Source organism: Sarcophilus harrisii, chromosome 4, assembly GCF_902635505.1.
Source record: "Sarcophilus harrisii chromosome 4, mSarHar1.11, whole genome shotgun sequence".
NCBI lineage: Eukaryota > Metazoa > Chordata > Mammalia > Dasyuromorphia > Dasyuridae > Sarcophilus > Sarcophilus harrisii.
Genome location: NC_045429.1, coordinates 322,223,607 through 322,364,534, shown reverse-complemented (window position 1 = coordinate 322,364,534; position 140,928 = coordinate 322,223,607). Strand labels below are relative to the sequence as shown.

The window sequence follows — 140,928 nt, the reverse complement described above, 5'->3', positions numbered from 1 at the left end:
CATGTCCAGATTAGATATATACTATTTTGAGGATGGACTCCAGAAAACTAGGAGTGGTCAGATGGGGAAAAAAACTTGGGAGAAAGGTCTTAGGGATTCTCAGAGGCACTTACCTGATATTCAGAATGCAGGAACCTTTGTTCAGGACCAACAAATGAGTGGAGGCAACTTTGTTCAGGGAGCTTCATCCCTAGGCTCTCAGAGAAAAGCCACTTAAGTCTGGCTGAGCTCCTCAAAGCAGCTTTCCCAAGTCCCAGGGGAGTATTCTCTACTGGTAAGTCTGGCAGAGCTTCAGACCTTGCCTCTTGAGAAGTACAAGTCTGGGAGGGAGGGTTTGGGGATGGAGAGAGGCCTGAAGATCAAGAAGCATGGAACAGAATTGTATTTTCAAGATTATGTCAGAATTGGATACAAGGCTGCTTGGACGCTTATCCCATAACCATTGGGCTTAGTGATACCGTCTGCATTTCCCCCTCCTCCAAACTGAGAGGCAGTGGCAATAGTTTGCTGTGGCCTGGAAACTAGTAGTCTGATACTGGGGAGGGAGAGCCTAACTTACCTATCGGGAAGTATCCCGCTTGAGGTTCTGAACCTTGGGTCTATATATTTCAGTGTAATTGGTCTCCTTTGTAATCCTATTTATTTTATGTTATGCCTTTAAAATATTCAGAAAAGGGTGGGCCTAAAGCACTAAATAAATACATAGGTAAATAGATGGATGGATGGATGAATAGATAGATGAAAGTTACAAATCCTTGCACCAGGCAAAAGCAGTTTTTTTGATTTCTTCATGCTTTTAGCCTTCCTCAAATCTCAAATCTCAGGAAAGAATCCTCAGAACAGGCAGCCATGAGCACAGCTTATCAGGGTCTTAAAGGCCAGAAAGACTGAAACTTGTCAGGCAGCTTAGAATGATTGGAAAGGAGCCTGCTACAAACCTAAAAGAGACTTTTTTCTCCTGAAAGTAATGAAGAGAATCCCAACTACAAATCTAATCAGCCTTTCTTTCCCCCTCCCAGTAATGAGGAAATACAGAATATCAGTGAAACAAGTGGTGGTCAGGGACAAGATATTAAGTTTTTTTTGTTTGTTTTTCTGCTGAGGCAATCGGGGTTAAGTGACTTGCCCAGGGTTACACATCTAGGATGTGTTAAGTGTCTGAGGTAAGATTTGAACTCAGGTCCTCCTGACTGCAGGACTAGTGCTCTATCCACTGCACCACCTAGCTGCCCCTATTTAGAAATTTAATCTTCATTACCCTTTCTACCTTCATCACACTAGTTTTGCCAATCAGGTTTTACTTCCCGTGTCGGCCCTGTTGAAAGATAAAACATTTTTATTTGATTATTTCCTCAGAGCCTAATGGGATGACTTTGATTTAATTGTTAGACTGGTCAGAAGGCCTGAGTTCTAGTTCTGACAAGTCATTAAGATTTAGTTTTCTAATCTGTAAAATTAGGCAGTTGGACTCCATAAATAAGATGTATTTGAAGAACAATAGACTGACTTGGAATAATAGTGTTGTGAGTGAACATCTGGTAAAACCCATTCTTATATGAACTAGGCAAAGGAGGGTTGAATACCCAAATATTTACAGATACACATATACACAAACCAAAGAGAAATTCATTAAAGACCACAAGGATAGAGTTGGGAATGGTGCCAAGAAAATTAAAATGAAGAATATCTGGAAGGGAATGTTTGTAAGCAAAACAAACATCTTAGTCCTTAAGGAAAGATTAAAAGAAGAAAAAGAACAGGATAAGGAAGTAGGGAAGAAAAAATTTAAGGGAAAAAAAGATGATATGAAAATTTAAAAGGTTCACATCAATTGTTGATTGGTTCAACAAATTGTGATATTTGAATGTAGTGAAAAACTTTTGCCTTAAGACATGATGAAAGATAAAATTTCAGACTTCTAGAAAAAATTAATATGAATGAAATGACCAAAATGAGAATAATTTCTACAATGATAGTATCATAAATGAAAACAGCTTTGAAAGGTTTAAAAATTCTCATTAAATCTCTAATTAAGAGGTTCTTAGCCTTTTCTTGTGTCAGATCTATTTGGCAATCTGATGAAGCCTCTGTACACCTTCTCAGAATAATGCTTTAAATGTACAAAATGCATAAGATTACTAAGAAAACCAACTATATTGAAATCCAACTCAACATTAAAAAAAAAAAAATTCATGGACTCCAGATTAGAGCACATGTTCTCTAATGTCTTTCCCCCTGTCTAAAGTTCTGAGTCTATGAACATTAAAGAAAGGCAGGTAAAGAAAAATAATATTTAGAGGGAAAATTTGAATGAAGAGGGATATCGACTCTATAGTATATGTAATAGTGAGTTGGAGGTAGTTTCCCTGGAGAATGTAGAATAGCCATCTTTCTGCTGTCATTTCCTAAGATTTCTACTCAGAGGTGAAGAGAATTAGAAGATATTGGTGATCCATTATCTCTGAAGAGAAATACCTGAATCACACTACCAGTGATAATAAGGAAAACAAAAGAAATTTTAATTTACTTCTGAGGGACCCAGATTGAACATTTGTGTTATTTTCCCTGGTTAAATCCTACCTATTTGGAAGCTCGGTCTTCTTCACACACTTTCCCTGGATGATCTCATCAACTCCCAGGGGTTCAATTATTATCTCTATGCAGACGCCTCCTAGAGCTATCTTTCCAGACATATTTTCTCTCATTAGCTCCTGGTTCGTGTCACCAATTGCTTGTTGGTAATTTCAATTGTATATTTCAGACTAAATGTCGTTCAGTCATATTTGACTCTTTGTGACCCTATTTGGAGTTTTCTTGACAAAGATACTAGAATGGTTTGCCATTTCCTTCTCCAACTCATTTTACAGATGAGGAAACTGAGGCAAATGGGATGAAGTGATTTGCCCAAAGTCATACAGTTGGAAGTGTCTGAGACTAGATTTGAACTCGACAAAGGTAAATCTTGACTCCAGGCCTGAGACACTATCCACTCTGCCCCTTAGCTACCCTTAAATTTTATTTTTCAAAACATATGCATGGATAATTCTTCAACATTAACCCTTGCAGAACCTTGTTTTCCAGTTTCCCTCCCCACCTCTTCCCCCAGATGACAAGTAATTCAATATATGTTATACATGTTAAAATATATGTTAAATCACATATATGCATACATATTTTTACAGTTAAGTTGCTGCACAAGAAAAATCAAATCAAAAAGGAAAAAAATGAGAAAGAAAATAAAATCCAAGCAAACAACTAACAAAAAAATGAAAAATACTATGTTGTGTTCCACACTCTATTCCCATGGTTCTCTCTCTGGGTATGGATAGTTCTCTCAAAAACTGGAACTGTCCTGAATCATTTCATTGTTGAAAAAAGCAACATCCATCAGAATTGATCATCATATGGCCTTCTTGTTGCCGTGTATAATGACCTCGTTCTGTTCCTTTTACTTAGCATTTTCCCCTTTCTTTTGAAGGTACCAACATCCTTCCAAAGGCCCCATCCATAATCTCAGCATTATCCTTGATTCGTTCTTATGAGACATATTCAAGCCTTCCCGTTTCTACCTTCAGAATATCTCTTGAATCCCTACCATCTACTCTCAGAACTACCACCTTAGTGCAGGCCATTACCATTTCTTTCCTGGATTATTGCAATAACCTTCTTATACAGGTGGGTAGCTAGGGTGTAAAGTGAATAGAGCACCAGACCTGGAGTCATCTTCAAATTTGGCCTTAAACAATTACTAGCTCTGTGACTCTGGGCAAGTCACTTAACCATGTGCCTCAGTTTCCTCATTTGTAAAATAAGCTGGAGGAGAAAATGGCAAACGAGATGCTAGCTAGTACAACAGATAGAGCACCAAACCTGAAGTCAGGACAATTTGAGTTCAAATCTAGCTTTAGACACTTAATACTTACTAGCTTTGTGACCCTAGGAAACTCAGCCCCAATTGCTTCACCAAAAAAGAAAAAAAATTCTGTTTTAAATCACTTTTTTTTTCTTTTTTTCTTTTCTATTCACTTTTTCCCTTCTGTTTTTTTTTTTTTTTTTCTCTTTGGTTTTTCTCTTTTTTCTGATTTTTCTCTGAAATGTATTTAAAAATTAATGTGTATTAAAAAAAAAAATGGCAAACCACTCCAGTGTCTTTGCCAGGAAAACCCCAAGTGGGGTTATGAAGAGTCAGATACAATTGAAAAACAACTGAAGAATAATAATTCATTTGAAATAATACTTAATGAATAGTAGATAATAATAATAATAATACTTGATTGATTAACATGTACAGTTACTTGAAATTTTTGTCTTTTACAAATGAGGAGGGATCATGTAAGCTTTCTCTGAATTACCCTGTCTGGATAGTCTTCTTCCTTTGACCTTCTATAGTACTTGTTATGTTTACCATTTTTCATAAGCAGCTTATCTTATACAACAGTAGTTTCCAAGTTTTTTGATCATATTCTCAGTAAAAAAAATGTTTTACCACACACTCCTAACGTATATATTTGTTTGTTTTTAAATAATAAGCAATACTATTATACTAATATGGTAGGTATATACACAAAATATACCCAAAAGAGGAATTTAAAAGTATGAGATAAAGATGAAAATATTTTAAATTTATTTTATTAACTATACAAAAAAACTTTTTTCTAGAGGACAACATGAGGACAACATCAAATACTTTAGTATTTTCCAAAAAATAATCTGTTTATGTCCTGAAGCATATGAAAGATTAGTATATAAAAATTGTTTTTAGGAACTTTATTAATTTGATCAATGTAGCTAGCTAAGCAAGTCAATTTAGGTAAAGCTTTTTAAAGCGTTTACCTGTATATTATTTTAATTTACAATAATAAGTCACAAAATTCAGGGAAAGTAAAAACTTTTTAGCAAGAACCATCTTTTGCTGCATGCAGATATTTGTGGTACTTAAAAAAACAAATCATGAAAAATTTTCTAATTTTTTTTGGGTAAAACTTTTTATTTTTGAAACACATGCATAATTTTCAACATCCACACTTGCAAAACCTTGTGTTCCAAATTCATGAGAAATTGTCAACGTAAATCCATTCTGATTCTGCTTAGTGGATAACATCATATCTTAATTTCTCTTTACTGTTTGTATAGGTTAGGCTTGTTTCTGTATGGCTGTAAGGAATATCCAAAAACCCAGTTGTTGACTGGATTTGGCCAAGGGAGTAATGAATAACAAAATAGGAAAGGCAGATTGGGGCCACAATGTAAAGGATTTTAAATGACAACCAAAGAAGTTTATGTTTGATCTGAGAGGTAACAAGGAAACCACTGGAATTGCTTGAGTAGGGAGTGATATATGGTCAGACCTCACTTTAGGAATCATTTTGGTAATTGTTTGGGAGATAGATTGGAGTGGGGAGGGTTTGGAGGCAGGGAGATCATGGAAAAAGAAAGATTGGAGTGGGGAGGGTTTGGAGGCAGGGAGATCATGGAAAAAGAGAAGTGATTGCAATCTGAAGCAGTGGTGATCCTCTGAGTGGAGACAAGGGGATGGATGCAAGAGATATTGCAGAAATCGAATAGACAAGTTTTAGCAATTGCTTGGATTATGAAAGGTGAGTGAATAAGGAATCAGGAATAACAATGAGGATGCAAACCTGAGTGACTGGAAGAATAATGGTGCCATGGACAGAAACAGAATTTAGGAAGAAGGTGGGTGGGTTTGAGGGGAATGATAATATAATGAGATCTGTAATGCAAACTGTCAACCATCTTGATCAGGAAGTGTGTGGTAGATAGATTGGAGAGGGCAGGGATTGGAGGCAGGGAGATCATGGAAAAAGAGAAATGATTACAATCTGAAGCAGGGGTGATCCTCTGATTGGAGACAAGGAGATGGATGCAAGAGATATTGCAGAAATCGAATAGATAAGTCTTGGCAACTGCTTGACTTATGAAAGGTAAGGAATCAGGAATAATAATGAGGATGCAAACCTGAATGACTAGAAGAATAATGGTGCCATGGGCAGAAACAGAAAATTCGGGAAGAAGGTGGGTGGGTTTGAGGGGAATGATAATGTAATGAGATCTGTAGTGCAAACTGTCACCCATCCATCACTGTTCATCCTGGATATCTGACTCTGTTCCACCCCAAATTAAAAGAAGGGAAATAAGTCTCTTAATCACACACCACTGACTCAGAGTACAGATCTTGTCCTTGGAGGGGTACCTACTATTGCTACGAGATAATTTGAGGGACAGAAAATTAATATAGAGGAGGAATATGTATATTTCTCAATGGCACCGGTTCAGCTGCTGCTGAGGGAACCCAGATCAAGTCATAACTGCCCAGAGGGTACAATAATACCTGGTTAAGAAGGGGAAAGGTTAAGAGATTGTACTAATGGCAGGAGTGGGTAAAGTAGGAGAAAATTGGATTGCAATAGGTGAAAAATTGGTGTAGTTACATATTTTTAATATAAATCAATTACTCTTTCTTTATATGGTTTTACTTAATGGTTGATGTCATACCTTAATGTGGTTGTACGGGATACATAAATGTGGGGAGAAAGGGATGCAATGCCTCTTCCCACCTTCCAATTGGTTGATCACACTCTGCCTGAGATCATTCCACAAAACCCGGGAGTTTATAGCTCTCACTTTGGAGACATTTCTCTAGTTAAAGATTGGGTCTGAGACATTTTTGCATCCTCAGGGCCTAGCATAAATAGAACTTTGCACACACTGGCTCTATGAATGTTTTTAGACATCAATAGTGATGCTTAAAAAAAAAAGTGAGGCTTGATGGCTTGACATCTTAAGGATTCATTTTGAGACTTGTTTTTGTAGGTAGGTTGATCTTGTTGTGACAAAAACAAAAACAAAAAACAAAACAAACAAACAAAAAAAACTGAGTCATAGTCCTCCTCCCGAAGTCTTTATTTAAAGTTATACATTAGGAATTTATAGCATTTCTCTCCTTTCTTTAATGACTGGGAGGCAGAGAGCAGTCGCCATCTCCTGGAAATATAGAGAATTGCAAGCAATCTGGAACTGAAAAATTGGTTGCTTTTGTTTTTAAAAATTTTTATACTCAACTTAAATACCTCCTCCCAAAAGAACATTTGTGTATGTAAAAACAACACTAAGAGAATTGTATTTGAAACCATGAATTTCAACTTAATGCTGTTTACTTTTTTAAAGCATATGTTGCATCTTAGAACTGAATTTTCAATAGAGAAAGAGAAAGAAACAGAGGGAAAAGACAAAGTATGGGAGATGCAGGGACATAGGAACATCAATGGCCCCAGAGCATTCAGGGCTTTTCAGAAAGAAGGGCCCTCCTGGTCTAGGACCTGTGAGTTAGATTGTACCTAATAACAATCCCAAGAAAGCTAATGTGCAAATAACATGAGTAGCCAGCCACACTAATGGATTTCACCAAATACAGAAATATAAAACACTCAAATAGTCCATTAGATATATCTAATCTAATCTCCCCCCACCTCCCTCAACAAGATAAAGAAATTTTGCCACACTGCTAAACCAATAACCTAGTAATATTATGGAGGCTGGGCAAGGTGCAGACCTCCTGTCCCCTTATGAATAACTTTAGTCCTTCAGCTGGAGGGCAGTTCTTTTGTCAGCCCTTTTCTTCCTCCACCCTCTAGAACTCAAGATTATTTGTGAAGGAACTCCTAAAGTTTACAATATCAGTTCTCAGGATTGCTAATCTAAGATCTCTGCTCAGAAAAGAATACAGAAAAACAAAAGGCAGGCAGGAATAGAGATCCAGAAACTTTCTCGGGCTTACCTGGGGGTACGTGTCATTCACCATGTGCACCTCCTTCAAGTAACGATTTTCAGCCCTTAGGTAGGGAGTGAGGAAAATTCCCCTAATCACTGCTTTATTGAACTTTTGCCGCAGACAAAGGGAGAGAAAGGGATTAAAAGATAAAGCAAAGGGGGTGAGTAATTTCACAGCTGACTCTTGTAGCAAACAGATAGAGGGAAGGGTTTCTGTGACAAGAAGACATCCTCCTGATCTAAGAGATAACCAGTAATTAGGGGTTAGCCCCAATCTCAGGGCATAAGTTCATCTCCATGGAAAGTACCCTTCAGATGCAAGATCTATACCCTGTAATCTCATTAAGTTGATTGGAAGAAACTCTAAATTGATCATGGGCTCTTCTGATTGATCGTCATTAGAAAGAAATCATTAGTAACTATAGAGAGAGCAGTTCACTTGAGAGATGAGGTCAGAAGGCAGAAAGAAGTTAATGAGAGGAAAGAACCTGTATACCGAGCTTTTTCTAAGAGTGGCTTTGAAAAAGGAGAAGAAATATGGGATGATAGGTTGAGTGAGAGATAAGGTCAAGCAAAGATCTTTTTCAGAATGATATACAATGAAATAAATTAGACAAGTCAGATTTAGAAACAATAAAACTCAATAACCCAGTGTTTGATAACTCAGCAAAATATATATTAATGAGGAAAGAATTATCTAATTGATTTAAAATAATACTAAGAAAAATGGGAAGCCATCTGGTAAAAATTAGACCAACCTCTAATCCTATATTTTCACAATACATTCTAAATGGACAGTTGACCTTAATTTTGAAGCTTAAACCTTTAAAAAATCTGAAGAGAAGCAGATCATATCTTTTCACAACTATGAATTAGAGTTATTATTTTAATCAAAGTCTAGAGGCAATTGTTTAAAAAAAAAAAAAGATGTTGGAGGGGATGTGGGAAAACTGGGACACTAATATATTGTTGGTGGGGGTTGTGAAGTGATGAAGTGATCCAACCATTCTGGAGAGCAATTTGGATCTATGACCAAAGGGATATAAAACTGTGCATACCCTTTGACCTTGCAGTGTTTCTACTGGATTTATATCTTAAAGGAGGGAAAGGAACCCACATGTGCAAAAATGTATATAGCAAACAACTAGAAATTGTGTGGATGCCCATCAGTTGGAAAATGGCTGAATAAGTTATGGTATATGAAGTTATGGAATATTATTGTTTTATGAGAAATGATCAGGAGGATGATTTCAGACAGGCCTGGAGAGACTTACATGACCTGATGCTGAGTGAAATGAGCAGAACCAGGAGATCATTGTACACATCAACAAGATTATACAAAGATCAATTCTGATGGTCTTTTTCAAGAGTGAGATGATTTAGACCAGTTCCAATGATCTTGTGATGAAGATAGCCATCTGCACCCAGAGAGTGAACAGTGGGAACTGAATGTGGATCACAACATAGCATTTTCATTCTTTTTATTATTTGCTTGCATTTTATTTTCTTTCTCATTTTTTCCTTTTTGATTTGATTTTTCTTGTACTTGCCTGGGTTCACACAGCTAGGAAGTGTTGAGTGTCTGAGATCAAATTTGAACTCAGGTCCTCCTGACTTCTGGGCTGATACTCTATCCACTGCGTCACTTAGCTACCCTTATTTTTTTACCATATTTAACATATATTGCATTATTTGCTATCTAGGGGTGGGGTTGGGGAAAAGGCGGAGAAAATTAGAACACAGAATTTTGCAAGAGTTAATCATCCATGCATATCTTTTGAAAATGAAAAAGCTCTAATAAAAAAAAGAATGATATGTATTTGAATATGTATTTGTAGGTATCAGGGAGAGAAGAAAGATCAGAGAAAACCCACTAAACTTGGAGGACTTGCAGACCTAGCAATTGGACCGCCACCCATCACCTGAAACTGATGCAGGGACACCACCACCCAAAAGTCTACTTTTAGTCCATGTGACCTATGTTCTTTTTTTTTTTTTTTAAGCTTTTTATTATCCAAGTATATGCAGATATGATAGGCTATGTTCTTTATCCTGCAACAATACCCCTTTGTGTCTCTGAACTTAATCGTTTTTTTGCCACCCATTATTACCCCTAAGCCTAGCAATATCCCAGAACTTATTGCTCTCCATATCCCTGTATAAGTTAATCACTGGCTACATAGGAGTAAAAAGTCTCCAACACCTATAAGTCTTTCATCTAGATCTTCCCCAATCCTCTGTACTTCCATTGCCGTCTGGAATGCCCATTCCACATTAAACTTCTCTTCATTCTGGTCTCTTTCTATCATGCTCCTTCCATCTCTTTGCTCACACTGAGATTCCTCAAAAGACACACATCCCTGTATTTTTGTAGCTGCCTCCAGATCATTCAGTACCTAGCCTTTCTTTTTTGCCAAGATCTGCCCTTTAATAATGATGTTAAATTCTCTAATTCCTCCTTACCAATTCCTCCATCTCTTTGTATCCTATGACTTGTTCTAGCACTCCACCTCAGCCACAGAGAGGGATGGTCATACCTTGAATCTCATCATTAACCACAAGGGTTCCATTTTCATGATTAAAAAAACAACAAGAAGAAAACACCTCTGATGTGACCTGTCTTATCATAACCATCTATGGTTCTCTCTTCCAATGCCGTTTCTCTTTATGATTCATCCCACTTAAATCTATTGAACTAAAACTTTTCTGGAAGATTCATCTTCCTGAGTTCAACTCTGACCCCAGATACTTATTACCTCTGTGATCTAAACAAGTCACTTAACTCTGAAAAAAACAAAGAAACAAACAAAACAAACCCTGGGCCCAGATGGTTTTACAAATGAATTCTATCAAGTATTAAAAGAACAGTTAATTTTAGTATTACATAAACTGCAAAAGAAAGAATAGAAGGAATCCTACCAACTTTTGTGATATAAATATGGTCTGGGTAACTATATCAAGGAAATTCTAATCAGAAAACAAAAATTATAGGCTAATATTCTTAATGAATATTAAGTACAAAAATGTAAATGAAATATTAGCCAAGAGGCTTTAACAGCAGATCAAAAAAGTTGTCCACTGTAACCAATCAAGATAATAAATAATAATAGCATTCATATAGTATGTACCAGGCACTATGCTAAATTAGGCTTTACAAATATTGCCTCATTTGATCCTCACAACCACCTTTGGAGATAGATGTGATTATTATACCAATTTTACAGTTGAGGAAACTGAAGCAAACAGAATTTAAGTGATTTGCCTCAATTTATAAGCCAGTAAGTATCTAAGGAAGGATTTGAACTCAATTCTTTCAGACTCCAGGCCCAAGGCTCTATTTACTGCATTACCTAGGATTGATGCTAGAAATCCAAGATGGGTTCAATATTAATTAACTTAGCACAGTGCCTAGCATATAGTAGGTCTTTAAAAAATCTTTATTGATTATCAATAATAAAATAATAAAAACTACATGATGGTATCAGGAAATCCATAAAAGTTTTTGACAAAATATAAGATCAATTTTTATTAAAAACAATAAAAATAAAGGAATGGACCTTTCTTTAATATGACAAAAAAGTATCTTAAGATGCTAATATTACATGTAATGGGAGTAAATTAAAAGCCTTTCCAGTAAGATAAGGTAAAACTGGGTTCATTAACAACACTATTATTTGATATAGTTCTAGCTTTAGTACTAAGACGCTACCACTACATACCTCTCAGATTGGCTAAGATGACAGAAAAAGTTAATGATGAATGTTGGAGGGGATGTAGGAAAACTGGGACACTAGTACATTGTTGGTGGAATTGTGAAGTGATTCATTTATTCTGGAGAACAATTTGGAAATATATACAAAAGGCTTTGAAACTGTACATACCCTTGGATCCAGCAGTATTTCTCCTGGACTTATATCCTAAAGAGATCATAAAAAGAGAAAAGGCCCCACATGTGTAAAAATGTTTGTTGCGGCTCTTTTAGTAGCTAGAAATTGGAAACTGAGTGTATACCCATCAGTTAGAGAATGTCTGAATAAGTTATCGTGTATGAGTGTTATGGAATATTATTGTTCAATAAGATCATTCCTTTTTACTCGGGGTATTGATGCTGTACTGGCTGCAAAAGTGGACTGTTGAATGTTGGGATGCCAAAGGTGATTCAACTCTATGTTTCAGAGACATCAATATTACTGTGGCTGCAAATCCAAACTCTGGAATGTTAAGATGTCAAGGAACCCTTTAGACCTTTTGAACTTACAAAGTCAGAGGTTCCACTCTTTTCACTAGTCACTATCAGCAAAGAAATAACTCCAAGTAACAGATTGCTAAGGCAGAGAGGAAATGACTGAAGCTGATAGGCCTTTTTGAATGCTACTCTAATCAATCAAGGATTCTCCTCTTTATCAGATGGTTAGCTGACCAGAACCAATCATATAACATCCATTGTTTATCATCATGACTTTCCTGGAAGGAGTCTTCCCTGGTTCTCCACATGGGAAAGATGAATTAGCCACATAAGCTGATAAAAACTGTGCATTCACAGTTATAAGATTTTTTAAAAATATATCTTTTATAACTATGGATAGGGAAAGGTTTCATGATTAAATAAAGGAGAGAATTTTGAACATAGTCATTGAAAAAGCTTTTGCACCAACAAAATTAACATCATTAAAACTGGAACAGAAATAGTTAAGTAGGAAAAATTTTTTTGCAGCAAGTTTCTCTACTAAAAGTTTAATATCTAATGAAATGATTAAAATATTTAAGAATAATAACCCCCTGTAGACAGATGGCCAGTGGATATGAATTGGCAGTTTTCCGAGAAGAAATCCAAGTGATCAACAAACATAGTAAAAATGCTACAAATCACTAATCATTAGAAAAATTCAAAGAAAAAAAACCTCAAGGCTATACTCACATTTATCAGATTGACATAGAAGAAAAAATGAAAAATTATAATTGTTGGAAGAGTTTTGGGAAGACAGATACCTGATCATCTGTTTATGGAGTTGTGTATTGGTCTAACTATTCTAGAAAATGATGTGTAACTGTGCTACTCCCAACTCCTATCCCTAGGAAATCACTTATTCATATGCTTTCAACCAAGTAATACCTTTGGACTTGTGCCCCTAAAAAGATAAAAGAAAGAGGAAAAAAACTCATATATACAACAACAATGACAATTTTTGTAGCAAAGAACTGCAAAGTAAGGGGGCGCCCATCACTTGGGGAAAGGAAAAGTTGTGACATAAATATAATGGAATATTACTGTAGTGTAAACATTTTAAAAGGAATAATTTCAGAAAAACTTTAAAAGAGCTGTATGAAGGTGCTGAGTAAAGTAAGCAGAACCAGAAAAGCAATTTATGCATCAACATCACAAAAAAAAAAAAATAACTTTGAAAGGTTTAAGAACTCTGATCAATGCAAAGACCAGAGCCAATTATGGAAGAAACATGGTACTACCTCCTAACAAAGAGGTGATGGATTCAAGGTGTAGAATGAGACATAGACTTTTGGACATGGCAAATGTGTTTATTTGTTTTGCCTCTCTATATTTATTACAAGAACTGCAAGTTTTTTATTGGAGGAGAATGAGGAGAAAGGTTCTAGAAGTAAGACTGCTAAAAAAGAAAAAGGGAAAAAAAGAGAATCATTGAAGCATTTTTAAAAATACATAGAAGGGAATATAATCGATTTCAGAAGGAAACAAAAAAAGCAGGACTACTTTAAATATAATATGCTAAATTTATTAATTAAAAAGAATCAACCTGTACAAAGTACAAATTTGTGGTTTGATATGTAATTTCCGTTATACTTTATATATTGAAATGTTCTCTTTATGTCTGTTAAATTCAGAATTAAATAAATTTAAAGTTCACTAAATGTTACCAACCCCTCCAATTATATCTGTATCTATATCTTTCACAACCAAACTCCTATAAAATTATCTACACTTGTTTCTAATGCCCCTCCTTTGAAACAAGTTTTTATAATCTCGTGTCCTACCTCATTCAACTGATATATAATCTACAAAGTTGTCTTAAATATCAAATTTTATGTTCTTACTCCTTATTCTTCTGGATTTCTCCATAGCACATGATGGCTGCTGACCACACTCTCCTCCTGTACTCTTCTTTCTGGGTTATCCTGATGCTAACTTCTGATTCTTTTCTAGTCTGACTGATTTTTCTCATTCTATTGTTGACTCATTATTTACATCATTCCCTTTAATTATGAGTACTCCTCAAGGCTCTGTTCTTTTTTTCCCCCCTTCTCTATACTTTTTCTTTTGTTGACCCCATCAGTTCCTAAAGGTTTAATTATCATATCTGTGGAGAAAATTGGTAGATCTATATATCTTCCGTTCTGTCTCCTAAGAGTCAGTTCAACATCACCAATTATTTTTGGACATTTCAAACAGGATGCTTCAGAGATATCTCAAACTCAACAAGTCCCAAATAGAGCTCATTATTTTCTCTCTCCCTCTTTCCATGTTTCCCTATTTCTATCAAAGGTATTACCTTGCTTCCAATATCCTATGATTTCTTGTTCTCTACCCATATACCTAATCAACTATTGAATCTTATCATATCTGCCTTCACAATATCTCTTATATTTGATACCTTTCTCTTCGTGCATAGCCATTACCTTAGTTCAGACTATTATTATCTTTTGTCTGTATTATTTTGATGTCCTCCTAATTGTTCCTCCTGCCTCATGCATCTTGCCAAAGTGATTTTCCTTAATTATAACTCTAACTATTTCATTCTCCAAAAAATCCAGTGGAGGGTTTTGCCTATGGGATAAAGTACAAACTCCTCTGTTTAGCGTATAAGTCCCTTTACAATCTAGACTCAACCTATCCTCTCAGTCTCTTTATATATTACTTTCCTTCCCATTCTTTATAATCCAGGAAAACTATTGCCTAGTTTGACTCTGACTGCCAAGCTTCCTTTCCATATTGAAGGAGGATAGATTATCTTTTGGCTTTTCTCTCTTAAAAGCTTCTGTTCCAGAAAATCAAATTCAAAGATGTCATCAAACTACTTGACTCTTGTATCTCCATAGCAGTACTTGTACAGTGTTACATCTCTCCCTGGTGCCAGAAATGTTGAAGTCCCCTGCAAAAATTAGTTGGGGTATACATGAAATCTGCAATTACATAGAATAAGCATTAAAAAAACAAACACTTTAAAGTCATAAGTTATGCTAGTATCCCAGATAATTATTCAAAACAAATGCACATTATAACATCACATGCAAAAGGCACAGACCAAGGCAAAGTATCATTCAAAGCAAAAAAAAAAAAAAAAAAAAAAAAAGAAACCCAAGCAAACATGAAGCTACCATGCTATAATGTCAATAAGCCCATAAGCAAATAGAAATATAATCATTAGCTTATATGCACATAAACAATGCTGCTAATAGGTACGTTTGCTATATTATAAGCAAAACACAAGCTCATAAATACATGTGATAGTCTTAACACTAGTGGATGGTGTAACTTGCTTGGTTAAAGAGGAAAACTATTGTCCTATCTTTCTCTGACCAAGCTCACCTTGGAGCTCTTTCCAATTCCTCCTTTTAGGCTTCTCCTGGACATGACTTTTTCCTTAGTCACCACTCTCAACTTCACCTTCTCAGAAAGAAAGACCCCAGCTCTTTAAATCTGGCCAATAGAGGCAACAGAAAAAGGTTTTTGTCCAAGACGACCACTGCCTCAAATACAGATTTCTTCCCGCCTTTTTCCCCTGAGGCAATTGTGGTTAAGTGACTTGCCCAGGGTCACACAACTAGGAAGTATTAGATTTGAACTCAGGTCTTCCTGACTTCAGGGTTGGTGCTCTATCCACTGTACCATCTAACTGCTCCTTTTCTTCCCACTTTTACTTACTCTCTAAATCTTCTCCAGCTGAATTGTTGTCGGCTTATACCCAAAGAAATCCTACAATCTGGATTCATTCTGATCTCTAATATTTGGGTAGTATAATTATAATATCATCAATTTAAAAAAAAAAAAAAAGCTCTTTGGTTTATCCTAAAAACCTTACTGATAGAAATTGCAGGGATTGGAAAGAAAATTTCCTCTGCAACTAAAGGTCCCATAACCTTCCTCTCAACCACTTTTGAGCAAATATATAATTGAGTTAATCAGAGTTTTATCTTTATTTTGGCTTTTGGAGATTACATAGACAGAAATGTAACAAAGTTTTAAAGAAACAGATAAATTTTGGAATAGATACATGCTTTCCTGGATACGGAGAGAAGAGGAGTATAATTTAATCATTGTCATTCTTGGCAAGCAAGGTGAGCCACAGTTTGTCTACTATAATTTCTGGTAGTTCCAAATTCTTTTAACCAGAGTGGTTTTCTCAGCACCTCACCCCCAAATTGCAACCACAAAAGTATGAGCAACTGCATTGGGGGCCCACCTAAAATACTGTTCTCCCATTCTCTTCCACTGTTAATTTTTGGTCACTTTGCAGTTGAAATAATTAGGTATAGAGACAAAAGCCAATAAAGCTATGGACAGGGGCTTGTGACAATACCTCTGCCTCCAAAACAATCACAGCAATGGGTTCATCCTATTGGTAATAGCCTTGCATTTCCAGGGTTCCTCATGATCACACTCATTTGTATTGTCTCTGACATCATAGCCTCATGAGAGATATCTTCTGCTCTTTCCTTCTTCCTTGGGGAAATCAGAGGCTGAATTTTCAATCATGGTTTCAGCTTACAGTTCTCTAAAGTTCAAGGAGACAAGCACTGATGAACCTCTGTTGACAAAAGCAAAATAATAAAGAGAAGAAACCTAATAAATTTGCAATAGCTTGGATGCATTAATATGCAAGGTCTATTTTATATGGACAATCTCTAGTATTGTCATCTATACCAAATATGGTTCACCTGTAATGGCATATTAGTCTGGTTACATCCTGAATGGGTCTAGCTCTTATGTGACTAGTTGATATCTCTGCTCCTATATTTTTTAGTTGGTTGATGTTATAGGCTCTTCAATAGTCCAACATCTATAGGCTTACTTCCCTGAACCCAAACTTGAATTATTAATATTTTTATATTCAATTGATTTTCTCTATATCCTGAGAATCTTTATAGTTGAAGTACTAGGCAAGAAATGAACTGCTACTCTCAAAACTGGGGGTTCTCCTAAATTTAAGACAAATTTATTGGGAAATAATACAGTCACCTTTTAGAACTGATTATTACACTTTTAGAACTGATAAATGATTAAGATAGTCTTTGTATAATTAGTAAGCAGTCTTGCATAATCTGCTAAGGTATAATAATTCTTTTCATCTGCTCATAAGAAAATCACACTAATTTTCTTATGGTCAAAAACTGTTGGTGATGGATTATTATTATTATTATTTTGGTGAGACAATTAGGGTCAAATGACTTGCCCAAATGTTAGGTATCTGATGCTGTATTTGAACTCAGGTCTTTCTGACTTCAGGTCAGTACTCTATCCACATCTACTTCCAGATTATCTTCCTTACAGGGCCCCCTTCACTCTCTAAGGCTGTTAAATAAGGCAAAGTGTCTTATTTCTCAATAACTTTATGAGTTGGCTTTTTATCTGTCTGGTAACCTTTATCCCTCTTGAACAACAAGTTTCTATAAAAAAAAAATTTTTAAGTTTAAAACAAAATTGACATCTTTTGTTTTTACATTAAAAAAGTCCCCCAAGGGGACCATACATATAAGAAGAAAAAGATTCAGCAAAACTAAATACAACAAATGTATGCATTGTCCCACAACTATGCTCTATCCCCATTGGCCCCCCCAAAAATGTAGGAAGAGGATATTCAGATTTCATAAAAGAACTGTCTTCTTCTTTGAGGACTTGAAAACTTCTGCATCATTTTGATCAGTTCTTCTGAAGTGAAATCTTAGCTAGCTGATGGATGTCTTTAATCTGCTTTTTTAACTGAAAGATGTTCCATTATCTCCATCCTCAGAAATTCTAAAGGACAAGCCAACAGATAAGCATGGTTGCTGACCACACATAAACAATTATAGGATAAATCTGGGACATAATTCCTATTTCTGTACCAGGAATGTCACATGCTAACATCACTGGGATTTCTTGTTTTAGTCTTAAGAGTTTTTAACATGTTCAAAAGTACGGAGTGGTGGTAGGGTTTAGGTTGTGGGTCTCTGTGTGGATTGTGATATGTAGTTCTAGACTTCTTGGTATTTGACAAAGTTTTGGTTTTAATGGATCCTGGCAGAAAATCCCATCAGTTAATCCACAAACATTTATTAAGTGCTTACTACATACCAGGCACCATACTAATCACTGGAGATACAATGGCAAAATCATTGCTCCTACCCTCAATGCTTTAGCATCTGTGGATGCCTTCTGGTTCCTGGTTTGGTACACCTGTGCATACTTGGTAAAATGATTTATCATCATCACGATCTGACATTTTTTCTTACTCATCTTTAATCTTCACCATTCACTCCATTATACTTGGGGTCCTAGGTAATAATAGCATCTACTTCATAAGGTTATAAAGCTCAAATCAGATAACATAACATAAAATGCATTGCAAACCTTAAAGCACTATATTTTGGTTATTATCTTCATTGTTTGTTTATATGTTACCTTAAAATTAGTCTCTGTTTTAAAAGGTTGTTTGCTTTACATATATGTGTACATATAACTTCCTTTTTAGAATATAATGTCTAGCTCAATGTCTGCCATAGAGTAGGCATTTAATAAATACTTGTTTAAATGACTGATTCTACCTTAAGGTCCGTTTGAGTTTTATGTTTATGATTTTTTAATAAAAATAGCTAGCATTTCTATAGTGCTTTAAGATTTGCAAAGCATTGTACATATAGTCAAAGCTATGGTTTTTCCAGTAGTAAGGTATGACTGTGAGCACTGGAATATAAAGAAAGCTGAGCGCCACAGAATTAATGCTTTTGAATTGTGGTGCTAGAAAAGGCTTTTGAGTGTCCCCTGGATGGCAAGAACATCAAATTAGTCAAGGCTTAAAGAAATCAATTCAGATTACTCATTGGAACTACAAATATTGAAGCTGAAGCTTAAATATTCTGCCCACATAATGAGAAGACAGAACTCACTGGAAAAGATCTTGATGTTGGGAAAGGAGAAGGGGATGACAGAGGATGAGATATAGTGTCAAGGAAGCAATGAACAAAAGCTCAGACTCTGAAGATAGTAGAGGATAGAAGGCCCTGGTGTGCATGGTACATGGTGTTACAGAGTTGGATATGACTGAACAAGAAGTACATACATTATCTCACTTGTTTCTCACACAACAAACTCTGCGAGATATGTGCTATTGATATAACTTAACTCTCTTTCCCATCAGGAAGAAGCCATTATCAGATAATTCCTAGACTATCTAGGAAGAAATTCTTTATCAACCCATTGTCCATCCCCCTAAGTTCTGTATCTTTAAACAACTTTTGAGATATTAACATATCTTTAGACAGGTCTGGGACCTGATCTTCCAGGTGCATTCCATCTAGCTCCTGACCACTCCCTCTGAGTTCCAGCCTTTATTTCTCAGTTCTCCCTGAGAAAAATTCCTAATACTGTATTTCCTCTATAAAAGATCTGGTTATGATAAAGATCTTTGCTAAATTCTCTTCAGTTTTAAGACCACTATGAGTTACACTTTTTATCTCTCTTATATTACCTTCACTTTAATGGAGCCTTTCTCTTTGCCCTAGCTAACTCCGGTTAAATCTAACCTGCCAGTCAATAGCTTATTCTCACCTCACTGTAATTAAGGAGTTTGCTAATGTGAATTAAACATGGGCATACACACACACACACACACACACACAGAGAGAGAGAGAGAGAGAGAGAGAGAGAGAGAGAGAGAGAGGACAGAAGACAGAGAGAGAGAGACAGAGAGAGACAGAGAGAGAGAGAGAGAGAGAGAGAGAGAGCAGGAAATGAGAATAAGTATTATCTTAGTGTTTTAAGATTAGTTTAAGTGATGCATTGCTTATACTGACCTGAAAGTAAATATCCAAATAGAGAACAGATGAAACAACACTGATAAGAACTATTGTACTTTTAAGATTTACAAAGCACTTTGTAATCTGTGATATCTCTATTTGATCACAGCATCTGTATGAAATTTAAGTATTTGTTTTACAGATGAGAAAACTGAGGCTGAGAGAAGGTTTAGTGACTTGCTCAAGAGCACCTAGCTAGTTTAGATCCTGTCAGGAGTAGAAATATCCTTTTTCCTGGTTAATTCTGAGTTCTCTTGGGGAACTTGCCCTTTTCCTCGCTAACTATATGCTTTTCCATCTTTATTTTATATTAGCCCCTATCGGTGCCTATTTTACCTCTTGTTTTTGTCTGTAACCTATACCCAGAAATAAGCCTTCCTTTCGGCAAAGAGAATGGCCATTGTGAATTTGTTAGATGTTTATTTTGAACTAGATAGTGCAATCTCCATCGCTTCACTACTACTATTCTCATTTTACAGATGAACAAACTGAGGCAGAAAGAAGTTAAAAGATTTGCTTTATATTCATACAGCTAGTGTTTGATGCAGGATTCAGACTCAGGTATTCTAGACCCCAGCACTCTAATAATAGCTAGCAATTCTATGGTACTTCAGGATTTGCTAACACACACACACACACACGTCTTATTTGATATTTGAATCTCACAACAAACTCTGTGAAGCACTATTATAATTCTATTTGAACCTTACCACCAGGGAGATGCTATTATTGTGAAATTAACTGAAATTGAGAGAGGTTATCAGACTTGCCCTAAGATTACACAGCTAGTAAAGTGTCTGAGGATAGAGTCGTACTAGAGTTTTCCAGCTTCAAAATGTTAGTAATAATTTTATTTAATAATAATAATAGATAGATAGCAATTCTGCAGCGCTTTAGGATTTGTAAATACATATGTAAACTCATACATACGCACCTTACAGGTTTGTTGTGAGGACCAAATGAGGACATGTTTATGTATGGAAGTGCTATTGTTATTATCCCCATTTTACAAATGAGAAAACTGAGACAGGTTACGAGACTTGTCCTAAGGTCAAATAGGTAGGAAGCCTCTGAGGCTGCATTTGTTTTAGGCTCTTTCTGAATCCAATTCCAAAGAAATAATAACCATAATAATAATATTGCTAGCACTACACAGCGCTCTGAGATTTGCAGAGCGCTTTACAGATATAAACTGAGTGCTCGGGAATACCCAGTAGCCTTCATCCCACCCCTTTCTGCTACCCTCTGCCCCGAGTCCATTTTTCTTTTTCCCCCAAGTCTGGGCCCCGCCTCCTCCGTGGATTCTTTCCTCTCTTCCGCGTCCATCCCCTGGGCTACTCCTAGCGAGAGCTGGCCTCGGCTCCTAGCAACCGCATCCTCTGTTCCCTGACAACGGCGAGCGGCACGTCTTACGTCATCGCGCCGCAGTTCCGCCCCGTAGCCTTACTCCCGCCCCTAGCCCCGCCCCCTCCCCCGCGGCTTTCCCCTCCCGCCCTCTTCCCCCCCCCCCCTCAGCTTCCCTTAGTCCGGGCTGCCAGCGCCGCCTGAGACTCTTGCTGAGCAGTCATGGCGGATCCCGCAGCCCCCGCGCCCGTCGCTCCGGCCCCGGCGGGTGGGCCGCCGGTGTGCGGCCCCGGTCCAGCGGCTGCCGGCTCGCAGCGCCTTCTCTTCTCCCACGACCTGGTGTCGGGCCGTTACCGCGGCTCGGTGCGTTTCGGGCTGGTGCGCCTCATCCACGGCGAGGACTCGGACTCGGAGGGCGAGGAGGGCCGCGGCAGCTCCGGGGGCTCCGAGTCCGGCGGCCCGGGCAACGAGGAAAGCCGCGCCAGCCCCCTGCGCCGCGGCTACGTGCGCGTGCAGTGGTACCCGGAGGGCGTCAAGCAGCACGTGAAAGAGACCAAGGTGAGGGAGGGCCCGGAGCGGGCAGCCGGGGGAGGGGGCGGGGGTGCTGAGGCGCCTGGGAGCGGGGGCTCCTCAGCCCGCGTGGGGGCCGAGTTTCCTAGGAAGCCCGGGGCGGAGGCGGGAGCGGGGTGCAGCCCCAGCCCCTGGGGCGGGAGCCGGGGGCTGCAGCCGCTACGGCCGGGCCCGGGCAGGTGCAGTGGGGCCCGGCGGCTCTCCCCGGTGCTAAGTCATTGCACCAGGGCTTCGGGCGAGCGCCGGCTGCAGAACTCGGAGCAGGGCCCTCGGGCTCTCCGACTCTGTGGGAGGTGGTCCTCCGGGCCTCCTCGCGCCCCGTCGGGCCCTGGGGCTCGGGCGTCCGTAGGGCATTTAGTGCGCTGTGCGAGGGGGCGGGGGTGCAGATGGGGCTGAGGGTTCCCGACCCCCCAGAGGAGCCACACGGACCGCATTGTGCACGGCCCAGAAACCTGCCAGAAAGCAAAGGCCCAGCCTGGTCAGAGTAGGCGTTAAGGAGGTTGGGCCGGGAAGTTCCGTGGGGGAAAAAAGCAACACAGAGTACATATTAAATATATATTTAGTTCTTTATTGCGTAGGAATTCGGTCTGCCCTTATCTTTGCCCTCGGACCATTACATAGTTGCTAATGGAGAACTTCGTAAAAGCAAGTCCGGTCATTTGCGTCCTGAGGAGTGGTAGGTGTAGTGCAGTGTTCTTATTAACCCAGGCTCGGAGGAGAAACATTGTGAGCTGAAGAGGGGGTGGTGGTGCTCTTTATAGGAACCCAAGGAATGATGACATTTCAAGGTTTGGAAGTACATTTGGAAAGGCTAGAAATGGGAGCTATCGGGGGGGAAAAAAGTTGCTCTTGCAGGGTTCAAATAGAAATGGATATGACCTGAAGATGTAAATCTTAAGCGTATTTGGACTTCTTGAAAAAAACACTTTGGGAACCGGCCTATTGACTATTTATTACCAATCCACCCATTTGGACTGGGAATTAAAGGGCTTTTCTTGCCCGCAGGCTATAAGCAATAACATCACTCTTCCATATGGCGGTCTGCATAAGGGATGGGGGAAATGGAGTGATTAATGCTGCAGCTTTGGAAAACAAAGGGTCGGCGGAACATAAAGAAAGTAGAACCAAACATATTTTGTTAAGTTTGTACCTGTTTCCATAAACGTGAGTGGATATCTGTAACTTACAAGCACACCCTTGTTTACTGCCTGTGTCTTCTACACCCTTCTCCCTCCTCCCCCAATTTCTTTGCTTGGATAAGGCCTGAAATGTTTCAGCCATCTGGGTCATTGATATTGGGAGGCCTGATATTTAGGGAGTCGGCTTGGTAGAAGTTAGTTCTCTGCTGGATTGGATTTCTCACTTGGGGAGACAAAGGAGACTGAGGAATAAACAGTCTTGGCTCTTTATGAAGGGGGTCTTTAGATGAAGATGTCATTCAGGGAGAGAGGCCCCATCACAGGAAGAGACTGTAATCCATTTTCTGGTGGCAGAAGTGATTGCCGATTCCAGCTGGGTCTTCTACATAAACGCTCACAGGAATACACATTTAACCTCCTCCTATTCCACCCCTCTTTCCTCCTCCCCACCCCTCCAAATGCAAATTGAGCAATAGCTGTTTCTTTCTTAAAATTGAAATTCATTTGGAAATTTGTTTGGAAGATGCTGCTTTTTGCAGTTGGATGCTATGGTAATAAATATTATTTATGTCCTCAGGAAGTGGATGTTTATTGTTCATTTGCATATGTTTCAAGTGCAAGGGGATTCTGATTTTCTTTCTATGGACTTTTGAAAAAAATTTTTTTTTTTTTTGCTACCTTATCTTTTTGTATATTGTAATTTAAATTTTTGACTCCTTTCTGCTAGACTTCATAGTTTCTTGATCTTAAGACAATAAAAGAGCTAGTTTCTGATTTTTAGACTCAAACTCTCTTCTCGGTCATTTCTGTATTGGTTATTGCCATGTTTATGAATTGTTGTTTTTGTCTTGGCTTCAGGAGTTAACTTTGTTTACAATTCTAGTTTTATATGACTTCTCTGTCTCCTTGCCTACCAACCCAGTGACTTATACTTTGAATTATCTACTAGTTTTGAAGTCATTGTGAAAAATTATCTTATGGTGACTGAATGGACAAATTCTGACATATAATTCCGAATTAGTTAAAATGTAGTTAAGTTAACTGATAAATGAATGTTAAGTATAAAAAAATGTTGTTTTTTTTCTTTGCTTGAGTATTCTAGTTTTTTCAGATTAGGGCATATCAAAAGAATGCTTAGAAAGTTGTGGATTTAGCTTAGATAAACTCAAAAATAGTTTTGGTAAATTTAAGATTTTTGAACACACAAATAGGGATTCAATTAAAGATTAATTTTATATTTAATCAACTTTTAACTTGTTAAAAAATAAAATATATATGATATATGCAAACAGCTGGAAATTCTTTACTCTCTGTGTCCTGGAACATAGTAAATGCCAAATATTTCTCTATCTGTATTTCTGTCTATTATTACTTCATGATTGCATAGATATATTTTTAATTGAAGTTTTTTATTTTCAAAACATGCAAGGATAAAAACCTTGTGTTCCAATTTTTTTCCCCTTTCCCTGCCCCTTCCCCTAGATAGCATAAATATATTTTACATAGATATAAGCAGCATATATCTAATATTTTAAGTTCTGTGTTTTTTCTTTATAATTCTTCATATCGATCTTTTTGACATTTATCCATAATTCTTATATTTGCCATTCTTTCCGGAAATGTAGTTCCCCTTTGCATTAATGCACCACAGCTTGCTTATGTGTTTTCCAATACATTGGGTATTTGAATTTTTTCCAGGGTTGGGTTTTTTTTTTTTTTTTTTTTAATTACATATAGCACAAGCTCTAAGGGGAGTGGGCATGTGGAGATCAGGGGAATTTAAAATGGCTTCCTGGGTCATGCAGAGTGTCAGTGGCTCCTTAAGTTTTTAAAAATAATCAACCTTAATGTTTGGTTTCTTTAGTGCTTTAAAGTTGCCAATGAATAAATTCACAAAAAGGATTCTGGCTGGCAGGTGCTCCTTTTGGCTGAAAACCAATGTGGAAAATTTACCAGCAGTCAGAAGCTTTCACTTGAAATTGCTGAGCCTTTGGCCCAGTCCTAAAGCCAACCAGAACTAAGTTTCCTTGGGTCTTAAGTAGGTTATTTGTTGTTCTGACTCCATGTGCTTCATTTATACCTTCCTTTCTCAGACTTCTGACAATTTTCCTGACCATGGTAGTCAGTACAGAATTTATTTATTCTTATATTTACTATTAGCTAGAATGTGAATATTCATTTTAAGTCAAGAAACATTCATTAAAGGCCTACTAAGACTTGTCTTTTCCCATATGGCCATCTACTAACAATTTGGAGAAGAGAAAGTATTTTTCTTTCAGAGACCTCATGAGCTTATGCCTTGTCCTCCAAAAGATATATGAAGTGTTGCTTTTTAGTATTTTAAGATCCAGATTATTCTGATCTAAGAATATCTAAGTAAAGACTTTACAGATCACTCCCATCTGTACCTGGGCTTTTCTTATCAAGCACAAGTATTCTTTTTTGGTTTGGATTGAAAAGCCTGTTTGTATGATTTGTCAGCAAATCAAATATGTCTCAGAAGTAACTTTCAGAATCATAGTGTTTCTTTGGGACATGAGCACCTGTATGTAGTGTTGAAACAGCCCTGGTGACATATTCCACAGGGATTGGCATCTAGGTTTATTTTAGGCTCCTAGCTGGACCAGTGTTTCCATAGCCATTTAAATGCAGCATCATAATAGCATATGAAATTTAGTTTCCTTTGCCCAGGTGCCTGGTCCATTAGCGACTCTTCTGAGTGATGTAATAGGAAGGAGTTACGTAAGGTTAACCAAGATGCAAGACTAAGTGCATCTAATTGCATTATGTTTAGATGTGATCACTTTTTTTTTTTTTTAAATAGTCTGTGCTGCAGTTTTATTCCTTTTCTTTTGGCTTCTCCTTCCTGCTTCTGGGATAGTGCTTGTGATGTGACTCTACTTGGTTTGTGATTGTCTCAAGAACAAGTTAACTTTTTACCAGATTAAAGGTAGCATAGTGACTGACTAGGAGTCTAGACTCCTGACTCCTGTTCTTGGCTGTTACTCAATTTCCTCATCTGTAAAATGGAGATTATTAATAGCACACTTACCTCACAGGGTTGTTTTGAGGATCAAATGAGATAATATATGTAAAGTACTTTGCAAACCTTAAAGTATGATATAAATGTCATCGCTTGTTGTTGTTACTGACTCTGTGTGACCTTGGGGAAAGTCTTCACTTCTGCTTCATTCTCCCTACTGCAGAGTAAGGGAAGCATGCTGATTCTTTTCAGATAATCAATTTAGATATCTAGAAAGTGGCTACCAAGTTAGTGGATGGGTTGGCAGCTTTGATATTTGTAACAGATTTTCTCACACTAGACCATATCCTACCATTATCTCCTTCCAGAAAAAATTTAATGCAACATTATTTTAAATATGTGGAACATTTGTTGTTTACTGTATGCTGTAGGCACTATGCCAAGTGTTTGGGAATACAAAAATGAGAACCATGATAGTCCTCTAGGAACTTACATTCTAATGGGGTGGAGCTAGAAAGATGCGGAAAGAGAGGAATAAAGAAGTGGAAAGAGAGGGCCTAGGAAATAATCAAGAGGCCAGATTAAGATAAAAGCTTATCTATCAGAACTAGAGATCCCAGAAATGGAATCTAAAGTTTTGGTGCAGTTTTATGTCAAAAGTATGCCGCCTCTGGAAACATTGTGTAGAGGAGAGAGTCTGTTTCAGTGGGATACAGAAATAACTTAGCTGATCCAAGTGAGTTTTTCATCTCTTGTTTCTATATTAAGATCTTTTTATTAAGAATTCATGAACTTCAGCCTTTCATTGTATTTAAGGAATTCACTAATGTGAATTAAACATGAATATACATACATACACACACAGAGCAGGAAATGAGAATATAGTGTTATCTTAGTATTTTAAGATTAAGTGAATGCATTGCTTATTCTGATCTGAGAGTGAATAGCCAAGCAAAGTACAGATCCTTTTCCTTTGTATTTGAGGATTGATGGAAACAACACTGATAAGAATAACTATAGCACTTTTAAGATTTGTAAAGCACTTTGTTATCTGTGATAACTCTATTTGATCCTCACAACATCTGTGTGAAATCTAGGTACTTCTTTTGCAGATGAGAAAACTGAGACTGAGAGAAAATAAGTTAACTTGTTTAAGAGCACCCAACTAGTTCAGATCCTGTATGAAGTAGAATTTGAACTCCGGGTCTTTTCTCCAAGACATGTGCTCTTGTTCATTGGGCTGCTTCTCTAAGACTAATAGTAGTCAATGTGACTAAACTCCTAGAGAGCAGAGACCAGTGTTTTGTTTTTGTTTTGTCTCTCTTTGTATCTTCAGCACTTAGCACAGTGCCCAGCACCAAGGATATACTTACTTAATAAATGTTAGTTGACTGATAAGCCCTGTAGCCTGTATTTATTGGTTCTTAAAGTTGAAATGGCATCTAGATACTTTAGTGTAATAGAAAGTAGCTATAGTCAGTCAGATATAGTATAGATATAGTATAGTCAGATGATGACTGAGACCTGGGAGAATTAAAAGTGGGATTTACGAGTAATAGAACAGGAAGGACTTCACAGAAGTATACTGGTATAGAAAAGTATCTGTAATAGTTGTTACCTGATTCCTTAGTTATTTTCAAACTAGTTGTAAAGATATATTCTCATAAATATAAAAATTATGAATATGAAGAATCCAGAGAAACATGGGAATATTTGTAGAATTACAAAGAGAATAGTATATGCAAGGACTACAGTAAATAGAATATGAAAAAAGTGTTAACAGACAGCCAAATTCAGATTGATCAACTTGAGTCCTGTCAAATACTTCCTTCTCAGTAGTATTGGGGGATTAGAACAGGTGTATAGAGGTATATGTAGTTTGCTAATCTTTTTTGTTGTTATTACAAAAGGTCATTCAGTGGCAAAGGATGTATATTGAAAGGAAGGAAATGAATTTATTAAGTGCCTTTTCTTAAGTGCTTTATAAATATTATCTTATTTTATCCTCACAACAGTTGAAAAAATCGAGGCAGACAGAAATTATATGCCTTGCCCAGAATCACATTAACTAATAAGTATTGGAGATGGGATTTGAACTCAGGTCTTCTTGACTTCAAGCCTGGTGCTCTATTTATACTACCAGATACCTGCTAGACCATATAAGGGAATGGAGTTTGTTTTGGTTTGGTTTAAATAATAACAAGGATACTAATTTAACATGGTTCTAGTCAGTTAAACCTTATTTAGTTTTCTAATTGACAAGAATATGTTTCCCTTAAACTGGGGTGGAAAGAAAGAAGTCAGTGAAGTGATAACTTTTCTTGGGGTCATCCAGAATCAGTAACAATAACAGTAATAGCTGATTATTTTATCGTGCTTTAAAGTTTACAGAGTTCTTTGCATATATTATTTCTTCGGAGAAGTTAAAACATTGATGAAACCAGTCATTGGAGACTCATTTCATTACAGTTCTTTTCCTAGAGCCCTTTCATTAACACACCTTTCCCCTCCATCCCCCATTCTCAATTTAACCAAAACATATTAAGCTAAATGTCAGGTAATACATTAGGCTTTGTAAATATGAAGGCAAAAAATAAAACAGCTTCTGATCTCAATGAACGTACATTCTATTTGGGAGGATATACAACATAGGTGGGTAAAGATAAGATAATTTGAAAAGGGACAAGTTGCTTACTATTGGGGAAGGCAGATGCTAATGTGATCCTTTAGATGGTATTGAAGTATAGTGACCAAAACATTTATTGAGTCTAGTGACTACTACAAATTCAACTTAGTGATTTGGATTTTGGGTTTTGGCCCCTTAAATGATCTAATTTTGCTTTCAGCTTATGCAAATCTGCTTGTACCTGCTGTTATTATTTTTTTGCTTAATAGTACTGAATCATGAAATATGTTAAAGTGTTTATTGTAGAAATTAAAATATCACTTAATTTCCAATTTCCATTGATTTCAATTTTTGTTTGTATTATTTCTTGTGTTAAAGTAAAGATTGTAGTTTTAGATCATTGTCTTTTACCTTGTCTTTTTTAATCTCCTTTCATTTAAAAAATTCTTCTTAATAGTTCTTTGAAGTCATTAAATATTTTGTGATGAATATTTTGGGTGTTATGACGCTACTTCATTTTTACCTTCTTGAGTCCTACACTTAGAAATAAGATCAAAGTGTATGGGCATTTTAGTAACTTTTTTTGAGGCATAATTACAAATGCCTTTCTGGAATGTTTGAACAAATTTACATTTCTACCACCAAAGTATCAGTATACCTGTCTTTTCACTGTCTTTCCAGCCTTGACTATTTTTAACTTTGGCTATTTTTGTCAATCAAGGATTAGGAGAATTTAAAGCGAAAAGTCTTTGATTTCCATTTCTCTTATAGTTATGGTTGTTAATAATTTGAAATAATTTTCTAGCTAAGATGGCAAAATGAATGCTTATAGAGAAGCCTAGATTTCACATATAAATTCCAGCAAATATCTGAAAAAAAAAAAAAAAACCCAGGAAGTGATGAAGAAAACCAGAAAAAAAAAATACCATACACTCTGCCATCTAGTTCAGAAGTGCACAAAAAAGGCCTATAGACAGGGAGAAGAGCTTTACCAAAGAAGTGAATGCAAGCTCAGGTAAAACAGGAAGCCAACTGAAAGGAACCTATGACAAGTATGCAGACAGATCCAGAGCTAGCCAGTATGACCCTTAGTAATTGGGGACCTGTAGCCAGATCCTGTTCCTTAGTTTGTCAGAACAGAATTGGAAGGCAGAACTGGCACCTAGGGATCACTCAGGAGATAAGACTCAGCCAGGTTGTTCTCAGAGCATTGGAAGCCACAGCAAGACACAGGGCCAACATAGTACCCGAGTCCCAGCACAAGGGAGAGGAAAATTTTGTGTAGAATGATTAAGAACAGTGTGATCTCCAACATTCCACTGGGAACTTTCAGGACCATAGCAGGAGACCAGTTATCAATTGAAGATTTTTTAAGAAGGAGTCAAACACAGGCTCAGAGACCACTACAACCTATAGTGGACCACCAGGAGACTGAAATAGAAACTAAGGATTAAAGCAGATGATAGGACCTAATTTAAGCCACTCCATCCAGCAGCAGTAGCATCTAGATTACAGAGAAGATAGATCCAAATGAGGCCTGGTCTAAGCAAAAAAAAATCCCAGTCCAAGAACTGAGATTGAAAATATGAGTAAACCTAAAACACCAAAAATGATGGGGAAAAAAAAAAAAAAAAACTATTAGGCTAATAGAAGATCAAGACCCAGAAGAAGAAAATAGTTCCACAACTAATACAAGCAGAACATCAGATGAAAACAAAAAGTTTGGCCATAGAACTTTTTAAACTTTTTTTTTTTTTTTTTAAATAAATAAATGGTTGGAAGAAATGAAGCAAGAAATGTAAACATCAAAGTTCTGGAGGGATACCTTAGAACAGAAGGAAGAAAATCTTACCAAAGTAATTGAATAAATAGAACTTAATGACTTTGTAAGACAACAAGAAATATTAGAAGCCAAAAGATAGGGAAAAAATAGAAGAAATAAGCAATTTACAACTAAAAACAACTATCTGGAAAACAAGTGAAGGAAAAATAATTTAGAATCATCAGACTTCATGAAAACAACACATCCCTGCCCCCTTGCATCCTTGGATGCAATATTTCAAGAATTCATAAAATTAAATCTATCAGCTTTATTATAAGCAGCAGAGGCAAAGTGAATAGAAATAATTAACTGATAACCTTTTTTTAAAAAGTCCCAAATTGTAAACACATAGAAATATCTTAGCCAAATCTAAATTTTCCAAATCAAAGAAAAAAAAAATGGAAGAAACAAACAGTTCATACCCTAGGTACCAAATGTAGTATCTTCATCCAAGGTTTAACAGCAACTATAATAAAGGAAAGAAAATTTTGTAAAGTAGTATTCTAAAAGGCAAAAGAGAGAGATTTACAAACAAAAATATTCCCTTACCCTGCAAAATTGAGTATGATTTTATAGAGGGAGAATTGACCTTTAATGTAATAGAGGACTTTTAAAAATTCATAATGGAAAGACTGAGGATCAGTAGAAACTTTGAAATTGCAACAGAAAACTAGAAAAGAATGCATTTAAGTGGTTGGGGGAAGTCCAATTATGATGAGTAAGTGCTTACATTCTGATAGAGGAAGAGATGCATTTCTTTAGCATTTTAATCTTTTCCAGGTCAAGATGCACAGAGCCTAGATGTGGATTTCTTGTGTTTCGAGAAAGCAAAAGGAAAACACTAGGAAAGAAGTTAGGAATAAAAGAGAAGAACATAACTATTTCACTTACATAGTGTTTGTGTGGAAAAGACCATAAAAACAGGAATGGATAGAGGAAAATAAGTATATCTTTATCTGATGCTCATCTTTACCAGAAAAAGGAGAGTGGTACAAAAATAGCAAATACACAAGAATTATGAGAAGTCATCTCTCTTGTTCCTTTGTGAAGTGGGGGATCATGGATCTGGGATACTCGTTTTCAGACTTCCTGGCATTTAGACATTTCTGGCAACTTGTTCTTTCATTCTTTGTATTTTATTATTAAGAGTAGTTCTCTGGGAATTGGTTGGGTGAAGAATACAGTAGAAGCATAAGTGATGTAAAAACAAAAGATGATTAAAAAAAAACCCAGTATCAAAAATTGATATTGGTTTTAAAAAGGAAAAAATGAAAAGCAACATAAAAAAAACACATAGAAAATCAAAGGAGATAAAATTTTAAAAAGAAAAAACCATTAAAATTATATGTAAAATTGAGTTTCCCATTTCCTTCCCCATTCCATTAGAAGACAAAAATGAATGATAATCTGATTTCCAAAAATGAAAGGAAAACCAAATTGCCAATATCAAGGTTGATAAAGGAGAATTCATAAATTAAGAGATAATAAAGGATATTATTAGAAAGGATTTTGCCTAATTATATGCCAGGAAAATTGAAAACTGAAATGTATGAATATTTATCCAAATGTAAAATAACCAGATTGCCAGAAACAAAAATAGAAAATTTAAATTACTGAGTTTCAAAAAAAGAAAAGAAAAGAAAAGAAATTGAAGAAATTCCTACCAAAATTAAAATGTCCAGGACCAGATGAATTTACCAATAAATTTTTATTGGGTATTCAGAGGAAATTTAGTTCCAGTATTAAATAAGTTGTTTGCAAAAATTGGAAAAGAAAGGTTTCTACCATATTTTTATGAGACAAATGTGACCATGATACCTAAGCCAAAGAGGGACAAACTCCATAGACTTTAATGACTATTCATATGAAATAGTAAATGATTTATTAGCAGAGACTAAAACTTTTAAATATTATATACTATGACTATGTTTAATTTATAGTAGAAATGCAGATTTGATTAAATATTAGGAAAATTATAAATTGATAGGCTAATAATAACAAAAAAAATTCACCTGACTTACAATAATAGATCCAAGAATTTGACAAAATACAGCATTCTTTTAAGTGAAAAGAACTTTAAAATATATAGGAATAAATGGACTATCTCTTAATGTGGCAAAAAAGGTAGGTAAAACCAAGAGGTAGTCATTATATGTAATGGAACTGCTAGAAGTATAGAAGCATTTCCAATAAATTTGTGGTTAAAGAAATGACGACTATTGTTACCATTAGTATTGAATATAGTTCTAGGGGTGCTACCAGTAGTAATTGGATACTACCATCTCAAACTATATTCCAAAGAAACAATCATCAAAACTTTCATAATGGTTAAAATTTAAAAATTTCATCTGTGAAACAAATTTATTATATAAGATGCAGAGGTAAGTTAGCATAGTGGATTGGTTTTTTAATAAATCCAAGGGTTTCAACTATGAGGTTCATACTTTTCAGTAAAAACTGCAGAGAAAACTAGAAACAATTCTGATGGAAAGTAGGCTTAAACCAACATTTTATACTATAATTGAGACATGACTTAGATATAAAAGGTTATATCATAAATAAATTAGAACAAGAAATATGAAACCTTTTCAAACTATGAATAAAGGAAGTTTTTGAATAATCTAGGAATCTTCTCCCTTCTCCCCAATATTTTGTTTCTTATATTATCATAGTTATCCCAAGTATCTCTCCCCTTCCCAGAGATTCAACCCATTTGACAAATAGTACTTTTTAGAGAGGAAAAAATAAATCAATCAACTGATCTAAGCTGGATCCAAAAACATGTGCAAGGTATACCTGAGTCTCCCACCTCCAAGTGGGGTTAAGTTAGAGGTATATTTTCATAATTTTTTATTTGAGTTCTGCTGGATATTTATAATTTTGTTACATTTACTTTTGATTTTATGGTGTGTGGTTCTTTCTAATTACATTGTTGTAGTTATGGTGTGTATATTGTTTTCTTGGTTCTGTTTACTTTATTCTGCATCGTTCATACAGATTTTTCTAAGCTTTGTATTCATCATACACATCATTTCTTACTGCACAGTAATGTTCCATTACATTCATGTACCACAATTTGTTTATCCAGCCCCTAATTAATGAATGTCTACTTTGTGTACAATTCTTAGTTATCACAAAAAGTGCTGTTATAAATATTTTGGAGAATATGGAGGCTTTTTTCTTATTGATGGAGTCTGGCTCAAAGAATATTTTAAATTGTATAATTTCAAATAACTTTCTAAATGTCTATATCATTTCACAGTGTCACCAAAAATGTATTAGTTGCCTTATCTTTCCACTGTCTCTCCAACATTATTTGTTGCCATTTTTGTAATTTTTGTCAATTTGTAGGGTATGAGATAAAACCCCAGTGTTTTCATTTGCTTCTCTCAATGATTTTGGAGTGTTCTGTCATGTGGTTATGAATACTTTTTGGTTCTTTTTTGAGAACTGTTTATTCATATCCTTTGACCATTTATCTATTTGGGTCCCCAAACTATTTCAAACCTCATTTCTCTTTAGATCTTCCAGAAATCCTCCTCCTAAATCTCTCTCTGATGAGGACTTTGTCAGGGCCTCATATTTTATTGAGAAAATTGAGTTTAGAGCACTTTTCTCTCTTTTTCTTTCAAAATGCCTAGATATAATATTCTGATCTTTTTTTCCTTCTCTCTGATAAAGAAATGATTTTTCTTTTTTGCCTAGGCCAACTCCTTTACCTGTACCCTTGATCCCATAGCCTCTCATCTTCCCCAGCAGAGTGTAGTATCAGTCACCTCTGGGATCTTCAATCTCTCCCATTCTGCCATCCTTTCTTCTGACATCTAAGTATCCCCAGCCTTAAATAATCCTCATTGGACTCCACCACTTCTTTGAATAGCAGTCTAGACAGACAGTTCTTGCTTTACTTAATGCTATGCAAATTTAGCTTTATATAAAGAATTCTGAAAGAAGTCTTCATTCCAAACTCCCCTTACTGCCTCCAAAAAATCTCAACAACTAAACCTAGGCTGACTTCCCTGTGCAGTGCTCTGTGCTCCTGCTTCTGGCCCTCAGCTTGTACTCCATAGCTTCCTCCTCTCCCCCCAAAACAACCAACCAAACACGTGAAAGCAAGACAAAGGTCATGTCACCTCTATCTTGCAGATCAGGAGTTTGGCTTAAGACCTCCTGCCCCTACTCCTTCATCCTGCTGGTATAAACTACCTTGTACATGTGACATGGAACACTTTTTTTCCTGTGCCCCTATTTCTGGCCTTTCTAAAAATAAGAAAGGTACCAGGAGCCATAGGAAAAAAGGTGTTCTGGGTCGCAAACAAAAAGGGAAATGGGAATTAAAATAAGTCTGAGGTTCAGTCTCATAACTTTTAGATTGTAAAAACAAAAAATGTAAGTGAACATGGTTAGAATAGCTGTAATAGGATAAGCAGACTAAAAATAGTGGAACTGTGAATTGACCATTCTGAAAAGTAGTATGGAATTGAACCTATAAATTCATTATACTGTGCATTCTTTGGACCCAGTGGTACCACTCCTAGGGTAGGTGTATGTCCAAGAAAGATTTCAGAAAGAGGGAAAGAACCTATATAAAGAATATTTATAAATTTACTGTTACATTGGAGAATAAAGATATATATGATGCATGATAAGAAATAATGAAAGTGGATTCAGAGAAACCTGAGAGGACATGTATGAACTGATGCAGAGTGAAGTGAGAAATCAAAACACTTTTTAAAATGATTAGAACATTGCAATGGAACACAAGTCTGTAAAAAAATTAAGATCTCTGATGGATGTAATGACCAGTCATGACTCCAGAAGACATCATAATTGCTTCCCATGTCTTGGCAGGGGATAGTTGACAAAGATTACATGAGATACATATTTTTAGACAGTCAGTGTCTCTGTGTGTGTGACTATATTCATTAAAAGGAAAATCTTTTATTTGGAAGTGGGAAAGGTTTGGAAGAGAAATATTAATAAAAACAGACTGAAGTAGGGAAATCATTAACATAAACAAGAAATCTGAGGAAGTTGAGGATACAGACAAGCAGGGTAATATTGGAAATATTTTATTAAAAGTATTTCCAAAAAAGCTGTACATCATAGATATATAACTTCGTGTGTAGTCTTTTTTGTTTTGTATAAGGAAATAATACTTTTTAAAACATAGTTTTATATTTTTCAATATGCCTGTAAAGATAATTTTCAGCATACATTTTTGTAAAACTTTCTGTTCTTAATGTTTCTTCCTCCCTCCTTTACTTCCCCCCCCCACAACAGCAAGTAATATGACAAAGATTAAATATGTACAGTATTTTTAAACATTTCTATATTTACCATGTTGTACAAGAACAAGCAGGTCAAAAGGGGGAAAAACTATAAGAAAGAAAAAGCAAACAAGAAAAGATCCACATTTAGTCTCCATAGTTCTAGCTCTAGATGTAGATAATATTTTCCATCCTAAGTTTATTGGACTTGTCTTAGATCACCCCATTGCTAAGAAGAACAAAGTCTGTTGTGGTTGATGATCACATAATCTTCTTGTTACTGAATATAAAAATCTTGTTACTGAATATAATAGTCTCATGGTTCTGTTCACTTCACTCAGCTGCAGTTCATGTAAGTCTTTCCAGGTTTTTCTGAAATGAGCCCATTCATCATTTCTTATGGAAAAAGAAAGTATGCTTCAATCTATATTCAAAGTTTATTTCTCTCTCTGGAGTGGATAGCATTTTTCACCTTTTATCATCCTTCAGAATTACCTCAGATCATTGTCTTGATCATTCTACCTAAGTCATTTACAGCCAATCATTGTAGAGTATTGCTACTACTGTGCATAATGTTCTCCTGGTTCTGTTCACTTCACTTTGCTTGAATTCATATATGTCTTCCAAGGTTTTTCTGAAACCATCAAATTAGTTGATTATCTGTGGTATTAGAAGTCTGTTCATTAACTCTTTTCTGGTAGCAAAGAATTGTAAATCAAAAGGATGCCCATCTATTGGGGAATGCTTCAACAAGTTGTGAAATACAACTTTGATTGTGATGGAATACTACTATGCTATAAGAAAGGAAGTAGAAAGCTGTCTTTTTAAGGCAAATATTTGTCTTCTCAAGGAGGAGGGAAAAACAGGAAGATTGGAGAGCATTTAGAAAATTCTCAAAAAATTTTACATGTAATTGAAAAATATTTAATGAAATAAATGTTTAATATGCACACTCTAATAATATTATAATATTGGTATGTTGTCATGATTTATTTATCGTGGACATTGAATCTCAAAGAGAAAAAAATAAAACAAAATTCTTTAATAAATAATGAAACTTCTTTTTAAAAAAAATCTTCCAATTTCCAAGTTAAACATTTAAGATTTTCTGTCATGAATGTTTCTTTGCATTTTGTTGTATGTTTTTTAATCTTCACAGAGCATTACCTCATTTAAAAATAGGAATATTATACCTATAGTGTAGTGTATAAGTTTGCAAATCCCTGAAGAATTGAAATTAAAAATTATCACACAGAAGTCCAACGAGTATTGTTGGGAACAAGCAGCCTGCAATATGTTACATAAAAGAAATGAAGAATGGTAAATGGAGTAAAAGGATAACATCAGATAAACATTTTTTTCAAGTGAAAAAAAACTTGCACTAGTCATGATAAGGGGAGCCCCAAAACACACACACACACACACTCACTCTCTCTCTCTTGAACTTTGGGGGGAAAGCTTGGAAAACTTCCTCAGAGAAGCTCTCCCCTGAGAGACCTGCCCCAGGGAATCAAGAAAAAGTGGTTTCATTCTGTTATCTGGGTGGAACTAGTTGAGCCCAGGACCACTCCTACTTAGCCTGAGCTGGAGATTGAGATTTCTATCCAACTCTATTGAGTTGGAGATTAATCCAGGGGCACTCATTTATTCTGATTCCAACTCAAACTGCTCCCAGTCCCCACCAAGACCTGCCCATATAACAAGCTTCCTTCAGCTCAATTCCTTGCAGAGGGTCAAAAGCGGGAATCATGCCAAGGAACCTCTCTCTCCCCTTGGCATAGCTGCGACCTTCTGCCCACTGAAAAGACATTCTCTTTTCAGTGTTACTCCCTCTTTATCTCTCTCATCTATTTCCCTAACAGGACCCTATTTACCTCTCTATCAGGATTTCTCTGCTAGATCTTTACTTCTCTGTTGGGACCTGCCACTAAGGAAGTCAGCCAGCAAAAGCTGACTTCTTAGTTCTAATAATAAACTTTTCGGGTTCATAAATTCATTTACAAAGGACCAGCGCCAACCAGAAGGGGGTTCCCCAACTCCCTGCCCTGCACTGAACCTCATTATTTGGTTCCCTGACCAGGAATCGAGGGGAGCCGAACCTCATCAATCAAGTGATGAAAGTGAGGTATTCCTGGTTGACATCTTCACTGTATGTTCTCTTAGTATCATCATTATGACAAGAAATTGAGGAAGTACTCCCTTCCTTCCAAAAACCAAACAATGGGTAGAACAGACCTTATGTGGTGAATTTGGAAGTGATGCTGTTCTAGTGGCAGTGTAGAGAGTTGTGGGAATTCCCTTCTGGTTGGTGCAGGTTCACCGTGAAAGAATTCATGAACCCGAAATATTAGTGGCAAAAAAGAAAGTTTATTGGCACTGAGAAGAGGGTCTCTTCACAGAGGGCAGGAGTCCTGGCAGGCAGCTATGCCAAAGAGCAAAGCATACTACTTAGGACTGCTACAAAAATATGCAGTTTAGAATTGTCCTTTATAGAAGTCTGAGGCTAAAACTTCCAGTTGAAAAGAAAGCCAATGCCCCCAAGACTAGATACTCCTTTTGGAGTTTCAGCCACTCAATATCAGGCCCAGATCTCCCAATTGAATGAAAATCATTTTGAAGGCTTGAAAGAATTTGGAATTTCCTGAAAAAGGTCTCATCCCCAAAAGATCAATTGGGGAGATAGTGATTTGCCCAAGATTTCCAATTGAATGATGCCTCTTTACTTGTCTGGGGAGATATGCTTTCCCAGGAAGGCCTGAGACTCCGAATCTCCCTTCTTTATAGATCAAAGGGGATACAACTTCCAGAGTGATTATTTTACAGATTAAAGGGGACACAGTTTTCAGAGTTTACTGCAAGAGTTGGAACACCTAAGTAGCAGTCTGCAATCAGTGGATCCATCTTAAGGCCACATAACCTTTTCAGGATAATGTTGTATTTTAACTGGATGCAGCAAGGGTGAAGAAGGTCTGGGTGATGCTCTTCAAGTAATGGTTTTGGTATGGCTTCAGTGCCAGTGCAGTTGTGTTTGGTTGATTGGCAAAGGTAACAGGAGAGAAAAGCAGGTGGCCAAAGCCTCTGGGATGAGCCTCTTTTTGTAGGACGAGCCTAGATATGAGACTTTGCTTTTCAGTGTTGGGAAGGCTTAAGATGATAGTATATCAAGAATAGCTGGAGGTGCCAGTCACTTGGTAGTTGCACCTAAAAAACTCAGCAAAACTTTTGCAGATTTGCTGAGCCCTTCTGTGAATAACTGAGTTATTTTCTCCCTCCCATTAGGTTGGGAGACGGAAGGTTTAGGAAGACAGCAAACCTCTTGAATTATTTTCTTCCTTCAGCATGAGAGCATTAGGGGAATATGCAAAAAGACTGGACTCTATCCTGAAGGGATAGAACATTTTTTTAGGGGTTTGGTGATGCCAGCTGAAATTTGAAATTGTTTTTGTTTTTATCCTATTTTTATCTGATGTTAGCTATAATGGTACTTTAACTTAAATAGCATTGTGTCTATTACAAAATGACATTTAAGTGATTGGTTAACTGTTGAATTTAGGAGATGGAAGGTTGCCTGTAAATAGGACCCAAACAGGCTAATCTCCTATCATGAATTTGTAGAGTTCTTTATGGGAATACCAGGAGGGCAGAGCATAGGGAAACTGACACCAAGATTCTGTCGTTGTCCTAAATTACATTTATCTGCATCACTTTTATAGTTTATATTCTTGTATTTATTAGAGTGTAAAGGAACTGATATCCAGCCTAACTTGGATTTCAGTGTACATAAATGTTCTGAACTCTTCGTCCCTTTCTTATCACTACCCTCATCCCTAGAGCAAAAATATTGGACCACCAACTACTTCCAAATGAATAGTTAATGTCTAACAAGTTAAAAATTAATAATCTTGGTAAACGATATTCCTTCCTGGAACTATCATTGACCATTGATGGTCATGTCCTCTATAAGGTTAATTTGGACATTTCATATATATTTGCTGTTCTGAACCATTAACATCAGCTTTTATTGATCAGAATTCAGTATCTTAACTTCTTCTGTTTTTCTGACATTTCAATCATTCTTCCAGGTGCATTACAAAGGAAGAACAAAACGCTTACTGGAATTTTTTGCAATTTTGCATTTCATTGTAAAATCGAATCATGATAATGGATGGCATAGTATGACCTAATATCTGCTGCAAGGTTATTTGTCTTTGTTCTTTCTTTTTAACTACATTTTGCATTTGATGTTTTGACCTTCCTCTAATATAGGTAGACTAAATTAAACACCATTTCAGGTGTTCATATTGCTCAGGATACCAATTAAACATTGATATAAAATGTTCTATAGAGATATTACAAAAAGCAAGTATTTTAATATTTATATATTGCAAAAAGTCAATTTAGTTAGATTTCAAAAGGCTTATTTTTTGTTTATATCTTGTGGTTTTATTAGAGTATAAACTCTTTCACTTTTGGTTCTGTATCCCTAACACCTATTACAGTGCCTGGTGTATAGAAGATATATAAATGCTTGTGATTGATTTGTGTATTTTGAGTTGGTAGCATCTATTATCTTGTAGTTATTTACCCAGGGCGTCATGAAAATGACTATATAGCTATATATGTTATTCTAAAATTCTGTATGAAGCCATTTGAAATATAACGTATTAAGATAATTATGCAAAAATAACTTTTATTAGCAAAAGAATGAATATATAGGCCTACCACTGAAATAGTTGCATATAAGGAAGGAAATAATTCCAGAAGGTCTTTTAAGAGTTCTTTTTTCATTTGCATTTCACTACTGAGAGTCTAGTTTTTTTTTCCAGATAGTTCTGAGACTTCTCATTTAAATTTTTTTTTTTTTGGTGGAAGAAGTTGCCAAGAACGGACTAGCAGAGTTGCTTTGATAGGCTTGCCCAGATCTTGTTTGCTCATTCTTAATATGAAGAGAAGAGGGATATATATGTTTATATGTGTGTCTAGATAGACTATGATGCTTTTGTTGCTGCTGGAAATCCTATAACTATTCTAATATTCTAATCCTATAACTATACTAATATTCTATATTTTCAAAACCAAAAGCATCAGTCTCATTTGCTTTTTTATTTAAAAGTTAAATTTTATTTATTTCTTTTCTTTTTATATCACCTTCATTTCTGAAAATTTCCTTTCCCCTTTCCTACTGAGTGAGCCAGCCTTGTAAGGGGCAAGGAGAAGGAGGGGGACAAAGGCATCAATTCTAGTTATTTGAGAGATTTTAGAGCTCTCTTGAGGTCAACAACAGTTTGGAGATTTTTTTTGTTCGTTTGTTTTTTTGTTTTTCATTTGAGAAGAAGAGATCATTTCTTTTATCTTCCTCTCTCCACACCTAAATATTTTTTGCTTTGGATATTCTAACATATGCAAAAGGTAATTTGTTGTCAATGACTTTCTCATACTATTCATATTATACTGTACTAATTCATACTATAACCTTTTCCAGGATGGTTTCTGCTTCTATCATTCTATTGAATTTACCCTCTGCAGTATCATCTGTTAAAAAGCCATCAAATTGAAAGGCCTTTTCCTTTTCTTTTTTTTTTTAACATCACAATTTTATTTACATTACTTTTGAATAAAATCTTTCTGTTTATTATTTGCCTTCCTAAAATGAGCATATAGTACATTTTTTTCTTTCTTCTTTTTAAATTTTTCCCCACATTCATATAAAAGACGCTTGTTGCTTTTTTTAAAAAAAATTGAAACTTCAAAACTTAAACCTCCAAAAGCATATTTTCTTTGTCTTTGTTTTCATCTTTGTGATTTCTTTGTGATATGATACTGTTGACCAATTTTAGAGGTTTCCCTTAGCTAGGTGACTCAGTGGATAAAGTGCTGGACATAGCAGGAAGACTCATCTTCCTGAATTCAAATCCAGCTTCAACCCTAACTGTGTGATCCCGGACCATTATTTAATCTTGTTTGCCTCAGTTTCTTCATCTATAAAATGAGTGGGAGAAGGGTATGATAGACCACTCCAGTATCTTTGCTGGGAAAACCATGAATGGGCACATGAAAAGTTGGATATGACTGAAAAAATGACTGAACAACCACCACTGCTTTGCTGTTTCTTTTTTTGCTAGTCTTCATTTCTTCTTTGTCTTTTGCTGGCTCTTCTCTTCCTTCTGTCCTTCAAATATGGACATTTCCCAAAGTTCTGTCTTTAGCCCTTTTCTCTCTTGAAAATCTCACCTTCACTCCCATGATCTCAATTCTCTCCTGTCTGAATCATTTCCTGGTCTGTTTCCATTCTCTCCTCTCTCTTGTTCAGACCTACATTTCCTATTCAATGCTAGATATATTTGCCTGAATATCCCTTTAGCAACTCAGACTTAACATAAACCCAGCTCATTATCTCTACACACCTGTAAAAGTTTCCTGTATGATTTCCTTCCTTCTAGCACCTGTTCTCCCAAGTCAAGCAGACTCAAAAACCTTGGAGTTGTCTCCTTTTGTGAGCACCATTCCAGTTAGTCACCAAGTTGCCAGTGTGTGAATTCTTCCTTTGCAACATCTCTCATATCCAACTGCACATGGATTCATACATTGCTTTGTCCTCAAAAGCTTTACATAATAATGTCAATGCTACTGTGGTGTCAGTGGGATTCTAAGATTTATTATATGCCTTTTTCATGGAGATCTGATTATGCCAGGTCAGGTCAACCAGTGTTTATCAAGGTCTGTGCCAGGCACTGTGCTAAGTTTTAGGAATATAAATACAAACCAAAAAAGAGCCTCTGACTTCTCTAAACCCATCTCTGTATGTTCCTTGGATTGTGCTCTAATCGAGCAGATTAATAGAGCTCCTTTTGGTTATCATTTTTTTTTTTTCCTGATTGCCACTTTTCCAAGTGGGAGAAAGTATACTAACTGGATCATGAAACCCCTTCGCAATTAATCTGGTAGATTACCAGACACACAAGTTACAGTTTATCAGCACCTTGATCAAGAGGCAGTTAAGTGAGTTGAAGAGATGGGAAACCTTTTTGAGGAGTTTCAGGATTTAATACACTTTGGGACATTACCAATACATCCTAAAACAGTGATTTATGTTTAACATAGATACCTATGCAATAGAGACTAGTATGTGGGAAATATCAGGAAAGAGTTTGGTTCCTTTTTTTTTTTTTGATAGATATATCATCCTTAATCCTCTTGATAAGAGCTCTGTCAAGAACAAATTTTCTACTATGCCCAAAAGGCTATCAAACTGTGCATACCCTTTGATCCAGCAGTGGATGGTTTTCCATGCATTTCCAATGCATTGCCATTCATTGATTATTTTTTTTCATTCATTGATTATTACAGTAGCCTCCTAGTCCGTTTCCCTGTCTCAATTCTCTTACCTGTCCAATCCATCTTCCCTACAGTAGCCAGTGATTTTCTTTCTTTTTATAATAATAGTTTTATAATTTTCAACATTTATCCTTGCAAAACCTTGTGTTCCCCTTATTACCACTTGCCTCATTAGATATTTCAAACTAGGTGACTAGAGACATCACAGTGAACTTAACTTTTTTCCTCAAACCCTTTTCTCTCCCAAACTTTCCTATTTCAGTAGAAAGTACTACCATTCTTTAATTAACCCATCTTCCTTTTCTAGGTCTGTTAACCTTGTCATTATCTGTAATGTTCTGACTAGCTTTCTGGAGGGCCTTTGGACCAGTCTTGATCTCAGCAGAATAATCACCACGAGAATAGTCGGATAAAATCCAAAGTCTTTATTGGCTCCTTCAGTCTCCCAGTCTACGTCAGCAATCTTAGCCAATCAGCCAGAAAGCAGTCTGCACATCCTGCTTTCTAGAGCCCCCAAGTTGGGATGACAAAACCTACCATTGCTTTCTACAGCTCCCACATTGGGGTGGATTAAAATATAGTGTCCAGACTAGCTCTCTGGAGGATCTCGGGACCAGCCTGAGTCCTTGGTTTTAGTGGAGAAGTGATGAAGGCAGGAGAGCTTCCCCCCTCCCCTAGGCAGCAAGTAATCCAATGTAGGTTAAATATGTGCAGTTCTTCTAAACATATTTCCACATTTGTCGTACTGCACAAGAAAAATTACATCAAAAGGGGGAAAAATGAGAAAGAAAAACACAAGCAAGCAAACAGCAACAAAAAAGATGAAAATACAATGTTGTGATCCATGTTCGGTCTCCATAGTCCTCTCTCTGATTGTAGCTGGCTCTCTCCACAAAGTCATTTTTCTTAAGCATAAATTTGACCATTTCAGTCGCTTACTCAGTGAACTCTGTTGTCTTCCTATCATCTAACTTTTTGTTGTGGTCCCCTTTGGCAGTTTGTTGAAACTTATGATGCCTTCTTAGAATATTATTAAAAGCATCAAATCAATAGAATACATAAAATTAAAAGGAAATTAATATATTGAAATAATTGTCAAAATATTTTAAAGACAAGTTCAGAGTTTTAAGTTCATGGACTCCAGGCTAAGACCCAGCTCCAGGGTGACTCTTTTGTTTTGCTTTTAAAACTTTTTATAACCTGTTCCACCCTATCTTTCAAGCTTTTTTTTTTTTACATTACTTCTTTTTTCTTCCCTCTCTTCCTCTTTCCCTTTCCCCATTCTACTCTTCCTTCCTTCGTTCCTTCCTTCCTTCCTTCCTTCCTTCCTTCCTTCCTTCCTTCCTTCCTGTGTGTGGGGGGCTGTCTGTCTCTCTCCCTCTTCTTGCCCAGGGTCACACAGCTAGTAAGTATTAAGTGTTTGAGTTTAATTTGCATTTCTTTGATTACTAGTGATGAACAGTTTTTCAGAAAGTTGTTGGAAATTTGCATATGCTCTGATACTGGCAACCAATTTTAGCAGAATTAAAATATTTGTTTTGAAAAGAACATTGATCCATTAGTCTAATTTGTACCTGAAAAAGGTACTTTATAAAATACAATGTGCATTTGATCTTAAAATAGAAGCTAAAAGTAAATCTGGTTATTCTTCTAGACATACTGAAAAAAGTATCTTAAACAGAAAGATACTACTAATGCTCCCAAACCATTTTGATACTAGAAACATGATTCCCATCAAAAGCTCCTAACTTTACTTAATTTTTTTTTTATAATTATAACTTTTTATTGACAGTACATATGCATGGGTAGTTTTTTTTTTTGTTTTTTTTTTTGTTTTTTTACAACATTATGCCTTGCACTCACTTCTGTTCCAACTTTTCCCTTGCCTCCCTCTACACCCTCCCCTAGATGGCAGGCAGTCTTATACATGCTAAATATGTTATAGTATATCCTAGATACAATATGTGTGCAGAACTGAATAGTTCTCTTGTTGCACAGGAAGATTTGGATTCAGAAGGTAAAAATAACCTGGGAAGAAAAACAAAAGTGCAAACAGTTTACACTCATTTACTAGTGCTCCTTCTCTGGGTGTAGCTGATTCTGTCCATCCTTGATCAGTTGAAACTAAGTTAGATCTTCTCTTTGTCGAAGATATCCACTTCCATCATAATACATCCTCATACAGTATTGTTGTTGAAGTGTGTAATGATCTCTTGGTTCTGCTCATTTCACTCAGCATCAGTTCATGTAAGTCTCTCCAAACCTCTCTATATTCATCCTGCTGGTCATTTCTTACAGAACAATAATATTCCATAACATGCATATACCACAATTTATTCAGCCATTCTCCATTTGATGGGCATCCACTCAGTTTCCAGTTTCTCGCCACTACAGAAAGGGCTACCACAAACATTTTGGCACATACAGGTCCCTTTCCCTTCTTTAGTATTTCTTTGGGATATAAGACCAGTAGTAGCACTGCTGGATCAAAGGGTATGCACAGTTTGATAACTTTTTGGGCATAATTCCAGATTGCTCTCCAGAATGGTTGGATTCGTTCACAACTCCACCAACAATGCATTAATGTCCCAGTTTTCTCACATCCCCTCCAACATTCATCATTATTTTTTCCTGTCATCTTAGCCAATCTGACAGGTGTGTAGTGGTATCTCAGAGTTGTCTTAATTTGCATTTCTCTGATCAGTAGTGATTTGGAACACTTTCATATGAGTGGAAATAGTTTCAATTTCATCATTTGAAAATTGTTCATATCCATTGACCATTTATCAATTGAAGAATGCCTTGATTTCTTATAAATTAGAGTCAATTCTCTATATATTTTGGAAATGAGGCCTTTATCAGAACCTTTAACTGTAAAACTATTTTCCCAAGTTTGTTGCTTCCCTTCTAATCTTGTTTGCATTAGTTTTGTTTGTACAAAGGGTTTTTAATTTGATGTAATCAAAATTTTCTATTTTGTGATCAATAATGGTCTCTAGTTCATCTTTGGTCACAAATTTCTTCCTCTTCCACAAGTCTGAGAGGTAAACTATCCTATGTTCCTCTGATTTATTTATGATCTGATTCTTTATGCCTAAATCATGGACCCATTTTGACCTTATCTTGGTATGTGGTGCCTAACTTTACTTATAAATAACCACATTTTTATTGGAAAAAGCTTAAATGTTCACATGCAAAATGGCAAAAAACTGGGTTTTCTAAGATAATTGATTGATGATGAAAGAAGAGTAATACAAATGTAACCAGAGCTGAGCTCAAAATCCCAAAGATTTGGAAGTATAAGAAAATGGTTACCCATTTTCTTTTAAAACTAATTCCTACAAGTAAGGAATTACTACTTGTAGCAGGTTAGGGTAGAAATTCTAAGTAGATAACTGCTTTCAGATTACAAGTTAATCAGAAAATGATTATTACATTCTTTCTCAGTGTTAGGCATTGTGTGTAAGCCATGGAGAAAAGCAAAGAACAGTTCTTTCCCTCAAGAAGCTTACATTCCAATGGAGGAAACAATCTGTGTTGAGTGTGTGTGTGTGTGTGTGTGTGTGTGTGTGTACACACTTACAAGACACAAAGATTAGATGAAAATTAACTTTATACAGGGAGTCAGTATCAGGCAGAGACAATCAGGAGAGGAATTCTGGAAGAGATGGTGTTTGAGTGGAGTTTTTAAATAAAACAGATTTTTGGAGGCAGAGATTTGGAGAGAGAGCATTCTTTGTCCTAATGGCTTAGGGGACTGCTATTGCAAAGGTATGTAAACAAGAGGTAGATAGTATATTATATAGGGGGAAATAGTACTAGAATAATATAATGAATTGTACATTTCGTGAAAGAGAATAATGAGTTAAGAAAATGAAGAGACCAAGTCATGATGTTTTAAATGACCATCGGAAAAATTTTTGTTTGATCCAATAAGTAATAGGATGGCATTGGAATTTAATGATTAGGAGATGACATGGTCAAATCTGCTATTATAATATTAGGTCTGGTGGTCTTGAGACCACCATGACAGTTTCTCCTTAAAGAATGTTGTAGCAGATAGAATCTATTCATTGCTATAAGATTAGGCCTGATGGTTTTGATGTCATCATGATAATGTCCTCTTAAGAGAAACTATAAGCTTAAAGAACATACTCATGGAAAAATAATGATAATTCTTCAAAATATTCTTCAAAAGTTAGTACACTTATGTCCTCCAAATAATATTTTGTCTACCACCAAACTTTTTTTCCTTCCCTGATAAGTAATCCCCAAAATAATATTTTGCCTTCACTCCTGATAACACAATTCTATCAAGCCCAGATACACCATTCAAAATTTAATAGTATAAGAACCTTATTCTCAGAAGAACCCCTTGGAACATACCCTCTCCTCTAGCAGTAGTACCCCATTTCTGCTGAATGGATCTGTGTTTTGGTACTTTCCGTGTAGCACTGACTTTATGTGAGTTACACTATTATGTTAGCATGTATGCCTGAGTTATGTATTCCCCCTTTTTTCCTTCCATCACTTCCTTATTGCTTCCAATGCTTTACATTGAACTGACTCTTGTTTTACATTTTATTCTCAGCACCCAAACTCATTAAAGGGTTGTTTTTTCCAACATCTCTTGCTGACCCACAGGCCTTTCCTTACACATAAACAAGATTCCTGGACGAGGATGATAGCTGTATCTACACTGGGAGGAATTGTGATACTGACACAATTGTAGAAAGTTGTAGAAAGCAAGGAACAACAGGGAATCTCCCCCCAGGAGATGCTCCTTTATGCCAGAGAAATGTCACAAAATACCTGCATTCTAGGAACATTGATAACTACGGAGGATATGTTGGAATAGGGAGAAACTCCAAATTAGGGACTACAATTTGGAGACTATTACAATAGACCAATCAAGAGTTGATAATGGTCTTAACTAGGATAATGGTTGTGGGGGTAGAAAGAAAGATTGTGAACCAGGGATGCTGTAGAAAAAGCAATTACAGTATTTGGCAACTAAAAAAAAAAAAGATTTGGCAACTTATTAAATATGTGAAATGAGTGAGAAGGAAGAGTAGAGGATGACATGAAATTTGTAAATCCAAGTGACTGCAAGGATGATGTTTCTCCCAATATTAGTAGGAAAGGTTGGATTAGGGGAGATAATGAGCTCTATTTTATACTTGATCGAATATCCAGTTCAAAATGACCAATAGGCAATTGATAATGCAGGATTGGAGCTCATGAATAGATGGGCAAATCATCTGCCTAAATATAATAATTGAATCCATGGGTTCAAGTGAAGATCACCAACAGAGAATTTAGAATGAATAGAGAAAGGCTAGGATAGAGCCTTAAGAAGATACTACAGTTGGGAGTGTGGCTTGGATGAAAATGCAACAAAATAAAGGAATCAGTCAAGAAAACCCATATAGAAGAGAATTCATGAGAAGATAGTTCATAGTATCAAAGGATGTGGAGAAACAAGAAGGTTAAGGATTGAGAAAAACCCATTAGGTCTGTTTATTAAAAGATCCTTGGTCCCTTTGAAGATGGTAGTTTCAGTTGAATGAAGAGGTCAAAAGTAAGTGTGCAGATGGTTTAGAAGAGTGTAAGAGGAGAGAAAGTTGAGGGACTGCGTGTATACAACCAGTGGGCATGATAAGATCCAGTGAGTGATTTTTTTTGTTTTGTTTTTTTAAGAATTGGAAGACATGAATATATGTTTATAGCCAGTAGGAAAGGAACCATTAAATAGAAATAGAAGTTTAAAGAGACAGTCTCTTGTGATGAGGGGACAATCTGCTGAAGATGAAAAAATGGGATCAAAAATGTGTGTAGAGTAGTTGGTTTTGGCAAGTAGATAGCCCATCAAATGTATCAGAACTTGGAGTGAAGGGATGTCACAGGGAATGAGATGAGAGATAGGAAGAGAAAACAATGGTTTCATGGGGGGAGAGGGAGAAAGAAGGGATTGGTCCACTACCAGTTGAGGTTCTCACTGAGAAGATATTATAGGAAAATTGAAGAGAGAAGAGGTTTGCAATAGCCATGTCGTAGTGGAATAGCAAATCTAAGAAAAGGGTGAGGAGGCTTACCTTACCACAGTGTGAGGGCCTATTGACATAGCATAAATTTGTTGTGACTTATTCAGCATGGTTTAATCATTTCCTCCTGTCCCTTCAGAAGCATGCATATAGGCACACAGATGTTATCTGTTATCCTGGGTTGGACTTTGGTAAAATGTGATGGCATATACAATAGGACAAAGAATCAAGGGATTCAAGAATAGAACATATTGAAGAGTTGAACTTGTTCACCAAAGAAAGGAGGGAATGTAGTAGTGATATTTAGAATCAGAGGACTTAGGTTCATATGCCATATCTGATATTTACTATGTGTGTCACCTTGAGAGGTTACTTAAAACTCCCTGGGCCAGTTTCCTCATCTACATAATGACGGAGTTTTATAACATCAATGACTTTCAAACTTTTTAGTCTCTGGACCACTTACATGCATATATATATATATATATATATATATATATATATATATATATATATATACATATATATGTTCCTCTTCTGAGGAATGCCACAGACTAAATCATAAATAAGAGAAATGAAAATAACACTGAGATTTTTATCCCTCACCTGTCAGATTTTCAAATCTGTTTGAACTAATCTGTTTGGAGAGCATTTGCGAATTATGCCCATAGTGCTATAAAACAGTACATACCCTTTGACCCAGAAATTCCACTATTATTCCAAAAAGATCAAAGAAAAAGGGAAAGGACATATATGTACAAAAACAATTTATAACAGTTATTTTTGTGGTGACAAAGAATTGGAAATTGAGAGGCTTCCCATCAATTGTGGAACACCTAAGCAAATTATAATGGAATACTGTTGTGCTTATAAAAATACTGTGATGAGTAGGATACTTTGTTTCAAAAAAAAACTGGGAAGACATATGTGAACTGATGCAAAGTAAAGTAAGCAGAATCAGGAAAACATTGTACACAGTAACAGCAATAAGGAAGATCATGAATGACTAAGATATTTTGATCAATACAGTGATCTAAGACAACTCCAAATGATGGAATCTGTGAAGACAGATTGAAGTATCATTTTTTCCCCCTCTCTCCTTTGCTTTCTTCCTTTCTTCTTCTCTCATTCCTTCCTTTCCTTCCCTTCCTAGGGTATCATACACTTACCTTATCACATTTTTTTGTCTTCACAATAGATGGAGAATTGTAGAAGGGAATGAGATAATTCAGAACTCAACATTTTAAAAAATAAATGAATGTTAGAAATAAATAATGCTTTTTAAAATAAAATTATGTAGATGTGCAGGTAACTTATTAGCTAACTTCAGTTTTAAAGCATTATTTATAGAAAAGGGAAATAAAGGCAGAAAACAAAAAATTAACAAAACATGGTACAACATTGTGCAAGTAATGATTGCTGTATTCAGAGAGTTCCAGTTGGCAAGGACAAATAAAAAATTAAAAAAAAAAACTTTTGAATTAGCCATACTTCAGAAAAAAAAGAAAGATCAAAAAAGAGATTTGAAAGCTATTTAGGGTGAGTGAAATATTAGTAACTGAAGAAAGAAGGCAGATTTTCACAATTCTCAGTTTCTTTCTAGCCTATCATGTAGAATGATCTCTGTAGTGTAAAGGACATCATAGGTAGCCAATAGGAAGTCTATAATCAATATAATAAGTAAGGCTATAGTAAGAGAATAGGAAGAGCTGCCTTCCTGCTCAGCCTGAGTTGCCTGACCCAGATGAACTGCCATATTGGGTTGCTGAATGAACTGGAAAATGAGATTATTTAGACACTTAAGATACCTGGAAGATCATAGGGGCAGGAGATGGACCATAGGAATTGAGAGTAATGTATGTCCTGATCTTCTGAAAGGGAATGTAGAGGAGAAAGTGGAGCTGGAAAATTATATGCCAATAATGTTGGCTGTGACTCATGGGAAATTTTTAGATTGTGTTTATTGTGATGATTTTGAAAAAAAAAATACATTTTGAGAACAGCTGGGAACTGTAGTGCATGGAATATTAGCATTGGAGTATGAGGAGGACCCAAATTCAGCCTTGGATACTTGCTACCTGTGTGACCCTATGCAAGTCATTTAACCCTGATTTTTTTTTGAAGGGGAACATATTTTTAGTGATATCTTTAATAATAGCTTTTTATTTTCTCATATATTTATTTACTTATTTGTTTTTGCTGGGGTGATTGGGGTTAAGTGCTTGCCCAGGGTCACACAGCTAGGAACTGTCTGAGGACAGATTTGAACTCAGGTCCTCCTGACTTTAGGGCTGGTGCTCTATCCATCGGGCCATCTAGCTACCCCTCATATTTTTATAATAGCTTTTTATTTTTCAAAATACATGCAAAGATAATTTTCAGCATTTACCCTTGCAAAACCTTGTGTTCCAAATTTTCTTCCTTCCTTTCTCCTACCACCTTTCCTAGACAACCAGTAATCCAATACATGTTAAACATGTGTAATTCTTCTAAACATATTTTCACATTTATTATACTGCATAAGAAAAATCTTCTCAAAAAGAAAAAAAATGAGAAAGAAAAAAAAGGCAAGCAAACAACAAAAGGTGAAAATACTATGTTGTGATCCACCCTCAGTCCCCACAATCTTCTCTCTGGGTGCAGATGTCTTTCTCCATCACAACTCTATTGGAACTGACCTGAATCACCTTGCTGTTGAAAAGAGCCAAGTCTGTTGCACTTGATCATCACATAATCTTGTTACCATGTATAATGATCTCCTGGTTCTACTCATTTCACTTAGTATCAGTTCATGTAAGTCTCCAGATCTCTCTGACATTATTCTGTTGATCTGTTCTTTCTTTTCTTTTTCCCCCTGAGGCAATTGGGCTTAAGTGACTTCTGAGGTCATATTTGAATTCAGGTCCTCCTGACTTCAGGGCTGGTGCTCTATCCACTGTGCTACCTAGCTGGCCCCTGATCGTTTCTTATAGAACATTGATATTCCATGACATTCATATACCATAACTTATTCAATCATTCTCCAACTGATGGGCAAGTGTTGCCTTTAAAAGGGGGAGATAACCAAATAGTACAGTGGATACAACACCAGCTCTGGAGTCAGGAAGACCTGAATTCAAATTCTGCCTCATATACTTAACACTTACTAGCTGTGTGACCCTGGTTAAGTGCTTACCCTCAGTTTCTCCCATATATAAGCTTTTAAAAATTAGGGGGTAATTGTATTCAGCTCTGCTCAGACATCTGTTCTATTGTGTTCAATGCTGAGCCACTACAGTTTAAGAAGGATAATTTAAAAACTGGGGAGAATATTCAGAAATGGGCAACCAAGATTTTAAAGAATTTTAACTCTTTGTCTTAAGAGGCTCAGCTGAAAAGAATAGACCTCCAAGAGCACCCAAATAAAGGAACTTCCTCCTCCAGTATTCAGGTTTTGCCTGCTCTGAAACGTAGTCTTAGACCTGCCTGTGTCCTGAGAGTTAGAATAGTTAAGTTAGCCAGAGAAATTCATCAGTGTAGTATTTGTTCTATGGTGCCATGCTTACATGGGATCTAGATAATGAATGGCCAGTGTTCTATTGCTTTCTCAGTTACCAAGAGAGTAAAGCTGAGTGCTTGCTCCCATGCTTTTTAAGTGTGATGCTTTCAGCAATGTTGCTGGACACTTTCAGTGAGAATAAAAACAGCATCAGGGTCATTTACCATTGATGGTAAATTATTTAACTTGAAAAGACTTAAAGCCAAGACTGACATGGAGGGACAATAAGTAACATTTTGTTCATAGGTGATCGTGTGCTTGGCTGAGACTCTGAGGCTGAGATACAACATAATATGGATCTATTCTCTGTTCAGTATGCCAATTTTGGCCTACAATTAACACCAAGTGCCAACACTTCACCATTCATATGTGGAACTATAGGTTACAGCAAATGGAAAAATTGTGAATGCTGTGGTTAACTTCATTTACCTTGGCAGGATACTTTACAGGATTGTATACATAGGTGAGATTGATGCATGTGTTACCAAAACTAGCTCAGTGTTTGGGAGTCTCCGAAGGAAAGGGTGAGGGAGAAGTAGTATTAGATTGCCTATCAAACTGAAGGTCTACAGAGCCATTGTGCTGACCTCATTGTTATATGCCAGTGAAACCTGGACAGTCTGCCAGTGCTGTGCCAGGAAACTGAATCACTTCCATGTGAATTGTCTTAGGAACGGTGAAGATCACATGGCAAGTTAAGATACTGGACTCTGAGATCCTTTCTTGAACTAAACTGCCCAAAGCATTCAAACTCTGTTACAGAGTGCTACTCTAATGGGCCAGGTTATTCAAATATTATTCAAATACAGGACTCAGCACTTGCCTAAAAGACTGTTTTACGAAGAACTCACCAAGGTAAGTATTTACACAGAGGTGGGAAGATGTGAGACAAGGACATTCTCAAGGTGACATGGAAGACACTGGCACAGCACTCCCCAGTATGGTATGCCCACATCAAAGACAGCAATGTGGTCTAATGAGCAAAACAAAATTGTAGTAGCTCGATAGAAATGTAAGATGTGAAAATGTAGAGGCATCTGCTCTCCAAATGTTCACATAGACTGTTTGTACCTCCCCCTGTGATAGAGCTTTTTAAGCCAGTCGTGGTCTGATCAGCCGCAGTCAGACACGCTTTGTCCTGAGCCCAGGACAGTGATGTCATTTTGGTCCTCTTTGAGAAAGGATAACAACCATTAAGTGCTTATGTGTCAGCTGCTGCCCTGAACTGGGGGTAAAAGCAAGGTCCCTAACCTCAGAGAGTTCACATTTTAATGGGGAATACACCATGCAAGCAACAATACCCATACAAGATACATACATGACTTGAACTCATGTTTTTCTGACCCTAAAGTTTGCTTGTTATTAACTGTACAAGTATTTTTTAAACCATCTTAAACATGAGGAAACCAAGATTTTGATAAGTATTGTGACCCTGTAAGTGTCACAGATGCATCTAGAAGCCATGTTTTCTTATTGACAGCCAATGTCTTTCTCGTTAGTCCATGCTTGATTCCTTTGCTCTAACAACTCTGCTTTTTGATAGGTTACCAAAATATTGTTTCCAGAATTAGAAATTTCACTTAATTTAGTATCATCTGTATATTAGTTTAAGGGTTTTTGGTTGTTGTTCAGTTGTTTCAGTCATATCTGACTTTTCATGACCCCTTTTGGAGTTTTCTTGCCAGAGATACTAGAATGGTTTGCCTTGTCCTCCAGCCCATCTGCCAGATAAGGAAACAGAGGCAAATTGGGTGATATGATTTGCCCAAAGTCTCAGAGCTAGTAAGTGTCTGAGGCTGGATTTGCACTTAGGGAAAGGAGACTTCTTAAATCCAAGCTCAGTCACTTTGCTGCCCAGATTATGGGAATTCTTCTCAGATTGATATAACATCTTTGCCTTTTCTGCCTTTCTCCATCTTAGTAGTGTGATTTAGTAGGAAAAAAAAAACTCACTGAATTGTTAACCAGTGTACCTGAATCTCTTTGAGAAATTATCCTCTCACCATGTTTCCAAGTAATTTTAATTCACTTTTCAGGTCTGGGCTTAGTTCAGGGAGAATGTGATGGCCACTTCAGTGACATAGCCTATCCAAAGGCTTTTTAGTTTATTTTCTTTGTGAAGTCCTGTAGTAAGCCTATCAGATTATGATGGCAAGAACCCTGCCAGGGAGATTGTTTTTTGCATATGGTTAGCTTGCTTGAAGAAGAAACTTTAGAATACACAAAGTACGTCTGCTAAACTCATTTGTGCTTATGTAGCACTGAAATGATTCTGTTCTTTCAAATGTTCATATATAAATCTTGAACTTTCTGTGTCTTGTCAGTTTTGGACCAACATAAATTGAATATGAAACTTGAGGGGGGATTAAAAAAAAATATATATTTTTTCCCTTTCTCTCTTCTCTACATTTGAAATTTGGGCAAATTTATTCAGACATTTATCAAGTACTAACTGTGTAAGTAATCACAAAATATTTACAGACTAATTGTGGGTACTGCATTAGCAGTTGAAAGGATCCAAAAATGGCTGCTATAACAGGTAGCATTTGAGTTGAGCTTTAAAAGACAATAGGGAAATCTAAGAGACATTGAGGACATGCATTCTAGCCTATGTAGAGGTAAAGCAATAGGAGAATGTCATGTGTGAGGAATAACAAATAGGCTAGTTTGTTTTGAATCAAATGTAATAAAGGGGAATGATAGGTAACAATAAACCTGGAAGGAGAAGCTGGGGCCAGATCATATAAGACTTTAAATGTCAAAACAGGAATGGGGTGTATTTTATCTTAGAGCCAAGTTTTTAAGCCCGAGAGCAATTTAATTAGACTTGTACTTTCGTAATATCATCTTGAAAGATAAGTTGGAAAATAGGAGAAGCTTAGAGACAGAAAGCAAAAGTTCAGGAATAAGGTGATGGGGACATGAAATAAGGTAATGGGTATGAAAATGGAGAGAAGAGGACAAATGTGAGAAATGTTGAGAAAATGAAATCAAAATAATGAAATTAACAAAGAATTAAATATGCAAGATAAAGGAAAGTGGAAAGTTGGCAATGGCAAAAGAAATTAGAAACTTAGATAGCTAGAAGGCTGTTAGTGCCCTGAACAAAAAATTAGGGAAATTAGAAGAGGGGCAAGTTTGGAGAAGAATTCTTCTTATATTAATTGAGGAGTCATGGCTAGATTGTTCTCTGCCTGGACTGTTGAAAATTATCTTATATTACATTTGGACTCCTTAGTTGGAAATAGGGTTTTGACATTAAAATATTGCCTTGTGTTTGAGATACCTTAGGATCAAGAAGAGATGATTATTTGATCTTGTATTACAGAAAGTTGAATCCCCAATGTTACCCCTAGCACCCATTTTCCTTCCCTTCTATCTACTTCCCCCTCCCAAGTCTGATATATTTATCTAATCTGATATGTAGAACCAGTGGCAGAGAGAAAGGGCTCCTTTATACAGTTTTGGCTCATAAAACTAATAGTCCTAAATCTATCTCCTTAAATCTTATGTCAGAATACCAGTCTCAAAACCATACCCTAGCTATTGGTTAAATGTAACTGAATAATTTGACTCACTTATACATACAGAAACTTGAGGTGGTTGTGTTAATTTGTTATCTTTAGTTTTAATGTTACCCCTTATCTTATATTCAGGAATTCTCTACTTTCTAACAGTTTTTAAAAGAAAAAGTCTGTTCCTTTTTCCGCCTCATCTGTAAAGCCTGTTGTGTCTCTGGGTCATGCATGTAAGAAAGAATTAGGTTCAGGAATGTAGGAGATAATACAGCATTGCAACTGGGCTCCTATTGGCATGTGAGGTTTACTAGTAGTAAAAATAGATAATGAATTTTAAAAGTTAAAAATCTTAATTCTTAAATATATGAATGAGACCTAACACCTAAGAATAAGTCCAATTTATATCGGCATCAAGCATACCAGAATTTAGCATGAAGTCCTTAAAATGTTTTAATACTTCTTATATCAGTGTATGATACCTGTTGCTGATTATCCAGTTTTTCACATGCCTTACCCTGAACATTGTGAATTTAATAGTGATCGAGATCAGTTTTTTTTTTCATTTTATTACAACTTCCTAAACCACCTCACCCTCCAAAATAAAAACTATGAAATAACTACAGACTCCCTTTTGTCAACACAGCAGATTTAACTCAACAAACATTTGTCAAGCACCTGTTCTGTATAAGGAATTTTATCAGATATTGGGTGAACAAAGATAAATGAGACATGTCCTTGTTTCAGAGGAACTTAAATGGAGTTAAAGTTGGGAGGAAGACAACATGTACAAAAATAAGTAAATAAGGTAATTTGACAAAGGAGTAAGCATCCACAATTGTGGCAGTTAGAAAAATGCTTCCAATTATAGGCTGTGCTTGAGCTTCAGGCTTGAATACAGTTAAGGATTCCAATAGGCATTAGTGGAGTCTGGGGTTGAATTGAGTATTCCAATTTGACTAAAATGGAGTTTGTAAAGGAAAGTAGTAAAAAAATGTATCTGAAAAGGTAATTTGGAGCTAGTTTATGGAAGACTTTAAATAAAGCAAAGGAACTTGTATTTAATTTTAGAGGCAATAAACTTCAAAAATTAGGTGAAATATAGTATAACAGGAAGGCTAACATGGTAGCCTTCATCATACCAGTTCTATAGGTACATCATACCAGTTCTATAGGTAGGTATCAGTTTCAAAGTTGCTGTCCTTCACTAGCCCAGTTGTACAGTTTCCTTGTGCCAGTCTCCTTGTGCCTAAGCATTTTTCTCTAATCCTGAGGAGGTCAATGCTTTTGTAACTTGGCATATTAAACATAAATATGGGATTTGGTTTAATATCATGTTTGACAGCTGAATGAACACACATGTCCTTAAAACTAGAAAAACCAGAACAAGGATAATAATAATAATTCTATTGTGCTCTGTGCTAGTCAGGCTAATTGGGTTATCATGATCAGTTCTGAGTGCTACTATACTTGGAGAAACATTGCCTTTCTTTGAAAAATTCTCAGAAAAATCCACCATTTTATCAATTAATTGTTGAGAGGGCTCACAATTTTATGTTCCATTGAAAGAGCTGGGGATGGAGAAAAAAAACTTGAGAGGACTATTGTTGCTTTCAAGTATTTGATATGGGGTATCCTCTGAAAGAAAGATCAGGCCTGATATGTAATTTTAAAGATACAACTGGAATCATAAAGTGGAACATAGAGACTTTGATTTAATGTGAGAAAGTACTCTTCCAGTAATTAAAGCTAGTAAGTACTATTACTAGTAATGTACTATTACAAAAAAATCTATATTTTTTGTGAGCATTCAAGAAGATGCTCATCATAGGATATTAACATAGATTTAGAGATGGAAATAACTTTAGAAATAATCTTTTGGGGGATATTGTAGAGCTGATTCTTTCATAATGTAGCATATTTCATTAAATAATATCCAAGTAATTACATGAAAGTATCCTCAGCCTTCTTTTCTTCTTGAAACTGAACTTCACTGTCAGCAACACTACAATATCTGCTGTTAGAGACAAGTTCAAATTATTGAGTATTTAAATAAACTAAAATATATGAGAGAGCATGCACATAAAAGATTTATTACTGTTGCTTTAAGTCGCCCCAGGCCCCTCTACTTGGCTTTGAAAAAGAGGCTATTGACTGTGGACTCTATGTTGCTTTGTAAGAAGGTTTTCTTCTTTTTGTTTTTTTCCTGTCCTTATCTCCTCCTACCCAGATTTGTAGTCTGATAACATCTCATTGTAAAGTGAATAGTCAGAAAGTTAGAATTTATTATCATGTGTTCTTTAGACTCAAGTCCAGAAGAGTTTTTATCATTGGCATAGTGATCTTCAAAGGACAAAAGGGAAATATCTGGAGTCAGCAAAGAGGAATAGGCGAACAAAACCATTATCTGTGAGCCTTGGTTATTTATTTAATTTTTGGCCAGAATAGTGATTATGATTTCTATAGTAAGCTGACAAGACCACTTTTAGTAGTTATTTTGTGACAGTGACCTGTCTAGTGCTAAAGGCTTGATGTTTTTGGTTACTTAGGCAGTGGCAGAGCATGTTAAAAGCACAGCTGCATTGCAAAAGAGCATATCCTTTCCTGTTTTCTTCACCCAAAAAACAGATTCTAAAGAACTTTTGTCTTCTTGAGTGATGAGTTTTAATTTACTCTTGCCACTCCATTAAAAACTCCAGTTATACAATAGAATGGACTTAAGGTCTTCAAATAAATTTAGACAGTGTCCCTAAGGATCTGTTACTAGCTTTTCTATTTGGTATCACCGAAATAGACTTAACATGCTGGTACTGTCTTAATCCTAGAGAATTGAGGGATTCAAGAGGAGAGAGTGGCTTTGGGGTTGCTGTTGACTTTGCTAAATGAAAGCTGTTTATAGACCAGGCATGAAAACTTAAGTCTCTGTATAAGATTCTGTAAGGCTGAATTCAAGAGGAGTTGAATAGACAAGTATTTAAGGCCTGTCAACACCTCTGTGATCAGTTGTTAGGGTCACAGTTGAACAATGGAAAATTCTGATGCTTTCATCCTGTTTCCCCCAGTCCCTCAGCATACTAGCTACTTCTAGGCTTACTGGTCACTTTCACTACTGACTTTCTGCTCCTATGTGAAAAGGTCTTTTCACCATAAAGGGGGATAAAAAATCATTTGAGTTTGTCTCAGAAGTTTGTAGACTTTAGAAGTTTGTAGTTTTAAAAACTACTATGACATACTAGTTCCTAAATAGAAATACTAATCAGCTAACTAGCTCAAATATTTCTTAATTTTTTCTGTGGAATATTGCTGGCCTACTGAATGTACAAAATGAAGCGAAGATTCTGAAGGGAGGGTAGGAAGAACCTTCTAAATCTCAGATTCATTTGACAAGAACAAGGACCACTAAATAAAAAAGATCTATAATTAACTTGGCTTTCATTTAGCAAAGCCGCACTCTCCTTTTTAATCCCTCAGTTCACTAAGATAACGACAGAACTAGTCTGTTAAGTCTATTTCAGTGATACCAAATAGAAAGGCTGGCAGTAGATACTTTAGGGGTACTATCTGAATTTCCAGGAAGCATATACTAGTACTTAATATAGGCCAAGCACTGTGCCTAGAGAGAGAACGGCAAAAAATAACCTCTACCTTCAGGGAGCACACGTTATAATGGAGGAAGACAATCATGCAGATAAAGTACATAGAAGATATCAGTCAATAAATATTTGTTAAGACAGTAAACATTGGGATAGCTAGGTGCTGCAATAGTTAGACTGCCAAGCCTCCAGGCTGGCTCCTCAGACATTTACAAATGGCTATGGGACCTTAGACAAGTCACTTAACTTGTTTGCCTTAGATTCCTCATCAGTAAAATGACCCCTCTAGTTTCTTTGCCCAGTAAACCTCAAAGTGGGTCATGAATATTCAAACATGGTTAAAAACAAGTAAACAATGACCACCACCATTTATTAACCCCTTACTATATAGCAGGCTCTATGTTAGTCATTGGATGTAGAAAGGCAAAAAAACTGTCCTGTTCCTTCCTTCCTGGAACTCATAATCTAATAGACAAAGACCATACTTAAAAAGAAGCTGTTAGCAAAGTTGCAAGATATAGAAATGCCAGTGATTTATGTTGTTTATTTTATAATGTTACCAACAGTCTAGCAGCAAGAGATACAAAGAGAAATTCCATTTAAAATTACTGTAGATAATATGAACTATTTGGGAGTCTACCTGCTAAGATAAAACCAGGAACTATATGAACACAATTACAAAACACTTTTCACACAAATAAAAGTTAGATTTAAACAACTGGAAGAATATCAAGTGCTCCTGGACAGGTCTAGCTAATATAATAAAAATGACAGTTCTACCTAAATTAATCTATTTATTCAGTGCCATAACAATCTAACCGTCAAGAGATTACTTTGTAGAGCTAGAAAAAATAATAATAAAATTCATTTGGAGGAACAAAATGTCAAGAATTTCAAGGGAATTAATGGAAAAAATGCAAATGAAGATGGCTTAACTGTACAGACCTAAAACTGTAGTGTAAATCAGCAGTTATCAAAACCATTTGGTAATGACTAAGAAATAGAGTTGTAGATCGGTGGAATAGATTAGATTCACAAGACACATAGTCAGTGACTATGATAATCTAGTGTATGATAAACCCAGCTTGATAAAGACTCCAGCTTCTGGGATAAGAACTCAATATTTGACAAAGATTGCTGGGGAAACTGGAAAATGGTGTGGCAAAAACTAGGCATTGATCAACATTTAAGACCTATACCAGGATAAGTTGGAAATGGGTTCAGCATTTAAAGATAAAGGGTGATACTACAAGCAAATTAGAACAGAAGATAGTCTACCTCTCAGATCTGTGGAGAAGGAGGGAATTTATGGCCAAAGAAGAACTAGAGAAAATTTTGAAATGCAAAATGTTTAATTTGATTGTATTAACTTTAAAAGGTTTTCTACAAATAAAACCAATGCAGACAAGATTAAAAGGGAAGCAGAAAACTGGGAGAAAACTTTACAAAATGTTTCTGATAAAGGCTTTATTTCTAAAATATTATATAAAGACAAGCCATTCCCCAACTGATAAATATTCAAAGGATATAAACAGAGGGGCAGCTAGGTGGCTGAATGGATAGAGCACCAGTCTGAAGTCAGGAGGACCCGAGTTCAAATGTGGTCTCAGACACTTAACACTTCATAACTGTGTGACCCTGGGCTTTCACTTAACCCCAAATGCCCCAGCAAAAATAATAAATAAATAAATAGTGTGATTTTTTTTTTTTTTAAGATAAACACAATTTTTAGACGAAGAAACTAAAGCCATTTATAGTCATATGGAAAAAAATGCTCTAAATCACCATTGATTAGAGAAATGCAAATTAAGACAATTCTGTGGTACCACTTCACACCTCTCCGGTTAGCTAAGATGACAAGAAAAGGTAACAATAAATGTTGGAGGAGATATGGGAAAACTGGAACATTAATGCATTATTGATGAAATTGTGAACTGATCCAATCATTCTGGAGAGCAATTTGGATCTATGCCCAAAGGACTATCAACCCCTTTGATCCAGCAGTGTCTCTACTGGGCCTGTCTCCCAAAGGGATCATAAGGAGGAAAGAAAGGGACCCATATGTGCAAAAACGTTTGTAGTGGCAAGAAACTGGAAACTGAGTGGATGCCCATCAGTTGGGGAATGGCTAAATAAGTTATGGCATAAGAATGCTATGGAATATTATTGTTCTATACAAAATGATGAGCAGGCTTATTTCAGAAAAGTGTGGAAAAATTTACATGAATTGATGATAAGTGAAATGACTAGAACCAAGAGAATATTGTACACTAAAATAACAAGAAGATTGTGTCATGATCAACTGTGATGGATTTGGCTCTTTTCAACATGAAGTGATTAAAGGCAGTTCGAACAGACTTGTGATACAGCACCCAGAGAAAAGACTGTGAAGACTGAATGTGGATCACAGAATAGTATTTCATCTTTTTTTGTTGTGTTTATTTACTTTTTTTTCCCTCTTTTGATCTGATTTTTCTTGTGCAGCATGATAAATGCAAAGCTATTTTTAGAAAAATTGCAAATGTTTAACCTATATTGGATTGATTACTTGCTGTCTAGGGTAAGGGGAAGATGGGGAGGAAGGGAGAAAAATTTGGAACACAAAGTTTCACAAGGGTGGATGTTGAAACCTAGCTTTGTTTTTGAAAAATAAAAAGCTATTCTTATTTTTTAAAAAAGAAGCTGAAAGGGAGGGAAAAGGGTGCCTGGCTTCAGGCACATTGAAGTTCTGCCAGCCTGATAAAGCCCTGGGCCCCCCTCCTTAATTGGAGGATGTGAAAGGGGCTTTCTGATATTCATCCTCTGTGGGATAGGCTGCAAGATCCCCTTTCCCAAATTAACTAATCAGAAACATCTTCAGGTACAAAGAGGAAGCATTTATTTAGACCCTGCAGGGAGAGGCCCAGACACATCTGGGAACCATCCCAACTCCTGCCATGTGCTCCTGGTACCTGGCCAGCTTCCAGCTTGTCCAGGACTTAAAAGCAAAAGACCCGAGCCTTCTCATTTATAGACTAAAAGGACTTAACCATCGGTCGCGTCACTTCCTGCAACTTCACTAACTTCCTGTATCCCAGGGTTCAAAGTTCATTCCTCCAGAAATCATATGACTCCCTCCTCCCAGTTCTGGGAATGGGGATTATGTGACTCAGTACTGAGAAATACTTCATCTAATCAATTCCATTCAACCCTCCACCCTGACCCCAAAGAGTATTTAGTGGGTATGAGTTTTAGAGTTAGATTCCATCTTGTTGGAAGATGAGTTTCTGGAGACATTGATGAAGTACAAGAGAGCAGTCTGGTGGGAAATGCAGTCAAAAAAGCATTATTAATTGTGAGAATTGTGAAGTATCTCTTATAGAAGTTTGACAGTCTTGAAGGAAGCCAAAAAAGAGGCAGTGGTGAAAAGTCAGTGAACTCTAGGGAGAGGGGAGGACCATGTGAAGGAACAGTACCGTTCTTGGGAAGTTATCCATGTTTGAAAATACAGTATTGGTTACTCTGGACTTGTAGCAGAAATAATTCTGGTTCTTAAGACCTAGATTATTGTTAAATTGTTTCTGGGTTAGGTCAGATCTGGGCCTGTGGCATTTGGGTGTCTGGTTCTAGAAGCTGCTACTAATCTGACACTTTGTTTGCATGCTCAGCATATATGTTTAAACACACCTTAATTATGGGTTAGTTCAGGGTTAATGCCATAATGACGTTTTGAAGGATTTAATAATGTGCAGCTGTATTTTGTTTGTTTTTTAAAAGAGGGAAGAGAGTTGGAGTTACCAGTTTTAATCATTCAAACATTTATTAAGCCCCCCTGTAATGCCAGAGAGACTGAGTCAAGATAGAGATTAGAGAGTTTTTAATATTTTATTTGAATTTCTGAAGGGGAGAGATTGTCTGGGGGCAGAGCAGAATCCATTTTCCCCTCCAGGGCTGAATATCACATGTGATATTCCAATGATTTTTTTATGGCTTTAGCAATCCAGGCAGACAAAGGCAAGGGGTGGATTCTGAACACTGGTGAGCAGGAATATCCAGGAATGGACCATAAATCTGGTTCTGACAGGATGTGGGGTGAGGACCATAAATTTTTGATAACTTAGGAAGACTTAGGATCTAGGATGTCTGAAATAGAAGATCTTCCCCTTATCTGAGATTAAACATTTACAGTTTATGATCCTAGAGTAGCTAACCCTAAATTATATCAGTCCTAATAGTCGTGAAGGGAGTGGGGGAGGGGTTGCAACCAGGGGGATTGAACTAGAACAATAAAAGGAAACTGGCACAACAACCCATTGTTACTAGACCTTGTGTTAAGAGTAAGGGAGAAAAAAACAAGTAAAATAATTCCTTTTCTCAGAGAAATTACCTTCTAAGGGGGAAAACAACATTTAAATATAGATATAATGCAAGCTACATATGAAGAAGATGCAACATAGCTTTAGAGGAGAAAGGCCTACAAAGATGAGTCCTGAAAGGAAAACAGTGAGTTGGGGAGAGAGATCATTCTAGATGTAAATGACAATATCAGCCCAAAGACACAAAAGACCAATAATGAAGGCCAGAATTAACTATTGTAAAGTGTGGAGGAGAGTTATGTGAGAGGTAGAGACCAGTTTGTGAGTACAGGAAATAATATTTGATCCTGAAGACAATAGGGAGCCATTGAAATTTGCCCTCAGGAGTGGGGGTGGGAAGAGTAGAATGGCAAATAATGAATTGAAGTGAGTACTTGAGCTAGGAGACAAAATAGAAGTCTATTATATTAATCCTGAAGAAAGATAATGAGGTCCTAAATTAGGGTTGTGTGTGAGTGGCGAGATGGGAGAGGATCTTACATAGTTTTGAATCTTTCCATTTTATTATTATTTATTATTATACTTCATAATGTAATTATTATTTAATATAATTAACAAAATAATTTGTTATGTTTAATTATTAGTTATTATATTTATATTTTCATGTAGATCTTTTTAAAAAAACCTTTAATCTGAATTAGATTTGTGAAATTATTTGCTAGAAGCAAAAATGTTCTCCAAAGAATAATGTATTTGTTTCTCAGATGGACCTACCTGTAATTTAAATGAACTTTGACCTTTATTTCCCATGTTTTTTTTCCCCCTCTCCAATAGTCTATATTGATGTCATATATAAGTCCAGACTATTAAAAGACTCTCCAGACCACTCAAAAGGGAAAAAATAGAGAAGTTTTCTTGTAGTGGCTGAATTAAGTGAGGAAGGAATTTTCATGCTTAAATTGCTTACAAATAAAGCAGTGCTTGTAGATGTTATGTCCCTTCTGATTTTTTTTTTTTTTTTTTTTAGGCACTACGTTCAACAAAATAATTTTCTATGGCGTTTCTTTAAATCCTACTCTTAGAATAATTAAAATTGATTAAACATAAAAAAGCCTCATATAAAATTTCAGGAATCAAGTTTTAGTATAAGGCAAAAATCAGACCTGTTGACCATTACGACTTATTTTGTGTGCTTATATTTATGTTCATGTGCTGACCTTTTAAGTTCTTCAAGGACGGAAACATTTTTTTGTTTGTTTCTCTATGTGACTTACATTGGGTTTTATGCATAAAATGTCAGACTTAGAAGGATCTCACTAGCCATCTAGTTCAATCTTTTGTCCAATGCATGAATCCTTATGGTGACCAAAGGATCTTGACTGATGGACTAGAACCAATTCAGAATTTTGGAGCTTTTAAGTTATTATCTGATATTATCACTTTATCATATGTGAAGAAATTGATCCTACTAGTTTTATTTGTTTATTGAGGCTGTTGGGATTAAATGATTTACCCAGGGTCAAACAGTTTTAAATGTTTGAGGTTGGATTTGAACTCAGGTCCTCCTAACTCTAGGACTGGTTCTCTATCTACTGTACCATCTAGCTGTCCCTGAGCCGACTACTGTTAAGAATGGGCAAAAAGGAATTATCCTATAAATCTCATTATCTCACTTTTTTTTTCCTTCTCCTGAATTTAACAAATACCAACTCAAATGATTATTTCCTTATGAAAGGCAGAGTGATAAAAGAAAATTATTACATGAAATTATAAATCTGTTGAGTAATCCCCAAATCTAGTATGTATAGCTTACTTTTTTTTTAAACATGATAAATTCAAAGTTTAGCTTTCAAAACTATTCTGCTTGACTGTTTGCTTCTGTGCTTTTAAAAAAAAAAAACTTCATTGATTTCATTTTTCCTTGGTTGGAGGGCATCTTTATTGCAGTATTGCTTTTACTTTCCAACTATCCCCCAAAGTTTTTGGGGAAAATCCCTTTTGGGGAAAATGACTACATATATTCAAGCCAAATTGGCCATGTCTAAAAATGAATAATATCTTGTTTGGCAAATTGGGTCCCATAATCGAGGATGTGCATACTTCATCATCATTCATCTAGAAATGTAGTTACTCACTAGTATTTATCAGAATTCCTAAGCCTTTCAAAGTTTCATTATTTTTGATACATTGTTGTTGTTGTTCCTGTGTAAATTCCAGTTGGCCTTACTTGGCAGCATTTCAACAAATCTTCCTAGATTTCCTTGTTGTCATTCCTTTTGTAATTTTTTTATGATGTGATGATGTTTATATACTATTTATATTATCATAATGTGTTCAGCCATTTCCCAAATGATAGGGTTTGCCTTAGCTTTTGTTCTCTACTATAATAAAAAAAAATTTGTAGTAAATATCTTTGTACATTTATAATCCCTCATTAAGAATAACATTTCCCAGATAAAGATGTTGTTACAATCACAGAATTCCAGAGTCAGAAGGGAACTTGGTGGTCAAGTTGTGCAGCCCTTAACCAGAAAGGCACCACCCCTACAACAGAACTTCAAAAATGGTTTATCCAGCCTTTGTTTGAATACCTCCAGTGAAACAGAAACTGCCACTTTTGTAGCTTATTCTATTTTTAAGTCAATCTGATTGTTAGGAAACTTTTTTTTATAGTAAGCCTGAATTTTTAGTCACTTTGCAACCTCAACCCAGTTCTCCTAGTTCTATCTTGTGGAGCCAAATAGACCAAATCTAATTCCTCTTCAACCCGATAGTACTTCAGAGGCATGAAGACAGTAATCATCTTCTGTTCCCACCCCCACCACCATCTCATGTCATTTTTTTTTAATCTAAGCTAAACAGCCCTAGTTCCTTTAACTTATCCTCTTATGACTCAAACTGAAAGTCCTTCAGCATACTGATTGGCATTTGGATGCTTTCCAGCTTATCAGTGTGTAAACGAAGGTGTTGGATCAGATGGCCTCTGAGGACCCTGTGTCAAGAACTAAACACTATTTTGAATGAGATCTGTCTGACCCATGCAAACTGCAGCAGGACTGTTACTGGGAATGATCCTGTCTCCTACCGTATTTGCCAGAAAGTATAAGCATCATACAATAAACTTTTGTGTCCTGGGCATGAGGGCAGTTTGTTCAGCATTATTTAAAATGACTTGATCTCTTTGTACTTTTTTGTGTCAAGGCTAAGGAAGTAACAGGGGCCTGAACCCTTGGATATGCTGACTAATGGTCTGGCCTCCTGGAAATTGGTGTGGCTTCTTTTTCCTCTTGGCCGAATTTGCTGTGTAATCTTTATAAGAGTCTGTTAAGTGATCCACCTCTGAGATGACTGACTGACCCAACAAAGAGGTCAGATTTGCAGAGAGAATGAGAGCATAAACTCATTTAGAAATATGAGACCAACCTGATCAGAGAGAAAAACCCTTTTCTAAATAAAGTACAAATTCTGTTTCAAACTTATTTCATTTTTGACTATAGTATTAGACATGTTTTGCCTTCCCCAAGTTATTTTGGGAAGTTCAGATGAGAAAATATTTGTAAAAGCACCTAGCACAGTGCCTGGAACATAGTAAATACTATGTAAATGCCTGTTCCTTTCCCTTCCACTGACTTACTCAGGGTTACACAACTAGTAAATGTCTGAGACCAGACTTGGAACTCAGATCTTCCTGGTTTAAGGCCCAACACTCTGCTAATGGATAGTACCATTATATGTGTATGTGTATGAACATTTGAGGCCACAGGCCTGTTTGTGCCCCCAGTGAGACCCAGAAACCTAGTTTAGGTATTAATTTCATTTCCCTTAAAATAGTAACTACACATATTTTGATACGCATACTGGAGAAGATGACTCAATTTCAGGTAAGTTTTGTTCTTCCTCTGTTCAGAGTTTTTCATAGAGTGAGATTATTGGTCTGTTAAAGCCTTCCTGATGTCACATTGCATTGCCAATGTCTTTCTGGTACTCCATTTCTACCCAAGATTTCTTTTTCCCAGAAGTGAAGCTCCTATGGTAGTTAACAGGTGTATTCATTTACTGAAAAATATGCCCTATTGGGACTATAATAGAATGAACAATGATATTATATTTTCAAAAGACTAGAATTTTCTCTGAAACAACTCAAAGATGAAAGAGGTTTTAATGGGTATATGAGGAAACCGGATTATTAAAGATTGAGTAGGACAGCCTTAAGTGGCCTTTGATGAACTTTATTTAACTTTGTGTTTCTCCTCTGCTACCTGTTCAGTACTGTTGAGAATAGCTGTAGATTTTTGCCTAGGATTTTTATTTTATTTACTTTGTTGCTTTGTGGACACATATAGGATATGCATAGAGTTCTTCATATAGATAAGACAATTTTAGTGCATTTTGGACTATAGAATAAACTTAGGATAATCATCAATTTGATAATATGACTGCCACCTTTGAAGAGATCAGAGAAAAAGATGGGCAGAGGATTCAGAGAATCATAAATAGCTGTTCACTTTCGGAAGTGTAAGAAAGTTTGGTATTTTGGCCCTGAATGGTAAGCTAAAATTAGATATTCTTGACAGGAGCATTACAGAAGGTAATGATGTATTAAGGTCACTACTTTGTAGTTTGTCAGACTTGTGGAAAAACGGAAAATAGCCCCCAAAGGATCATTTCCCAAACTGGAATTTAGTGTCAGGGAATTTCAGACTGCAGTGTCACACTTTTGGGAAATCAGTTTACTAAACTAGGACAAAGATAAGTGACAACAAAAATCAAGAAACTTTTATTTTGCTCCATGCTTACTTGGGTCTAACACATACATAATACTCATCAGAGTAGATGATCAGTAGATCATCAGATCATACAAAACCTTAAGAGATTGAGAATTACAGCCTAAAGTCCCAAGGAGCTCTGCTGCCCTTACAACTACTAGGTACTGTTCTGCTTAGTGAGGCAACTTGGTTTTCCTTTTTGTGTACCTACTGGGACCATTCCTCGAGATTATTCCAGCAAATACATGATAGCTGAGGTTTATTGGAGAGGCAGTGTTGCAATTGTGCTGCATTGTGCTAGCACTGATCACAAGCTTTTTTAGTCTGCAGTTTGTGCACAGATAATTCCAGTATGAGTCAGGTAAAAGAGGCTATAGGCTTATGATGGGGTGAGATTGACCTTGGGTTAACCTCATCACTTGTGTTTGGCTTGACTCTTTGTCTTGCAGGATTAGAGAGATCTTGTGAAGATCTTTGGATTGCTGCCAAGTTTTTCGCTTGGGCTCATGAAAGTAGTCACATCTCCTTACTCAATTTATTCTCTAATTGTTTCCCATATATGTTTTATTTTGTAAATAAATTATTTGTAAATAAAATTCTATAAGCTCCTTGAAAGTAGGTTTGATTGATATTTCCTAGTATTGACCTCCCAGATTGATAGCATAAATAGCAAAAAATGCTTGTTGATCTATCCTACCTATGTTTCAGTACAGTTCTATTGAAATATTTATAAAATTGGATTTACAGAATTTTCTAGAGAAAGGCATTAGTACTTCCTTTGATTTAGCCTTTACTATTGACTTTTCCAGTGGCCTCATCTCACGCTCCTCCCCTGGTCAGGGCCCCCTGCAGAGTTTTGCTTTGCTGTTAGAACCTTATTCACTCTCAGACTGATTACTATTATGTACTAGACCAATCCACACAAGTGTCACCTGCTCTGAGTAGGAGTTCCCTCTGTAAGGACAATATAGAACCACTGGCAAATCACATTGCCAAACTGTTTTTTACCATAGAGCTCAGATAGAGGATTAAAGCACACATTGTTTTATCATGTCTTGAATGTAGTCACTCCTACCAGTTATCCATATATTATTATTTATTGCATGGATTGGACCTTGAGAAACAGAATTAAAAACCTGAACAGTTATGTTCGGTAGATATTGACTTTAAGACCTTTATGGACATACTGCTTTCCTAGGTACAGGGAGAGATGATGATATGAAAATTGGATTTTAGTGTTTTACATACATCATTTCATCTGAGGCACATAGCTCCGAGGTAGTTAACTCTGTTAGTATTTTTTCCTCGATTTTTAGATGAGAGGAAACAGACTCACAGAGAGTAAGTGATTTATCCAACTTCACAGAGCTAGTATTACTAAGTATCAGACACAATTCAAACTCAGGACCCCTATCATCTCTAAGTTCAGTGCTCTTTCTACTACCCTCTGTTATAAAATTTAAATAAAAGTCAGCCTTTGCCATTGTGGGAGCTTTTAAGCTTTTAGGGAATAAGGCTTATTGATAAATAAATATTCTGATATAAAGTTAAAGTCATTAATGGGAAAAAAACCCTCTAATTTTCATCATTTAGCCTTAGCACAGTTCCTTAGACTTGGTAGTTTATACATTTCTTACTTTGTTATATTATTTTGTATTATACTTATTTAAACATATTGTGTAAGATACATTGTTTTCTGAGGACTGACCAAGTATCTGATAGACATATATCACCAGTAAGTTGATCACCTGCTGATGAAACTTTCTTTTGACTATGGCAAACTAAAAAAGGGAAAAATTGGAAATGGTTGCAGTCCAGTGTGTCTCTTTTGTCCTTGCAGTGATAATGTTAAAGAGAGCAGAAGATGATAAAAATCACATGGTTTTTATAAAGTCAACAAACTCAATTTGACTGTTGATCAAAAGAACAAGATGAAGGCTTTATCCAGTGATTGACAAATAGATATATTGCTAACGAAGCTGAATCATAGAAATCTTAACATACTTGTAAGCAAATAAAATCATAAAAAAGTTATAGCTAAGTGGAATGATAGATTGGTAAAGTGAGTTTTAACATATACCAAAAAGCTACAAGAAATATTATTTCATGGAACATGGCCATCACATAATGCAATACTAATGACAAGTGTCTGCAGAAAGACTGCTAAGAAAATAATTGCCATTTATATACCAGCATAATTTGTTGAAAATGAGTGATAGAAAAATTCTGTGAAGAACTTCAGACCCTCCAAATCAAATCAATATTGTCTGATACGTGGTGACTTAAATGCTGAGTTAAGAAAAAGTAAGGATGGGAAGAAGTATATGGGAAAATGTGGCTTAGGAGAAAGAAATCAGAGAGGCCAAAGACTTTTGAGTTATGCAGGAGCCCCATGTTTTTAAATCATGAATACTTTAAAAGAAGAAGAATGAGTAGGTGCCTTTAAGCACCATGAGTAGTGAGCAGCCTTACAAAGAATGAAATTGACTACATTTTGGTAGGAAGGACATATTATGAACATAGGAGTTATCATTGAATCATTTCTGTGTGTGTAGTCAGACTATCTAAGACTGCTAAGATCAGAAATTATAAAAAAAAAAAAAAATGACGAGAAAAAGATAAAGCATACAATTAAGAATTAGTCCTGATATATTAAACAAGTTATTGAGAATCAAAAATGGAATTTGAACAACAGAAATTATATCAACACTAACATAATTTTTTGTACATAAGTTAAAACAGTAAACTACAACAAGAATACTTAAAGAACCCAGAAAGTATTGTAAGCATTTGACTGATTTGTGGAGGAGATACCTACCAGAGGCAACACTGATCAGAATACACATGCAGCCATAAAATTTTAGGGAAAAGAATGGTTTATGATTATGAGCAATATTATCTTACAAAACAGAGAGAATTAGCAGAGAAAAACCAGTCTAAAGAAAGCTTGGCAAGACACTTAGCTAAACAAAATCATCCCAATGACATTAAAGGATGAATATAAAAAGGAGTGCCAATAGAAGAAAAATGACAGAGTGCCCAAAATGGCAAAAATTATTCTAACAGAACCTTCAGTATGAAGGACTAGGCAATTTTTCAATCCCCATTATCAAGAAAAAATAGAAATTACATATTAGAGACAGAACAATGAGTATCACCTCTAGTGAAGAAACCTAATACGTTAACAATCTAATGAATTAAATTGTGCAGAATGGTGATTCTTCATGAAAGGGGAAGGAGTCACAAAGTGAATGATAGAATATAAGATTAAAATATCAAAGATCTTCTTGGGAGGGAGAAAACTTAGAATACCTAGAGCACAAATTAATAAATCAGTAGAGAAAATACTAAAAATTTTTAGATGGTTATCAAAACATCTAAAAAAAATTGAAAACATCTCTAAACGTAGTAAAATAAAAGAAATTGAACCAACACCTGATGAAACAAAACATGGAACTTTCTGGATTCCCGGTAGAGCCAGGGATTGCAACTGTATTCTCAAATTGATTCAAGGGAGAAATCAGAATCTTGAGAGAGGTTAAATGGAACAAATGGCAAAGATCATAGCTTGCACAATAGAAATAATTAATAGACTCGAAAAATTTAAATCAATCATGGCAGGTCTCTCCAAAGAAGCAAAAGAAAGAATGCCAAATGGGAATTAGAAATACACAATATTTACAATATATGTAAAGGACAACCATAAAGAAGAGAAGAAAAAAAAAAAGGAATAGCATTGAAAAAACAGGATCATTGTACAAGCAAAACACATTAATCTTGAAGACAAGATGCATAGAAACAGACAATTTAAGGATCATAGTCGTCCCAGAAGAACATTGCAACTCAAAAAACTTGAATACCACAATGCAATAAATAATTAAAGAAAACTGCCTCAAATTTCTGAGTAAAGAAAACAAAACACCAAATCAGTAAGACCCACAGATCACTTCCAGAAAAAAACTTTATGCTCCAAACTCCAAGATACATAGTGGTTATATTTCATAATTTCAGTGACAATAAAATTCTGCAGGGAGCCAAAAGAAAGTTTGAATAATAAAAGAGTTCTGCATCCAACAGAATTACAAAAGGAAATGGAATAATATAGACAATTCTCATTTTACATAAGTGGACTATCTGCAGACCTCTGTGTAAAGCAATCTTTATGTAATATGAATTTGCCCCAGATATAGAAAAGGGAAGGAGGGAGAAGCAGAAAGGGAATTAAATTCGGGTGGAGGGAGAAGGCCACCACAGCATTTAGGTTGGGACAGAGAAGTGAGAAGAAAAGGAACATATGGGCACTGGAGCCAAGCATGTGGGTGCCTTATCAGAATGAAGAAGAAGAATATAGGGAGCAGACAGGGAGAGGTGAGAGCCAGGAACAAATACATGCTACCTGAGCTCTGATGGCCAAGAAGACAGATATAAAGATAATGTGGGCAAAGCAGAATAAAGGTCTCCTCTTTTAGGATTAAAAACCTCAAACTAATCCCCTAATCTGGTTGCAGTGATCTCTCTGATCATCCATTCCTCTACTTTCACTTTGAGATTTGTTTTATTTTGTTTTTAGTTTTTTATAGGGGAGAGGAGAGGTCACAGACCACCAAGCCAAGCTGAGGGGCAGGAATAGGGGAGGGGAGGGGAAGAGAGCACAGTACTGTACAAACAAGAAATTTTTTTTGGAATATGGATTTCTTTCAGAATTAAAATTGAATATATGTAATGTGACTTTATTCAAAGAGAAAATTCTATTTTTAAAAGCAAAGGATATAAGATACATTTCCAGTTGATGTATTTTGCAAACTTGAGAGGAGTCATCAATGAAAAAAGAAAAATGTTCATTGAAAGTCATTTAAAGCATTCCTATTTTTATTTTTTATTTTTTTTTTAAATTTAATAGCCTTTATTTACAGGATATATGCATGGGTAACTTTACAGCATTAACAATTGCCAAACCTCTTGTTCCAATTTTTCACCTCTTACCCCCCCACCCCCTCCCCTAGATGGCAGGATGACCAATAGATGTTAAATATATTAAAATATAAATTAGATACACAATAAGTATACATGACCAAAACGTTATTTTGCTGTACAAAAAGAATCAGACTCTGAAATATTGTACAATTAGCTTGTGAAGGAAATCAAAAATGCAGGTGGGCATAAATATAGGGATTGGGAATTCAATGTAATGATTTTTAGTCATCTCCCAGAGTTCTTTCTCTGGGCGTAGCTGGTTCAGTTCATTACTGCTCCATTGGAAATGATTTGGTTGATCTCATTGCTGAGGATGACCTGGTCCATCAGAACTGGTCATCATATAGTATTGTTGTTGAAGTATATAATGATCTCCTGGTCCTGCTCATTTCACTCAGCATCAGTTCGTGTAAGTCTCTCCAGGCCTTTCTGAAATCATCCTGTTGGTCATTTCTTACAGAACAGTAATATTCCATAATTTTCATATACCACAATTTATTCAGCTATTCTCCAACTGATGGACATCCATTCAGTTTCCAGTTTTTAGCCACTACAAAAAGGGCTGCCACAAACATTCGTGCACATACAGGTCCCTTTCCCTTCTTTATAATCTCTTTGGGATATAATCCCAGTAGTAACACTGCTGGATCAAAGGGTATGCACAGTTTGATAATTTTTTGAGCATAGTTCCAAACTACACTCCAAAATGGTTGGATTCGTTCACAACTCCACCAACAAAAGCATTCCTATTTTTAAAAAGATATGAGCAGATTATCTGATGAGGAAAAATTCCAAACAACTGAAACAAAAATTATTACAATATATTCCCTTTATGGATAGTGCAGCTCTGTAATACTTGGATCCAAATATCATAGTCTATAAAGGTGCTTGTAGAAGAAGTAAATGGCACTGAAAAGAACAGATAACTGTAGTATTGGATCAAGTATGTATAAAGAACAGGGCTTTTTAGATCTTTTTTATGTTTTGGATCCTTTTGCAGAATGGTATTTTCAAAGGCATAAATTTATTATTATAAAAGATAGTGAAAAAACAATTATTAAAAAAATGTTTTTAAGCTCATGGATCCCAGATTTAAGAGCCCAATTTGTTTATTTCAAAACAGTTAACAAAAGGAGTTGACTTAGCCATAGTAAGAAAAGGGATATATAGCTACGACACCACAGGTTGGGTTAGTTGAGCAAAGATCCCCTGTCTCTGTTTTTGCTCATAGTAGTTGTTCAGATATCAGAAACTAGACATCCTTTTGTCTGTAGTCAGTTTCCCTTTACCCCTAGACTTTAATGTTGGTGCTATTCTGGTGTTTTTCAATCCTGTTTCATTTTTTGTTACCTCACATGGGTTTTCTTGGTAAAGATATTGTAATGGTTTGCTGTTTCCTTCTCTACTTCATTTTACAGACGATGAAATTGAAGCAAATGGGGTTAAGTGACTTGTTCAGGGTCATAGCTAGTTAAGTGTCCAAGACCAGTTTTGAATTCAAGATGACGACTCTTTTTGGTCCTGGTTCCACCATTCTTTCCATTGGGCCACTACTCCCAGCTTTTAGTCCTCTGAGCCAATACCTTTTAAAGGATAAATAGTCTAACCTGTGTGTGATTACAGGAATTGGGATATTGCTTACAGCACACCCTCAAGGTTAAGGTACTTAAAGTCTTCTACTAGAGGAACTTCCACCACTTAAATGATTTTAGGGGGATTTAGGGAGAAATCTAAGCAATGTAAAGTATAAAAATCAATAAAAATCTATTTTAAAGAAGATTTTAAAGCTGTTACTGGTCTGCCCTCATCTTAAGAATGTAACAAGTCTGACATAGCATTGAAAGAGGAAAAAAAAAAAGGAAAGGAAAAAAAATAGAAAGATAGCAAAAAAAATTTTTTTTTTTTTTAATCGTGACAGTCCTCTGAAGGAGTAACTGAATATGTGAAAAGAATAGCAGAAATTTTAGGTGCCATCCTGTACTTTGGAAGGATTAAGTCTTAGGTCTCTGTGAGAGGTAATGTCAAATCTTTGCAGGTCAAAGCAGATCTTTTAATGTAAAGATGAGCTAGGGCAGAGATAGTAACACTTTCCACAGTCACTGATCCTCCTTTGGTATCTACCACACACTTTACTTCCCTAGTTTCCTACTCAGAATCCCACCTTCTAAAGCAGCCAGGGAGTGGAGAGGAAGGCCACGTCTTAACCCTATTGGGGTCTCTGACTTACTCTTTTTTATGGTGACTTGAGGGATATTTTCACTTCCCCCTTGTTTCCAGAAAGCAAACTGCCCCTGAATATGCCACCCCTTGGTGCTCAAAACCCTGTCCGGGCCTAAGCACTAAGGGGAGGGGAAGTCCAATAGCTCCAGAGTATAGTAGGCGAAGGCCTTTACTTCTGCCCATGAGAGGCGGCCTCTCCTGGGATTCATAAACCTGCCTCCTCTGGGGCCTATGGACCTTCCCACTGTCTACAGCTGGCAGCTGGCACCTGGCCCACTACCACTCTGTTAGCCATAAGTGCTGTATGCTGAAGCAGGATAGCTACAGGGCCAGACTGCCTCTCTCTGAGAACTAATTAGATGAATCTCTGAGGAGAGTGATGGAGAATGTAATCAGAGGACTCCATGGAGCTCAACAGGATTGGGGAATAAACCTGGGCCAAGCTGCTTCTGTCCACTATTTCCCTGGTTGCAAGCTTATCCAGGAGTAGTCTTATAACCAGATCTCTTTAGAGTGAGAGAAGAATCCTTTCTTCAGCGATTCTCATGAGAAGCTGGTGTACTCATAGATGAGCTACACTGAATACTTCGAGGAGCAAACTTTATACTGGTAGCTCCGTTCTTTACCCCTACTTTCAAGGTTTAGATTGGTCAGATATCCAGTCAGGGTTGGTTACAATTGGTCAGATTTACTATCTGAATAGCAATTAAGTTGGATTACAATTCCCTCAAAAAGTCTTACGTCTTGTTACTGACCATAGCTGGTTTGGGTCAGTTTAACCTTAAGCCCCCTTTATTAGGAACTTAGTTGTTTAATCAGTCCTCATTTGCAAGTGATTGGAGACATCTCAACAAGATATTTTACCTTTCCCTCCCCTTATCCTGTTCTAACAATATCTGTGGAAACCCAACTTCTCATACTTCTCACAGAAAGATGCAATGGAAAATAGAATTGATGTAATAACAAGTTATCAGCTTTTAAATTCTAAGCTGTTTTAGGTTTAGTAATATATACCATGTCTATACCAGCTATCTGTTTTTCTAGCAAAAATGTTTCACATCTGATTTAGAATACAAGATCTTGGTTTGAATCTTTTCTCTGTTCCTACCTCTATAACTTTTGGGAAGTTAGTTTCTTCAGGCTTCAGGTTCATCATTATAAAATAGCAGTAGCAATAGCCAACATTTTCTTTTTTTTTTTCTCTCTTCCTTTCTTCCTTTTTTTGGTTGTTGATAAGAGCTTATTTTCACAATACTTGCAAAGTTAGTTTTCAACACTCACCCCAGCAAAACTTTGTGTCCCAAATTTTTCTCCATCTCTTTCCCCTAAACAGCAAATAATCCAAAATGTTAAACATGTTCAATTTTTATAAACATATTTCCTCATTTATCATGTTGTACAAAAAAAATCAGATCAAAAAGGGGAAAAAATGAGAGAAAAAAAGCAAGCAAACAACAGAAAGGGTGAAAATACTATGTTGTGATCTATGTTCAGTCCCCACAGTCCTTTCTCTGGATGCAGTTTGGAATTGTTCTGAATCACCTCATTATTGAAAAGAAGAAGAATTGTTCAAGAATTGTTGAAGAATTGATCAACATCATATGATCTTGTTGTTGCTGTATACAATGTTCTCTTGGTTCTACTAACTTAACTTAGCATCAGTTCACATAAGCCTCTCCAGGCCTCTCTGAAATCATGCTGTTGATTATTTCTTATAGAACAATAATATTCTATTACCTTCAAATACTATAACTTATTCAGCCATTCTTCAACTGATGGACATTCACTTAATTTCCAGTTCCCTGCTACTACAAAAAAAAGGACTGAATTGCTAACATTTTCATAACACCTTAAGGTTTTGAAAAATATCTTATATTTTCTTACTTGAAGTTGACAACACTGGGTATTATTATTATACTCATTTTATGGCTAAGAAAGCTCAGGGTCAGAGAGCTTAACTGATTTTTCTAATAGTAATAATTAACCCAGTGTCAGGGATTCCAACCTACATCTTTTGATTCCAAGTCTAATGCTCCCTCTCTCCATTTACTGTGATGACCGCATATTTTTAAATCAGCCAGGGTCAGGAATTCAGGTTAAGGGAAAATCTTCAATCTTTATTTTCAATAGAGGTGAAGAAGGATCAGAAGTGAAGGGGGGCTCAACGATCGCAATGTGTGCAGCAGAGTCAAGAAGCCAGCTAGACCAGAAGCCAGCCAGCAGTCTCTTTCTGCCCCTCTACCTCCATCCACCAAAATCATCATTTCTTATACAACACATCAGGACTTGCACAAAGAGTGGGCGGGGGCCATTCTTTCTCCAAGCATATATATTAATAGAGTATGGTCCAATTACTATATAGCCTCACGTGCTTGGGACCTCAGTGCATCAACTTGAGCTTCAGCCCATTACATCTCCCACTTTCTTTTGTTTTAGAACACAGGTGGTCATGCCATCCCTGACTCCTCAGGGAGGTCAGAGCCCCCAAGGAGAGGTGATCATACCCTACCTGACTTTTCAGGAAAGGAGGTGAAAGCACCAAAAAGGAGGTGATCACGACCCCCTTGACTTCTCAGGAAGGGAGGTAAAAGCACAAAAAAGGAGATGATCATGTCCTCCCTGACATCTCAGGAAGGGAGATGAAAAGCACCAAAGAGAAGCGGGTGTTGCTAGCGGGTTTCTGGGATGAAGGGTCTTATTATGCACAAACCCATCAGCATGGAAGGTATTACACGAGCACATAGCATTAACGCAGAGGCTATTAGTGGTGACTCTCCCCACAGTCAGTACAGGCTCAATGTGGTGCAAGAGACATGAACTGTATATGCAAATAGTGATATAGCAAACAATATAAATCAATATGGTATTATAAGAGATTTCAAGAAGTCCCAGAAGGAGAGTATGTAAACAACAGTCACACATACGCCTTCTTCAGAAGCCAAGAAATAGTCCAAAACCAATCTGTTGTCCATTGCTTCACATGTTAAGGAATCCAATGATTCCAGCAGATTTTGAAATCCTGTAACAGTCTTATCATTTCTCAGAGAATCCAATGATTCCTGAGGGTTTTTAAGTCCGATGTCTCAGAGAATCCAGTGATTCCTGAGAGTTTTCAAGTCCTACAACAATCTCATGTCTCAGAGAATCCAATGATTCCTGAGGGTTTTGAAGTCCAACAATTTTCGACATCCATGAGTCAAACACCCTGACTGCCACACCCTTTCAATTGCACAATCAGCAATGGAACCATCTGATATTTCTTGGGTCTTCTCCTTCATTTCAAGGGTCTGCTCCATCTCTCTGTGATGGACAAGGCGAATATGGCTCATTGGCACCCATCTGATTCCTTCTTCACCTGTAGAGATACAAGCAAACCCTCTCCCCCAGGCAGTTAGCCTATCTGGTCCCTTCCATTCACCACTTTCTGGGTCTCTCCACATCACCTGGCAATTATCTAAAGTGGATAGTGGAGCTGCTCACACTGGACACTGCCCTTCGGTGGGTTGTAAAACCTGTCTGCCAGAGCCAGTGCATCTTTGTCAAAAATCAAAAAGTTAATAGTATAAAGGGTTAGATTTAGAAGTTCTCTAGGGTTACCTGTGGCTCCCCCTTTGTTTTGTTTTTGGCGGAGCGTCTTAATGTCTCTGTTTTTCCTCTCTATTATTGCCTGTCCTTGAGGATTAAAAGGTATGCCAGTGGTATGTAAAATCTTATACTGTGCACAAAAGTGTGCAAAATGTTTGGAAGCATATGCAGGATCATTGTATGTTTTTATTGCTTGTGGCACACCCATAATAGCAAATGCTTGTATGAGGAATTCAGTGACCACTCAGGCTGTCTTTTTTATTGCTGGTATTATAAAAGTGAATCCCGAAAAGGTGTCTACCATAATATGGATAAAAAGACAGAAGACCAAAAGATTTATAATGGGTCACATCCATTTGCCAGATTTCATTGGGTCTCAAACCACGAGAGTTCTTCCCTGGAGGCAATGTAGGAGTGTGGAAAGGAAGGCAAGCTGTACAGGCTTTAACTATGCTCCTAGCTTACTCTCTTGTTATTCCAAATTGTAAACGGAAAGCTTGAGCAGCCTGGTGATATTTAGAATGAGATTCCTGGGCTTCTTGGAATAAAGGAGTATTGACCAACATAGTTAGAAGGCTATCTGCCTTTGAGTCATCACATTTGGTGCCCAAGTCTGGGAACCAAGGACCCTGCTTTCACTGAAGAAGTCTCTGGTGACCAGGAACTTAGGTGAGTATAATAGACAAACAGGGAACTTATTTTCTTAAAGACTAAACTAGTAACCTTTTTTGGCTGAAATGGGACAGATGCTAGATAAAGATTCTCCATCCCCCCACCCAGGAGTGGTGCTATAGAAAGCATGTTTAACCTGATAGAAGACCAAGGGCTACTTATAACTTGGGAACAGATAGCTAGACTTCTGGGTACATTAAAACGCACCTCCCCTTGGTTCTTAGAGGAAGAGCATATCTCTCGAGATAATTGGACATTAATTGGGCAACAGATCTCCGCATATTACAATGAAAACGGTCCTCATTCAATTTCCATTGAGGCATTCTATTTATACAATATAATACCAGTTGGCCTTAAGGAACCCTATGATTTATAGAAGAAAGAAAAAAGCTCTAGAAATAGCCAAATGGGGAAGCCTGAGATAAAGGAGGAAGACAATGAAGAGATTAATGGCCATATCCCCACAGGGCATGGAGACTTAAGTGAGGCTCAAGGGTGTGGTGAATCTGAGGTAGCTTCAGCCCCACATTGGGCGCCAAATCAGCTGGGGTCAGGAATTCAGGTTAAGGGAAAATCTTCAATCTTTATTTTCAATAGAGGTGAAGAAGGATCAGAGGTGAAGGGGGGTTCACACAATGTGTGCAGCTGAGTCAAGAAGCCAGCCAGCAGTCTCTTTCCGCCCCTTTCTCCGCCCCTCTGTCTCCACCCACCAAAATCGCCATTTCCTATACAACATGGCAGGACTTGCACAAAGAGTGGGTGGGGGCCATTCTTTCTTCAAGCGTATATATTAATAGAATATGGTCCAATTACTATTTAGCCTCACATGCTTGGGACCTCAGTGCATCAACTTGAGCTTCAGCCCATTACGATTTACTATCTCTAAAATGAGGGGATCAGATCAGATCAATTATTTTTAAACTGTTGAGGTTAAGTTTATACATATTTGCTGAAAATGAAAATATCTTAATATTTCTAGGACTTTGCTTTTGAAAGATCCCTTCATTCCTTGTCTATTAGTGTATCCCTGTTTCGGGAGGATAACCTTAGATTAGAAAAACTTGCATTGTAGTTCTGAGCAGTCCTCAAAGCTGTTGCTTTTAGGACTTTGCTAAGAAATGCATACTGCTACTCAGGCACCCATTAATTACCGATGTGCTTGGAATTTGAGAACTTGACTGGTCATAGGTTTGTAGGATTTTAGAATAGAAAAGCACCCTTAAAGATCACTAGTCCAACCCATCCATTTTACAAATAAAAATTTGATGTTCCCCCCCAATGTCCATTTGTATCTAGCACACATTTGTTTTTGTTTTTTTCCTCTGACAGTTACTCTGTATTCAGTCTGATGTCATAGGTCCTAAGCTTTATCAGAATACTGGTATAAATAGTGGATAATCAATTTGTCTTTACTATTCTAACTCCTTTAGGAGAATTAGTTGCTTACACAGTGCCCTCTAGTGCTAATGAACCACTCCCAATACAGATTGTTTATATGACACAAATGTTTTATTTTCTTGCAGATTGAAGGAATGGGGTGAGAGAGGATTCTTCATTTTTCAAGTATAACTTCTCTGAAGGGGGAAAGCTATTGCTAGATAGTACTGTTTTCACATCAAGAGTTAAAGTCCCTATCAAATCTCCCACCCATCTTTCTGAAAAAAGAAATTCATAAAGGGTTATGGAAATAACCAGGAGATTTGGTAACAGCTCCATGAAATCAGAAGACATATCTTTTGTTACTGCTTTTAAAATTATATATATAAAAAGTGGACATTTATGAATACATACATTCAATCTACAAGCATTTATTAAGCACCTATAATGTGCCAGGTATTTAAAACAATTTATTATTTCCCAGGAAAACTCTCCCCTCTTTGTAAAGTTGTGAAAAAGTGCATCCCTCGTTCTGTCAATAAAAAGTTATTTTTAAAAAAAGAAAGAAAGAAAGAAAAATGCATCCCTGTTATCATTCAGGATAACCACCATCATCCCAGGTACCTAGGTTCCAAATCTTGATTTCATCCTTGACTCTTCACTTCACATATCTAACCACTTGCCTCGTGTAATTTCTCTCTGTGTAAGGTCTCTTTCATCATCCCCTTCTCTTCACACTCTAGTCTCCTAATTGGTATCTCTGCCTCAGATTTCTCCCCAGTCTAGTTCATCCTCTTTGAAGCTACCATAATGCTATAGTACATCTTTTCCTAAAGTATAAGTCCGACTGTGTCATCCCCTTCCTCATTGGCTTCCTGCCATCTCCTGGATCAGGTGTGAACTCTTAACTTGTAAAGCTCTTCACAACATGAAGATTCCTTCCTATCTTACCAGTCTTCTTACACATTTTTCCCCTTTATATTCTTTATGATTCAGCCAGACTGACATTCTTGCTATTTCTCACATATGACACTCCATGAATTCTCTACTTATTAGAATCTCTGGCTTCCTTCAGAACTCAGGTCAGATGTCCCCTTCTACAGGAGGCCTTTCTCAATACCTTATATGTACCTCTATGTACATGTTATTCTCTGCTTCCTTCCTCCATCTCACTTAATTAGAATGTAGTGCTTCAGCGGTACAAAAAAAATAACTTTCTTCACAAAAAGATTGGGGAAGCACTGGCTTAGAGCTTCAAAGCTTGATGAACAACCAGACTTTCTATGAAGAACTCCAGGCCCCAATATGGTATGAAGGCAGAGTTTCTAATGAACTCTTTATCTCAGCAACATGCTAAACTAATTCTTTCTCTATAATATCAGTAGTTGATTTCTCAAAGGGAAAGGGGGAATCAATCCTCTTGTTGATACTCTTCCAATTTTTCACCACTTAGATGTTCTTTATCTCTGCTTTAGTACAGTGCTTATGTAACTCTTTACCTCTGTACATTGGAAATGGTGTTGTCCTTTCAAGAATGCAGTAATAAAGTATAAATGCTTTGAATAAGCATTTTGCATTGGTTTAGTGTACCTTCCACATTACTGTTTATTTTCCTTTCATGGCAGCTTTTGAGGAGAAATAGAGATGAAAATGAAGTAATGCAACTAGAAAGGAAAGGAACTTCGAGAGCTTGGTTCTAATCTCAGGAATTCCTAATAAACAAGCCAGACACCTTATGCCAATCATCTCTGTCCAATACCAGGACAAGCTTTCCCTACCAATATATCTCAATTCCTGGCTTGGTTTTTCTAACACTGAAACTTAGAAATTTAAGTGTCAGTTGTGACTTTTTAATGTTGAAAAATGATATCACTGGTGATGAGAGAAACATAAAATTTACTGTCTCAAACTTGGGCCCAGCTTTTTTCTTCTACTTATATTCTTGACTTCTAATCTATAAATAAAGGCAAAAATATTTAGATTTTCTTTTTTAGAACTTATCTCATATTGCAAAAAAGAATGAAACAAGTAATGGACAATTAATATAAATCAATTAGTACTTTGGGTTTAACTTTATAGAGTCCTATATCTTCCCATATAGTTATGACAAGGAGAAACAGAAAATTAATGAATGTGCTCTTTCTTTATTTCATAAGAAAAGACTTACAAGTGCAGGACCTGCCATAAGAGACTAGAATAGTAGTGAGAACAGGGCCAAGTAAGAGAAACAGAGCAGACTATAAAACAAAGATGAGTGAGAACATAGACATAGTAGACTCAGAGGACAGGGACTGGTCTCCCTGATCCCATAGGACAAATATATGGGGGAAGGGGGAGAACTGGGGAAGAAGAAATAGGGAAAGTTGTGATCTTAGGGGAAGGAAAATGACATGGGTTGTTAGTATCACTAAATAATACCTATCCTTAGATTGTGTGCACCTATTCCCAGCATACAGAAAGGGGCTAGTTTCATTGCTGTTAGTGTCCCTTATACTATATGTTTATTCATATAGACCGTCTCCTGATCCCTGATCTGTATGTTTATGTTGTGTATTTGTTGTTATTGGAGAGAGGGCAAAATCCTTGAACTGTTGAATATTTCCACATATTCCTCTAGAAAGAATAAGGATATTTCATTTTGGAAGAACAATACAAGAGATGGGTATAATAACTATTGTTTTTGTCACATTCTAAATCTTTTCTTCTTGCCACCTGTCTTAACTGTGGGAAGATTAATACTACTCTATGTATTTTATACCTCTCTGGAAAGTTGATGAAGTAGGTTTCTCAGTTATCAGGTGTGATACCTCTTTCTCACTTAGGAGTTTGTATGCCACCTATACTTTCTAAGTGGTTGCATCTTGTCTATAATGGGTGTCTCTGGTCTTAGAAAAAGACCATCGAACTGCTTGTGACATATATAAACTGCTGTCCTTCTCCTATGTAAGAATGAAGCTCAACTGAGAACCAAATCTCTTCTAATCTTGCTCCCATTGCCTGCACCTTTGTGAAGCTCTTCCATACTTCCATTTTCCTGACATACCAGGAGAATTCAATGCTTTGGGGACACAGAGTTGAGAAGATTCATGTTAGAGGGTTTCCGGGGATTGGAAGCAATGTATCACTTCCATGTCTGGGGTGTGTGGTAACTTGTCAGTCCTTAGTTTAAACCTGTTGTATAATCAACATTAATAATCATATGTTGTTTCCTATTGGAGAAAAGTGTTGAAGCTATCCAGAAAATACAGCTGTTACCAGAATAATGAAAATTGTTTGCCTGGGAGCAACTTTAGGCTTTCAGAAATAGGTAGATTAGATTTTTTCCCCAAGTTGGCCAGATAGAAAGCTGTTTTTCACCAGTCATTGTATAGTTGAAGAAATCATGTTTGTCAGAGAGAGGGGAGAAGCAGGCAAACTCTATGAGAAAGCTACTAGTTGTTAATTTTGCTGTTGCCTATGATGAATGTTTATTGATCACCAAGTCAAATGCTTTTTCTTTAGTTGGCCAGTCTCCAAAGACATGTTTCCCTGAGAATTACTCAGCAGACCCCCTTCATACTTTTGCTCTTTAGATAAGTAGCAGAGGTTGCAGCTGTTTGGGAGGGATAGCCCAGATTAGAATGCATGGTATCCAATGATTAGAGTTGTTTCAGAATGACAGCAACTAAGATGATCTTCCAACCTAATTTGAGGCTCCATATACAGTTAAACATCAATTTAGGGATCAGGAAGCATATTTAGGCCTTTTGTATCTTTTCCTTCCCCAACATCCCTACCTTTTGGCTTTCTTAATTGTTTAGTAATATTTTTATTATAGTGGGGGGTTTTTTGTTTGTTTTAGAAAAGAAAATAAAGGAACTCAGATAAATTTGTTCCTTTTAAGCAGTTGTATGTGGGGGGAGGGAGTCTTGGAGAAGTTGAAACTATCGATTAAATTCAAATATTAGATGATCTGTGAGTTTTTCTTATTTATACCATTCAGTTTGATCAAAAATAAAGAAAGCAATTTTCAGAGGTGGTTTTCATATACATCCTTTTCTGTTTCTTTTGCAGTTGAAATTAGAGGATCGTTCTGTGGTACCTCGTGATGTAGTCCGACACATGAGCTCAAGTGTAAGTGCTATATTGTACATCCTTGTGCTTCTCTAAACATCAATATTGGTTAATGAAGAGCCTTGAATATTTGGTTCTGTGTAGAGAAATGAGGTCAAAATCCGATCTCCTCAACAATGCCTGTAACTGAGATCCTTGCCAGAGGATTTCTCACATCATGGAGCCTCATTGGCTTTAAGGTTTGGGATTGTGATATATCTGTCACTCTTCCCTATAACTCTGAAACTTGTGTGTCCTTGTTTTTAGGATAGTCAGTGTGGGACTGTGATTGATGTGAACATTGACTGTGCTGTGAAACTTGTTGGTACCAACTGTATCCTCTATCCTGTCAACAGCAAGGACCTGCAGCATATCTGGGTAAAACAAGACTCAAGGTTCTTCCCCCCCACAACTCTTATCCCAACTTCTTCTCTCTTGCATTCAGCTGCCCTGTCTGAAGTAGACATTTCTTCCTTCCCATTTTTCTTTCCAAATGTAACTGACCAAAGAGTCAGATATGCTTGTCCTTTTTGGTGTTGTTTGACTCTCCCCAAGAGTGAGCAGTTCTCAGATACACAATATCATAATTCCTGCTTCCCCCAATATCTCATTTTGAGGTCTAATTGAGAGTTCTCAGAGAAAATGTTGATTCTGTTAGAATCTTTTCCATATCAGGGCCTTCTTTCTAAATAACAAACTGATGAGGTCCACTCCTTTCTCCAGTGGAATGATGAACACTCCTATCTCTAAGATTTATCAACCTAGTTTGCACACACATTGTGTCATCTCTTACAAATGTTTTCTTTGATCAACAGCCTTTCATGTATGGGGACTATATTGCCTATGACTGCTGGCTAGGGAAGGTCTATGACTTGAAGAACCAGATAATCCTGAAGTTGTCCAATGGAGCCAGGTACCTCCCCTACCCATAGGTAGATCCTTTCCTTCCACTCAGAGGAACTCAGCCACCTTGGGAAAGGGGAGATTGGGGGGTGGGAGGGAACAGGAGGTTCTTTGGGGAATTTCTGTTAGAAAAGTTCATATGCTAGGGCAGTGACATATTTCAGATATTTAGGTATGAGAGAAAACGTGTGATGTAATGGATAGGAAACTAATACCAGACACAAGAACAACTGGGCTGAATTGAGACCTCTAACTCGTCATTGGCAGTGTGACCTTTGCCAAGTCACTTAATCTCTGCCTGCTTTAGCTAACTCTTGAAAGTCTGTAAGTGACAGAGAAGGTGCCAACCTACATTGATAGAAGTATTTTCTTCTTCCAGGAGTTCCCTATATCAATAAAATCTTATGTCCAGCTCTATCCTTATGCCATTGGATCTTTAAACCCAACCAAATATTATTCTCTTCTGTCATGTTCCTATTGTTTGGTTTTAATCTTTGTTTCTTCCTCCTCCTTTGGAAAAATGACCTGGGTCAGCCTAGTTTTAAAGTAATATTTAGGAGAATACTTTTAAAAACTTTAAAATTAGTTAGCTCTTGGATTTAGGATTAATTTTCTGCTTAGTTTAGCCAAGAAAGTTGTGTGGTTAGGGAAGAAAATCATTTGGTATGTTGAAAGCGTTGATAACTCTCTTTACCAGTATTTGTTTTGCTTAGTAACCTAAATTAATCCTGATAAACAAAGTAGCTGTTTTTCTGTGTCCTGCTCCACCTCAAGGACTTCAATCATTGTGTCACTAGCAAAGAACACCTCTATTTCTTTCCTTAAGTCTTTTGTTCAAACTTTGAATCTGTTTTGTTCCCAGGTGTTCCATGAGCACAGAAGATGGTGCCAAGCTCTATGATGTTTGCCCCCACGTCAGTGACTCGGTAACTTTCCTTTCTCAGGAAAAGCTTCTTAGGGTTCAGAAACTCTTCCTCCTGTCCTCAGAGTTTGGGGCCTACAGAGGAAAGGGTACTGCTAAGCAGACACCTCACCAATATCCTCTTCCAATTGTTCATTCCAAGGGCATGGCTTCCTGATACATGAGGACTTGTCTTGGGGAATAGTGAGGTGAACATGTGAGGTGGTACCTGTGTGAATGTGTTTGTGTGAGTTTGAATATGTGTGTGTGTGTGTGTGTGTGTGTGAATGTTTCAATGGAGGGGGTGCTGTCTATGTATGTATGTGAAGAGGGAGGAAGAAGCATCATGGGTATTCTGCTGTCAGGAATACCCCTTGGTGAAAATCCACTTTTTCTCTCATTATTTCTGCAGGGCCTCTTCTTCGATGATTCTTACGGCTTCTACCCAGGCCAGGTGCTCATTGGCCCCTCCAAGGTCTTCTCCAGTGTACAGTGGCTTTCGGGTGTCAAACCTGTGCTTAGCACCAAGAGCAAATTCCGAGTGGTAGTAGAGGAGGTAGGGTCAGTCAGGGATTATTTTGGAACTCTGGAAAGAGTCTTTCTGGAGAAATAATGTAATGACTTAATTTATCCCATGACAACCAAGCCCCAGAATTATTTTGATTTTTAAAGAGTCTGTGGCAAAGGGGTTCACTATAGGAAGCTGAGTATTTGATGACAGAATGGATTCTTGTTGGTTGGGGAATCTTCCTGCAATGTGACTTTTTGTAATCTGGATAAGGCTAGAGTGAACAGTTATGTACTTTGTAAGGTAGAGTAATATAATGATATAATCCCATCCCATTAGGATGTAATAGAGACAATTCTCTAACATTGGAGTTAGGCAATCATATTTCTAATCTAATGGAAAGATTACCGAATTTGGAATCAGAAGTTCCACAGGTTCAAATCCTTAAGTTTGCCATTTATTAACAGTATGCCTTTGAATAAATTGCTCAAGTTCTCTGGACATTAAGTTCATCCTCATCTGTAGAATTAGGGGTTGGATTAGGTGGTCTGTAAGATTTACATAATCCCTGGAGAGCCTCAATTTCTTCAGTTGTAAAATAATCTATTTGGACTAGTCCCTTATAATATCCTTTCCTGCTCTAAGATTCTGTGAATGATGTGTCTTTGGAGAAGGGTTATTATTACTTCAGGGTGGGAACTAATCCAGAGCCTATTAGTATTAGCTTCCACATTCCAAGGTTGTCTGCCAGCTCCTGAATCCCAACTAAGCTTTAGAAAACAAAGCTCTTTTTAATAAAAGCCACTAAAAATCTGTTCTAATACTGGCCCTTTCCACCCACCCTAGGTACAGGTTGTAGAGTTGAAAGTCACATGGATTACCAAAAGTTTCTGTCCAGGAGGCACAGATAGTGTCAGCCCTCCACCTTCAGTCATCACACAGGAGAATTTGGCGCGGTAAGTCTCCTTTTTTCTCCAGGTCCTAGTGTTGATCCCAGCAAGTCTCCTAAGGACTTTAAGCTCAGTCACAAGAGAATCCTAATACAATGCCCTCCCCCTCAAAATCTCTACTACCTCACTATCTTTTTCAATTCCCTTTTACAGAGTGAAACGTCTTGGGTGTTTTGACCATGCCCAGCGACAACTTGGGGAACGTTGTCTTTACGTTTTCCCAGCCAAGGTGGAGCCAGCCAAGATCACCTGTGAATGCCCTGAAAGAAATTGTGTCCTAGGCGAGGGCTTTGTGGCCAAAAAGGTACACCCAGTAAGATGGAAGTGGGTAGCTATGGACTCATCTATTTTCAACAGCAGTAGGGAGGTACAGAATAAGTTTGGGTCTTAGGTCTTGGTGAGCAGCTGCCTTATTCTTTTCATATTCGTTTCTTTTGCAAATCTACATACTACTTGGGCTAATTGTTTTTGACCTACCCTAGCTCTATTGGGTTATTCTGATGTGGGTATTCTGCCATTCTGACCTTAGTACTTCTCCCTCCTCCATGCCTCAATCTCTCCAGGTAAAGCGGTTGCTGAAGAAGCAAATTGTGAAGATCATGTCCTGCTCCCCAGATTCCCCTGGCCCTGGGGATCATGCTGATGGGGACCTTGATAAAGGGGAATCCAGGGCCAAGAGTGAAACAATAGATCCATCCAATCCTGATGAATCTCCCAATGGCTCTGTCAACCCAGTTGAAATTCAGGATGAAGGTCTAGAGGTGTCTGATGACACAATGGAACGACAGTCCCCATTTCTGCTCAAAGAAGAGGGAGCCACAGACTATAGATTGCAGTCAATGGAACAGGATGCAGATGATGAGGCAGCTGATGATACAGATGATACAAGCTCTGTGACTTCTTCAGCTAGCTCTACTGCCTCCTCCCAGAGTGGCAGTGGCCCTGGACGAAAGAAGAGCATCCCCTTGTCTATCAAAAACTTGAAGCGAAAGCACAAGAAAAAGAAGACTAAGGTATCTCGAGAATTCAAGCCAGGAGACAGGTAAGCAATATAGTGACTGGAAGCTGGTTTAACTAATCTGATTTGATCTGCAAGACAACTGAAATCACTATCTCATATGTTGCTCACACACTCACTTTTGGGGATTCTCAGCTGCTCACTGCTCAGGTTATTCAGGAGGCAGTTGGTAGGTGAAGTACTGCGCATGCTGGTCTAGAAAGGGAGAGTGATCGGTACCAAGGTTGGCCTGTAGGAGCCAGTGGCCTCTATATGCCCAGATTGGGTCCACAGAGTCTCCAGAGAATAGAAGAGATGTAAATAATATAGGCAGAGTCTCTAATGTCCAGATGTTAATTCTCTGGGCCTTCCAGGAGAGCCTGAAATTGAAATCTTCATGTTTTCTGGTCTATATGAGGACCATCTTGGAGGATGGGGTGGAGAGGGAGGGCAGTGAGTATCAGCATACTAACTCACTGGTGCCCCTCTCCTGATAGGGTGGCAGTGGAGGTGGTGACTACAATGACCTCAGCAGATGTGATGTGGCAAGATGGCACAGTAGAAACTAACATCCGTTCAAATGAGCTCTTCCCTGTGCATCATTTGGACAACAATGAATTTTGTCCAGGGGACTTCGTCGTGGATAAGAGAGGTAGGAGGCAGCCTAGTGAGGTATTCCCCATTTGGGAGGGGCTAGGGGTCATAGAAGGAAAAGAAATCATTTGGGGGGATTCTGTACCAGAAATTAAAATGGGATTGGGGTGGTGATTGAAGGAGTTATTATTCTTCTGAGTAGATAGTCACACCTTGGGGTTTGGGACAAGAAGAAGAAAGATCTGAATCGGGCAGTAAATAGATATCAGGTCTCATGCCAGATTTCAGGATGAGAGCTCAGGTAAGCATTTATGCTCCAGAATTTCTTAGCCCATTATCTTGTTTTTTTATGAATTGTAGTCCAGAGTTGTCCAGATCCAGCTGTTTATGGGGTGGTACAATCTGGAGATCACATTGGTCGAACTTGTATGGTGAAGTGGTTCAAGCTTCGGCCAAGTGGGGATGATGTGGAGGTGAGTGTGTAACTGTTTCTTTCTCTTATAGAATGAACCCTGCTTGGAGGGAATAGTATAGGGAAGAGTGAGGGGTCCTTGGTCTAGAGCAGAGATGGGAAACTTTTTTTTCTGCCAAGGACCCTTTGGATATTTATAACATCATTTGTGGGCCATACAAAATTATCAACTTACAGAACTCAAGCAATGGGAGGTTGTTGTACCTAGCTTTTTCAGTTCATTTTGATTATGCAAGATTGTCTGGGCCTTATGTGGTCCATACTACATTAGAAGTTCCCCATCCCTGGTCTAAAGGGTAATTTGGCTATAATAATCTGTTCTGTGATTTAAGCTGATTGGAGAAGAAGAGGATGTGAGTGTTTATGACATTGCTGATCATCCAGATTTTCGTTTCCGGACTACCGACATAGTCATCCGAATAGGCAATGCTGAGGAAGGTGCTGCTGGCCCCAAGGAAGATGAGGTACAGTTGACCAGCCATCTACTTCCTCAAGCAATTCATCCCTGTTCTAGTGTTGCAGCTAAGGCAGTCTGGGGGAGGAATATCTGCCTTTCTTGAGCAGAGGACCCCCATTCATTAGACACAGCAAACAGAAGATTTTTCCTACTTAGACCCAATCTGGTTACAGAAATCAAACGACTGCAGGCTCTGTTTTTGCCACCAGATGGCTCTATCACACAGGACCTGGTCGTATCAAAATATAATTCAGTTCCACATTCCTGGTAGGTGCTCAGGCATTTTATTAACCAGAGGATCAGCTAAAACTCCCTGTCTGCAAGAGAACATCTGAGACATAAAGGAACGGCTTTCCTCTCACTTCTCATAAGGGGAACCTCATTCAGTAACTATCTGAGTACCCCTGCACACTAAGCGGTATGGGGATAGCAAGGTATGTTCGGCTAGGGGAAGAGCTGGCTTCAGAGACAAATGGCATCCATCCAGTGACTGCCTCTGCCATGTCTGTGACCTGCCCAGGTGACTTGTTGTGCTAGGGCACTGAGACTAGAAGTTGAAGGGAGACATTGCTGAACTGTGCTGACAGGAACCTTTCATCAGGGAGTTCCCTGTATCTTTGAGATGATGGGTCTCTTCTCCGTCCTGATATACAAAAGCACTCTTTCCCTAGGCAGTGTGAGAATACAAAATTGTACAAGCCTTAATCCTTACCTTTGAATCTGCAATCAGTCTATCAGAGAAAGTGACCTACAAATACTGACAACCTCAAGCAGGATATGGTAAAACCTGTATCAGCAGTACACTATTAAATGCTGTAGGAGTTGAGAGAGAGAGAACACAAGAACTTTGGTTTGAGCTGAAGAGGGAAAGCAGCTAAAAGGCAGCCTTGGCACTCTCAGATGAGTCGTCACTCCAGTGCAGTAAGTCTGAGAAATAGCAAGTCACCCAGACTGGCAGAGGTATGAGGCCAGGCAGTCAGCAGAAAGGACCAGGGACATAGCCGACTCTTGGTGGTGGTACGTACTGTAACATTTGTGAGGCTCAGTGACTCCCCAGCAATGGAGCACTATGGGCCCAGTACTGCTGCCCTTTGGTCACATGACTATCAAGGACCAGAGATGGGCTTTCAGTGTTCTTTCTTTTATACTGCCTTTCAATTTCACATTAAGAAACCTGTATTTATTCAGTGAGCAAGAGAAATCCCTTGGAGATTTTTGAAAAACAAGCCATATAAGTTAAATACTATTAAGATTTCTACTCCTGATTCTGAGCTGTTTCCCTCCTATGCTCCCAAATCTCTAGTCTATACCCCCATCTCATGCAGTAATTTATTAAGCATCTACCATTTGCTGGGCACAGGGACAAGCACTGGGGATATAATTAGGAAAAAGAAAGATGACAGTCCCTGCCCTTAAGAGACTTAGAATCATCCTCCTTAAATAGAGATTCTGGGAGAAGCTCTCCTTTCTACCCTCCCATCAGGAGGTCCCAAGACAGAAGTTGTTGATGCTGTGTGAGTTCTAGGAGCTGATGCTCCCTAAAGTACTTAAAACTCAGATACTACATATCTCAACAAGATATCTCAGTCAGCTCCCTCCTGCCTCCTAAGAAGGTAATCCATGACCCAAGGCTGTTTCTTTTTGCCTCGCAGCCATCAGTAGGCCAGGTGGCCCGTGTGGATGTCAGCAGTAAGGTGGAGGTGGTATGGGCCGACAATTCAAAAACAATCATCTTACCTCAGGTGAGAGACTCTGAATAAGCCTGAATTGATTAATTGCCTGTAGTCTGATTAGAAGGTTTTGTGCTCTACTTTATACTTCCATGTACTAGAAAATGAGAAAGAAAAACTCTTAGCTTTCTCTTTTTCATTATTTTTTTTCCTCTTCTACACCAGAAGTAGTTTTAATGTCATAGGTTTTTTCTTTTCAGTTTCTTCAGGGGTGTTGGATAGATAATAAAAGGGGAAACTCTGATTGGGAAGAGAAAACACAGGAAAGAAGGAATAAGAACACCCTTCTCACTTTGCCCCGAGTTACTCCAGATCCGAGCCCTATCTAATTTAGTCTTGTCTCACTTGATAGTTTCCCTAAACTTTAGACTGATAGAAAATTTTCCATATTTGCTTGGCTCTTTTTTGTATTTACCCAGTGTTTCCCTTTTACCAATCTGAAGAAAAGGTGTTATTGGTACTCCCTGACAAACACAGGCTCCCATGAAAAGTGAACAGAAAAGGAATTTCAAGGAAAGGTAGTTTGGGTAATAAAGTAGCAGGTGCAAGACACATATACTCTCAAATCCCCATTCTTTATTAGCCTAAATAAAGTGACTACCTGATACCATTCTCTTGCTTTCATGCCTGAGCTTTAATGGACTAACTCTTCTAGCGTAGAGTAGGTTTTGGATCTTAACCATCCTATCTGAGGCCATCTGGGGAGAAAGAACAGTATGTGACACAGTCTTCTATGTTCTCACCTCCCCCTTGTGTCACTTGTTCCAGGCTCCCTGGTGTGTCCCCACAAAGGGGACACTGCTGCAGCGTCAGCTGATCCACACTTCATTTGCCTTGGTTTTCCCCTTGGGCCCCTCAGCCCAGTCGGGCAGCTGCTTAGCAAAGCAGAGAGCCTTGGGCCAGGGTGGAACAGGAGCACTAGTTAGGTATCCAGACAGTACTCTCTTCCCAAGTCCAAGGGAGAATGAAAGAATCAAGTTAATGGTTTAGAGAAGACCAGTTTGTTCCAAACCAAATTGAAGAGGCTGGGCTGAGACTCCTGAGTGTTAGCAGGACTTAGCATAACCAAGAAAGAAGGTAAACATGTGTGTCATGTAACAGTGCAGTGAGAGCACAGGCCATGGTAACCCTAACAGTAAATAGCCTGCCTTGAGCCCCTTCAGAACGCTTTTCCATTGGTGGGGTTGTGACTTCCACATCCAGACCCTGCAAATCTGAGCTGCCGTTGTATTTCCCCTCCTCTGCCCAGCACTTGTATAACATCGAGTCAGAGATCGAGGAGTCAGACTACGATTCTGTAGATGGTAGCACCAGCGGGGCCTCCTCTGATGAGTGGGAGGACGAAAGTGACAGCTGGGAGACAGACAATGGGCTGATGGAGGATGAGCACCCCAAGGGAGACGAGCCCATCGTGCCTCCTACCGAGCTGCCAGTCACCGCCGAAGAGGACAAGGGAGTGGCCATCAGCGAAGAGGCCGTGGCCGCCGCAGCCGCTATCCAGGGAGCCGTTGCCATGGCTGCACCTGTAGCCGGGCTCATGGAGAAAGCTAGCAAGGAAGGGCCGCCAAAGAGTTTCCGGGAACTGAAGGAGGCCATCAAGATACTAGAAAGTCTCAAGAACATGACAGTTGAACAACTCCTTACTGGTTCCCCCACTTCACCCACTGTAGAGCCTGAGAAGCCCACCCGGGAGAAGAAATTCCTAGATGACATCAAGAAACTCCAAGAAAATTTAAAAAAGACACTAGACAATGTGGCCATTGCTGAGGAGGAAAAAATGGAGGCTATGCCAGAGGCAGAGCGCAAGGAGGAAAAGGCTGAGGCTCAGTCTCCTGTTCGGTCAGAGTGGCCCAGTGAGACCCCAGTGCTCTGCCAGCAATGTGGTGGCAAGCCAGGGGTCACTTTCACTAGTGCCAAGGGCGAGGTCTTCTCTGTACTGGAATTCGCACCCTGTAAGTTGGCCCCTCACCCTGGTTTTGCTTGTTCCCCTGTTTGTTCCCACTGGGTTCCTTCTGAGGTGACTTATCCCCTGTTTTAATGGGGGCACTCCACTCCATTTCCAATCCCTGTGTCATGCTTCTGACTTGCTGTTTCTTCAAAGCCCCGTTCGAAGTGAAGAGATTTTAAACATAGTCAAACATGATTGGAGAGAAAAAGGATGAGTCAGATAAAGGGTATATTATTCATCTGTTTGGGGGAAAATACCAAGCCATGAAGTGAGAAGCACTTCTTCCCAGTGACCTGGGCTTCCCCTGGCTGCCAGTCTTTCCCCTACCCATTATATTCTAGATACATCTCCCCAGAGTTCTCTATATTGATGAAATAACTGATCTTTCTCGCCTCCAGTTAATCATTCATTTAAGAAGATTGAGTTTCAGCCACCAGAAGCCAAAAAGTTCTTCAGCACAGTGAGGAAAGAGATGGCACTGCTTGCTACCTCGCTTCCAGATGGCATCATGGTCAAAACCTTTGAGGACCGAATGGCAAGTAGAGGTCACTTGTTTTCCACCAAAGTAGAATTGTCATCATAGGCTGTCACTGGCTGGGTCCTGATCCTCTCAGCCTCCTGTGGGGAAAAAAAAATATTCTTTCTCAGCTACAGAGGAGCTTAAGACCAAGGACTTAATACCAGTCATTTACACAGTACCAATATCTCCACAAAGACAGAAAAATTCCCATGATTTCTAATCAGTTAAAGCTTTAGTATCTCTTCTGGTTACAAAAGTGCTTATGGTAATTGATGATCCCAAATATTGCTTCCAAAATGTTTCTTTAAGATGTGTTCCTTATTGCAAAAGGCAATTTTGTTTCTTTAAAGTTCAGTTGTATTCTTTTAAATATTCATTCTTTCAGTAGAAGAGTTTTCTATAATTTAGAAGGCAACCTGGAAAACTTCCCTTTAAATATTGTCAAATCTTGAAAAGTGCTTTCTTTCTTTTACCTTACTATGAAATCAAAGGATTGTGTGGAAACACAGTTTTGGGTTTTTTTTTTTTTTTTCCCCCTGAATATCACAAATTTTATAAGAATTCATGAAAAAGAATTGGGTAGTGAAATAGTAGTAAGAAGGTGCTAAGTGACTATATCCACCAGACTTTTAAGGTCATAATTCTGATGGCTCAGGCTACTATGGTTCATTTATCTCAATATGGAAAAGTGCACTGTGTCCTGGCTAATTCCATTAATCTTTGACTTTTTTTTTTTTTTAAGGACCTCTTCTCAGCCCTGATTAAGGGTCCTACTCGAACTCCATATGAAGATGGTCTCTTCCTGTTTGACATCCAGCTCCCCAACATTTACCCTGCTGTGCCACCCCACTTTTGCTACCTCTCCCAGTGCAGTGGGCGGCTAAACCCCAACCTATATGACAATGGGAAGGTGTGTGTCAGTCTACTAGGCACATGGATTGGAAAGGTGAGTGAGTTGCTAAGATAAAAAAATGGGGATGGAAGAGCAAGCCAATTGTCTTTGGGCTGTTTGTTATTCACTATTCTATATGTATTTTAGGGAACAGAAAGGTGGACCAGCAAATCCAGCCTTCTACAGGTGCTCATCTCCATCCAAGGTAAATCAGTAACACTTGAGAGATAAAGGAAAGAGGGTTTGTGGGAGAGATTTGGACCCTATGCTTCTTTGGAAGAGTTAACTTTGGGGCAGTTATAACACCATTTTCCTTAAATTCTTAATTGAGCAAAGTTAAAAATAGGTTTGGAGGATTAACATTCATTATTCCAGATTTTTCTAAATTGAGCCAAACTGCTTGAGATGGGGATGAATTGATTTGACAGGGCAGGGGAAGAGGGCAGTGTAGTGGACAAAAATATTGTTTAGCAATGAGCTAGAACAGTTACCTCTCCTTCTTGAAAAAAAGGCTAATCCACATGATGGCGGGTAGATAATCAAATGTCCTTTAGCATAGTTTGGCCCTGGCTTCTCCTTTGGATATCTCACTTGTTCCCTTACATTTTCCATTATCTGAATTAATCCTATAGGCCTGATCCTGGTGAATGAACCTTACTACAATGAAGCAGGGTTTGATAGTGACCGGGGCTTACAGGAGGGCTACGAGAATAGCCGCTGCTATAATGAAATGGCACTGATCCGAGTGGTACAGTCTATGACACAGCTGCTGCGACGTCCACCTGAAGTCTTCGAGCAGGAGATCCGGCAGCATTTCAGTACAGGAGGCTGGCGGTTGGTGAACCGAATTGAATCCTGGCTAGAGACCCATGCCCTCCTTGAGCGAGCCCAGGAGCTGCCTAATGGGGCCCCCGGGGACAGCAGCTCACCCGAGCCACCCACAACTACTGAGTTATCTGACTCTGGTCGAGAAGAGCCAGAGGAAGCAGGAGTGGCTGCTGGTGACGCCTCCCAAGGTTCAGACTCTGAGGGTGGTGCCCAGGGACCAGCACCCTCAGTTAGCAAGGACTTTATAGAGCAGACTCCTGAGGCTACTCCAGACTCATCCGCGCCACCCAGTGTCAAACCAAAGAAGCGGAGGAAGAGCTACCGAAGCTTCCTACCAGAGAAGAGTGGCTACCCAGACATCGGCTTCCCCTTATTTCCGCTCTCTAAGGGTTTTATCAAGAGCATCAAAGGGGTCCTGGCACAGTTCCGGGCGACCCTGGTAGAGGCAGGCATCCCTGAGGGTACCGAGGACAAGTAGCAACTCCCTGACTGAAAAGACAGTGGACACAATGGGGAGAGGGTGGCCTGCTGCCTACTCACTCCTTCTCCTGGAGTCTCCCTTCTCCTTTTTTTCCATCCCCAAAGAGAGGGCCTCTCCTGCCCTCATCCCCTCAAGGTGAGTGATGATGAAGTGAAAGGAGCTTCTAGGTGCACTCCCCATTCCTGGTCTGAAGCTGTCTTAGAGCAAGAGGTTCTTTTGCAACAAAGAGAATCTGAACTTCCTAGGTTGGTTTTTTGAGTTTTTTTCTCCTCTTCTCTCTGTTACTTCCTAACAAAACAGAAAAGCCCAGTTCTTCCTTTGCCACGGAAAGTTCCCAGAGAATAACACTGGGGATGTCCTTAGGCTGCACGTTCTCTACAGGGGCAAGACCTGATCTCTGGAGCTGTGGATGTGCCTCACGTTTATTGTAGCAGGGGAAGCCCCGCTCCTGCGGGTCCCCATGCCCTCTTGATGGGCTCCCCTGCTGCCCTCTCCAGAATCTGCTATCTCCTAACTGTCTGTGCCCCAAGCAGATCAGTTGTCCCTTAGGGACTTTCTGAGGACTGTCCCATTAGTCACACCATGCTCTCACAACCTTACCTGTGTTAGATTCATTACCTATGAGGTGGCAGTGGCACATAAAGGGGATGGCTTAGTACTCTGGAATGTGGGTAAGGATAATGGATTTAATGGGAAGGTAAAGCTATAGGTGCCTTGCTGACCCCAGACTCTACCAAATGGGAGAATAAGCAGCTTTGGTTTCCTTAAGCTCAAAAACTTTTTGAACTAAAAATACAAGTGTTCCCTCCTCTTACCATCACCAGGAGTGAAAGTATAGCAGGAAGATGGAAATAAAATACTAGGGACTCTGCCCCTGTCATCACAGTAGCCACTTACAACATGGAAAGCTCATACCAGAGAGAAGCTCCCCTCCTCAGCAGCCAACCCATTCTGGTGTGAGAGTGAGGCACCCAGCTGGCTCTATCTGCAGGTGTTGTGAGCTGTGGCCAGCTGGGGACTAACACCTCTCCCAAGACACGCACAGAGGTTTACACATTTTCTAAGCTTTTGATAATGTGAAGCTCCAGGTTATGAGGTTGCTATTGAGCACATTGCAGCTATGTAATTTTTTGGTGTATGTATTGTAATATTTAAGGTTTAAAAAAAAAAAGCTAAAATCTCATAAAAGCAAAAACCTTAAACTTAAGAAAAAGACAAAAAAAAAAAAAAGCCAAAGCATGATGCATCTTGTTAGCCTTAAGCTGACTCCACAACTGTGCTGTACTATAACCAGCTAGCAGCAACAGCAGCAGCAGCAGTGGGGAGAGTGGTCAGAGGCAGGACTGTGGGTGGCGTTTGAAGACTTGATTCTATTCTGTACAGTATTTAAGAACAAAACAGGATTGACTGGTGGGGCCATGCTTCAAAGTGCGTTCATTGTTCATGTGGAGATGTGAATGCTCTATTGCTTATAATATCTGTATAAAGTGCTGTGTGATTAAACTTTTTTTTACCTGCATTTTTTTTTTTGTTTGGCTCATTAGAATGTAAAAATAAACAAAAAAAAAGTAACGCCATTAAACCTGCCTCTGCCACTCATCTGGACTTTGCTGCCTTTTTTTCCCCTCTTAAGACAATTTTTGAAACATGAAACACACAAACAAAATTTTCCCATTCCTTCAGCCATTGAGAACCAAACAGTTGTGAGGTATATGCTCTTATGTCCTAGCCAAGGATCCTTTGAAATCATCCAGATCACTTTTCAAATACATCAGACATCTCTGTCACAGATTCCTAGCTGTCTGGCCTTTCTCAGAAATAATGGCTCCTAGAGCAGCTAAGTGGTGCAGTGGATAGAGCATTGGCCCTGGACCAGGTCAAAAGGACCTAAATTCAAACCCAACTTAAGATACTTGACACATCTTAGCTCTATGACCCTGGGTAAGTCACTTACCCCTGATTGCCTTGCCAGAAAAAAAAAAAAAGAGAAAGTATGACTCCTTTCTAGGATTTAGAAAATAATTTCCTAATATTTGACTGCTATAGTCAAAAGTTTCTGTTCATTGATCATTTCAGCCAGTTAAGCTCTTCCATAAAATTTTAACTGTAGTAAGAAATTTCATACTTCTTTATGAGAATGAAGTTGCTGGTATAACACAATAGGATTCTAGGCAGGTTTTTTTTTTTTCTTTTCTTTTTTTTTTAAATCCAGGAAAAAGATCCCAATAAGGAAAAAGTGGGGAGTGGTTAGAGATCAGTTGACATTGCTTCTGCTGTTCCTGCAGCTCTCTGTGGATTCCATCTAGTTTGTTCAATAGGAAAGATGTGAAGTGGGAGTATGGGAGAATGACCAAAAGGACTAATTACAGGCTGGAAAGAGATAGGTTTTGTTTGCAAGAATAAGGGAGGGAGAACAGTTGCTATTGATCCAGTTTGCCCTTTTTTCTCCTTTGTCCCAATTTTCCCTAAAACTGTGGCCAAGAAAGATCCAAGTCCCACCTTTTGGCTCAAATAGAATGCAAACACTTGGATTTGCCAGGCCTTTTCTATTTATATCACCACTGCCTGACACATAGTAGGGACTTTTAACAATTATTGATAAGGCTTCAGCCAAGTTCTTTGAGGATTTCCTGAATGATAGAGCTTGGAACCCCCACAAGCTTTCACTTCCCTCGGTTATCAGTAAAATTACCATCTCCTAACATTTTATAAAGCAAGGCCTTTGAAATGATTTCTAAGGCAACTGAAGATGATGAGCTGAAAGCTAGATACAACCTTCCACTGCTTGAATTCTATAAATTGATAATTTTGTGTGGTCCTGGAATGGTGTTATAAAATATTCAAATGGGCCCTTGGCAGAGAAAAAGTTCCCTGTCCCTAGAGCAATAGTATTGAACTCAGATTGAAATAGATGGCTAAATTGTACATCAGTATCCCATTGGGTAGCATATTGACTTTGAAAACCATATATTACTTTTTTTTTTTATTTTGTTAACTAGTTCCCAATTACATTTTGTGATTTGGGCTGCACTTGAGAGTTTTACTGGCCAAAATTTGACACCTGTGTTCATTCTAGAGCACTGAACTTAAAGTTCATATTTCAAGTTTTATCACTGACCTTGGGCAGATAGCAAACATAATTTTCCCCCCTCATCTGCAAACAATAAGCCAAATGAACCTGGATTTTAAGAACTTTATCATTGTAAAGCACCATGTAAATATGATCCTTTCTCTTAGGGCCAAACTTTTCCCCACTTTTTCCTTATTCCCCAGAGATAGAATTAGGCAACCTGGAAAAGTTATTTTATTTAGACTGCTTATTTGGTATGCTACCTCTGGCCAAAAGAGTTCCACTAACTGATCCTGAGATGGGTAAATCTTGGGACATCTAACAGCTGGCTTGCCTAATTTTGGAGTCCTGCAACTACCTAACCTGTGGAAGAATTCCCTTTTTGCTTAGGGGTAAGGCGCTGCCTGTTTCAAAACCAAGTCCCAGCATTTAAGAAGTGAACTCAGATGAGGCAGAGTTTTCTGAACAGGATAGAGGGCTTGGCTCTGGGCTAGGCTTTAGTTCTGGACAGCCACTAACCAACTGAAAGCCCTCAGGGTGCACCTGGCCTTGGACAGCCTCACTGGCCAGCTGCTCCCCATCCACTGTAAGCATGCCCCTGGTATCGTGCGGTTCTAGTCGGAAGGCGACTGCAGGCACGTACACCAGGTTGGGGCAGTCCAGGTCCATGTGTGTGCCCTTTTCCATGGCCATGAAAAGGCGAAGTAACATACTTCTGGGTACGCCAGCCCTAAGGTAGAACAGATGTATAATCCCTCCAGTTCCCTGAGCCATGGGGGCAGCGTACATCTCACTTCCCAGATGGGAATGGAGAAGAGCGAGCACCAACACAAATTCGTGCTCAGGAACCACGGTCCAGTTTTCGGGCACTGGCTGCTCCAGAGGCACTAGGAGCGAATCCACAGGGCCTGGCTGGTCATGGCCCAGGGGAGAACCGGCGGAGATCTTGGAGGAAGGTGCTCCAGCTGGGAGATAGGATAACGTGCCTTGATAGGTGCGAAGAGCCGCCAGGCGCAGGAACGTGCCCAGCGTGAAGCGAATTTTCCCTAGGCACCTGTACTTTTCACTCTCCACATCTACGTCTGCAACAAAGCCCCAGCCCAGGCTGAGCACAGAGAACAGGCGGCTGCCCGAGGCCGTGTGTAGGGAAAGCAGGTTCATGGGAGAAAGCCCCCGACGGCACAGCAGCAGGGTACAGTTGGTCAAGAGGTCTTCATTGGTCACCTGTTCGTTGCTGGGAAGTGAAGAAAGAACATGAGGAAGGGCTGGAATCCCAAGTGCCCCGGACCCCACTGGTCCCTTCCCTGGGGTTGGGCTAGCAGGGAGGGTAACTGTGCAGCCAGCCTCCTGAGGGAGAAAGGAAGCCTGACTCACTGGCCCTAGAGAGGAACTGGAGCAGATGGAGAGAGAGCAGAGGCCAAGAGCCTCAAGACTTGAATGCCCTCCTGAGGATGTAAACCCTGTCCGGAAGGGAGGGGGTGAGGGTTCTTAAAGGGCTGAGAGCCAACAAAAGGGGAAGGGGGAACGAAGGCATAATCCCGGCCCCCTCACCCTGCGTAATGGTTTACAGATGCAGCCAAAGCATTGCCCGAGCCTGCTGGAAGGCTACAGAGAGGCTTCTGAATCGCTGTTTCCCAATCCGGTCGTTCCATGAGGCCATTCACCACCTGAAAGCACAAAGTGGGTACCTGCCTAGCCTCCCCCCACCAAACAGCAGCCACCTCCCGCCAGCATCGATCCATACCGGCCCCCCAGCCACCCTGTCACTCACCTCGTGCATCAGCCCATCTCCAGACATCACCACCAGGGCATCCCAGGAGGAGAGATCCTCTTCCCGCACCAGCTCCCTCGCGTGGTTCCGCCGCTCTGCAGGGAGGAGGGAAGCAAGTAGTTCAAGTTCGTCTGCATTCCGAAGCCGATGTGGGACCCTGCAGCCGTCATCACTCTCGCCCTGGCTGGTGACCCAAGGTGGAAGGGGCTGGCAGAGCACCTGGCCCTCGGTGCTTACCAGTCAGCCGCAGTGTGAAGGAGACACCTGCTTCCTGCAGCATGGGCTGCACCCTGTTGCGGAAGAGCTGCAGGGCCTTGCCGGTTCCGCCTCGGGGGTTCAGGAGCACCAGAACCCTGCAGGGGCTGGGCAGGAAACGGCTCGGGTGCCCTGCGGAGAAGAGCAAAAGTTAAAGGACCGAGGCATCCGGGAACTGGAGCCCACCGTTCCCTGGACATTTGGGGTGAAGCACCGAGCTCAGGTTACCAGGAGTCACTTGTGGCTCAGAAAGCCCAAGAGGACTCCAGCTTTATGACTAAAGGAGGCCCACTTTTGACCAAGAAGGAATGAAGCTGGGCGATGAAAAAGAGCCCTTGGACCCCCTGCGTTTTTCCCCTCTCCGTCTGAGTTTGTAGAGAAAGTAAGCCAAGTCGCATCCGGCTCCTCGGGCCGACCTTCCCCAGTCCTGATCTTTTGGGCCTCTTCCACCGTCCCCAGCACGACCACCCCCACTACCACTGCCACCACCGAGCTCCTTCTCCTTTGGCCCTCACGCACTTGCATCCGTGACCTTTGTCCGAAACACCCTCAAGCTCGCGGCCACCGGAGACCGAGCCGCTACAGAAACACAGGCCTCTCCGGCTGCCTCCGCCCTAGGCTCCTTATCACCCTCTCCCAGGCCCGGATCTCGGGGCTGGCGTGGGGACTCTCCTGCCCCGCCCCAAGTCAAGGGGTGAGGAGACGCATGTTCCATCCCCAGGGGCTCGGAGTTAGGAGCTGCGTCGGCAGAGGAGCTTATTATACCGCTCCCTTCTCAGCTCTGGAAGGACTTGAGGTGGACTGAGTTCTCTGGTTATCCGGAACGATGGAGGCAGAGAAGGAAGGCACAGCCTCTGGCAAGCCCGGCTCCTGAGAAGAAGAGGGAGCGACCACTGCCCACACCCCCTTTGTAGTCCGCTCCTGTAGGAAGCTCTCGGGGAGACAGGACTCGAGGTGGGGAGATTCTGCGATCCCAGGTACGCGGGACTCCTCCAGTGATAGCACGTCCAGGTCCCCAGCTTCTCGGGATCTCCAGAGAGGTATCCGCGTTTCCAGCCAGGGGTAAGAGAATCAGGAATTCTTCCCTATGGTCCCTCTCTCCAGAGCCATGTCAGGGCCAGTCCTCCAGCCCTATCTGACCCTCTTCTTCTTACATCGGTCCCAGGGCGGGGAGAAAAGGTCCCGGGGACCGTATCGTTCTTCAATCATGCGAAAATCCCGGAACGCCGGCGGACATTGCGCAGTCAACAGGATCCAGCTCGGGGGATTCCCACACCAGCCAAGCTGCCCGCTGCTTCCCACCTCCTCCTGGCTCGGAAAGGGTCTCGAGAATGAGCTCGATTTCAGGCTTAGTTCCCCCGACCCCGGGCCTCCGGAGTTTGGCGGTGGGGGCTGGGCTAACAGATGGTTTCGCGTGCTGGCCAGAGGGGTCGAACAGACCCGCCTGTTCAACCCACTGCTCTCTCCTCCCGCCTGCCGCCCTGCCTCCAGCTCCAGCTCCAACTCTGCAGAGAGGGAGACGAACGAAGTCCGTGTCCCAGTTCCCCCAGAAGCCGGGGAAAGGCGGATCCGAGAGGGAGGAAAGGTGGGGCCGCTCTGACGGCCCTCCCCGGTCGGGCCGGTTTGCCGCAGGAGGGGCCAAGGCTGTTTGCTTTAATAGCCCGAACCTCACTCACTCCCTAGGACCCAACCTGAAGTCTGAATAAACTGGAGCCCTTTAGAGCAGTCCGATTTCGCCAGCGCTCCTCCCTCCCGCCCCAACTTTTCCCCGCAAGTTCTGCCACTCGGCACGGCTGGGTGAGCCGGGAGCAGGGCGTTCCGAGTATTCTTCCCTACCCCTAGTGGCTGGCCACGCCTCAGCACCCCGGCGCTCCCGGCTCACCCCCGGAGGCCGAAAGTCCGGAGTAGGCTGTGCTACGCGGAGAGCACCTGCCCTGGGGCCGCCAGAGCCGGCATTTAGTGGCAAGCAGACCCCCCAGAGGGGCAGCGCAAAGCTTCCAGGCCGACCCCGCAGCGCGCTTAACCAGTCCTCGGTCTCCGGCCCCCCATCTCACCATCCTGGCTCGAAGGCATCCTCCAAGCCGGAGAGCTCCCGAATCTTCGGGCAAGCAGCTAGAGTGCCCTCGGCTCCTTCCCCGAACGAAGCTCAGTCCCCGTCGGAGGCGCGGGACCAGCGGAGCCGGGGACGCTGTGTCCGTGCCGATCGCGCAGTCCGCCCCGCGCTGCCGCTCCGGGTGCCAAAGCGCAGGGAGGTCCCCGGCGGGGCAGCGTCCCGGCGGCAGCGGGAGTGACAGCCGACGCGGCCGGAGGCGCGGCGCGGCCAGCGGGCTGCCCGGCCGGGGGCGGCCGCAGAGGCGAGCGAAGCCGCAGCCCGGGGCGGGCATGTGCCGCGCGCCCCGCGGCGGCCTCGGCCCCAGCGCCCGAGGCTGAGAGGCTGGAAAAGCGCGAGCGGCTCTGGCTGCGCAACTTCGGCCGGCGCTCCAGGGTCCGGCTCCCGGCTCCTAACGTGACTTCTGGGTTAGGGAAGCGGGAAGCCCGAGCGGAACACTGTACTGGGCGGGGAGGGGGAGGCGGGCCGGGGGCGGAGCCCGGGCTGCGTCGGCTCGCCGCGAGAGCTCTCCGAGCCCTCCGCACAGGGCTCCGAACTCTCCGCTCCGGGACCGCTCCGTTCCAAACGCGGCCGGGCCGCCTTTAGAAAAATAGCCCCCGTGGCCTCGGCGGAGGCCCGCCCGGGGCCGACTCAATCGCGCTTTTCTCCACTCCGCTGTTCGCCCTGCCCCCTGGCTCGCTCCCCCACGGGCCTCGCTCCCCCACGGGCCTCGCTCCCCCACGGGCCCCGCCCCCGACGGCTTCCGCGTAGAACTATTTTTAACCTTCTGGGTTGCTATCCTTCGAGTCCAAAAGACCAAACCGGACTGTCCCGGAGGTGGGGCAGAACCGTGCACCTGTGAGGGGCCTGCTAGGGAGTCCGTGAGCCCCAAGCACCCTGGACTCCATAGGAGGCCGCCGGGCTGTGGAACAGTAAGGGTTATTTAGTTTGCATCCAAGGAAGTAATTGAAACCCAGTCCCAAGGAATTTTCTTATCCTGTATCTGGAGGCCCTCTTAAGAGGAATGTGGGAAATTGAGTGACAATAGTAACGTGGAGCTCAGAAGGGAGCCCTGGGGTGAGGAAATGGGGAAGGGGTGGGAAGGAGGCTACAGAGGATTGCTAGATAGGGTGTTCATTAACCTGAACCCATTAATAAGGTTTTCAGTTTCAAATTGCTACTGATATTTATGGAGGCAAAAGCTGGAGCGAATACAAGTTTATATCCCCTAGTTCAATCGTCTGCCCAAGAGAGTCCGATAATAGGGGTTGAACTGAATTGGGACGTGCACGATTATCACCATCATTTACCAAGAACCTCAGTGTACACAGACAACAAAAAGTTATTATCCTCAAGTAATCTGCAGTGCTCACCAGACATACACTATAGACTAAATTAGAAAGCTGTAAGCACAAAGAAAAGTGTATGGACTCGCCCAGCCTTAGGACGTGTTTTCGTGATTTGGGCAAAGTGGTGATGGATATATTGGAACAAATTAATAAGTCTTAAGTGAACGGATCTAGGGGGAGCAAAAGTTAGCCAAGAGCCGACGTTTATGAGACTTCTATTAATCAAAGAAAGAAGATGAAGAAAAGAGGGAAAAAAAAGGACTTAAATGTCAGTCAACTTTCATTTATTAAGTGCCTGTTATATATCAGGCACCCTGATCAATATAGGAAAGACAAAAGGAAAAAAAAAAGTTCCTGCACTCCTGGAAAGATTTCTGGGATGGGAATTTAGTTTATATACCTCATTTCCCAAAAACCTGCCCTTGACTTCTTCACCGTGTCCTTAATAAACAAATCTTCGGAAAACCTCATCCACTTAGAAAATCCAGTCAGCTTCGAAACTCTCAGTTCACCAATATCCTTTCTCTGCCTCTCTGAGTGAAGGGTGGAGCCAGGAATTCCTCCATATACATATAAGGAGAGGTGAAAGAAGAGACATTTCAGACATTGGCTCATTTCCTTCTCAGATGCTCATTTTGGATTTCTTTGTTTTCTCTGGAGGATGTACTATTCAGGACTTGACTTCTCCAACAAGCCACCAGGTGTCTCACTCATCACCCTGGTACCCTATTCTGTTTTATGTTATCTTCCCCCATTAGATTGTAAGCTCCTTGAAGGCAATCGTTATCTTTTTCATATTTGTAACCCCAGAACTTAGCACAATGGCTGACACATAATTGATACTTAATAAATGTTTATTGACTGTATCTCAAAAGAAGCCTGGGAAACTAGAAGGTAGAAATGAGGAGAATGCATGGAGGGAGAGAGGCAGCTTGAAGGCAGGAGAAATGGCATATTAATGTCACTCACACAGAACACACAGAAGAGGAATAAAGTGTAAGAAGACTGAAAAGGTGGGGAGGGGGGGTCAAATCATGAAGGGCTTTAAAAGCCAAACAAGATTTTGTGTTTAATCCTGGAGGTAATTGGGAATTGTTAAATAGGGCAAGTGACAGGGTCAGAATTATGCTTCAGGAAGAGAGGTACAGAAATATTCGTAACAGTTCTATTCATAGTAGGCCCAGACTGGAAACCAACAAATTACCCATCTATTGAAGAACAGCTAAACAAATTATTATATAAGAAATAATAATAGGAAACTAATTCAGAAGAAACACTAAGAATTAATGCAGAGTGGAGTGAACATAACCAAAACAATAGAGAAAAACAGCTTTGAAAGGCTTCAGAGACTCTGACTTCAATGACAAACCAGAATTCCAGAGGAAGGGAGATGAAGCATGATTACCCATTTCCTGCCAGTGAGGTGATGGACTAAGTCAACAAGAATTTAATAAGCTCCTATTAGGCACTGTGCCAGATGCAATGCTAAGTACCAGGGATACAAAGAAAGGTAGAAAATAACCCCTACTCTCAAAAAGCTCATAGTCTAATAGGAAAAACGACTTTACAAACAAGACATATATATATGTGTATGCATATGTATGTATGTACGTATAGGACAGAGAGAGGACACTATGAAACATACATTTTTGGCCAATAAAGGATTTGTTTTATTTAACTATATATTTGTTATGGGGTCTTTCTTTTCTTTTTTATTTTTTTTAATTGTTCGATTGAAAAAGGAAAGTGAATGGAAGAGAAAATAAATTCTTGAGGGAGGGAAGGAAGGGAAGAAAGGAAGGAAGCAAATTAGAGGGTTTCTTTTTTTTTTTTTTTTTTAAACATAGACTACAATAAGAACTGTAAAACTAAAGGCCTATCTCCAGCATAACTTAAGGGAAAAAGTGAGACTCTCTTAAATGTAAGAGTCGAATGAACAATATGTTGATTTGGGGCTACTGTCTTCTGTGTTTTTGATCATTTTCTGTGAAGGTAAAATAAAGACTATGTTGTTGGTTTTTGTTGTTTTGAGGTTTGTTTTTTTAAATCAGTTTATAAAAGCTCTTCATTCTTTCCTCTTAAAAAGTTTGGCTCAGGGAACTCATAACTCCACAAGGCCCCAAAACAAAGAACAATGTGAGGTATGAGCCCAGAGAAAAACATCGAGGTCATTTCTCTTTATCTTTTAAATTCCGCACTATATGTTTATGTATGTGTATATGTGTATGTATGTTTGTATATGTGTGTGTGTGTTTTGTGTGTGTGTGTGTATTCATCTTTTTATCTGGGACTCCTAGCCTTGTTCTGGAGGGACAAAAATCCTATCCCATTTCCGGACCCTAGGGAAATGTAGTGGGCAGGGGCCGCCAGCAGCACCACCATGCCCCCTCCACACTCGTTCAGAACTTAGCTTTCCCCAGGAGAAAAACACGGGTCCCAAAGTCAAGGTCCAAGACAGTATGGAACGCTGGGGTCACTCACAAGTCAAGAAGGAAGCAATAAAAGGAAGTGGGAGAACAGGGGTCCTTCCACCTAGAGGGGAGCAGTGACTCTGCCTCTTGCAGTGATGGGGGCCCCTGCCCACGCGGCGTGGCTGCCCAGAATCAGCCGGCTCTGAGACGGTGACTCAGCGACGTGCGGTGTGAGCTGGCCGGGAAACTCCGGGAAACAACCCAAAAGGGACGGGAGCCTGGGCCCCCTTCTTTCCCCATCCGCCCCCGCTCCTCTCTCCGGCCGCCCCCCTTTTTTCCCTGACGGTTGGAGAGCTGCTGGAGAGCTCCGCCCTGGGCGGCGGAGGCTTTTGTCCTCCTAGGGCAGTTAGGTAAGGGCGCAGAGAGTCCGGGAAGCTAATTCCATCCTCCCGCAGGCCACCCCCACTGTCATTTTCTCCCCCCCCCCCCTCGGCCGCAGGACCGGGTGCTGCCAGGAGACTGAGAAAGAGGACGTTGGCTTGCGGGTTCGATTAGCCTCCTGCCTCGGGAGCTGCAGCGCTCTGGTCACGAGAATGATGACTCAGCAGCGGGGGAGGGGGAGGTTGGTGAACCGGGTTAGGGGTGGGGTGGTCGAGTGGGTCAGGCCCCGGGCAGAGGGCCCAGTCGCATTCTTGGTCGCTTCCCCTGGCACGGGCGCTGCTACCTGCCCGGCTCTCTCCGGGGAGGTGATATCAGGGCGTTGTCTTGGAGGATTCCAAAGGGCTGCTACCAGGCAGCCAACTCACCCTCTCCTAGGGCCTCCGTGGCAAGGGAGGTTTGGGACAAGGCAAAGAGGAGGGAGAGGGGGAGGGGGAAAGGCAAAATGAGGAGCACCCCGACCTGGGTCCCTGAATCGTCTCCTGCGGACTTTGCCACCGAAGCCTTCTCCTGACTTCTATTTCCCCAAGGCACCTGCTGAGGAGATCTGGCACCTTACGGTGATCAGTTGGGGAGGGACAAGATGACTGTGGGAAATATGTAATGATACCCTTACCCTCAGCATCTTTTCTTTGACGGGCTCAAAAAAGAGCCAGCACAGTGCTCCTTAATGAAGCCCCATCACATCTTGAAAAATGTTTTTCTTAAGATTTGATGTAGCGACCTAAGGCAACTGACCTTGTCAGATGTGACAAACAAAAGTCCAGAGAAAGGGTCCGCCTCTCCCTCCAGGGGACTTAAAAGTTGGAACTTCTTTTCTACGCACATGGATGGAGAAACTGATTTTTTTTTTAAAGTGGATCAGGATTTTGTTTTTTAGGGACCAATGCAGCTGGTTTCTTGTTGTGGTTGTTTCTTCGTCTTGAAGAAAATAAATGAAATCACTTTATGATTGTGTAATCCGGGGTTGTGTACCCTGATCTGTGCACTAGTTCCCCATCCTAAATCAGGAAAGAATCCTGTGGGAATAAGGTGAAGGGCAGGGCCCTCTAGTTATGATTACAACAGAGTACAATGGCTATGCTGTTCTCAACGGTCTCTTGTCCCTGCCCCTTAACTTCCTCAGCCCTGGCATGGCTGGCCCCTCATTCCTTCATTCCTACCACTTCCCCCCAGGCCCCTCCCCCACAGTCCAACCGACTTCTTACTTATTCTCCCAGTTTTTTTCTCATTTTCCTGAAACAGTAAAAAACTAATTTTCAATTTGTATGAATATATTTTGGTTTTAGATCACTTTCATTTTTCAGTGTATTCCCACCTCCCTCGTGAGAGCCATTCCTTCTAACAAAGACTTTTCTGAAATAATTTTTAATGATTTTCACAATCCCCTTCAATTATCTTCACAGAAAGACAGGAAAGGATCAAGGACAATACTTCCCTTCACATCTTGCAGCAGAAGAGACTAACCCAATGAATTTTCTTATGTTCCAAAGCCAGTTGGAGAACAGAACTCAGGAGACCTGACTCCCACATCAGAGTTGTACCTATCAGAATTCTTTGCTAGATTAATCTGAACACACACACACACGGATTCCTATCCCCAGTTAGCTTTTTCCTTTTGACTCCTATCACTTTCCTGAGTGATATTTTAACAAGACATATCTAATCTGAATCCTGCTGGAAAATGAAAATTAAGTTAAATCCCTCATCAGGACTCAGTCATGCATCCTAGAGCCTTTTCCCAGAGTAATAAACTCATGCATGCATTTATGTCTAGCAACTGGCTTTTATTGGTGGGGAAGTCTGACTTGATCCTCAATATCAAACCTGGTTCTCAGGTATTACCTGTCCCACGAGAGAAAAAAAGTGGTCCTTCTCTCTTCACCCACCTCCTCTCTCTCCCACCTGTGGACATCTACTCCCGGAAAGCACATCTCAATTCTCTTCTTTCCAGGGAGAAAAAAGAAAGGATTAATCCAATGTCAAAGTAACATTCTTTTATGCGGAAAGGATTTCTGTGATGTCTCTCTCTTTCCAGAATCTATCTTCTTTAATGGATTCTTCCAAAAATTGCAGAAGAGGTCCAATGTTCTCAGGTTCCTTATCTCCCCTTTTGGATGTGATTCCATTGAAGAACTCTTAGAGTGTTGACATTGAGGGATTACTAGGGGTAAACTATTTTTCTGTGTCTTTTGTTTTTTAAATCATGTGACGCATGTTCCAATTTCATGTGTCTCCTGGATTCCATTTACATCCATTTCCATGTTAAGTACTGAGCCAGATGTTAAAATGTATATGCTACTTTATAGTGTCCTGATTCCTAGGACACAAAGGCAGGCAAAACCCATCAAAAACTTAGTGCAGAATTTGAGACAACACACAAGCAATTAAGTGCAAACAAGATCAATACAAGGTAAGGTGGAAATAACCTCACAGGATCGGCACTAAGATTAAGGAGGATTGGTCAAGACTTCTTTGCCAAGCTCTGTCTCACTTAAACCCAATTCATGTGTGGGTCAAGACATCACCTACTTGATATCATTGTTGCTTTTAGAAAAAGGAAGGACAAACAACAATAACAACAACAGGACTTTGCTGAGGTTTGAAGGAAACCAGAGAGGCTAGGAGGAGGACAACCAGGGAAAATGTCAGGGTTGGGAAATGGAGTATCTTGTTTGTAGAACAGCCAGAGGACTAGTGGATTGAAATGTTACATGGTAGAGAATGAGGTATAAGAAAACTGTAAAGATATGAAGGGATTTTAGAGCCCTGCAGAGAATTTTCTATTTGATCCTGGAGATAACATGGAACTATTAGAGTTTGTTGAGTAAAGGGTATAGTCAGGACTATGCTTTTTTATTTGCCAAGGGGAAAAGTTGTCTCTTATGTGTGTTTCTTGCCCTTGCAGGAGTCTTGCTATTTGGTTTTTAGCATTCGACCTAGCATTTTGTGGAATGCTTGTTTCCTCTCTTTCCTCTGCCCCTCTTCCAATTGCCCCACCACAAGCAATCCCAAGGATCCTTCAAAACCTCTGGATACCCCCATCTCCTCCAGCTAAGGCCCTCAAAATTACTCACTGGAATGCTAGACAAAGCATTCTCCTATTTATTCTATGATCTGACTAAACCATTTTACGTGTGTGTGTGTGTGTGTGTGTGTATGTGTCTAGGAGGAACCTATCAAACAGTACCTTAAGAAGCAGGTCTAAAGAGTCTATGAAGATGGAGGACTTGAGAGAAATTGAAAATTTTCCAGGTATAACTGGAGAGAAAGAGACACAGAAAAAGAAAGATGAAGATGTCTTCTTTATGAAAGTATTTCAATGTTTTTTTTCTTTTAAAACTTTTTAATATTTTGTTTCTCCAAATACATGGAAAGACGGTTTCCAACATTCATTTTTGTAATATTTTGTATTCTGAATTTTTCTCCCTCTCTCCCTTATGCAAGTAATCTGATATAGATTAAATATGAACAATTCTTTTAAACATATTTCCATATTTGTCATGTTATACTAAAAAAAATTAGACCAAGAAAAAAAAAACCATGAGAAAGAAAAAACAAACAAAAAAGTGAAAATACTATCAACTAACAAAGTTGGTTATCACATAATTTTGCTGTTACTGTATGCAATGCTCTCCTGGTTCTGCTCACTTCCCTCATTATCAGTTCATGTAAGTCTTTCCAGATTTTTCTGAAATCAGCCTGCTCATAATTTCTTATAGAACAATAATATTCCATTCCATTCATGTACCATACATAATTTATACAACCATGTTCCAATTTATGGACATTGATTCAATATCCAGTTTCTTGCCATTACAAAAAGGGCTACTACAAACATATTTACACATGTGGGTCTTTCCCCTCTTTTAATATTTCTTTAGGATACAGCCCTAATAGTGACACTCCTGGATCAAAGGGTATGTACAGTATTATATAGCCCTTTGGGTATAGTTTCAAATTGCTCTCCAAAATGTCAACTTTTATTTTCTAAAAAGGATTCTTAGGGAAGCTTTGTTTTCCTAAGTAAACTAAATGATGTGGAACCATTTTCAGAAATGAAGTTATTTTCTGTTATAATGATGGTTTAGAGTGACTGTTATCTTTTTTTTACAGCTTAAATATTATAATTATGTACTTACTGCTATTGATTTAATTATTAATAAATTATGTATTCAGGAACTTATTTTTAATCATACATATCAAAGAGACACATATATACATATATACAGAGAGAAATAAGAGAAATCACTTATGGAAAAGGTAGTTTTTCTAGTTCTATCAAATAATATTTGATGAACTGGAATGGGGGCTCTGAGCTTATTTGATTGAGATAGATCTTAAAATTTGACTAATTGAGGAAATCACCAAACATGCCTCTGGATTACCCTAGAGTTTCAGTTGATGAGGTTCAACGAGGGAACAAGCCAAGCAACAGGCTAAGAGATAGAATTGTTAGACTTTGATAATCTTATGACATGAATGTGAACCTAAAGCAATACTGGGGAGAAAAGACACTTTGCTATCTAGCTTTCCCATGCATTTTGAAAGAATCTAACCTTTGAGGGAATTGGGAGAGATCCCTATGTATATGCCTAGTAGTCTAAAATGAAAGTTAAAACTAAGCATGTGTGAGTGACAAAAAGACATCACCATAGCAACCCAGCAGATACATTAGTTCCTAAGCTCCCTCATTTAACTCCCCTGGTAGGTAGACATATAAGAGTCCTTGAAATACATAACAGAAATAACATACAAACAAATATACAAATAGAAAATAATTAACAGACAGAAGGCAATAGAATTAAGAGGAGTTGGGAAAAACTTCCTATAAAAGGACTTTAGTTGAGATGTAAAGGAAACTAGGGAAGTTGGTAGTCATGGTTGAGAGGAAGAGAATTCCAGGAATGGGAAACAGCCAGAGAAAATGTTGGGAGCTGAAAGATGGAGAGATTTGTTCCCTATCATCTCACTATTCATATCAAGTGAACTATAAGGCAGGAATATGTGTCCTTGCCAAAGGTATTCACCACTGCTGTAAGGGAAATCCAGTGCAAAGTCCAAGTCAAAGAGGAATTTCCTGTGGATGATGAGATCCTACATATGTTCCTCTGTGTGTGTGTATTACTTTGTGCTAATTGTATCCGCAATTAGAACAATTCAATATTTCCAAAATGAAATCCACAATCACTCAAAAAACTCAACTATACACAGGATAAGATCCATGATAAGACCTTGTCCTTGTGGTTAGAAAGACAAACTACAGAATATGTCTGTTAGTAGGTATATCTGGGAGAGACAGTGTAAATAAAAATTAAGCTTGAATCAGCATGAACAGGAAGTTGAAGACAGGCTCTGGAAAACTCTTCAGCATTTTTGATGACCCACCTTTCCCCGTGAAAAAAAGATTCACTTTTTGACATCAATATTCTGTTTATGAGATATAGATTAATAATTTCATTCACCAATTAAAGTAGAAAATCATACAAAAGGAAAAGGAAAAGTATGTGGTGAAAGGAAGCATGCTTCCACATATCCAAACATATAGATTGTTTCTGAAAAGTGACATAAAGGATATCATCACATGAATGAATCCCTTCTCGGGAAAGGGAAGGGGAAGGAGAGAGAAGAGATAAGTTGGTTATACCCTTGCTATTCCTGAAATGTTGGAAGATGTTAAGGAAGACTCTCTAGCATACTAAATAGACTCTATGACCAACTTATGAGAATACATGGACAAAATCAATCAATCACCCATTATAATCTAGGTACTATACTAAGTGATGAGAATACAAAAAGACAGTACCTGCCCTCAAGGAGCTTACAATCTAATGTGAGAGACAGCAAACACATATATACAAAGCAAACTATATAAGGCACTAAAATTGAGAGATATTGGGAAAGGCTTCCTATAAAAGATAGGATTTTGGCTGGGATTTAAAGAAAGCCCAAGATGAGTTGAAGACAGAATATTCAAAATATTCCAGGTATAGGGGACAGCCAAAGAAAATGTTGGAAGATAAGAGATGGAATGACCCATTTGTTGGATAGGCAGGAGGCTAGTGTCACTGAATGGGAGAATACATGGTGGAGAGTAAGGTATAAGAAAGCCAAAAGGCTAAGGAGGAAGCTAAGTTATGAAGGCTTTGAATGCCAAACAAAGCATTTTGTATTTGATTTTGGAGGCAACAGAGAACCACTGGAATTTGTTGAGTTAATTAACAAAAATTACAATCAAAGCATTTAACAGCCATGATAATAGATATTGGGGGTACCAATACAAAGAATGAAACTGTCTCCTCTCAAAAAGAGCAAACATTACAGGATATGAAAGGATGAGTCAATACCTGTATTATTAAAGTGAATACTCACATCCGTGAGATTAAAAGCCCTTCCCCTAATTGTAGATATAAACTTATTAAGAAATGTTGATCAGCAGCAGTGTTACTACTGGGATTATATCCCAAAGAGATTATAAAGAAGGGAAAGGGACCTGTATGTGCACAAATGTTTGTGGCAGCCCTTTTTGTAGTGGCTAGAAACTGGAAACTGAATGGATGTCCATCAGTTGGAGAATGGCTGAATAAATTGTGGTATATGAAAATTATGGAATATTACTGTTCTGTAAGAAATGACCAACAGGATGATTTCAGAAAGGCCTGGGAGAGACTTACACGAACTGATGCTGAGTGAAATGAGCAGGACCAGGAGATCATTATATACTTCAACAACAATACTAGATGATGACCAGTTCTGATGGATCAGGCCATCCTCAGCAACGAGATCAACCAAATCATTTCTAATGGAGCAGTAATGAACTGAACTAGCTATACCCAGAAAAAGAACTCTGGGAGATGACTAAAAACCATTACATTGAATTCCCAATCCCTATATTTATGCACACCTGCATTTTTGATTTCCTTCACAAGCTAATTGTACAATAATTCAGAGTCTGATTCTTTTTGTACAGCAAAATAATGTTTTGGTCATGTATACTTATTGTGTATCTAAGTTATATTTTAATATATTTAACATCTACTGGTCATCCTGCCATCTAGGGGAGGGGGTGGGGGGGGGGTAAGAGGTGAAAAATTGGAACAAGAGGTTTGGCAATTGTTAATGCTGTAAAGTTACCCATGTATATATCCTGTAAATAAAAGGCTATTAAATAAAAAAAAATAAAAAATAAAAAATAAAAAAAAAAAAAGAAATGTTGATCAGGATGATTTCAGGAAAGACCTAGATAAGATGATGCTAAGTCAATTGAGCAGAACCAAGAGAATCTTATATACAGTAACAAGAAGATTATGTGATGATCAACTGTGATGGACTTGGCTCTTTTCAATAATGAGGTGATTCGAGGCAATTCCAATAGACTTGGGATGAAAAGTACCATCCACATCTAGAGAGAGTGCTATGGAGACTAAATGTGGATTTTCATCTTTTTGTTGGTTTTTTTTTTTTTTTTTTTGCTTGATTTTTTTTCTTTCTTGTGTTTTTCCCTTTTGATCTGATTTTCTTGCACAGGATGAAAAATATAAAAATATGTTTAGAAGAACTGCACATGTTTAACCTATATCAGATTGCTTAAGGAGGGAAAATACAAGGAAATCATAAAGGAGGGAAAAGGACCCACATGTGCAAAAATGTTTGTAGCAGCTTTTTTTTGGTAACAAAGAGTTGGAAAATGAGTAGCTGCCCATAAATTGGGGAATGGCTGAACAAGTTGTGGTATATGAAAGTAATGGAATATTATTGTTCTATAAAAAATGATGAACAGCTGGTTTTAAAAACATCTGGAAAGATTTACATGAATTGATGCTGAGTGAAACAAGCAGAACCAGGAAGAATACATTGTACACAATAACAGCAAGAATGTGTGATGATCAACTATGAAAGACTTGGTTCTTCTTAGTGGTTCAGTGATCTAAAGCAATCCCAATAGACTGTCTTTTTTTCTTTTTTTAGGCAATTGGGGTTAAGTGACTTGCCCAGGGTCACATAGCTAGGAAATGTTAAGTGTATGAGGCCAGGTTTGATCTCAGGTACTTCTGACTTCAGGGCAGGTGCTCTATCCATTGTATCACCTAGCTGCCCCAATCCCAATAGACTTTGGACAGAAAATGCCATCTGCATCTAAAAAAAGAATCAAAGATACTGAATATAAAATTAACACATGCTTTGTTCACTTCTTTTTTCTGTTTTTTTCAACTCTCTGATGTTTTTTCCCTTTTGCTCTGATTTTTTTCTCTCACCATGATTCATAAGGCAATGTGTGTTTAAAAAAATAAAAAATAAAATTTAGGGAAAAAAGGAGGGGAGAAAGGGACAGAGAGGGAGAAAAATTTGGAACACAAGGTTTTATAAAGATGAATGTTGCATTTGGGAAAATGAAATACTATTAAACATGTTTTTTAAACTTACTAAAGGTGGAACTTTCATGTGTGTAGTGGGAGTACATTGTACTTAGTGGTTATTACATAAGAATTTATTGAAGTTACTTGGTGACTTTTCCTTTGATGTAAGAAATTATGCATTTGTAGGATCCTAGGATTTAGAGCTGAAAGGAACTTTAGAATTCATCTAATTAAATCCCTTGTTTTATACTAAAATAATAAAATTCATAGAGTTCCAGCTATTCATTCCAAGATTATACAGTTAAGCAGCATGCCTGGGATTCCTTTCTCTATATTGGAGAAGGCACCAGAAACAATGATCTAGTGGGTAGCATGCTAGATCTGGAGACAGGCAAAGCTAGGTTCGCTTCATATCTGTAGTGAGCAATAGCTCAAGGCCCTAACCTATGCAGGCAAGGTTAGTTTTTACTGAAAAGTTATTGAACCATCCTTGACATTTAATTGGTCCAGGGAACTAAAGCTGAAACCATTGACAGGGGCTCCTGATGCCTTTAGTACAAAACCAGTATATAGAGTCTCCTTCAGATTTCTAACCAATAGAGCAGCATGACCAATACAGGATCAGGTAAGCTATACCCATATGGATCAACAATCTATCCTTACTGAATATTCTTTCCCTAACACAATAAAGTAAAATTCTGTTAGATGATGAGTGAGTTTCATTCATTCCAATTCTGAACCTGAAACACCATACTGGCCTGAATCAGACCCAATGTACAACTGCATCTTACCTCTCACATTTATGAACTGAAGTAGGCATGATAGGCAAATCATCTAACTTTTCTAAGTCTCAATTTCCTCAGCTGCACAAAGGGGCTGATAATATAGTAACAGCTATTTCACAGCATATTGTGAAGCCTTAAGTGAGATGCTCTATATAAAGTACTTTTGCAAGATTTAAAGTGCTGTATTCATCACTGATGGTCTCCAGCTTTCCTCAAGTTTTCTGTGGCCTTTCTCCTCCCATCTGAGTTCTTCCTATCCTTCAAGTCTCATCCATGAAGGTTTTTCTGATGAGCTAGCCTAGAGGGTTACCTTCTTCCTTCTTTCAACTATTGGTGAGTTAGAGGAATGCACCCCAAGCATGTGAAGACTTCCCAATAGAATGGACAAATAAGAATAATTTGTTCCAATGGACATAAAGGTAGCTGAAGCAAATTCTGTGAAGTGCTCAGAGCTTGATCAGACATCAAAGATACCAGGCCATAGATAATCATCCTGACTTTGGTCTTGCCACTGGATTTTAATGACTCTGAAAGAGAAAGCAAGATTGATTTGTGCAACTCTACCTTATTTAAAGCCAAGACAGCACTCATTTGGGATAACATTGCTCTTAAGGTAATGAAGGATTTTCTTCAAAAACAACAACAAAATGCTATAAAATTATCATTTCTGCTGCTTTTAGTTTTCTGAGTTTTTAAACAAAAATCCAAAGGGCTGGGATTGGATTGATCTTACATGGGGCAGAATTTTTAGGTACTTGTATAGTATAGGGGGAAGAAATTGAATCAGACACTAGAAAGACACCCTTCCCAAAATAAATTATATAATAACATATATATATTACATGATATATAAAGATAAATAGTATCCACATAGCATATATATGTGCTATATTTTATTATTATATAAGAATGTATTTTATTGTGTATTATAGCATATATATATATGTGTTATATATGCTATAATACACAATAAAATACATTCTATTCCATTTGAGGAGATAGGAAACATTTTAATCTAAGTAAATATTTATATTTAATTAATTAACATCATATCTGATTAATTAATATTACATTAATTATTATATTTTTGTAATAAATATTTTTGGATTTACATTTGGAAGGGACATTAAAGATCATTTAGTCTAGTCCCATGATAAACATTTTCTACCTACTATATAATAACTCTGGGAGACTTCCAGGGGTCTTCCTTGCTCCAGATTATAATAGGCCTAGCTAGGACATCCCCTCCAGGATAAAACCTTCCAATTCAATCCAAAGGAAGGATTCAGAAACTGAACTAGCTTTAAAAATCTAAGGATTGGCAGGATGCTTTATTTTGATGTGCTATAATTTCCAGTTCTATACCAAAGACCTCCTTTGATGCCTCACCATGGCTTGAAAGTTAACTATGGAATCTTGAGGATTATGCCTGGAGATGCTGTACATCCCTGATTTTCAAAGAGAACCAATGAGATCATGGGGGTGATGTCTTGACTTGCTCTTGAATTGGATTTAAATGATGCAGAATTGGACAAAGTAGTCAGCCTCGCTCTCTCCTTGAGAACCATCAAAGTTCAATAGCAAAACAAAAGTCAGGATGACTAGCAACAGCTTGGGATGCAGTGGGTGATCTTGACATCTGCTCCAGGTGCTCCACAGCACCTGCTTCAACCACCCTCATAACTATCGGAACAAATTGTTCTCCTCCACCCATTCTGCCTAGGTAAAAATCTTCATATGCTTAAGGTAAACATCCCTTTAACTCACTGATAGCTTTAATGTTTGTCAGTTACCCCAACCTGGCTTATTTGTCCAGATGGTTTCCTAAGGTGTGGCCATTGTACATGCTACACTTCTTGGAGCCACAAGTGAGAGGTGGATGAAGGTAGACACTATAAGCAGCTCTAAAAGGAAATCAACAAGGTCTCACACCAGAGGTGCTAGTCCTCCCTGAACACCTTATACATCCCATGTGTGAAGAAAGCAAACTCTGGAAGCACCTCATCAAGACCTATAAGTCTGTCTATTAAGGGCCAATTCAGCTATCTGACTAATCTATCAAAAAGTAATCTTTGCAGGTGGTACATTTTTAGAAATGATCATTAATGAAATAAGGAAGGATTTCATTTTATGTTGCTGGAAGGCAGCCCTATACTGATAAAGCCATGGATCTGCATGTAGATCCACACCTACTATGTGGCAGACACTGCTGAACACTGGCAATAGAATTAGTAATATTTTTTTTAAGTCTTTGCCCTCAAGGAGCTTACAGTCGAAAGAGAGCAAACAGCACATAAAATAAAACAAGAAAAGAAGGGACAACTAATTGGTACTCAGTGGGAGAATCTTGTTCTGTACAATTGAAACCAAGCAAAGCATATGATCTTTTCTGTGTATTTTTTTTTAGTAAAGCTTTTTGTTTTTCAAAATATATGCACAGATAATTCTTTGATATTAACCCTTGCAAAATCTTGTGTTCCAATTTCCCCCCTTCACCCACCCCTTCCCCAGATGGGAAATAGTCCAATATATGTTAAACATGATAGAAATATATGTTAAATCCAATATATGCATACATATTTATATAATTATCTTGCTGCACAAGAAAAATCAAATCAAACCAGAAAAAATGAGAAAGAAAATAAAATGCAAGCAAACAACAACAAAAAGAGTAAAAATTCTATGTTTTGAATCACACTCAGTTCCCACAGTCCTCTCTCTGGGTGTAAATGGCTCTCTTCATCATAAGATCATTGGAACTGGTCTGAATCATCTCATTGTTGAAGAGAGCCTCTGTTTATGTTTTTGATGTTGAGTTTTTTTTTAATTAGTATCATTACTTCTTCACTACCTCAAAAAAGTCTTGCTTTTAAAATATAAAATATATTTCCCCTTCTAATTAATAAGCAGAGTCAAACAAAACAAATGTCAACCTTGACCATGTCTGAAAAGATGCCTCATTCTGTGCCTCTATTCTCTCACTTTTCTACCAGACTATAGCAAGCATGAATTATCAGTCTATGGGAGACCTGACTGGTCGTTTCATTAATAATCATTCTTAAGTCATTCATGGTTGTTTTCCTCTATAGCATTGGAGTAATTATTCTCCAACAACACAGGTCATTACAGTTCCTTCTGAATCTTCCCTTTCATCATTTCTTATACCTCAATAATATTCCATTGCATTCATATACTATGACTTGTTTAACCAATTTTTTTATGGAAAGATGTTACTGTTTTGTTGGTGGTGGTATTTTTGCTATAACAAAGAATGCTTCTACAATTTTTTTTGTTTTTAGCATATGAGTCCTTTCCTTCTGTCTTTGATCTCTTGGGTTAGATGACTATTAATGTTATCACTAGGTCAAAGCATATGTTTAGTTTAATGACTTTTAGAGTAGAGTATTGTTGTTGAATTGTTTTCAGTAATATTCAACTTTCCATGAGCCTATTTGGGATTTTCTTGGCAACGATACTGGAGTAGTTTGCCATTTCCTTCTCTAGCTCATTTTACAGAGGAGGCAATGGAGGAAAAGTTAATGACTTGTCCAGAATTACACAGCTAATAAGTATCTGAGGCTGAATTTGAACTCAAGTCCTCCTGACTCCAGGGCCAGCATTCCATTCACTGGGCCACTTAGCTACTTCTTTAGAGTATAGTACCAAATTACTTTCTAAAACACTTATACAAGTTCATAGTTCCATCAGTGGACTAGTATACCACCTTTATAAACATTATCATTTTTATGTTTTGTTTCTTTGTAGGTCTAATAGGTATAGGACAGAATCTCAGGTTATTTTGATTTTAATTTCTCTCTGTCTCTCTGTGTGTGTCTTGTTTGTCTCTGTCTATCTGTCTCTGTGTGTGTTTTGTCTGTCTGTCTCTCTCTGTCTTTCTGTTTCTTTCTCTGTCTCTCTCTGTGTGTCACTGTCTCTTCTTTCTTCTTTAAAGAGCTGACTATTCATATTCCTTGACCATTTATCTACTAGGGAATAGTTTTCATTCTAATACATTTAAATAAATTGCCTATGCATCTTGAATAGTAGATCTTTATTTTTATCTACTTGGTTATTTATTTTGAGATTGAGCTTCTATATCTCATTCAGGCTGAAAGTGCAGCAACCACTGAGAGACTAATTCCATTACTGGTGGGCATGGAGAAGAATGAAGGAAAGAAGGAAACAATAATTTATTGAGTTTCTACCAAGTGCCAGGCATTTTTCAAATAGTGTCCCTTATGAGACAATACGAGACAAAAACCCTGGGAGTTGGTTGCTATTATTATTCCCATTTTACAGGTGAGGAAACTGCATTGAGGTGAAGGGATTGTCCAGGGTTCTATGTACATAAATTGTCTAGGATTAGATTTGATTAAGGTATTTCTAACTCCAAGATATTTCAAAGGTAGTTCTCAACCTACACCACCACTTAGTTATTTGGTTTTTGGTTTTTAGTTTTTGGAGCCAATCAGGGATAAATAATTTGCCCAGGGACACAACTGGTAAGTGCCTAAGGCTTAATTTGTACTCAGGTCCTCCTTATTTGAGACTGATGCTATAGCTATTTATTTGGAAGTGTGTGTGTGTGTGGTGAGAAACCTAATTCTTACCAGATTGTTTACCAGTTTTCCCAGAAGTTTCTGTTGACTATTGAGTCCATATTGGAATCTTTGCATGTACTGAACACTCTGTTAGTATGTTTATTTGCTTCTGAGTCTTGGGTACTTAATCTGTTCTGCTGATTAACTTTTCTACTTTTTAATCAGTACAAAATAAATTTAATGAATCCTGCTTTGTAGTGTAAGTTGAGATTTGGTCCTGCTAGATGATGGCTCAATGGATAGAATTCTGGGTCTAGAGTTAAGAAGACCTCAATTCAAATACAGCCTCAGCCACTTATTAGCTATGTCACCCTGGGCAAGTCATTTAAGTCTGTTTGCCTTAATCCACTGAGGAAGGAAATGGTGAACCACTCCAGTATCCTTAACCAAGAAAACTCCATGGACAGAAAAATCCATGGTCCATGGGGTCATGAAGAGTTGGATACAACTGAAAACAACATTGGAGCTGGTGATCCTATCTTTGTTTGTTGGGAGGTGGGAGGGGGTGTTCATTGTTTCCTTAAGATTCTTGATATTTTGTTTTCCACATTCATTTTATTTTCTTCTAGTTCTTTAAAATGATGTTTTGGTAATTTGGTATGGCACTGAATTTATAAATTAACTTAGGCAATATTATTTTTAAAAATTATGTGGACATAGCCCAATCAATGAATAATTAACATCTCTCTAATCATTTGTTTGATTTTAATATTATCTAAAATCAAATCCCCTAGCATTTCTTTATCAAAGATAATGCTAACTCTTAGTTTTAAAATTGATACCATTTACCATATTAAGGAAAGATCCATTTATGCCTGTTTCTTCATTTTTTTCCATCTAAGGTTTATGTTTTGTTTTGTTTCAAATTTAATATTTTTAACATTCTTTTCTCTTTAAATTTTGAGTAGAAAATTTTCTCTCTCCCTCCCATCCCATCCACAACCTGAGAAGGGAAGCAATATATCAATCATACTTATGAAATAATGAAAAATGTTTCCATATTAGCCATGTTGTTGGAAGGAAGGAAGGAAGAAATGGAGGGAGGGAGAAATGAAGGGAGGGAGGAAGGAAAGAAAGGAGGAAGGAAGAGAGGAAGGAAGGAAGAAAGGAAGAAAAAAGAAAGGGAGGAAGAAAAGAAGGGAGGGAAGGAGGGAAAGAAGAAAGGAAGGAAGGAAAGAAGGAAGAAAGAAAGAAAGAAAGAAAGAGAGAGAGAAGGAGGGAGGGAAGGAGGAATGAAAGAAAAAAGAAAGAAACAAAGAAAGGAAGGAAAGAAGGAAGAGAATTACATTTTAGTTTATTCTCACAATTCATCAGTTCTATCAAGGTATATAGCATTTTTTCATCATGAATCCTTTGGAATTGTCTGATCAAATTGTCTAACCATATTTTCACAGTCAATCAAAATTACAATATTGCTGCTAATTGTGCGTAGTGATCTCTGATTTTTCTCACTTCATTTTGCTTTAATTCATATTGGTCATGCCATGTTTTTCTAAAACTATCCTCATCATTTCTTATAACACAGTATTCTTCCATCATAATCATATGCCACAATTTGTTCATCCATTTTCCAACTGATAAGCCTTCCTTCAATTTTCAATTTGCCACAACAAAAAGAACTGTTATAAATTGTGTGTGTGTGTGTGTGTGTGTGTGTTACTATATAGGTCCATTTCTTTTTTCTCTGATATCTTTGGGATACAGTAATTAGTAGTAATATTGTTGGATCAAAGGATATCCGTAGTTTAATAGACTTTTGGTTGTAGTTCCAAATTGTTCTTCAGAATAGTTAGACCAGTTCACAATTCCACCAGTACCTACTTTCCCTCATTCCCTCAGTATTTATCATTCCTGATAGGTGGGTAGTGCCTCAGAGTCATTTTAATTTTCATTTCTCTATTTAATAGTGATTTAGAGTATGTTTATAGGGAGCATTGAGATCTTCTGAAAACTTCCTGCATCTATTCTTTGATCATTTATCAATTCAACAATTTTTTATTTTTATAAAATTGGCTCAGTTCCTTATATATTTGAGAAATGAGGTATTTATCAGAGAAACTTGATGTAAAAAATTTTTGAAATTACTTCATAGTCTATGGTACCCTCTAGAAAAATGTAGTTTTCCTGATTATCTCTTTTTATTAGGTCTCTTTTTTGCTTTTGTTTTGTCTGAGATCATAATTGCTTCTCTTGCTTTTTTGTTCTTTGCAGCTGAAACATAATAAATTCTGTTCCAGCCTTTTATTTTAATTCTGTGTGTGTTTCTATTTGAAATATATATTTTGTAAACAGCATATTGTTGGAGTCTAGGTTATAATCCATTTTGCTATCATCTTCCATTTTATGGGTGAATTTATCCCATTTATATTTCCAGTTACGATTAGTAACTGTATTTCCTTCTATCCTATTTTCTTCTGTTTATTTCTTTCTTTCTCTTTATCCTGTCCCATTTCAAAAGTCTATTTTACTTCTGACCATTGTCTCCCTTTACTTGCTCTCCGTTTTTTTTATCTTCTCCACTCCTTATATTTCATGTTTCTTTTAGCTCTCACTCTGTTATAACAGACTTCTCTTCTCACCTTTCTAAGTTGTCTTAAGCTGAAAAAATATCTCACTTTGACTTTTGTTGGGTCTTCCAAAATTGGGTTTGAGGTATTATTTTAAAGTTGTTTGGAAGGGAATGTTGGAAAAGTTCATCTGGATTTCTGCCTATATTCCATTATCTTTGAAGAATTGTGTTTTGCTGAAATTTTTCTACAAATCATCATATTATTTTTATTGTTTTTGTTATTGATATGGGCTATATGTTTACAAGTTTTCTAATATTGATCCAACCTTGCATTTCTGATATCAGTTCAATTTAATCATATTTTATAATTTTAAAATGTATTTTAACCTCTTTGCTAATATTTTAATTTAATATTTTTTGTTTCAATATTCATTTTGGAAATTGATATATAATTTTCTTTCTCTAGCTCTCTAGCTCTCCCTGGTTTAGCTATTCCAACAATATTTTTCTCATAGAAACTTAATGAAATCTCTTCTTTCTCAATTTTTGCAGAACATTTATATAATTGTAGCTCTTCTTCTGGTCTCATTTTCCTAATTTGCACTGGCACTGGCAGTTTTGATACTTTCAGAGATAGCAGTTGCTTCTGTCACAATTCTCAGGGTAATCCTGTGGTGATTGGTCTCCCGACATTGTAGCTCAAAAGTCCCTACCAGAGTGCTTCTTCTTAACAATTAGCCAGTAGATTCAGTTCTTTGGCAAAGACATTTACTCAAATGGCACAGCAAAGTAGTTACCAAGCATTTCTCTTATTTCTTCTAGCATTAATTAAATTTTAGTCACACCATTCCACAAACACACAGAGTCTTGGAGAGAAAAGCATAAGAATGAACTTAAAGTACAATGATCATGAGATGTATATAAAAAGCACGTATGGACTAGGCAAATCACAATTCTGAAAGAACAGGATCTCACTGTATTTTATTTCTTTGATAGGCCTCACAAAGTCCATTGTGGGGAATAGCATGGCACCAATGATGGATAAGTTGCTCTATTGCTTAGCTGTGTTAATTCCTCAAAAGGCATAGCTCAGAAAGATGGATTAAACTTGTATGTATTATCACTTGTATGTAAATCTGACTCCTCAATGGGCTGGGCTGCTATGTGTTGCTCTACCACTGGTCAGATGCTGCTGAACTGGATCAACCAAATTAATGACTCAATTTCTGGATTCTTCTCTTGTTGTAGAGTCTCTGCTAGATAAGTCAAGCCACCAGAGTCCCTGACATCTTTCTTTGAGGATCAACTGTCATTTTACACTCCTTCCTACCTCAAGCCTCTGGCTTAGCAGGCTATTACAATACTTATTTTATCTGGAATGTCACAACATTCTTTTCAGCAAAGACAATAACTATTAGCCTAGGATTAAAGGAATTCTCCCTCTTTGAACCTTAACTCAGATTTGACATCTCCAAACAGGTTGCAAAAGTTATCTATTTACTCATGTTTGACAATGCTTTGTGGTTCAAAGGCATCTTTCTTCAATGAGAAATTCCACCTTTACTTATGTAAGAGAGGTAATATATTCATGTGAATTATCTAATGGCATGGGTAGAAATCTCTGGAATCTTAGTCTCTTTTCTTTAAGGGAGACTGAGATTTCTACTGAGAGAGGAACAGAAGATCCAAGTTTGGGTGCTCTCTCCCCCCTTCAACTATTTTGTAGAGGAGCATTGAGATAAAATTATATCTACTTTCTTCCTCAAAATAGTAGTAATATCCTCATATTAGGAATATGAGTCTGATTTAGAAGAAAAGACACTTCCCTTGTTTTTGTTTTTTGTAAGACAATTGGGATTAGGCAACTTGTCAAAAAGCTAGTAAGTGTCAAGTGTCCAAGGCCAAAATTGAATTCAGGTCCTCCTGACTCCAAGGCCTATCTACTGTGTCACTTAGCTTCCCCTCTTCTCCCTCTTCCCTCCCTCCCTCCCATTGCTCAGGCCATTCTTAAGGGGTTGGGTGACTTTTAGCTTATGATCACCAGCTTAGTTCCTCTCAATCAAGTGGTAATTACACAAATTTATCTAAGCAAATTTATTCAAGCAAAACATCAAACAGATTCTATTAGAAAATACAAATTGATTTGTATTTGATGAAAAATTGTGTCCCCTTTGACTTTTAGGGTGAAATGATGAGGTGAACCCTGAAGCTGTCCAAATTTTCTTCTAAAAGAGGCCCACCCATCAGGGCAGTTAAATGGTCTCATTCACTTGGAGATCGTGGCCAGGGACTTGGTCACACCCTCTATTGAGTTGAAGATTAGTCCAGAACTACTCCCAGTAGCTCAAACTCCCAAGATAAATAATCTCTTTTCAATTTAATACGTAGGCTTGGGGTATTGACAACAATGAGTGAATCTCATTCAATTTTCAACTGAAGCCCAAGTCTCAGACAATAAAAGCCAACTCTGAACCCAGAATCTTTGCAAAAGTCCTAAGCAGGATTATGCTTGCCAAGAAAGCTGTTTTAGCAAGCTGTCCTGCCAGAATTTTTTGCCCACTGGTGAAGATATTCTCTTCTCAATGCCAATGAATCCCTTTTTGCTACACAGATTTCAGGTTTGCAAATTCTTTCCCATGCCTCTAACCAAAGGGGATTTCCCACCTCAATTCTTGCACCTCATCACAACTACCACTAACCTTACCAAAATGAATAAGTGCTTAAATTAGGAGTGAGATAACATCTTAGTCCAAATCAATATAGAAGGCCTGCTGTCAACCTAGAAGATCTATTCTAATAGTATCAAGGGTTGCAAACTCAAAATCAGGGATATGTTAAGGATCAAATTTCCTTTACATGTCTGTTGCTTCTCTCTTTCCACAGGTCTATCCTGAAGAGTCTCTAGACTTAAACATGTGTCTTAAGAAGCTCTGACACCAATTACTTCAAGTTCATTTGTTTTTGACATGTCTTGTGTCACAGCACTCTTTCCACTAATCGAGTCAGCAAACCCAGCAGTATGTAAACACAATGCCCCTGACTTGGTTGGAAATTTAATTACATTATAATAACCACCCAAGGTAAACTTCCTATATTCCTTCTAGGTTTTATGCAGATGAATGGCTGAGGAGAAAGATATTGAACCAATCTTTGTCTTGGGGAATGTTAATTGTCTTGCAGATTTCATATGCATTTAACCCATTCATATTTCAGATCCTTTCTAAGGTAATGAAATATTTCATTTCTAACTGAAAGGGTTTCTATTTTATGTTTCAAAATCTCTATTTTTACTCCTTATGTGACATTCAAAGTTTTTAAAATCCAAATAGGACACATCTATCTAGTATTGGAATTTAGTATTCTTTGAATGTTTGATTTAATTTACTTGTAAGTACATCTGTTGGATTTTTTTCCCTTCATGGCACAGGGGAAGATGAATCTTGTGGCTTGTTTCATTTTATTTTCTGACACTGGGTTGTTGAAATTCACTATTTCTTATAGTGATAATCTAAGTTTTCATATTTTTGTAAATATTCATTTAATTTACATGATCAATTTTATTAGTATATAATTGGGCAAAAATAGATTTTAATAATTTCCTTTATTTAGTCTTCATTTGTTATGAATTTTCCTTTTTCATATTAGTATTTCAGTTTTCCTCTTTTAAAAAAATCAGATCAACATTTTAAAAAATTAGTCCCATTTTTATTGAACAAATTAATGTTTTTTTTTAATATTGAGTTTTATTTACCTTTTCCTTGATTATCAGAATTTTTATTTTAGTGTTTTGGGGGGCTTTTTAATTTGTTGTTTTCTCCTGTGTGTGTGTGTGTGTGTATGTGTGTGTGTGTGTGTGTGTGTGTGTGTGTGTGTTTTGTTGCCTGCCCAATTCATTAATCTGTTGGTTTTTTCTTTTGTTGAGGAAAGTATTTAAAACGGTATAATTTCCCCTAATGACTGCTTTGGCTGCATTCCAAAAGTTTCAATATGATGTATCATATTGCGATTTTCTTTTATAGAATCACTTATTGTTTCTTCTATTTGCTTTTTTGACTCACCAATCCTTTGAGATTAAATTATTTTGTTTCATTTAATTTCAAATCCTTTCTTCAAATGCTTTTCATTGATTAAATTGTTGTTGTGATATGGTCTGTAAAGGTGATATTTAGCATTTATTCTGCATTTGTTTATAAAGTTTTTGGTCCTACTACATGGTCAAGTTTTAAAAAGGTACCATACTCCACTGAAAAGCATATCATATTCCTTTTCATTCCTATTTTTAAATTGTCAGAGATCTATTATACTAAACAATCATATCAGTTGCTTGAGTCTTAGCTCATTAAATCAATTAAATTTCTACTACAACTCCTTGACCTTTGAGGAAAAAAATAAATAACCTAGCTTACTTGACAAGATATGCTCCTACCTGCCTTTTAAAGTTTTTCCTGAGGGGTAAAAAATTCTACTTTAGGCTTTTATTTCAATTTTGTATGAATATGTATCCTTCTTATAAATACAGTGGCATATACTTTTTTTTTTTTTTTTTTGCTGAGGTAATTGGGGTTAAATGACTTGCCCAGGGTCACACAGCTAGGAAGTGTTGTGTCTGAGACCAGATTTGAACTCAGATCCTCCCGACTTCAGGGCTGGTGTTCCATCCATTGAACCACCTAGCTGCCCCCAGCATCTACTTTCTAATCCCTTCTGCTTCTTTCCTTCATTTTATAGGTGAGTTCATTCGTCTCATTTTCTTTCTTTTTTCTTCTTCTTTTTTTTAGTATTCTATTTTTCCCCAATTACATGTAAAAGCAATTTTTAGCATTTGTTTTTAAAACTGTGAGTTCCAAATTCTCTTATTCCTTCTCCAACCCCCCATTGAGAAGGCAAGCAATTTGATATCTCTTGTTATATATGTGTAGTCATGCAAAACATATTTTCATAATATTCAAATTGTGTCCCTTTCACTTTCTGGTTTAGAATTGTAAATGGTGTATTTCTTTCTTTCATATACTTCTTATTTTTTTCCCTGCCTTGTGGTTTTCAAAGAAGAAGGAGGTCAAGAAAGAATCTGATTCATGTTGATAATCTACAATTGAATCACTAAGTTCATATTCCTCTTATCCTCTTCTTTTGATCATGCTTAGACCATGACATATAGTTCTTAAATCTTCTCTCTTCTTAATCTCATTTTTTATGATTCACCCTTCAAAACTTTTATTTTACTTATAACTATATCTTCAAATCGTTCTTCCTTTTGCACCCTTCTCCCCTTTACCTGATCATACTTGTTTCCCTATTGTTTAAAATATTACTGCAGCAAATTCTGAGTGTGTTGCTGTTATGGGCCATGACTCTGAAACAAGCATTCTTACAAGGTGTTAAGTCAGTGGAATTGATAAAGACAATGGTTATCTAGTGCTTAATAGCATGGTGCTTAATAGTTCTCCAGTTCAGTATGATTTATTTAATCTTACAACAAATAATGGTTTCCTAGTGATATAATGATTGGTTTATACTCAGTGTAGAGCATACAAGCTGGGACTCAGACTCAGAGTAAGAGAAGACAGAGGACTGGAGGCAGGAGCTCAAGCTCTCAGACTCAGAGAGATTCATTTCCATCTTCATCAGTCTGGCCTGGCTGTACTTCGCCACTGAAACCAAGACTCGGTAAGGCCTTTAAGAAAGCTAGCCCAGTAGCCCTCTTTGTAGTGGCCAGATGTAGAGGGCTGGAATTATGCACTGAGGTTGGGACTGCTGAGTGCTTGAGGCTAACTTCTGATTGGATGATATTCTATGGGAATATGCTTGGAAAATGGTCCTTTCCACTATCTGTACTGGCTCAATGTTTGGTGTATAGAGGATTGTAGGAGGGACTAGGGGGTGGAGAAAAGCTATCCAGGGACACACTTTTGGAGGCAGACAAGGGGGAAGGTGGTCTAGCAGATTCTGCTTCCATCCTGTTCAATCCTGCGTCTGGGGACTGAGAATAAAGATTGAGGACTTTTGGTTATCCTGACTCCAGCTGATTCTGGGGTGTCCTGGGTGCTAGCGCAGTCATTACATTTGGCGCCCAAGAGTGGGAACCAAAGACCCTAATTTCATTGAAGAAGTCTCAAGTGACCAGGAAATAGGGTGAGTATTTAAACAAACAGGGAACTTAACTTTGTTAAGAGCTAAACTAGTAACCTTTTCTAATTGCAATGGGGCAGCTATTAGGAAAAGATCCACCCCCAGCCCCAGCCCCAACACCAACCCCACCCCAAAGAAGATCTGCAGGAAGCATACTAGACTGATAAAGAGACAGGGCTTATTTATGACTTGGGAGCAGATTGATGGATTCCTGGATACATTAGAATGTAAGTCCCTTTGGTTCTTTGAGGAAGAAGAGATAAGCCTAAATAATTGGAAACTTGTAGGAGATCAACTCTGTAAATATTATAATGACAATGGTTCCAAGTCACTTACCAAAGAAACACTATATATATACAACATAATACAATTGGCCTTTAAAAATCCTGCTAGTTATAGAAAAAAGGAAAATTCTAAAAATGGCCAGATGAGAAAGTGTGAGGAAAATGAGGAGGACCAGAGGGCATGAGGAGTTAAGTGAGGATGAAAGGCGTGGTAAAGGGCGTGGTTACTCTCACTCTCACAAAGCAGCTTCAACCCCTCCTAAACCGGAACTGGTTCTTGACACGCCCCCATCAACTTCACCTTTCCAGATGAAGAGGGAAGGTGTGGTAGGAGGGGCTGTGACACCACCAGCCCCTCCCCCCAAAAATCACCCCCTCCTATGACTAGATAGCAAAAGGCAGTAGTTAAAGTCAGGGAAGAAGGGCAGAATTTAAGTGATTTGCAAATGGAAATGTATCCAGCGATTCAAGAGTTTGACTCTTCAGGTCAAGAAAGTAGAAGATACGCTCCTTTTGATATAGAAATCCTCAAAGACCTGAAAAAGGCTTGCACTCTTTATGGGGCTACATCAGCTTATGTTAAGATGTTACTACAGAATTTGGCTTATGAAGTCTTAACCCCTAGGGACTAGAAATCTATAGCAAGGACATGCTTGGAACCTGGACAAAACTTGTTGTGGCTTTCTGAATATGGTGAACTCTGTAGGATACAAGCCCAACAAAATAGGCATAGTGGACTTCCAGGTCCAATTTTTGATGGTAATTCAAAGGCAGATAGCCTTCTAACTATGCTGGCTAATACTCCTTTATTTCAAGAAGCCCAAGAATCACATTTTAAATATCATCAGGCTGCTCGAACTTTACATTTGCAATTTGGAATAAACAAGAGAGGAAGCAAGGAGCATAGTAAAAGCCTCTACAGCTTGCCTTCCTTTCCATGCTCCTACACTGCCTCCAGGAAAAAACCCTCATGGTTTGAGATCCAATGAAATTTGGTAAATGGATGTGACACATTATAAATCTTTTGGTCGTCTGTCTTTTATCCATGTTGTAGTAGACACCTTTTTCAGAATTCATTTTTGCAATACCAGCAACAAGAGACAACCCAAGTGGTCACTGAATTCCTTATATAAGCATTTGCAATTATGGGTGTGTCACAAGCCATAAAAACAGACAATGGACCTGTATATACTTCTAAACATTTTGCACACTTTTGTGCACAGTATAAAATTTTATACACCACTGGCATACCCTTTAATGCTCAAGGACAGGCAATAGTAGAGAGGAGAAACAGAGACATTAAAATGCTCCTCCAAAAACAAAAGAAAGGGGGAGCCACAGGTAACCCTAGAGAACTTCTAAATCTAGCTCTTTATACTATTGATTTCTTGATTTTTGACAAAGATGCACTGGCTCTGGCAGACAGGTTTTACAATCCACCGGAAGGGCAGTGTCCAGTGCCAGTGGCTCCACTATCTTCAGATAATCACCAGGTGATGTGGAGAGACCCAGAAAATGGTGAATGGAAAGGACCAAATAGGTTAACTGCTTGGGGGAGAGGGTTTACTTGTATCTCCCCAGGAGAAGAAAGAATCAGATGGGTGCCAACGAGTTGTATTCACCTTGTCCATCAGAGGGAGACAGAGCAGACCATTGAAATGAAGAAGAAGACCCAAGAAACATCGGATGGTTCTGTTGTTGACTGTGCCCACCATTGAAAGAGCATGGCAGTTATAGTGTTTGACTCATGGACATCAAAAATTGTTAGACTTCAAAACCCTCAAGAATCATTGGATTCTCTGAGACATGATAAGATAATTGTTGTAGGACTTCAAAACCCTCAGGAATCATTGGATTCTCTGAGATATGATAAGACTGTTGTAGGACTTCAAAACCTTCAGGAATTATTGGATTTTCTGAGAAATGATAAGACTGTTGCAGGACTTCAAAATTTGCTGGGATCATTGGATTCCCTAACACATGAAAAGACTGTTGCAGGACTTCAAAAACTTGTGGGGATCATTGGATTCCTTGACACGTGAAGCAATGGACAATAGATTGGTTTTGGACTATTTCTTGGCTGCTGAAGAAGGTGTATGTGTGACTGTTGTTTACATACCCTCCTTCTGGGACTTCTTGAAATCTGTTATAATACCATATTGATTTATATTGTTTTCTATATCACTATTTGCATATATAGTTCTTGTCTCTTGCACCACATTGAGCCTGTACTGACTGTGGGGAGAGTTACCACTAATAGGCTCTGTGTTATTGCTATGTGCTCGTGTAATACCTCCCATGCTGATGGGTTTGTGCATACCTGTTTCTAATAAGAGCCTTCAGCCCAGAAACCCGCTAGCAATCCCTACTTCCCTTTGGTGCTTTTCACCTCCCTTCCTGATAAGTCGGGGGTGGGGGGTTGTGATCACCTCCTTTTTGGTGTTTTCACTTCTTTTCCTGAGAAGTCAGGGAGGGCGGGACCACCTGTGTTTTAAAACAAAAGAAAGCAGGAGATGTAGAGGGCTGGAACTATGTACTGAGGTCGGGACTGCTGAGCACTTGAGGCTAACTTCTGATTGGATGATACTCTATGGGCATATGCTTGGAAAATGGTCCTTTCCACTATCCATACTGGCTCAATGATTGGTGTATAGAGGATTGTAGGTGGGACTAGGGGGTGAAGAAAAGCTAGCCAGGGATACACTCTCAGAGGTAGATGAGGGTGGTCTAGGAGTTTTTGCTTCCATCCTATTCAAACCTGCATCTAAGGACTGAGAATAAAGATTGAGGACTTTTGCTTATCCTGACTCCGGCTGATTCTGGGGTGTCCTGGGTGCTAGTGCGGTCGTTGCAGCCAGAAACTGGAAAGTGAATGGATGCCCATCAATTGGAGAATGGCTGAATAAATTGTGGTATATGAATATTATGGAATATTATTGTTCTGTAAGAAATGACCAGCAGGATGATTTCAGAAAAGCCTGGAGAGACTTACATGAACTGATACGAGTGAAATGAGCAGGACCAGAAGATTATTATATACTTCCAACAACAATACTATATGATGATCAATTCTGATGGATGTGGCCATCTTCAACAATGAGATGAACCAAATCAGTTCCAATACAGCAGTAATGAATTGAACCAGCCACACTCATCAAAAGAACTCTGGGAGATGACTATGAACCACTACATAGAATTCCCAACCCTCTATTTTTGTCCGCCTGCATTTTTTATTTCCTTCACAGGCTAATTGTACACTATTTCAAAGTCCTACTCTTTTTATACAGCAAAATAACTGTTTGGACATGTATACATATATTGTATTTAACTTGTACTTTAACATATTTAACATGTATTAGTCAACCTGCCATCTGGGGGAAGGGGTGAGGGGAAGGAAGGAAAAAGTTGGAACAAAAGGATTTGCAGTTGTCAATGCTGAAAAATTACCTATGCATATATCTTGTAAATAAAAAGCTATAGTAAAAAAAAAATTGACAAATACTAAAACAAACAAACAAACAACAACAACAATCCTGGGAACCCAGGCAAGGAAATTAGATTGTGAAGGAGATAAATAAGGATCTGGACTTTAATACCTGGCTATTCTTGTGGTGATTACTCTGCTGAAAGGAAAGCTGCTCCAAGACCTTCAGAAAACCCACCAAGAACATTACATGTTGCAATCCCCTTTTCTGAGGTTTGGATAAGGGAAACAATTATTTAGAAGTCAACTCCCCTAATCTTCATTTGTCTGGAGGGAGGATTGTTCATTCCATTTATGTGAAACAGTAAATTCTAACCCTTTTTTCTTCATTTCACATGTAATGTTTTCCTTTGTCCTCCCTTTTTCTTTCTCTTTCAATACCAATAAAAACAGAGCAAAATTTTACCCCATTCCTATGTTATAATGTTTTTTAACTTCCTCTCTGGCAACTGAATACAATGACATTGTCAAAAGACACAATTGTTCTTCTTCATTAGAATCCTTTTCAATTGTGTAAAGATATTTATTTACATTTTCAGATTTCTCTTGACCATTGGGGTTTGCATTCAATATTTCTACTCAGTTCTGGCCTTTTCATCAATAGTTTTTGAAAGCCTTTTAATCTATTAAAAATCCATTTTTCCTCCCATGGAATTATGCTAAATTTCATAGAATAATTTTTTTTTTGTTACAAGTCTTTATCTTTTGGAATTTAAAACACTGTAATCTAAGTTTTATTTATTGTTTATTTTGTCATAATTGCAGTTTTGTATGATCCTGGTGGTGGTCCCTTGGTACTTGAACTCTTTTTTTCCTGGCTGCTTTCAGAATATTTTTTTAAAATTTGATTTGATTTGGTAGCTGTGGATTTTGATTAACGTGTCTATGCATTTTTAGTTTGGGATTTCTTTCAGATAATTAGTGGATTCTTTCTATTTACATTTTATCTTTTTGTTCTAGTAGATCTGGGCAATTTTCTTGAAAGGTGATATATAAGTTCTTTGTTTATTCCTGGTTTTCCAGAAGAATAGTAATCCTTAGAATTACTTGATCTTAACCCATTTTTAGTCAACTATTTTTGATAGTAGATGCCTTCTATTTTATTTATTTTTTTCTCAATCATTTGACTTTGTTCTGATATTTCTCATTATCTCAGATCCTTTAAATTCTTTTTGGCTTATTTTATTTTTCACACTGACTACTACTTGGATTAGCTATTTTACCTTCTAATCCAAGTTATTTGTTATCCTGATTTTTTTCCTCCAGAGTTCTTATTTGAATTCTAATTTCAAATTTTATTTTTGACTTTATTTCTTGATTTAGCTATTCTTTTGGCTCTTGTGGTCAAGGCATCTCCCCCTTCCCCCTTCCCCCACCCTCACCCCCATAGCTTTCATTATATTTGTATACTTACTCTTCTAATTCTAATTCTATTTACAATGCCTCAGATTTCTCTTAATCCATTTATTTCTTTATTGTGTTTGGTGGGATGTTTCCTGCTTACTCATATTTTCCCTTACATGGCATTTTTTTTAATCTCTGGGACTTGTGCAAGTTTCATGATACAAACTCATCTTCAACTATGTTCTGGTTATCTTATTGTACAATTCTTCACTGAGTTGAAGAGCTCACTTCTGTTTCTGTGGTTTTCTTTCACTATAGTATATGTGGTAGGAAAGCTTAGTTCCTCTTCAACATTCACAACTCCATCTTGACCTGTGAGATTAGAGCATAGAAAGTAAGTTAGACAGATGGGAGCAGCCTGTGAGAAAGGCAGCTCCTAGGTATTTCACAGGGTGTTTGCTAAATGGAATAGGGTAGGAGTTAAAAATGGAAAGCCCTTCTTCATCTCCCCTTTCTTGTCTTTTATCCAGGCTAAAGATGCCCAGTTGCTTTAAGTAATGCTCATAAGACATGTCAAAGGCTCTCTGCCATCCCTTTCTCCCTTTTTTCCAGTTCACCAATTTCTTGTTTACCTGAGCAATTGGTGAAAATTAATATTTCTGTTTTTCAGGGAAAGTTTTGTAACATAATCTTGACTCCCTAGCACTAAAGCGTGTCTGTCTTTCCTTCAAAATTTGGCTTTTTTATGTTTAAATTATTATGTATCCAATAAATACACTAAACAGTTGTGTAAACAAGAAGATTTTTGTTGCTGTTCCATTGTTTTTCAGTCTTGTCCAACTCTCCATGACCCCATTTTTGTTGTATATGCATTCTTTCATATATAATCAGACTTTCTTTAAAGTTGCTTTCCTGTATTCTGAAAGAGGTTTTCTGTCCACATCATTCTTTAAAATATACAACCAAGCTTGTTTGGACCTAGAAACTTAAAATACATGTGTAACTGGGAGTGCATCTGCATCTGCTATGGTCTAGAAGCAGCTAGGTGGTACAGTGGGCTACTGTCAGGAAATTTGAGTTGAAATTTTGCACAGACAAAATCTGTGTGATCTGTGGCAAGTCAATTTACCTCAGTCTGATTCAGTTTTCTCAGTTGTAAAATAGGAATAATAATAGCACCTACCTCTCAGGGTTGTGATGATAAAGAAAAATGAGATAATATAATAGGTGCTATATAAATGCCAGCTATTATTATTATGTGCTGTGAGGTATTAATAGACATTCCCTTGGATAAAATAGTATCTGGTTATCCATCCAGCAATGGGTTTTATCTACTTTTTCTCTATTTGGTTGGAAGAAAATTGACAAGAAACTTCTTTGCAGTTGAAAAGTATCATTTCATCTCATTTCTAGTCAATCTCACACTTAGGACTAGGGCGTGGGAAATAGAAAAAGTGGTTTCTGGAAGTCCTTCACAAATTTTTTTGAGTGTCCTTGATCAAAAAATGCTATGATCTTAGATAAAAAATGCTGAAGTGGGTTTCTTGCTGAAGTACCCACAATCACATGTCTTCTAGTACTGGGAATCCTCCTGACTTGTCCATCTCTTTTCATGTATAGCTGTGACACATAGCTTTTAACCAAAGCATAGTTGCTTTGTATTTTTCTGTGGTAGAGAATATCAGCTGAGCTAACATTTCTCATAGCTTAGTCACCCAAAAATAGCTTATGTAGATCTATGGAAAATGTGCATTTTTCAGAGACTTAACAGTCAGGTTGAGTCTAGATCTTTGAAGTGAATAGTCTACTTTAATAAGACAGAAGCATTTCTCTCCTTGCCAAGATCCTAGCCAAAATTTTACTCCAAGCCCCGTTGTTCAGATGTAGAATACATTCACTTCATCAAAAATATATTAAGAGCATACAATGTTCAATGCCCTGAAAATGAATGATTTTGTAAAGCACTATTCACTATGTACACAGCATGGTACTAAGAAGTAAGAATAAAAATAGTTTAGTAATGACAATCCCTGTTCTCAAGAAACTTGCATTCTGAAACTGCTCTCTTCAAAGTCACTAATCATCTCTTAGTTGCCAAATCTAATGACTTTAAAAAAATTCCATCCTTCTTGGTCTCTCTGCAGCTACAGATTCTATCACTCTTTCCTTCTGATAGTTTCTACTCTCTAGTTTTCAGGATACCATTCTTCTCTTACCTATCTGACCTGTCCTCTTCTGTCTCCTCTGTTGGATCTTTATCCACATTATGCTCACTAATAATTAGGGTCACCCAAGGCACTATCCTAGGTGCTTTCTTTTCTCTTTCTATGCAAATGACTCTTAGATCTACTTATCCAATCCAAAAATCTCTTCCAACCTCCAGTCTCACATCACTAGGCTTATAAATCCATCTTGAATTGGATGTCCTATAGACATCTCAAACTGAAAATGCCCAATGGTCAAAGGTACCACCATCTTCCCATTCACCAAGGCTTGCAACTTGAATGTCTTCCTTGATTCTTCACCCTCTCTCATTCCAATCAATGGTCAAACCTTGTCATTTCCTGTAACATTTCTCCTTCTTTTCCTCTGACACTGTCACCACCCTGATAAAAACCCTTATAACTTTACATTTAACCCATTGCAATAACCTGCTAATTGATCTTCTAACCTTAATCGCTCCTCTTTTCAATCTATCTTCCACTTAGCTGTCACATTTATCTTCCTAAAATTCAAATTTGACCATAGCACCTTCTTGTTCAATAAACTCTAGTGGCTATTTATTACTTCCAAGAATAAATATAAAATCCCATTTGATGTTTAAAGCTCATCATAACATGGCCCCTTACAAAATTTCTAGTTTTCTAATATCTTACTTAATCTACCCTCTATGTACTCTGGGATCCTGTGACATTACCCTCCTTACTACTGTTTTTTTGAAAGAAAAATTCCATCTTCAGGCTTGAGGTATTTTCACTGCCTGTCCCCCATGTTTGAAATTCTCTTCCTCTTCTTTTCTGTCTTCTGGATTTTCTGGCTCTTCCAAAGGTCAATTAAAGCTCTACTTCTGTAAGAAACCTATCCCAATCATTCTAAGACTACCCTAATTTATTCTTTACATAGCTTATTTGTATGCAATTTTTAGCATGGCTTCCCTCATTAGGCTGTGAGCTCCTTGAAAGCAAGGATTTTTTTTTTTTTTTTTGCCTTTCTTTGTATTCCCAGAGCTTAGCATAATTCCTAGCATATAGTCAGAATGAATAATCACTATTTAATATGTATGCATATATTGGATTTAACACATATTTTACCATGTTTAACATAGATTGCTTGCTATCTAGGGGAGGGGTTGAGGAGAAGGGGGGAAAATTGGAACACAAGGTTTTGCAAAGGTTAATGTTGAAAAATTATCCAGGCATATCGTTTGAAAATTTAAAAAAGCTTTAATTTTAAAAATGAGTTTTGAAAAAGAAAAAGGAAAAAATACTATTTAAATGACATTCTGATGAGGGAGATAATCCATATGGAAAGTTTAGTTATAAGTCAGAAAGGTCCCATGATCTTTAAGGCAGAGAAGTAAAGTAGATACTAATGCTTCTGATTTCATTTCCACTCATTAAATATCAGTTTCTGATATTGAATTATATGGTAATACTGAGGACTTTGGTAAAAAGAACTCTCTTTTGGGGGGTCTTCAGTCATTGTGGCTATAGCATCTACAGGAACAGTTGTCAGGTTGCAGCTCCATAGGGACTGGTCCCCAGAATGATGGAGGAGGACACTAGGAATAAAAAGGCAAAAATTCAGAAATCCCTAAGTTCAAGGATCTTACATTCTATCTATATGTCTGTATTTCTTTGATTTTTTTTCAATATATCTTGTCAATGTGGGTAAACTCTCTAGCAGTACTAGAAAAAAACAATCCATGCTTTTTTATACTATGTAACTCTTTCCCCAAACCCTCTATAGACATTATTCAGTTGACAAAGACATGTATTTGCTTGAGCTCCTCCAATTTCCCCTCCAATCAACATTAAATAATGCCTCAAAATCAGTTCTGAAGAAGTAGTACCAACAAAAGGATAGGGTGAAACAATTTTCAGCTCAAGACCTCTTAGAAGATTGTCAAGAAAGATCTGTTTCACTGAGGTGAGAATGGAGTAAAATCCAGCATAATCTGAGCCAAAGCAATCCAGAAGCAGGCCTGGGTGGGGAAAGGGGAAGGGAAGAGGAGGGAGGCAACAAAGGCTTCTGAAACTCTCTACTTATAGACAGTAAGGGGGTTAGACAACTGGT

At 38.2% G+C, this 140,928-nt stretch overlaps 2 protein-coding genes and 1 long non-coding RNA gene across 5 annotated transcripts in view; 1 reads left to right on the top strand and 2 right to left on the bottom strand.

Annotated features, from left to right (window-relative positions):
* The first annotated feature begins 21,316 nt into the window (after window positions 1–21,316).
* Window positions 21,317–99,355, top strand: UBE2O (ubiquitin conjugating enzyme E2 O). 2 transcript variants are annotated; one of them, XM_031965866.1, is made up of 18 exons: window positions 21,317–21,717; window positions 85,537–85,596; window positions 85,843–85,953; window positions 86,391–86,488; window positions 87,341–87,404; window positions 87,792–87,935; window positions 88,734–88,843; window positions 88,991–89,141; window positions 89,401–89,879; window positions 90,332–90,486; window positions 90,789–90,901; window positions 91,233–91,364; window positions 93,010–93,099; window positions 94,337–95,039; window positions 95,434–95,570; window positions 96,298–96,501; window positions 96,595–96,652; window positions 97,080–99,355. In XM_031965866.1, the coding sequence occupies exons 1-18, from the start codon at window positions 21,382–21,384 to the stop codon at window positions 97,751–97,753; spliced, it is 3,819 nt and encodes a 1,272-aa protein (XP_031821726.1). In that variant the 5' UTR covers window positions 21,317–21,381; the 3' UTR covers window positions 97,754–99,355. The 2 variants fall into 2 exon arrangements, with proteins under 2 accessions (XP_031821726.1, XP_031821727.1); XM_031965867.1 differs by lacking the exon at window positions 21,317–21,717 and adding an exon at window positions 85,407–85,437.
* Window positions 98,550–105,396, bottom strand: SPHK1 (sphingosine kinase 1). 2 transcript variants are annotated; one of them, XM_012548498.3, is made up of 5 exons: window positions 103,372–105,396; window positions 102,835–102,984; window positions 102,598–102,692; window positions 102,378–102,493; window positions 98,550–102,060 (listed from the first exon to the last, which is right to left on the bottom strand). In XM_012548498.3, the coding sequence occupies exons 1-5, from the start codon at window positions 103,565–103,567 to the stop codon at window positions 101,256–101,258; spliced, it is 1,362 nt and encodes a 453-aa protein (XP_012403952.1). In that variant the 5' UTR covers window positions 103,568–105,396; the 3' UTR covers window positions 98,550–101,255. The 2 variants fall into 2 exon arrangements, with proteins under 2 accessions (XP_012403952.1, XP_031821728.1); XM_031965868.1 differs by having other exon boundaries at window positions 104,907–105,396.
* A 31,341-nt stretch (window positions 105,397–136,737) lies between these two features.
* Window positions 136,738–140,928, bottom strand: part of LOC116423278 — a 19,310-nt gene continuing 15,119 nt past the window's right edge. Inside the window, exon 2 of the long non-coding RNA XR_004233826.1 lies at window positions 136,738–137,004. This is a non-coding gene — a long non-coding RNA (uncharacterized LOC116423278). The remainder of the gene's footprint in view (window positions 137,005–140,928) is intronic.

What these genes read in the sequence shown, in the direction of transcription:
- UBE2O (XM_031965866.1), top strand. Translation starts at nt 21,382, where the DNA reads ATGGCGGATCCCGCAGCCCCCGCGCCCGTCGCTCCGGCCCCGGCGGGT. An exon ending in CTTCGTCGTGGATAAGAGAG is followed by an intron (nt 90,487 to 90,788) that starts GTAGGAGGCAGC and finishes TATGAATTGTAG; the next exon opens with TCCAGAGTTGTCCAGATCCA. An exon ending in AAACAATCATCTTACCTCAG is followed by an intron (nt 93,100 to 94,336) that starts GTGAGAGACTCT and finishes TCCTCTGCCCAG; the next exon opens with CACTTGTATAACATCGAGTC.
- SPHK1 (XM_012548498.3), bottom strand. Translation starts at nt 103,567, where the DNA reads ATGGAACATGCGTCTCCTCACCCCTTGACTTGGGGCGGGGCAGGAGAG. An exon ending in GACAAAGGTCACGGATGCAA is followed by an intron (nt 102,985 to 103,371) that starts GTGCGTGAGGGC and finishes TCTTCTCCGCAG; the next exon opens with GGCACCCGAGCCGTTTCCTG. An exon ending in TCTGTAAACCATTACGCAGG is followed by an intron (nt 102,061 to 102,377) that starts GTGAGGGGGCCG and finishes TTCACTTCCCAG; the next exon opens with CAACGAACAGGTGACCAATG.